The sequence below is a fragment of the Grampus griseus genome, assembly GCF_964374135.1.
Source record: "Grampus griseus genome assembly, chromosome: 3".
Taxonomy (NCBI): Eukaryota; Metazoa; Chordata; class Mammalia; order Artiodactyla; family Delphinidae; genus Grampus; species Grampus griseus.
The window spans coordinates 148,374,557-148,518,735 of NC_139019.1; the positions used below are offsets into that span (position 1 = coordinate 148,374,557).

General features: G+C 38.5%; 2 protein-coding genes, 1 long non-coding RNA gene and 1 pseudogene across 4 annotated transcripts; 2 read left to right on the forward strand and 2 right to left on the reverse strand.

Moving 5' to 3' along the window:
* Positions 1-4,193: 4,193 nt before the first annotated feature.
* Positions 4,194-67,960, forward strand: CPEB4 (cytoplasmic polyadenylation element binding protein 4). The gene is made up of 9 exons (XM_082650251.1): positions 4,194-6,689; positions 24,030-24,111; positions 42,619-42,669; positions 53,346-53,519; positions 57,885-57,974; positions 58,339-58,457; positions 59,855-59,969; positions 61,485-61,666; positions 64,140-67,960. Exons 1-9 carry the CDS (start codon positions 5,565-5,567, stop codon positions 64,365-64,367), a joined length of 2,166 nt encoding a protein of 721 aa, XP_082506377.1. The 5' UTR covers positions 4,194-5,564; the 3' UTR covers positions 64,368-67,960.
* Positions 60,510-63,627, reverse strand: LOC309819784. The gene is made up of 3 exons (XR_014296474.1): positions 63,060-63,627; positions 62,842-62,913; positions 60,510-60,997 (listed from the first exon to the last, which is right to left on the reverse strand). It is a non-coding gene; the product is annotated as an uncharacterized lncRNA (long non-coding RNA).
* Positions 67,961-87,513: 19,553 nt separating the features above from the next.
* LOC309819907 (uncharacterized protein C5orf47) lies at positions 87,514-106,816 on the forward strand (the record flags this gene model as incomplete). The annotated part of the gene is made up of 4 exons (XM_082650352.1): positions 87,514-88,099; positions 100,369-100,454; positions 102,221-102,311; positions 106,752-106,816. 4 exons carry the CDS (start codon positions 87,514-87,516, stop codon positions 106,814-106,816), a joined length of 828 nt encoding a protein of 275 aa, XP_082506478.1.
* Positions 106,817-108,391: 1,575 nt separating this feature from the next.
* LOC309820491 (golgin subfamily A member 7-like) lies at positions 108,392-109,033 on the reverse strand (annotated as a pseudogene). Its single transcript has one exon. The product of its transcript is annotated as a golgin subfamily A member 7-like (transcript).
* Between the last annotated feature and the right edge of the window lie 35,146 nt (positions 109,034-144,179).

Genomic DNA, 144,179 nt, shown 5'->3' on the forward strand with positions numbered 1-144,179 from the left:
TGGCCGGGATATGGCGAAATCAAGTGAAGCGCGTCTCTGTCCTGGACCTTTCCAAACCTTTTGTTCAGTGACATTGCGTTGGAAGAACTGACTTCACCGCTCCCCACCAAAATGGATTGTTAACTATGGACTCCATGTTAATGACAACACCTTAAGTGGGAAAGCAGGAAGAAAACAGTATTTAAAATGCAGAGGGCTTTTGCAGGTTATAAAACAACAAACAAAAGGAGAAAATGTAACCCAGCAATTAACTGTAAAAAAACCAATGGTGCTTTCTAAGTAAATGTGCCTGCTTTCCAACACTGAAACAGGGTGAAGATCAGAGGTGGGTTTAACAAAACCTGCCTTCAGGACGTGGTTCTCTTTCTGTCTGTCTTGCCTTCTGGTAGTGAGCTTTCAAGTAGTTTTGGAAAAGAGGATATTGCAAAAGTAATTCCATCCTTCCCTCTTCCCCTACCTTCACAAGACCTGCTTTTGAATATTAATATTATATGTTTTTCGTTTCAGTAACATATACATTCCTCTACTATGTTAGAATCCTTATTAACGCTGCTAAGCAAAATAACTGCTGGGTATTAATCTCTTAGGGGACTGGACCATGTACTTGCCCGGACTTGTCTTCTCACTACAGCTCCCTACCCAAAACAACACCAAGGACACGGTGTCCTTCAGTTCCATTAGAGAAAGCTCCTGGGCCACCAAATCTAAAAAGATCAACTGCTTTACATATTTCTCCATGTGATGAGCATGTGTTCATGTAATTTATGGTAGTATCTGGTGGCTTTGTGTATGAGTGTCATATTTCCATAATGTGCCTCGGTGTCTCATGGAAATGAACCAAAGCAGGGCCACTGCATTGTGCAACAGGGGGATGGGTATTCACATCATAGTCTGTGGTGCCTTATGGAGTTGCACAGTGCACAACCTGGGCAACGATGGGTGGTGGCCCTGATTGCTAAAGTCATTAGACAGGCCCCTGGGGAGCTTGGGTGTGTGCTGTTGGGAGAAGACAGTGTGTGCTTCAAGAGCAGTGGTGGAGGACATTAGCTAGCGTGGGGAAGAGTTCACTCTGTGTGATTATGAGGTGAGATTTATATCGCCTGCCAAGCTTTAAGAGAGGCTGATGAAGGAAATATTAGGGCCCTGCTTCCTGGGAGGCTCCGACTTTGGGGTGTGGTTGACCTCAAACCCCAGAGGGAGCTGGGCTGTAGCCAGCAGGGTCCATTCACTAGCCTACAACTTTTCTGAAGGTGTGTCAGCCCTTAATGGACAGGGAGGGAGGGTTTTAAAAAAAATCTTTTTAATTAAAAAAAAAAATCTGGTAGCACCTTAATGTCCAGGGGGAGCTTGCTTTCTCTGCAACCTGGAGGCTTACCAGTGAGCATGTTTCATGGGAGGTGCTCTCTTCTGCCAGCAAAGTGTTCAAGCCAGCACTCATCTGCAACTGTTGATCTCTTTGGAAATCCTAAATAGAGCTGCTGAATTGTTGTCATGGTTACCTGGGACAGTTTCTGAGGCCAGAATGTTTTCAAGGAGGGCAGCCCTGAGCTGGGTATCCTGGGTTTCTGAGTAGGCAACTGACTCAAGAGAATTGCTTCCCGCTTCCTTCTCCCATGCTCCTAATCCCTAGCCAGGAACCTGATGTCTTCAGAGATCATTTTAGCTTCAGCCCAGCCCAAACCTACTGCCCATGCTTGATTTAGCCTTAAAAGATCAGGCTGACCTAGCAGCACCCTGACTATGGCTCTGGTGTGTCTCCTCCCTCTACAAACCAACATAGGTTCCTGGATTCACTCATGCATGCAGCTTCTAGGCAAAAGGCACTTGAGAAGTGGTTCTCTGCGCTTCATATGTTAATAAGGAACTGACATTTTTGAAAACCTCTTATGAGCCCAGCACTTCACTTGTATCTCATGTAATTTACCACCTCCTAGCCAGGGAGGAATATCATTCACATTTTATCTATGAGGAACCAGGGGCTTGTAGTGGTGATGCCCAGAGCTCTACAACTAGGACGTAGCAGATCTGGAATTCAAATTACCTGTTTGGTTCTAAAGATAGCCCTCTTTCCTTCAAATATGGCAGCCAGTTTAGTCACTAAGAATTGGCAGCCCCAAAAGACTCTCAACCATCTACTGGACATTGAAGATTCATTCATTCATTCATTCGATAAACATGTCCTGAGTCTGCTCTGTGCCAGACCCTCTGATGGCCACTGGGGACACACAGATAAATCAGACACAAGCTCTGCTCGTGAAAAAACTAACTCACTGACAACCAGCAGTGAGTAAATGAGAGGAATCTGTAAGATGCTACAAAAAGGAGCAGTCAGGGAACTCATTTTGGAGGAAGTGACACCTAACTGAACCAGCTAAGTCTCAAGGTATGTCCAGTTGTGGGGAATAAACAGCAGAATCAGACCCAATCCCTAACACTTAAGGAACTCAAAGTAGAGTTACAGAGACAAGACTCATGTTCATGGCACAACGAAAAGACAAAAAAATCACCGATTAAGGTCCCAAACAGGTGTTCTACATGGAAGTATGGGAGGATTGACAAACTTAAACAGCAGAAGTTGGGGTCATTGAAGAAAGGCTAGGGAAATGAAATGGAAGCCACCTTTTTTCATGAGATTCTTCTTAAAAGTCTTTGATCTCTCCCTTTTTTATTCCCAACTCTTGCCATAGTCACCCGTGGCTCTCCTCTGATTTCTTTTCATTTCTCGTTTTCTACTAAAGGAAAACACTCACTTATTCAACATCTTTAGAGCGAGTGCTGAGAGCAAGGCATTAATCTAGGTCCTGATGGTGGTCGTAGTGGTGAGAACGTACAAATATGAACAAGACATGGAGCCCTTGAGCAGCAAATGAACAACCTAAATGATTAAAGTTTGAGAGATGTGAGTCCCAAACCAAATGGCATAAGGAATGAAATTATTCAGATTTGGAAAAGGGACTGTCATTCAGGAAAGATTTCATTGTAGTTGGTTTGTTCACTCATTTCTTCAGCATTCATTCACTGATGACTCCTATCTACAAGATTCCCTCCTCAAAGAGCCCACAGTTGACCACAGGTCCAGGAGACATAAGCAACCATTACAATAGAGGGTGATAAAGAAGCATGAGATGTACACTGGGCCATGGATGTTCGTAAGAGGGAGCTCGGAAGACAGAGTTGGAAGCTTTTGAACCGATTCCTAAAACTAAACAGGATTTTACCAGGTGGAGAAGTGAGGAAAGGGAAGGCTAAAAGGCGCTGAGATTGTATTTGGAGCACCTTGGTGTGGGGCGGTTGGAGGGAGACGAGGTGTTAAGATATACTGCCCCCAGAGTGGAAAAGCCTTGAACACCAGACTAAAAAGTTTGGTCTTTTTCAAGGAGGTAGTGGGCAGTCGCAGAGAGGTCTGAGCAGGTGAGGACCCTAACAAGCTTTTCGTTTTGGAAATGTCCCTCTAGTAAGCGAGAAGGGTGCACTAGAGCCGGATGGGGATGAGGGCTCAGCCACAGACGTTTACAGCAGCTGTATCTTTGTGCCTGAGACTGCACCAGACGGGAGCCTAAACTAAGCAGGAGGAGTGGGGGTGGGGGAATGGAAGGTGAAAGGAGAGTCCCGCGTGAGGTCTACATTCAGGACAAGGACAAACGCAACTCCAGGCACCGCACAGCTGCCGGGAAAACCCGCCTCCTCTTCCAGATCCCTCTAGGGAGGAGCTCCGGTCAAAGCACGTGATGCCTGGGGAACCACGTTTACTATGGGCAGTCCTCCCGTTCATCCGCGGTTTCAGGGGTTGCCCCACCGATCTCCCACACCTGGACTCTTTACCGCAGTGCTAGAGGAATCTGTTCTCTTCCACGCGTCCCGCTATACTCCTCTTGCAGACCGTGGTTAGGCGAGATAAACAGCGCAGGAGCCCTTTGCCCACACTAAAGATGGCGACCAGTTGCGCTCACTCTGGGTCGGGGGAGCGGGTTCCAGGCGCCAGGCCTCACTGGGCGAGGCGCAGACGGAAGGGGCGTCTCTCGAGATAACTTTTCGACCTTCCTGGGAGGGCGCCTGAGCCGAGGGGTGTGGCCTAATCTGAATTATAGCAGCTGACTGGCTTTTCGGCAGGTGGGCGGGGTGTCTGCCCTAACCCACCCCTCCCTCTTCGAACCGGAAGTGTCTCTCGGTCTTTCCAGCTGGTTGTCATTTCACTCGGCTCGGTCCTAAGGAGAGGGACTCAGCCGCGGCTGCTGAACCCGGGCACCGGGAGGCGGTGGCAGCGGCGGCGGCGGCGGCGGCAGCGGCGACAGCAGAGGAGGAAGGAGGAGAGAAGAAGAGCCAGGCGGAGTCCGCAACTACGACAGCGGGGACTGCGGGACCGGGGTAAAGCGACGGCGGCGGCGACGACGGCCCAGCAACCGTGAGGAGAAACAAAAGCCTTCTAAATTACAGTTTTTAAAAAAATCTGGGGGAAAAAAGAGAGAGAGCGAGCAAAGGGGGGAAGGCCCTTGTCTTTTAGAGTAACTACGCTGGTGGGGTTTTCCTATTTTTCCTCTTTTTTCCCCCCTGCGGAGAATCGAACTGAGAGAACTGAACAAACCGCCCCTGGGTCCCATGAGGGAAAAAAACCCCGGAGCCGCAGAGAGGGGTAGAGGCCGAAACCGCAGGACCTTCCAGGTCGACCCCTTGGTCCCCGCACCCCGGGGCCGCCAGCTTGTCCTCGTCGAGTCTCTCTAATACGTCCTGATCGCGACACCCCCAAGAGGGAGAAACGGGTGTTTCCAACCCATTTCATGGGGGAGAGGAGGCCGGGGGGAGCCCCAGGAACAGCGACCGCAGCAAGATCTGCACCCAGAGCTTCAGGAACAGCCCCAGAGGCCAAAACTGCACCCCGTGAAAGATCAGAAACAGGACCAGGAACAGCAGAAACTTCCCTGCAATCATCTTTCCATTAGTCAATGCTGATTTCCTCTCCCGCAACCAGGAATTCGCCTCCCACCCCAAATAACCTAATATAATCTATATATATAAATATATAATATATAATGTTCTTAAATTATTCCTGATTTTTTTTAACCAAGCTGCCAAGAAAAGAACGTATTCTCCCCTTAGCCCTATTCTAATTTTTATGTGAGTGAATCTAAACTGCTGAAGAAGACCATATGTGATTCTTAAATTATATATATATATATTTTTACTCCGCGCAATGCTTATTCTTCCACATCCATAGATGCTTGAGAAGCTGTGTTTTTGTCATTCATGTACGTTTTCCTTTGGAAAAAGAAAGCGCCTATTTTACTAACCAAAGACTTGATTTTTACCCTCTTCGTTTTTATTCCCTCCTAGAATAAGTTGGATTCATGTCAATGTTTTAAGACTTTTTTTTTTTTTTTAGTTTTTTTCTTTCAGAGACCAGAATTCCAAATCTGAACTAATTTAGGGTGATAAGCTGCGATCTTTGAGCTAGCTAAAAATAAGACATTTCAAACAAACAACTTAAATTTGGGGTAGAGGATACAAAGGCGTGAGACATCAGGTTGTTGTTTTTTTTTATCATAAGATTCTGAGCCTAAAAATAATAAATGGGGGATTACGGGTTTGGAGTGCTAGTGCAAAGCAATACTGGGAATAAATCTGCTTTTCCAGTCAGATTCCATCCGCATCTGCAGCCTCCACACCATCACCAAAATGCCACCCCCAGCCCCGCTGCTTTTATAAATAATAACACAGCTGCCAATGGCAGCAGTGCCGGGTCAGCTTGGCTCTTTCCTGCCCCGGCTACCCATAACATTCAGGATGAGATCTTGGGATCAGAAAAGGCAAAAAATCAGCAACAGGAACAGCAAGACCCTTTAGAAAAGCAGCAGCTCTCCCCCAGTCCAGGTCAGGAAGCTGGAATACTGCCTGAAACTGAGAAGGCAAAATCTGAAGAAAATCAAGGGGACAATTCTTCAGAAAACGGCAACGGGAAGGAGAAAATAAGAATCGAATCACCAGTGTTGACAGGGTTTGATTATCAAGAAGCCACGGGGCTAGGTACTTCAACCCAACCCTTGACATCTAGCGCGTCGTCTCTTACTGGTTTCAGTAACTGGTCAGCAGCGATAGCGCCTTCTTCCTCTACAATCATCAATGAAGATGCAAGTTTCTTTCACCAGGGAGGGGTCCCGGCTGCTTCGGCTAATAACGGTGCTCTGTTGTTTCAAAATTTTCCCCATCATGTCAGCCCTGGGTTTGGAGGCAGTTTCTCTCCTCAGATCGGGCCTCTCTCACAGCACCACCCCCATCACCCTCATTTCCAGCATCATCACAGCCAGCATCAGCAGCAAAGGAGGTCTCCTGCCAGTCCCCATCCCCCACCTTTCACACATAGAAATGCTGCTTTTAACCAGCTGCCTCATTTGGCGAATAATCTTAACAAGCCCCCCTCTCCATGGAGCAGCTACCAGAGCCCCTCTCCTACACCGTCTTCTTCCTGGAGCCCAGGAGGTGGTGGATATGGTGGCTGGGGAGGTTCCCAAGGCCGAGATCACCGCAGAGGGCTGAATGGAGGAATAACGCCCCTGAACTCCATCTCGCCTTTGAAGAAAAATTTTGCAAGCAATCATATTCAGCTCCAGAAGTACGCTCGCCCCAGCTCTGCCTTTGCTCCTAAATCCTGGATGGAAGATAGCTTGAACAGGGCTGACAACATTTTTCCTTTTCCGGTAAGATTATGTTCCATTAATAGATTAAGATGAAATAAGGAAACGGCAGGGTGTAATATCTATGTAACGAAGAGAGTTTGAATTGTCTGTATTCATATCAGAGCTCTTCTTAGAAAATGAGTTAATTACCAGACATGATTTTGGCAGGAGAGGAGTATAATTTGGAACAAAATATTCAGCTTTTTTTTTGGTAAATTTCTAATTGTTATCTTCCCCTAGATGATCGTATAAATTATCATAATTATGAATACCAGGTAGCTAGTGATGTCATGATTATTAACTATAATACCTTTCTAGCCTGACAAGAGAATCGTGGTTGGTTTTTCCCTACTTATTTAAGTGAGAATAAATAATGTAGATATAAATATATTTCATTGTGGAAACTGATGAGCATTTTCTACCCGTTTGCATAACTATATAACCTCGCAAATTAATTTTTGTCCGCTGTAAGGTAGTGATTCACTGAAAACCAGCTATTGAATTATAGTTTTCTCACTGGTTATATTTTAAACCTGAAACCTCTCTGAACCCTGCGGTCTGAACAGTTTGAATTCATCAATTCGGCAATTCCTGTTAAACCTTTTTGCAAATTCTGGCCTGCCTTGTGTCAGTAAGGACTGCTAGAGAAATGATCTAAATATTTTCTTCATCCCCAATTACCCAATTATTTTTGCATACTATGAAACTGTTGATCTCAGAGTGAGTCTTTTATGATGACTTTCACCCATTTGTTTATTTTCCCGTGTTAATACTGGGGGTGTAGATAATTAAACCATTCCTAAAAATAGACCCAGGCAAAGATCACTTGTCTTTCTTGCCACCAGTGTATCCTTATTCTGCAAGAGTCACATTGTTTCATGTTTTTTAATTAATGAGCAGCCAGTCTAGTTGATAGACATAGGATAAAGGGAATTTCATAGTTAACTGAACGTCAGATGCCCCACTAAATTTGTATACTTTGGGGGTATGATCATTTATATGTGTTTAGGAAATTTATATGGGTTTTAAGCTAACATTGAATCAGTCCTCAGAACAAACCCCACAAGATAAGTTCTGTTATTATCCCCATTTTAGAGATGAGAAAATTGCGTATCAGCAAGATATAATAACTTGCCCAAGAGCACACAGCTGATAAGAGTACAAACTCTAGGTTAAAAAGCAAGGATTAAAAAATGCTGCATACATGTGTAGGCATACACATGTGCTATATCTAGAGGGTTATTTTAGAGATCTTTCGGCAAAGGCTCAGACAGATTTCAAAATAATTGCAATGTCTCCATATATGATGTCAACACAAGTAGAATTATCTGTTTTAATTAATAATTTGCTCAGAGGGAGGGGAAGTTTGCTAAGAGAACCCTGTGTCATTCCAAGGAATTAAATATACCTTCTCTAAGGATTCAGGTATAATGATTAGGATGTATCTTAAAATATTTGGTGAAATCTAGTTAAAAAAATTTTTTTTCAATAATTTTTTTGCCCAGGTATAAAAAAAGCTGTTGGCTTTTGTTTTTAGAACGGGTTTTTACTCAAACTGAAGAGAGCAATTATCATGCTTTAGTGGTCAGGTGAAAGGCTGTTGAAGACATTGGCAATCCATGAAGTCTGTTTTTATAAAGTTGGTTTTGATATTCCTTTGAACATAAATTTAAGGGAAATTTAATGCAAAGGTAACTTTTATGAATTATTTATATATTCCTAATTGAAAAAATCTAAGACGGCATTCTCAACATTTTAACTGGGTTAAGATTGGCTCAGAATTAAAAATACTTTTCTTTTCTATTTTGCTACTTATAAAGTGACAGAATGAATTTATGTGACCTCATAGTTTGTTTTCCATTCTCAGTTTACTGACTTTTGATAAAGGTTTGCTTTGGGAAAAATAAAAATTTCAGAAAATGTATAAACTATATGTATATGCACATTATTAATATTTTTATGGAGCTAATGGGATGTGTTTAACATGTGAAATTTTTTTAATCAGATGGTTTCTTAGAGATTAAGCTGGTGTATGAAATAATAGTAGACTAAGATTGATACTAAAAGATACTGTTAGAAACTAACTCTTCCCTTAGAATTGTTGTCTGTTATGCTGAGAATGGAAAATGGATGAGTCAATATACCTGGCTGAAATTTGGTAGGATTAGAAACTAAGTTGTTGCTTTCTGTTCACCATCCCCACCATTTTTAGGAGAGTGTGTATATTTCTGTGTGTGAGAGAGTGAAGAGAGAGAAAGAGAGAGGTTGGGAGATGGGGAGCTGAGAGCAAGCATTGGGTTGAGTTGTAAGTCACAATAAAAATAAGTGATTTGAAAAGAATCTTTATGACAAGAAATTCCTAATAGGGTTTTGAAAATATAAGAAGTTAGTAAACTGAGTACCGTGGTGCTTACTTAAATGAATGCAGTTCTGTGTGTGTGTGTTTTAGAGAATTATTCTTTTGAATAATTTTTTGGCAAAAAATACTGTTTTGAGTTGATATGAATTACTTGGTTAAATCTGATATGAAAAGATTTGAAGAAACATTTATTTGACTGGGAGCCCAGACACCTAGGTTGTGGTCTTGGCCCTATCAGTGTCATAGCATTTGGGGACCTCAGTTTCTTCATAAAATTGGGGGTGGTGGTGACCTAGGTGATTCCTAAGTTCCTTATGATTCTAAAGCAAGCTACTGTGAAATTTAAACTGCTGCAATCACAGTCCATACTTTTTTCTAAACACTGCTATCTTATTTAAATTTATTGCCTTAAACACTATTAATTTTAGGAAAGACATTTTATAGATTAGTAATTCAATTTCCGTTGCTTTTAGAAAGCATTCCTTAGGTGTTATAGAGAGATCTTAAAATTTACCACAGAAATTACAGGAGAGAATTTACATGGCTATATTATAATATTGGCATTCAATCAAAGGCTAGCATGGAATTATTATATTAAAAGGAAATAATTTACCTGAAATGTAACTAATACTGGGCAGTGTTTATTTTAATTTGAAATGAATCAGAATGGTTTTTACATTTGTTTAATTTAGGTTTGGGTACATACAGTGAATTAAAATTCATGATGACATTTTAAATTAATTTTGGGGGCCAATCTTAACCTTCTCTTTTACCCATGTTTATGGAGCAGGAGCAAAGATTCCAAATATGTGAATAATTCTCTAAATAACTGATATGACAGGCATTATATTTTGGGATTTTCTTTGTATTAAAATTTGTTTCTAAGTTATTTTTGCTTAGCTTAAAGTTTTCATTATGTGGATGCAGATAACATGCCTGAAATCCAGTTTTCAGATACAACTAAACTAATATGTATTTAATAATAGCTAACATGCCTTTGATAGTCTAAGTGTTTTACATGTATTAACTCATTTACTTCATTCAACAATCCTATGAAGTAGAAATTATTATTGTTATTATTACTATTCACACATGAGATTTGGCTTTTAACCATTATACTACAGTGTCTTTTCACATAGACATGTTACAGATGAGGGCAGCGGTAAATGCCTCCCGGAAACGTGTAAGATGAGAGAAAAAGTTTTACAGTGAATCATTGATACCTGATGATTAAAAGCTGATTATAAAGTTTTGAAAAGTGGAAAATAATAGAATATATTTATTTGTCAACTTTAAAATATTAAACAAATAATATTCAAATCAATATTTTTTTGTTTGATTTTAGTACGTACTATGTACTAGGTACTGAGCTACGTGCTTTCACATATGTTATCTCACTTCATGTATAGGATTTCTCAACCCTATGAGGCTTAGTTTTATTGTCTTAATTTCAAAATGAAGAAACAAGGGCCATGTTTATGTGACTAAAGGCATGATTTGACCCTTACATTAAGGGGAGGAAAATCCTACCCATCCTGCCAAACACATCCTGGAATCCTGATGTCCAAACCAAATAATATATTGGGGCACCTGCCAGTAATTAATTTGAATATAGCAGTTCTTTGGAGGGGTGCCTAGATCTTCTGTCCTTACAGGAATGTAAAGGAGAATTGTATGCTATATATCCTAGTACTCTCTTATATTCAGCTCAGTTATGCCCCCATCTCCATTAGCTAAGAGCCAAGAAGAAGACCAAAAAGAAAAAAAAAAAAAAAAAAAGAAAAGAAAAAGGAAAGGGGGGAGACAAAATCTGTTACAAAGATGATCCTAAAACTTGATTGATAGGGAGACATTTTAGGATTTGGAGCCCATTTGCTCTTACTTGGTCACCATGGATTTGTTAAGTTGTCTTAACCAGGCAAATAATTTATGTTACTTTAATAACTCTCCTTGTGTTTTCAGTTTATTGATCCTCAAAATTATATATGGCATCTTATATCTGAAAACAGAAAGTTACTGCATCGCTTCGGGTCTGAAAGTCATGGTGAATTATCAATATTAAAATTACCTAAAGTGCAACGTTGTTACATTTTTTGTTTTCTCATATAGTCCCAAGGGATATAGGAAACATTTTCTTTGACTTTGTATTAATCTATATTAGAAGATGGGAAAGTAATTTTTTTTAACTGTAAGGTATGGGTTGGATGGTTCTGGTTCCAGCAGAATTGAAATATTGGAAAAGTTTGGGAAAAGCTTACCAGATACCATTTTACACCTTTTTGTAGAAAGCCTTTTAACTAGGTTTAATTGCTTTTCTGATGGAATTGAAACTTGGGCAGGGTAGTTTTTTGATTATTTTTTGATGTGTCTTCAGGGAAGCCATGGAATATGATCAACACACTGTTCCAACATCTTTCAGGAAAAACCTGGTTATTGCAAGCCTAGTGAATGTGCTTGTTGCTAGTTGCAACTAGAAAGATGTTATTTAGTTCATGAGTTTATGCTTTTGAGAATAATTTTTGTTGGTGTTCACGAGAAAGAAATGGAAAAGTAGTCTTAAAGTTAACATATGCCTATTTTGAATTTTACAGTCTAAATCTATTTTCCTTACGACTTTTTTGCTCTTTCTATTAAGGAAAATAAGCTTGAGGTTCCATTATCACATTTTTTCAGCACTATATTTTACCTCAGTTTTTGGTCCCATCACAGATGAGATAATATATTTCTATTTAAGGCAGGGAGCTTGTAACATGAGCATTCATTTTAATTTTTCCTGACAAAAGTCATTTTGTATTTAATTGTTCAAACAAAATTGTTCTTGAGGAAATTAAAGTATATTTTTACCATGATAAATTTATAGCAGTATAGAATTTTTTACTTCAAAGTTAGCATAGATTCTCATCCTATTGTATAATATTGGAACAGAAGGAGTTACACTTTAAGGTTTTCAGAAAATTCTCAATAGAAAGATAAAAGATCTATATAGATCCTATTTTTAATCAATTTCTGAAGCTAACACTTGGATAATTACTGAGAAAGGCTATTGTGTGAGGCCAAAAATATAGTAGACTGAAGCACAGGCCCTGGATCCAAACAGACTTACGTTTGATCTGAACTCTAGTTAGCTGTGTGACCTTGAGCAAGTCACTTAAATTTGAGAACACAGACCTGGCAGTGAAGGGTTATTCTAAGGTACTTTAAATATGTGGCCGTATTAGGTAGCTTACATTTTTTTGTTTAAAATAAAATTAAAATCTCTAATATTGAGTAAAATCAGGAAATTAAAATAACTACAAAAAGCTTGGGTATCTATGAAAGATTTTGAGCAGTCCTTAGTTTTGCTTGTCTTATCATATATGCTCCACTTCTCAGAGTACTACTTTTAAATAAGCTAGATGCAACCCAGGACAGATAAAACATTTAGCAGAATTATCAGTTTTCTTGAAGAGAAGTTTTTTTTTTTTTTTTGCGGTACGCGGGCCTCTCACTGTCGTGGGCTCTCCCGTTGCGGAGCACAGGCTCCGGACACTCAGGCTCAGCGGCCATGGCTCACGGGCCTAGCCGCTCCGCGGCATGTGGGATCTTCCCGGACCGGGGCACGAACCCGTGTCCCCTGCATCGGCAGGCGGACTCTCAACCACTGCACCACCAGGGAAGCCCGAAGAGAAGTTTTAATAATTGTTTATATACCTAAACATTTATTAGCATTGGCAGCCTGCATCTTTCAGTAGTTTGAAAGATTTTGCCTATTTTTAAGAAATTTAGAACATTTGATTGTTTTTGTATACATTAAAGGAGACTGTACTTTTTTTTAAACATCTTTATTGGAGTATAATTGCTTTACAATGGTGTGTTAGTTTCTGCTTTATAACAAAGTGAATCAGCTATACATATACATATATCCCCATATCTCCTCTCTCTTGCGTCTCCCTCCCACCCTCCCTATCCCACCCCTCTAGGTGGTCACAGAGCACCAAGCTGATCTCCCTGTGCTACGCGGCTGCTTCCCTCTAGCTATCTGTTTTACATTTGGCAGTATATATAAGTATATATAAGTCTCACTTCATTCCAGCTTACCCTTCCCCCTCCCTGTGTCCTCAAGTCCATTCTCTACATCTGCGTCTTTATTCCTGTCCTGCCCCCAGGTTCTTCAGAACCATTTTTTGTTTTTTGTTTTTTTTAGGTTCCATATATGTGTTAGCATACGGTATTTGTTTTTCTCTTTCTGACTTACTTCACTCTGTAAGACAGACTCTAGGTCCATCCACCTCACTACAAATAACTCAATTTCATTTCTTTTTATGGCTGAGTAATATTCCATTGTATATATGTGCCACATCTTCTTTATCCCTTCATCTGTCAATGGACACTTAGAAGGAGACCGTACTTTAATGAAGAATTTATGATTTTGTTCATTAAAAGACAGGAAAAGGTGCCATAGATTTGAATTGAATATATTTTAGCTTTTATCCTGGAATTAAGTTCTGTTTTTTATATTTTAATTAATTTATTTAGCATATATTTATTGAGTACCTGCTATGTTATGGACTAGGCATAGGTAGATATCTCATAAAAATTGTTTTGATTTGATTCATAATGTATTTCTGACCTGTGCTAATCTTTGAATGATACTGAACATGCATTTTTTATCATTGTAAACAAATTAGCAACTAGCCCAATAGTTATATTTCATTTTAATCCACGAGCTGTTTAAACTTCAAGGCAAACTAACAGGTTCAACTTTAGGTATAACAGAAACAGAGTGTAAATGACAGTTCCAAATATTTTATTAATGGTCACATTTATAAATATACACCTGTACACAACATGTGCTTTTTTAAGTTCTGTGACAAAATGGTACTACAAAAGGCAAACTTTAGCCTGTGGGTCACAGAATTTAGGTCTCATTACATGTCAAGGAAAAAAACTCCATCAGTCACTTACAGGTTCTCCCTCATGTTTGCAAACTGAATTTTTAAAGTTTAAAGTCTTAAGCTGAAGAAGTACTTTTCATATTGTAGAGTATTTAGATTGGGCAATTTCTATTTGCTGCATATTTACCAGATATATCCCAGTCATTGCTTGCTTTTAGCTCTAAAATAAGTTATAGTTAATTCCTCAGTATTATACACTTTAAAGCCATATTTATATTTAAATGTTATGCAACATACTTTTAATAATAGTTTTCCCAGGTGTTTTTGAGGAATGCATCTGGTGCTAGTCAGTAAAATAACTGCTGTAGCCTTACTGTCTCTAAGAACCTTAAAAAGAACCAAACAATGTAAGAACAGTTGCTACTCAGAAAAACCTCCTAATTATCATATGGAAGTCAGATCTGAGTTGATCTGAGTTTCAACGATGGCTCTGCCACTTACTAGCTGTGTGACCTAAGGCAAGCTCCTCAACTTTCCTGATCCTTCATTTTCACATTTCTTTTGTCCAGTGTTTTTGAAGTAAAATGAAATATGCCTAATATTTGGCTTCCAAAAGATTCTGTTGGTATAAGAAAGTCATCAAATAGAAATATTAATTCAAAATTTTGCAAATAGCACAGATTCTTAAAAGGTGAAAACCATTGTGTAACTGGTATATGGTAATTTGAGTTTAACTCTAAAGAAGAATTTTATAATCTGAACTATAATTTTGTTTAATAAACTCAATACTTAATAGTGGGAGTCAGCCCAGATGATGCTCCCATTTTCTTGAACATTGCTGGAAAATTTAGTGACCAACTGGTTTTTTTGTTTGTTTGTTTGTTTCCTCTTTGGATAAAGTTTTTCCCCCCAAGTCTTTTTCATTTCTTATTATGGAAAAGTTTAAACATATTCAATAATAGAGTAGTGTATAGCAAATTCCCATGTACATACATGTCACCTGGCTTCCAACAATGATCAGCTCCTGGACAGTCCTCTTTCATCCATCTTCCTAACTGTCTCTTCCTGCTTTCATGTTATTTTGAAGCATTTCCCAGGTATTGTATCATTTCATCTGTAAATGGTTTAGTATGTGTCTCTAAAAGATAGTCTTTTTTCCCCCCTTAAAAACATACAAAAATATCTTCTAGTTGTTTTTTAAAGAAAGATAGTGAGAAATTGAAGCAAGGCCCACATTTCTGTTGTACCTGCTCAGCCTGTTTCACTGCTCAACCTGATGCTAATCTCTAAAGAAACCACTATTGGCCGCATCTCCCTTCTAGGTCAAGAAGGGTGCTGGTGGTCACATGGCCGTCAAAAAAAAAAAAAAAAAGAGATCCAACAAGACACCAAAACATCAGCTGATGACCACAAATTTGGGAGGAGATTGTTCAGTTTTCCTCTCTTCATTTCAGCCTTCTTCTGGGTTCAGGCTTCTGTGGACTTGGGGGAAGGATCTCCAAAAGGAGAGAGAACAGGACAGCACTGAGAGCGTTTTGGTTGTGTTTTTGTTTGTTAATGTGTTTTTGTTTTTCCAAAGGGAAATTTAAAGGTTTGGGGTCTTTTGCAGGCCTTTGGACTGCATCACATTTTTTTCATCTCTTGCTGTTTTTCAACCCACAAATGTTTGATGCTTTCAATGGACTGTGTGCTAGGAGTACATGACCAAGGCAGACATGCTCGTCCTCGTGAACTGTACAGTCTGGTGACCTCTTGCTCTGTGCCTGCGTGTTGAGAAGTGCCTTCTGCTCCGGAGACTGGAGAGCTAAGGATGTGGCGGGGGGAGCTGTGAGGGCCCAGAGGCCGACACTGGGCACAGGCTGCCTTTTGACGTTGCTGTCAAGGCTCATGAAAGAGAAGAGACATTATGGATGTTATGGGTTATAGGATACAAGCCTCAGTTTAAGAATAAAGATTGTGTATTTGGGTGACCGTTCTCTCTGCTGACTCCGGACCCTGATCAGGCCCAGCAGATGTATAGCAGAGGACTGCTGACTGCCAGTAAGCAGCCAAAGATAGAGGAATGGCCAGAGGGTCTAAATGACTTCATTCCTTAGGGCCTAGTTTTAGTAGCTCTTCCCACTTTCCTGAACTAATGACCTCTTGCCCCAAATAGCTTATTAGGTAGGAAATATCTTTTTTTTCCCCTTTTTTGTTTCTCTATGAAAGTGAGCTATGGGAAATAGCAGAGAACAGCTGAATTATTCAGATACAAACAATACCTAATTTAATATGTTAGTTTCGGGCTCTTTTGCCATTTCACCAGAAAGAGAAGGGGCAGAGGGAATGTTTATTGAGAGGATCTCCTAGCTGGCGGGTGTGGTGCGGACCTTGTCTCATTTCTCCGCACCCCAGTTTTATAAGGGAGGTGGGATCCTTATTTCCATGATGAAATCAAGGTTCAGAGACAATGCAGTGTCAAGATCAGTTGTCTTCTAAGTGGTGATTTACACGCAGGTCTTGGACTAGATTTTAATTATTTCCCTCTGCCAGGCAAGGTGAAAATGAGCAAATAGTTAACAAGAGGAAGGGGTCTATTGATTTAGGAACTGACTAATCAAGTCTAGAATGCCAAGTTGTGTTTTTAATACAGTCAAGTGGTGACAAGAAATATTTACCACTTTAAGGATTTCTAATGGTGAACCTGAATGTGGTTTATTTAGTGAAGGTGGGATAAAAGAAAATTTTCTCAGAGGCTTTCTGGAGAGATCAGATTCATCAGTTCATGTGGAAGAAAATGGAGCTATTGATCCAGTCAGGGTAATACCCCAAAGACATTGATTCATTTTGTTATAGTTTATTATTCTATTAGGAAGCACTTGGTAGCCCAAGATCTGGAAGACTCTGCCTCATTATAAAGCGGTCCTAATGAGAAAGCACTGACTGAAGAGGGATCCTGCTAAGAAATATGAGATGCTATTAAATGTGGTTTCTCCTACTTCAGGTAATTACCTCTTTCACTTTAACCTCTGACACTTGTTCTCTGCATTCAGACCCTGTATACAGTGAAGGATTTCATACCTTGCAGGTGTTGATAGATTGGAATTTCTAGGTCATGACAAAGCTCATTTAAATGGACCACTTCTCTGAGCTTCTGCTCTGAAGTCAGACTCCACCACTTACTTCGTGACTTTGAGGGCAAGTAGTTAACTTCTCAGAACTCATTTGCCTAAAATGGGGGTGATAATTGTATCCACTTTACATGATGGTTGTGAGGAACTAATGTACATAAATCATACATCATTCATCTGAGACACAACACAGAGCCAGGAGGGACATGTTAGCCACTTTAATGATGATGGTAACGATGACGAGGGACTTACTGGATGCTGCACAGTTGCTACAGTCTGTGGCTGTGGAGGTGAGTGGAGCTCGCAGTCCAGTGGCAGAGGGGGTGGGTAGCTGTAACAGAACTTGTCAATATCATGTGGGCTGTCAGTGTTCTAGGGGGATATGGGGAAAAAGGGACTTGTGCCTGCACAGGGATGGAAGGGTCATCTGGTAGTGGAATCTTGAAAGCTGACTATATTGCCAACCTTTGGTATCTGTGGCCTTAAATACTTAACCCAAGAAAAATATTTACATTTTGGCAAATTTTGGATTAAAACTCCCAGAGTTACCTTTGATTAATTATGGGCTGTGCTGGCATCTCAGACTTCCTATTTATTTTGGCAGCTATACACTGGCATAGACTTTGCCTTTCAAACCAAAATATTTTCCTTTCCCTTCTTCACCAGGGAAAGTTTAAGCCGGAAAGAGAAACTTCCATAAGCTGATACAGATACCTAGCAGTCTGAGAAGTGATGCTCACAGTAATGTATGTCTTTATAGGAAGGCAATGAGTAAAGGGAGTAGCTGAATTTTGGCTTTGGTTCTTAATAATGTGGGCACGTTCAATTAAGTATATTTTGTGTTTTAGACCAGGTCTAGTAATGCTAAAACATACTAACTCAAGTATAAGAAGACAGGAACAATTAGTGGAGTGGTCAAGGTGGTTGTTCTGTTGAAACTGAACTGAATTGTAATTTTTTTTCCAATTTATGCATCTTAGAGCTTGGAAGAGAGGGCTTTGATTTGGGTTTTGAGAGCAAAGCCCTTTCTCTTCATAAGGAAACCTTAGAATGGTTGATGTAGAATATTTAAGCTGGACTGCATCACAGCTGTCAACAGGATGTAAGCTACAACTCACACCCCCAAGTATCTAATGAAGTTAACCTGTGGAATGGAATTGCTTAACTCAGTGGTTCTCAAAGTGTGGCCCCTGTCTTCACTTAGAAACTTGTTAGAAATGTGAATTCTTGGACCCTACCCAGACCTACTGAATGAGAAACTTGGCGGGTTGACCCGGTAGTCTGTTTTGACAGGACCTCCAGATGATTCTGATATACTCTTAAGTATGAGAAACACTGGCTTACATTATCCATCTGGATTTTTTTTTAAAAGCTACAAAAATGATAATTTTGGTTTGTGGCATAATTGCAATCTGGTTGTTCATCCTGATTGTAATAGACCCAACAGGTTCACGTCCTTCTTGTGGCTACTCTGGGGTGTTATAAAAAGACGTGTCATCAGTTCTTTGCTTACGTAGGTCTTCCTATTTTGCTGTGGCAGTCAGGATTATTCAGGTGTATATTAAAAGGACAGGTCCTGCTGTTTGAAATACTAATTTGTTTTGTCAGAAGGTTATTTTTATCAACTTTGATTTTCATAGTGGCTTGTGTGGTTTTTCCTTTAGAAATTGTCCTGTGAAGTAGAGATGACAGAAACTGAAACCAACAAGTTACAACTCAATATATTAAATACAATTAATTTTTACAAAATAAAAGAGGTCTACACATCGTAATCAAGTTTGCTTTGCTGAGCCTTGAAAATAATTGATGGTCTTTTATTTTCATTCATGATTATTAAGCTCGCATGTTCTAGAGTCAGAAGGCCTGGGTTCAAATTCTGCCTTCTCCATTACCTGATGTTGGTAAAGTTACTTAATCATGCTAAACTTCACTTTTTTCATCTGTGAAATGGAATAATAACTTAACACTTAATTGTATAGGATTTTTGTGAGGAATAAATGAGAATATGCATGTAAAGCATTAGAGCTTGTTAAACGTTAGCTGCTGGTACTATTATTATTGCTATTACTACCACTTCTGCTCCTGTGGTTGGCCGTAGTTAACCTAGAGATGCATTTGTGTTAGGTCTTTAATTTGTGGACCACATCTATCTGTCATCTCAACAGGAAGAAGGAAGATAAAGCTTCTTTATCTCTTCTTATGTTTTTAGTATCTCCGACATTATCCTATATTACTCTTATGCATAATTTTTGTTCTTTCTTTCATTTATTGAGTAATATTTGAGTGCCTACTGTTTGCCAGGTACTAGCCAGCACATTCCTGCCCCTAGGACCCTTATGGCAGACAGAGTATCTCATTTATTCTAATATATATCTTAACTAATGTGGTCTTTTGACTGCCATGACCATTACTTTACCCAAGGCAGCCCATTTGCTTTGGAGTGAAACTTGGGCTTGCATCCTGACTAAGCTGCTGAACTAGGCAGTAACCTGTCTGTGCAGTAAACTGTGGATTTTCTCTAGTCTTAGTTTTTGTCATTAAAATGAGAATAATAGGGCTTCCCCGGTGGCGCAGTGGTTGAGAGTCCGCCTGCCAATGCAGGGGACATGGGTTCGTGCCCCGGTCCGGGAAGATCCCACGTGCCGTGGAGCGGCTGGGCCCTTGAGGCATGGCCGCTGAGCCTGTGCATCTGGAGCCTGTGCTCTGCAACGGGAGAGGCCACGACAGTGAGAGGCCCGCGTACCGCAAAAAAAAAAAAAAAAAAAAAAAGAGAATAATACAATCTAACTTAAAAGGAGGTTTGAACATTAATTAAGACAGTATTTAAAAAGTACCTAGAATAATGTCAGGTACTCAGTAGATGCTCAGTAAAGGGTAGCTCTGCTTTTCTGCTTTTTATTTCTGTAGTCTGCCAAGAGAAACTGGCAGCAGTGGGTTGAAGCAGATGAGTGTTTTTTTGTTTTACAATAGAGTCTTTGAACTTTTATTGGAAATCAGGACATCCCCCTTCAATAAATTGTTTTAAGTAAGTTTTTTGGAAAATGCTTCTTATTTTGCATTATGTTTAGCATAATGAAAACGCAGTGACTGTCCTTTTAAGACTATAAAAGTTCATTTTCTTATTAATCAGTCATTGACCCCCCCACACCTTTTTGTGGGCAAGAAGTGATAAACTTTGATCAGTCATTCTTGTTCACATCTTTGATTCCTTCCATACTCATCATAATTTAAACTGCAAATCTTGAAAGAGCACAGACTATCTTAGGATATTGGAAAGTTAGAATACAAGTGTATTTTGTTTGTGGGAAAGGAATATTAGAGATCTAATCAAACTCTTTCCTTTTTCGGATCAGGAAAAGGGTCTAGAGGATGAAAATGCCAAGCTCACATGACACTGCAGGCTTCCTAGTGCCTAATGCTCGGTTCCACTGATTTAGGCTGATGTTCATATTTTGATCATCAGCTCAAGTTCAATCAAGAAGAGCTGTCACTTAACAAGGTTTCTATTTTATAGTTAGTTTACTTTCTGGGAAATGGATTCTAGAAAACAGGTAAGTGGTTTTGATATTTGGCTCAATTAGCAAGCCAGAAAGGAAAAATCAAAGGATGAAATATAGAAATCAAAGCACTCTTGACTTGTCACTTTGGTTCTTGGGCAGGAAAACCAACATTGTTTGTGCTGTTCTTATTCCTTGGGTTTATTTGTGTCTGTACCCCTCCACCTACTTCTTAATGACACAGACATTTACATTTTGGTCCTTTTTGTAAAATTAGATACTTAAAATAGACAGAAAAAAGTCAGTGAGGGAGAAATCAAGAATGATAAACTTTGGACCCTCTCTGAGAACAGAATGTTTACTTGACAAAATATGTGGCTTGAAACTCTGAATTACCATAGCATCATAAGAAACAAAGGGTTATACAAATGTAAAGTAGTTTATAATAATTGTAATTGCGAATAAGGTTGGATCGTGGGGAGGAGTACATATTAGACCAGGGTTGGCAAAAATGTGGTGCTTGTGCCATTGGGTCTGTATCTTGCACTTACAGGTGTCTGTTGAGACACTGTTTTCTTCTAATTCCATTCAGAGCCTGAACATTCTTCTCAACACATTGCATCTGAGAGTCAGTACCAGTTGATCAGAGTTTGTATATTGGTATTTATTTATCATCCTTGTATTAAACCGTGACGAATGAAAGGAAAGCTAGTATAAGTGTAAAAAGGATAGAGGGCTTTTTGTTTGTTTTTTAATCCCACAAAGCATTACTGAAAATTTAAATATTCATTTAGGATTTTAGTTTTAATGTACCAATTAGAAGTCAGTGGTTATTTTAGCAAAAATCTTTATATTCTAGGCAATAGGCTGGGGGGGCGGTATGAAGTGGCTTCGCTAAATTATAGGTGAAAAGGAGGCTTCTTTACTTACTGGATGGAAACAGCTGTCATAAAACAAACAAAAACACTGTATAATATTCTTTATCGACTGATTCTCTTGGGTGCTTTTGTCATTCAGTGATTGGCAAAATGCAAGTTCTGGAAGTTCACAGGTTGCTTACTACTTTAGTTGCATTAAAAAAAAAAAAAGGCTGAGGTCTCCTCTACCATCTCTCCCCACCACCATTACATTTTGACCCAGAAAACCCCCTACAACTCTATAGCCGGAAAGGGGATGTATAAAAACAAACCTCAAGATAAGGAAATAGGAGAAAAGAAATATTTCCAACATTTAAAATAAATTACTTGAAGGAATTCATTCATTCCTCAGTTGAGGAAACATACGCAGGCTTTCTAAGCTACCAGGCCCTGTGTGAGGCACAGTGATACAGATATGTGGAACAAGGCTTCTCAACCTGTTTCACATCATGGCACGCATAGAAAATGATAATATAGAAATAGAAATCATCTGCCAGGGAGTTCCTGCCACATCAGGCCCTCTGGGCAGTCCTGTGGGTTGAGGAGATGATATCTTGGCACACCCATCACCCTTTGGGAGTTACAAACATTGGGAACTTTTGATGTAAGACATACTTCCTACCCTTGGGAAACTGACAGAGAACATAGGCAAGGGAACAGATACTGAGCATTAGTGTCTCCAAGACTGGTTTTGTTGTGGAGAAGAGATAGTGGCTGGCCTGATTTTGAGTGTGGTGCATAGATTGTTGGAGGGAGGACAAATCCAGCTACTGCAGGAAGAGATAGCGGAATTTTGTCTTAACTTGTTTCTCCAGTTATGCCTCAAATCCACTTGGCTTCCGAAAGAATGTGCAATAAAGTTTTGATTTAATTCAGGGCTTGAGATGAGGAAGGATAAAAACAGAAGAGTTTTTCCTTTTTGTGAACACTAACCTTAGAAATTCTCATTCTGGCCACCTGTCCTCCTGCCTCTCTATGGACCGTATTGAGAAGATGAGGACAATGAGGAAAGGATCAGGAGGAAAAGTGGGAAAGATATTCTGGAAGAGCCATACCAGTTTGGAGCCGAAGAGCATGTTAAGGCATCTGCTCCCCTCCCATCTTCATCCCCCACCACCCTGGGGAAAAAAACCTGTAATGCTGTCTACTTTAAATATGGATTATATCCCAGTGTAACTGCCCTTGGACCCCTCAGGTTGCAGAAGTAAAAAAGAAAAGTTTGTATCCTAAAACAATTTAGTGAATATTACTGGATATCTGTGTGGTGGGTGGGGTCAGGAGGGGTGGTCCCTATTTTATGGAAGGATAATAATAGTACAGGGTGAGTAGTGTTATGGAAGGACAAAGGAGAAATGTCAGGATGATCAAAAGGACTACTTTTGCCCTATCAACCTTAAAGTTCTAGAGAAGCTGGAAGGTGGAAAAGTGAGATCCCAACAAGTGTGGAAAAAAAAAATAAGGGATAAAATGAGGCGAATCCTTTTACAAAGCCAAAGCTTTGAGTTAAAAAGTAATGAGAGGGCTTCCCTGGTGGTGCAGTGGTTGAGAGTCCGCCTGCCGATGCAGGGGACACGGGTTCATGCCCCGGTCCGGGAAGATCCCACATGCCGCGGAGCGGCTGGGCCCGTGAGCCATGGCCGCTGAGCCTGCACGTCCGGAGCCTGTGCTCCACAACGGGAGAGGCCACAACAGTGAGAGGCCCGCGTACCACCAAAAAAAGAAAAAGTAATGAGAGAGAAAATGTAATAAAGAGGGCTTTGGAAACCTCCTTTTCTTTAATACCCCTACTGTGGTCTTTATATGTGTTAATGTGTTTATTTATTCTTAAGGTGGGTCAGAAACATGTATTACTTCTTCCCCTTCAGTATTTAATTTGAAAACTTTTTCATCTACTTTTCACTGTCAAGCTAAACTTTAATTTTAGTTATCTCTAGTACTTTTTGTCCTGAAGAATGCCCCAGCAGTTGGGGTGGTTGTATATTTTCAGATTCCTCACCCACTCATGAAGTGCATTTCGTTAAGCTGGGGTTTAGACCAGCAGTGTTCTCCACACCCTGTCTTTCCTTTAATGGCAGAAAAATCAAGAATACTTTGCACATACTTGCACAAGAATACTTTGTAAGACCACTTAGTGGTCTTACAGACATTTGATGATTATTTTCAGATCTTGGCTTATAAGTAAATATAGCTATTCTGAATAGCACATGTAGATGCCACCTTAGTAGATTACTGCTGGAGCAAGTTTGGGAAGCTTTGCCACATGACTGCAATCTTAAGTGACAGAGAAAGATTATGAATTCTATTTTTACATTTATTTAATATTCTTAATCATATGAAAATTTCTTTTTGCTTTGTTCATGAAAGTTATGCTTTTATTGAAATTATTATTAGAAATCAAATCAATCTTTGCTGAGCCCTGGGTACCTAACGTTTGTGGTTTTGGTGTTTTGGAAGTGTTAAAAATAAAATGTAGTAATAATGTGCCTTATACAGAGAGGGAGGAAAATTGCCACTTTTTGATGTGTCCCATCAAATACAACTTATTATCCTCTTTTATAATTAAATGCTGTCTTAAAAGTGGTTTGTGGCTGTTTGTGTTTACAGGATCGTCCCAGGACTTTTGACATGCACTCACTGGAGAGTTCACTCATTGACATAATGAGAGCTGAAAATGACTCGATTAAAGGTAATTTTCCAAATGTAACTATTTGATTTTAGTAAATAGTTTAAAATGTGTATTATCTATGTAACATGATGAGCAATATGGCAAATATTATAGATTCATATTTTATATCCAGTCAGTTCCATCAATTTTATACATGTACCTCTTTTTGTTCAAAAACAAACATTTTATGCACATCCGCTGTAAGCCCTTCACAATACCAATTAAGGGAACTACCTACAAGAGTTACTAATTGCTAAGGGAGGGCAGTTAACTGGAAAGATGGGAACCATACTCCTAATTTTTTTTTTTTATCTCTCAGGCAAAACCTGCTAAGTGCCGCAAAACCTTTATGTCTGTTCACCAATGACAGTGCCTATACACTAGGAAGAGTTCAAATGTTGATAGATTTTTTGGCTTAGTTTCATGTTTTTTAAAATGGCCAACAGTTTCAAAGTTAAAATGAAGCTTTGTAGTTCTTGAAATACTTTTTCTGTATTATGTTAAAAAAAAAATAGTGCTATTCCCACTTGGATTCTGGTCTCAATTCTTTTACCCTGAATAAGATATTGCAGTTTGACTAGGCCTCAATTCCTTCATCTTTAATAGGGGACTTAGAACCACTCTTATGGTAAGGGACTTAATAATGGGGAGCTTTAAAAATACAGGTGCCTGGACCCCATCCCAAGTGTGGGGTGGGGCTTATGATACTTTTTAGTGTCTCACGTGATGTTCATGTGTAGCCAGAGTTGAGAATGAGCAGATTAGATGTTCTCTAAGGGCCATTCTAGCTCTGATTTTGTGAAAACTACCCCACAAAATAAAATATTTTTCTGCAAAAAATCTCGTTTTACTAGACTGAAGAGTTTATTTATTTTTTAAAGACATTTGGGTTGTTTGATATGTTTGGTCCTGTCACAAGTTGTTTGTTCGTTCGCTCATTCATTCATTCATTCATTCATCCAATGTTTCTGAGGCTGCTTTGTGCCAACACAGCTTTGTGCTGGGATCAAAGGTGGCAAAGAGCCTGTGACTTCAAGTGGTAACCAGCTTGGCCTAGTTTTCCTTTGAGTTTGGTTTATCATATTACTGATGCAGTAAACCTATAACAGTAAATTTTTTTATGAGGAATTTTTTTGAGGTCTGGAGAAATGAAAAATAATATGTGAAAAAATATGTGTCCATCTGATGAACTAACTTTGAAGTGGGATTATTTTGAAGGGCTTGACTGAATTCCTCAGGGAATTCTGATGGCCTGTAATCTGATTGCATACTTTGTTTCTGAGGAAAGAGGTCTCTCAGAATTGGCTTTTTTTTTTTGGTCACTTCTTAGCATTCTGACTTTGGCTAGTCCTTCAGCCTCTTCGAACCTTTGTTTTCCCATCAGAAAAATTAGGAGAGTCTAAGGCCCTGTCTAGCACCAGAAAAACTGCACACTTTAAAATAAAGTAGCTAAAGGAGAAATCTGAGTAGTCTGTGAATTATACAGTCTCACTTTCCTGGTTTTGTACTATAGTTATATAAGATGTTCCCAGTTGAGAACACTGGAAAAAGGGTACACAGAATCTATCTGTACTACTCTTTGTAACTTGATGTGAATCTATGATTGTTTCAGAATGAAAAGTTAAGTACAGAAAAAGTTTCTAAAGGACACTTTTTTTCCTTAATTGATTTCCTCAGCAACTTTTTTTTTTTTGAGAGCCTCTTCTCTTATGTACTAGATAATAGGGATAATAATTAGAACTCATTTTCATGATAAGTACCTATGTCTTTTATCAGAGAAAACAGTTTACAAATGGCAGCAGTATAAACACTTTATTATGTGATGCTTCTAAGAAGTAAGCTTCTAACTAGTATTTATGTAAGAGTTTGCACACATTATTCTAATAGGATTAACAACATTTCCTTGGTTTATCGGATACAGTGAGGACAACTCAGGTTTATTTTTTCTTCTAGTTTGCTAAGTGACTCATTGTGTAAACTTCTGCCTTTATTCTATATTCCCTTTTAAATTTATTCTTACCACTTTTTACCTAAATTAGGTTTCTTTAGGCTGATTCTGTAGAGATAATTAAAAGTTAAGTCTGGTGACAGAAAAAATTAACTGATTGACCTAACGTGGGAACACAAATGTTTTGTGAAATTATGACATAAAAGAGGAAGTGTGGCATGATGGAAAGACCATGGGTCTTGCAGTCACATAGACCTGGATTTAAATTGCCATTCTGGGGCTCCCCTGGTGGCGCAGTGGTTGAGAGTCTGCCTGCCGATGCAGGGGACGCGGGTTCGTGCCCCGATCCGGGAGGATCCCACGTGCCCGTAAGCCATGGCCGCTGAGCCTGCGCGACCGGAGCCTGTGCTCCGCAACAGGAAAGGCCACAACAGTGAGAGGCCTGCGTACCATAAAAAAAAAATAAAAAAATAAATTGCCATTCTGCCACTATAGTCTTGTGGTAGTTATGAGGATTAAATGATATCATGTGTCTATAAAATACAGCATACTGCCAGTTCATTGAGAAGACACTCAATAAATGGTATCGAGTATTACTAAACATCTATTAAGTCTGTTTTCATGCTTATCAAATGAGAAAACCGGTTTCAATATGAGTGCCAAGGAGACTTAAGCATATTAAATGAACTTTGTGTATTTTTTCCTTCTAAGAGAAGTAAGGAATTCACAGATGAGTTCATGGTCCTAAAATGCCAGACTGCAGTTATGTTTGATTTTTTTTTTTTTAAACCAAGATGATGAACTTTATACCATTGTAGTCTATCGCAATGCAGTTTTGCTCAGGGGAATACTTTATTTCTTGTCAAACTCGCCTCTGATTTAGATAGCTATTTTAGGAAAACTGTGTTTGATTTTAACAGTGGTTCTATTGTGAAATTTTGTTTAAAGGTGATAATAAAAGCTGAATATCTTTAAAAAATCTAACACATTGTCCTTTTAAAGTAAGTATATAAAACTGCCTGTCCATTTTGAAAATGAATAAATAGCCTCTTCATGAGCTCTGCTTCCTTAGAAACAGATAAAACAGAAAATGGGCATTATTTCTATGAGACTAGTATAGAATAATATGCCTTTCAAAAAATTAATTTGAAAATTGTTTTTAAAAAACTATCATATGGAGGCAGGTTTTATATTTGGGTTAGTTTTATCTTAAAAATAACCATAAAATATATTATGAATGACTTCATTTATTTATTTATTTATTGTTGTTGTTGTTTTTCATTTATTTTTATTTTCATTTGCAATTCCTCATAGATACGTCATTTGTGTGTATGTGTTTAAATAATGAAGCCTAAAATTGATACAAGACCTGTCAATTGAATGAAGTCGTTAAGGCTGTATTATTTATTTAAATTAAAAAAAAGAAACCCCAAATTGAATTTGCCTTTTCCTTTTGGGGAAAAAAAAAAAATCTCCCTTAATGAAGTGGGTTTAAAATTTTATTTTATTTTTGCCATCAACAGACAAGATGTTAATATGCCTAGGAACTTTCAAATATAATTTTTGAGTTTATCTTTTATGAATATGCTGTTGATTCCAGTTGGCTTGTTTAGCAACCTTTTTTTTTTAAAGAAATGTGCAAACAAATAGCCTTCATTTCATAATTTATATATATATATTTTTACAGTTCATTTAAAAATAGTTTTTCTAAGAATTTTAAGGCTACTGTCATTTTCTCCATGTACAGAGGTTTTACCTCTTGGAGAAGAAAAGGGTCCTCCCTCTGCCTTATCTCCATGTCCTTTCACTGATCAGCTGGCATGTCTGTATGTAGTATTTTTATCCACAAAATTATGTACTGCCTTCTCCATAACCAACACAAGTGACAGTCTGTAGCACTTCTTCCCCAGAGAACGATTTCATTTTCCTCACTGCACACCCAGTCTTACAAGCTAAGAGCCTGCTCTGTAGACTAATTTTTGAATTTTGATCTCTGAGATGGCAGCTTGTGCATTGCTACTATAAATATTAGGCTTATCAAGTATTTTCTTCACCTGGACAGGAAAATCTTTTACTATTGTAGATGCTGAGATGATTATTTGGGAGGTATTGTATCTTACTGTTATTTATGTTTTTTCCTGCCTGTGAAATTGCTACTTATTGTTTAGAAATGGAGCAGCATGAAATCGATTAAAAACACGTGCGAGTGCATCTGTTTTCAGCCCTTATGAAGCATAGTTTGGACACAGTGAAATAAAGATTCATGAAGTGGTATTACATTCAGTGTACAGTAGGAGAAACCTCTAAAAATTAAGGAGACTTTTAAAATTTTCTTTCCTGTATGTGAAGGGAATAAAGGAATATATGTATAAACCAAGAAGCAGTAGTTCATGGAATGGAAGCAGAGGGAGACAGCACTGGAATAAAGAGACAAAAACGAGTATTTGAAAATTATCAGATGTCAGAGTAGAACAATTCAGAGTTTCATAGTAGTGGTTGAGTGTTTTAAATCATATATACGAAAACAATTTAATATCCAGTTTGCTTCATTTCACTAGAAAGCCAAATGAGACAGCAAAATTATTGAGAGAACAAAGGCAATCTGTAAATTGTCAAAACATTATATAGTTGTTCTTCAGATATTAATTAACTAAATTATGAATCAGAATATCATTTTATTTTTCTTCAGAATACTGTGAAATTAGAGTCTTCCACTCTTCATATTGTTATAGGAAGTATCTTGCTTCCAGTTTTTGGAAGGGGAAGCTCAGCATATCTACCCCAGTCCCTCTGAGTTTCAGGCATTTTAAATACTTAATTTGCATGTGGGCAATGATGATTGCATTCAGAAATGCAAGTTGTTTAAAGTGCCAGTCTTTTACATATTCCCGTTGTGCCCGAGAAACCTATTGCATATGTCAGTCAAGTAAGTAGTGGGAGTGTGTTAGACCTTACTGCCTCACTTGCCTCATGCATTAATTTAATAAGAACTTATTTTAAGAGCTGGACCTACTCCAAAAATGCTATGCATTTAATTCCAGACTGCTGAAGGTACTGTGACCTTGCATTTTAAAATACTTCTGAGATTTTTTTTTTCCTTATCTACACATTAAATTAGGGGCCCTCTCCAAACTATTTTTCATGGCTGTGAATTTGTTTGAAACAAATGCTTCAACGAGTGGGCAAGTGATGATTCCATCTGTGCCTCTTTTCTTTGCTGCTAAGCAGAACCATTTATAATAATCTCTAGAAGAAAATCATGAAACTCAGTTGAAAGTTTAGTATACAAAGCCAGTTTTGTTAATTTTCTATAAGATTTTTTATGTCACTGTGGGAGAGAGTGACTGTTGGGATAATTATTTAAATTCTATATCTTTACAGTAGGGGAAGGAATAAAGTTAGTGCTGCTTTAAAAAGATATCATAAATAATAACCAGAAAACCTTAAATTTTCCTTCGATCCACAATTGTTTTAATATTCCTATACTCCAAATTGCAGTCACTTAGCTCGGTATTTTCAAGAACAGATGTTGTATACCGATACAGATGTTTTGAACAGATATTGTATACTGACTTTGTGTACACTGAGATAGCTCTGGAAACCTTCCATGAGAATTGCTGACAATAGGACTAAATTTAATATCATTCAGTTATAAATCTGAGTTTCAGAGTAAATACAGTTCTAAAAAATGAAAGGGACTTTTACCGAATAAGTTCTGTTGCTGTAATATTATTTAAATGATTTATTTGAAATAGTTGTGGGGAGATGTAATCTCTTACAGTATTTAACCTTTTCCTATTTAAATCAGTTTGCCTGTGGCAATTTGAGGAGAGACAACTATGCACTGCTCTGCACCCCACTCCCCAGTCACCTCTTTAACGGATTAGATGGACGTTTTTCTTCAAGGGATATTTAATGGGCCATGATACAAAGTACCATAAAGAAGACACGGATAAAGCAAAACGGCTAAATTTTACTTGGATTCATAATCAAATTTCTCCTTCTTAACAAATTACCATTATGTGGTATCAAATGTCTTCTGGTGAATTGGGGGATCTTTAAATATTACAAGTGTTGAAGATTCAGAGTCTTCCAGGCAGCAGCCCTGCAAACCTGGCTGGAGCCTTCCTGAACTCGGCTGGTTCTTTCTTGCTCTGCTTGGGTGATACCAAGTAATTCAAAGCAGCATAGCAGGGGAGTGGCTGCAGTCTCTGGGGAGCAGAAAATTGCCTTACGCCTAGAAGCTTCATGAGTAATGGAGTAAGGCACACAGCAAAGAATACAGTTCATAAACGTGGCTACAGTTGAACTTCGCGTGTGGCTATTAGAAGTGAGGTGGTTTCCTCTCCTTCCCCACTCTCCCTTTCCTGACTGCTGAAATGGAACATCCTAAACATTCTTTCTCTTTTGCTTGACTTAGTTGTGCCGTAGGATGGGACCTGGGCTTCTGTGTTGAGGTAACTTCCTTTGTGAGGAAGAAGGGGGCAAAGTGCTGGGGCATGATTTTCTGTGTATTACTGGTGCAGGGTGTATTCGTAATTCGGACCCACTGTCTCCTTTTTGGTTTACTGTTGGTCAGGATTTTTCTGATTCCTCACAGCACAGTGCAGGCAGAGTTTACAGAGGTGTCGGTTTCAAACTGTGTGACTATACTTTTCCACGTTGAGGATTGCTGTTGTTTTTTGTTTTGTTTTATTTTGTTTTAAATTTTTCAAGGGGAGGAGGGGAAAGGGCAATGCCTGGGAGGACAAAATGTGTTGTTTGTGAACACGGATGTGCTCGTAGCCTTGGATTGAAGTCTTCCTTACTCTAGGCTCTGAAGTGAAACCAACTTGGTTCATACTAAATGCTCCTGTGCCTTGGCCAGATCCTCATCTGCCCGATTTTTAATATAATATGTACTGGTAAGTACAAAGTAGTGGTCCTCTGTCCTCTGCCCTCCATGTGTTTGTGATAGAATATTGACCCTTGTTCTTATTTGTTCCAAAAATCATACGAGCAGTTGTCACAAAGGGGGAATTTGTCGTATGTCATCAGTGATGGGGGCCCATAATTACTCAAGCAGTCCCTTATCTTAATCCTGAACATTGAGCACAGAGAGTCTTGAGCCCAGGAAAACTGAGTAGGTATCTTAAAACATTGTTGCAACTCTGCTTTTACCTGGGTGAGAGATGAGGGTAAAGGGGGGCAGAGGGGAAAATGACAGTAAACTTTTTATGTTATTAGAAGGTTGAAGAGCCTAACGATTTCTTTCAAAGGTGCTTTTAACTCATTAACTTTTTTTTTTTTTTCTTTACAACTGTATTAAGGCTCACGTACTTTATGGCTGTTGTAACTTGATTTTGTTAGACTCACATTCAGGGCAGGGATTGGTAAAGGAATAAACTATATGTGACAGTTAACACTTAGAAATACCAAATCAAAAACAAGCAGCAGTCAGGTAGCACATTAGTGAGTGCTTTTCTGTGATCTTGTACATTTTCACACTAAGTACTGTGTACAGCTTAGTAAGTATAGATATTACCGTGTGGACAGACAAAAATATTTTCCATTCAGAAATGAAATCTGAATAAATTCAAGTAGTAAGGTTTTCAGATTTTGTCAGCAGTTTGTCAGTGTCAAATATTAGGGACCTCCCTACCGTGTAAAAAAGTAGAAGGAGGTCCAGAACATTTATAGAGATCCGTTTTGTTCATGCACCATGTCCAAATTAATAATATATTGTACCTTTTGATAGTGTCACTTATTATTTTTCTGTTTTTTCCTTCTATATTATAAAATTCTGTAGAGAGGTGACTTGCTGTTTCATTTCCTGACAGCTACTAGAACAGCCCTATATGCTAATAATCTGCATAATGAAAGCCTTTTTGATTATGGAGTAAATACAATGGTGAGTTGTCTGTGAAGGTCTTAAGACTTTCTTTAATCCTGTTATATAATCCTGGAATATGTTATTTGCTGACTTTAAGGGAGTGGAAGCAATGCCACCTGATTCATAGCTGTCATAAAAATATGCAAGATTCTCTTTGCATTCAATTTAACAACAGGAAGCAGAATAGTTGCACAATTGTGCCACAAAATTATTTCTTCCTGACAGGCATGGAATTTCTACCTGAATATTGTAGGCAGTTGATTCACTTAGCAGCTGTGTATACCTGATTTGTGAATTTCTTTATTCACTACTCCTTAGTTTTTTCCCCTCATGTTGCCACTATCCTCATTACCTAAGTTACAAGAGGGGAAGAGAAAAAACTTGATGCATTTGTTGCAGTTCAGCAGTAAAAATTTGCAAAAGGAATACCTTTTAGCTAGTTTTAAACTAGTTACTACTTTTCAAATCAGATATGGAGATTGGTAGGCTGCCTCTGGGCTTCATTATCTTGTCTGATAGACCGAGTCTGAATTCAGTCCCACACTAGCACACTCTGTTCTAAAAGCAAGGCTTTGTTTTATTCTGGGTATTACCTGGTAACCAGTCAATTAAGAACATTAGTGGAATTCCGAAGGGAGAGCAGTTCCATAATCTCTTTGGAATCCAACTGGGCTGATGCCAGTTGTTATGCATTGGGAAGAGAAGGAGGAATCAACCAATTAGAGGACCCTTTTTTAATTCTTGAGAAACCAGCACTAAAGTGCAGATCTTCATTCTGAAGAGCAGCCATGAGTAATTAGTGTTAATTAGTATAAAGAATCTAGAAAAGAAAAAAAGTCTAACTTCTACTGGCTATAGTATTCCAAATAATAAATGTCTGGCATGGTTAATTAAATGGAGATATTTAAATTGGCCACTTGATCTCTTTATTGTAAAAGATCAGAAGTTGTTAGCTTATAATAGACTTTACCAAATTGTTAAAAATAAAGAGAAGCATTTAGGAGTGTATTAAGACCTGGTTTTGCCATTAACAGTTACATGGCTTAAGTCAGTCACTTCCCTCTAGATCCTGGTTTCTCTACCTGCAGGAGGAAATGGAGGGATTGAATTTAGTGATCTTTAAGTTGCTATCAGCAATTCCACGCAGTCTCTCTGGCATGGTATTTCTCAGTGACAAAGTTGAAGGTTTTTATAGTTGAATGACTGAAAGTATCATGGATTTCATGTGAGTTGGGGTGTGGCAGCATTTAATATTGAGTAGCTTGTAAGAAGGGATAGAACCAGAAATCAATCAAATTTATTCAGTTGAGTGAAGGCTTTGTTTCTAGACTGCATTTTTTCTTTTTGAGATAGGCCCAAAAATACTATGTCAAGGAAGCAGTTGTTTAAACTTGGCTTGATATAATGTTTCTGTTCTCAATTTGTGGACCACGGGCCTCTTCAGCCATGGGAATTACTTGATGGGGTCTAGGAACCTATTAGAACCAAGCATTCTAGTTAGATGATAGATTTGTCATGTATGTGTTGCATGATTATCTTCCAAAAGCACATGGATGCTGATGTAATACAATGAAAATATATTTAAAGGTGTTGCTGAATTCATAGTAGCCTTTTATTATTAAGGGTTTTTGTTGTGGTTGTTTTACTTGTAGTATCCACTGGCGTGGGGCTTGAGGGCTTCAGGTGTTATGGTGGGGAGCCTCTGAAATATTTTGATTGAAGTAGGTCTTAATAATCATGGAAGGTTATGAAACACTGCTGTAGAGAACTTCTCTAATTGTTCCGCTTTAAACTCGTACCATTAGAATGTCCCCCATTACCAAAAAAGAACATAACAAAAAAAGGAATTTAATAGAGGAAATAGTGGGGACGAGGACAAAGAGGAGTGAGGAGGAGTCGCTTACCTTATCCTAGATTATCATCTCCACCAAGTAGCATTTTGGAATGTTGTCTCTGGCATCTGAAGCCATCTTATTGCCTTTTGAGGCATGTCTAGGAGTGTGGACTTGTCAGGCTACATCTGGCACAGTGCCAGGGGGCAGGGGGAGCCCTGTGACAGGAGGGGTGCACCCTGGAGTGGAGTAACATGGTAGCCCTTGTTAGGAGGGGGAGATGGCTTTCTTCAACCACATGGTTTGGAAGTACCTTACATTTTAGCTTCTGCTTGTATTCCAGCTCCACACACATTTGAGTGTATTCCGTGTCCCGAGTAGTAGTAGACCACAGGACACATTTGATGCTGAGCTACATATTTCTTTTTTGAGGTGGACCTGGACATTCTGTATAGGAAACAGTGTTAACAACCAGTTTCAAGTGAAAGGGCAGTTACTTCTGATACCATTTCTCTGGCTTTTATTCTTTGCCACTTCTGAGAATTATCTCTAATTTAAATCCTTATAATAACCTTCCATGTGAGTTTTGCGATCTCCAATATACGGTTGCAGAAACTGCAGCTCAGAGAGATACAACCGCTTTTGTAAAGTCACTCGACGAACTGGTGCCTAGAGAATCAAGATAGGAACACATAGCCTCTGACTTCTGGTTCAGTAGCTTAGGTATTTACTGTGTAGCATTTGTGAGGGAAACAAACATTAAAAAAGTTTGTCTTAGTATACTTTAGACAGAGAGCAGGCATTCAGGTTTCTTAATTTCTCTGTAGGAGACTGGGGACAGAATTTAAAATCTGTATTTTATCATAATCTTCTGTAAAAGATTCAGATCTCACACCTGCTGATTTCTTATTGAAGGGTGCCTCTTGGAGGGTGGAGGTCAAAATAGAATCACTGAGGGAACTTTTCCAAGCTGGCTTATTCTTTTCGCTGATTCTGATTCACCAGGTCTGTCATGAGACTTAAGCATATGTGTTCTGGAAGTGATTCAGATAGACTCTCTCCCTCCTCAACCTCAGCCTCACTCTACTTTGAGAACCACTTTAGATATGTATGTAAAGTCTGAAGCTGTGGGAGGCTGTTCTTAAAACAAATAAATATCAAGCACTGTTTCAGGCTGTTGGGATATATCAGGAAATAAAAACTAAGACTCTTGGCCTCATGCAACTTATTCTCCAAATAATTCGCAGTTATCTTTGAACAGCCTGTTTTTTAGTTTTGAGGGCTAATTAATACGAGGAAGACTCAGTGCCTTTAGTATTGATAAAGGAAAATAAGAACTGGCCTTTTGAGACAACAAAAGATGAAATCAGATTAGGCATGAAATCCAAGTGCATTCTTCATGAAGGTTCAATAAAGTCATCAGAATTTATATTAAGTAAGTGATTAGGGTTGATGATATGTATGCAGAAAGCCAACTACTGACTTTGCTGATGGCTTTTTGGGGTTTGCACTTAAGTAAACAGTGTTAAGAATGGCTTATTTCATCTCTAAAGTTCTCAATCATTTGCAAGTAACTTAGTTTATAGTACCTAGGGATTTCCTAAGTTTGTCTTGGTCTTCTTCATGTCAGTACAGAGAGCCATTGCTCAACATCATCTTTACCTTCTGGCCACTTCTACAATTATTTATTTTTATTCACTGGTTCTTTTAAAATATGTCTCTTATAACACATGCTTCTTTTAATCAACCTTTTTGCAAGGTAGAATTTTAATTTACTGCCTTAGCTTTGTTTCTGGATTATTACAGCTTTTCTACTATCCATTGGTCTGTTTTTCCACTTTTCTTTCCATTATATTATCTTTCTTTTTTTTTTAACTGGCTTTGGCTGGTTTACTGTGGATAAAAACTATGCCTAATTTTTTAAAGCTTAAAATATTGCCATTAATCACTGGTATCATAACATCCTCTTAAGGCAAGTTATCTTGTTGCTCTGTCCTCTAAATGCAGCATCCAGAGTCAGAAGGCCTCTGGCAGGGATAAAAATAGCCTGCCTTCCTGCTTGCTGGTTTGTTGTTAGATTTACTGGCAGTAGGAAATCTTTCAAATTCCTTAATTGGGTCAGCTCTTTGCTAGTGACTCTCTAGACATTCCCTTCTGCCTGAAATTCTTAGATGCTTTTAGATCTTCCATCTTTGCACCTGCCGAGTTATAGTCAAAGCAAACCATCTTTTGTTATGAAACCTTCTTTTATTCCGAACCCTTCCTCAATCTGTAGAAACAAATCCCATTACCTTAAAGATAGAGGTTCTTTTCTTTTTTTTTTCTTTTGGCCACTATACATTCTGGTTTTCAGCTATCCGATCACAATTGAAAAATTAGATCTGAGCTATTGGTACAGAAGAGATCCTCCTTGGCTTCTGTTAAAAGGAATATTTTTAAGTTCCTTTGAATTTTCACATTTCCTAAAATATTTCTGCTACTTTGCCTGTTTGGCTATCATAAAAGTAAAGAGTTAGGTTTTTTCTCTTCTCTCCCCCAGAGAAGAGTGATATCCTTGTTTGTAACTCAGAACGTTAGCAAACTCTCATTTCTCTGAAGCCAAAAATCCCGCAGATAGCCACTCCCTTCTCCAAGGTTCCAGTTTGGGTCTTATTTGGCTAAGAGGAATCCTTCCTTTCTTTCTCTCACAAGTAGAAAACTGTTGGTTATCTTTGGCTTATAAGTTAGTGACAGAAAAGGAATTAATATTAATTGAGCACATACTCTATACTGGGAGAATTTTCTGGGCTTTCTGCAAAAATTATCTCATGAATTTGTCACATGTAAATAGAAATATCTCTGTTTTACTTCAGAGAAACTGAGTAATTTGACCTAGCTCACAAGATGGGATTGGTCCAACTCTGCACTTTTCACTGGGTGTTTCATGGCAGAGAGACCACCAGCTGCTAGCTTTGTTTTATTCACTTATTCAACAGCTATTTTTTGAGTACCTTTCCCTGCTCTAAGCTCTGGGATGCAAGACGTGAAATCTATCCTCAAAGATTTTGTTGCCCTAGACTAGGAACAGAGCTTAGAGATAGGTGATTTAAATATAGTATAGGGCTTCCCTGGTGGCGCAGTGGTTGAGAGTCCGCCTGCCGATGCAGGGGACACGGGTTCGTGCCCCGGTCCGGGAAGATCCCACATGCCGCGGAGCAGCTGGGCCCGTGAGCCATGGCCGCTGAGCCTGCACGTCTGGAGCCTGTGCTCCGCAGTGGGAGAGGCCACAACAGTGAGAGGCCCGCGTACCGCCAAAAAAAAAAAAAAAAAAAAAAAAAATGTATATATATATAGTATAATAAGTGTAAAGCGTGCTCTATGGAGCCCACAAGGCTGTCTGAACCGGGGAGCCCGTGGCTTGAGGCAGGGACTTTCCATAGGATGTGAGGCCTAAGAAAGAAGCTACCTGGACAGAACGGCGGAGGCTTGAGTGGTGAAATACTGGGGCCAGAGAGAAAGGAAGGCGTTCCAGACAGAGGGAGGGACCCAGAAGTAAAAGTTAATGGGCTCGTAGTTCTGAACGTGCAGAGTACCTCATGTGGGAAGGGAAATGGCATTGTGAGAGATGAACCTAGAGAGGTAGGCAAGAGAAGTCAAGTATTTTTACAAGCCCCGGTCTTTAAACTGAAAGTCAAATCTGTCCTGGAGAGGGGTTTTGTGTAGCCTAAACTGTGTGTAATTTAAATGGCTCTTTTGGAGGGGGCAAGACTCTCCGTCCAGTTGATGTCAGCCCCAGCCAGTGTCTCCTTTGTAGTTTTGAGTGGAAACGTCTTTACTGGAAGTCGGTTGTATCACAGATAGGTCAGGGGGTAGAATAAGGTTACTGATTATGATTTGGGGAGTTACTTTTAGGTCATTGGAAGAAATTATTAAAAATGATTATCCTTGTATCATTAAATGATAGAACATAGTGAGCACATTTTTATTCGTTCATATTGATACGTGTTCTGCGTTTGTGTGAGTATAAAGCTGGTATTCAGAAATTGAATTTATTCCACATTTCTTGGACCTTGCTTGCGTCATCCAGGCCCCCACAGCGCCATCTTGCTGCAAGTCTCAGGCAGTGTTGGTAAAAACAGCAGATGGAGAAAGGCAGTTACAGCACCTCCTTTAAAAAATTATTTATGGCAGTATAGCTTTGGCTTACTTAGATATGAGCTAAATAAAATTAGCAGGAGCAAAATCAGGAGAAGCATCTCTAGTTAAACAATAACAAGTAATGTATATGTGTGTATGTATGTATGTGTGTGTATGTGTGTGTGTGTGTGTGTGTGTGTGTGTGTTGTGTCATGTGCATAAACCTTTTAATCGGTTTTAGAAATGGACCTAAGTCCATGCCTATCCTTTCCCTATGAGAAATTTTTAACGATGTCCACTGAAAACCTCTCCTTTTTTGTTGGAGTGTCTAGGTTTTTATACTGTGAGTCAATAAAAATACTAACCCAGAATTTCATGCTTCTTGTCACTTCTTTGGACTGCATGGCTATATTTTAGACAACCTTGCAGAGTTATCCCCTGTTATCATTCCTTGGCCTGTACCATGACCCCAACAATGCTGGCATGACTGAAAAAGAGAAGGCCATAGCATGAAATCTAATAGTGCTATAGACCATTTGATATTTTTCGTTGCTTGTGTGTTTGAAATGGCAACATTTATTGTATCATTTACTGCTGAATCATCGGTAGCAATAGTATCTGGGTTAAATTTTAGAAAACAAGGGTACTTTACCTAATTTTGAAAATAATGGAAACATTTTAGAGTATTTCCTTCTAGTCTTTTCTCCTTCCATCTCATTAACTCAGTTACTTTAGTTAGTGTCTTAAAAGAATATGATAATATACACTGTTGTTTTGAGCACCTCCTCCCCCCAGCAATTCTTAGTCATTCTGGTTGATAAATATTGGTTCTTTCCAACTCGCAAATGCTTAGCATACAATTGCCTAGTTCGAGTCTGAATCTTTTCTAGGCTGTAGAATTTGGTAGTGTAGTTCCCCAGAGTCACACTGTATCAGTTGCCTATATTTGGCTAGGTTGAGTCATGTCACCAAATATAGTCTATGCCTTTTGCATGATGTATGCCAGGCTTCTGGCTCCAAATGCCACAGCTGGCCTCCAGAGATGACTGCTTTTCCTGTCAATTGCGTCCCTTAAGGTTAGGACTGCTGAGCTGGCAGTATTTCTTTGCATTTATAACATAATCAATACCAAGAGCCTCCAAAGATTGAATTTTATCCACTAAATAGGTTTACTTGCCTGAAATCCTAATGCCTTCCTTCTCCCTTGAGGAATTCAATTCTAGATGTGCCCAAACCTGAGGTATGTTTATAGATAGATGAGTTATCAAAGAAACCAATGAAACAAAACCCACCAACACTGGGTTATATTCATATTTAGATATCGCAGGGATTTTTATTTTACTTCACTTTATTCATTTGTGAAGTGCTGGTGTTTTAAGTTCAGTGGAATGAACTAATTAAATGCTTACCTGGTGCCCAAACAGGAAACTCGAGGTACCTACGTTTTAAAAAAAAAAAAAGCTCTTGGGAGTTCCCTGGTGGCCTAGTGGTTAGGATTCTGGGCTTTCACTGCTGTGGCCCAACTTCAGTCCCTGGTTGGGGAACTGAAATCCCACAAGCTGTGTTCTATCAGGGGAAAAAAAAAAAAGCTCTAGTTCCTAAAGGGGGCTATTACTTAAAAGAGATAAGAAAGTTAGCCAGTAGCTGAAATGATTACGTGAGAAGGTTGGCTGTTGCAATATAGATAGAAATAAAATCTGGTGAGTTAATATAACAAGGGGTTTCCTTTTTGGGAAAGGCGCCCTGGAAAAAAATTTGAAAAACAAACAAGCAAACAAAAAAAGATTTGAAAATATCCTCCATTGGAAACAAAGAAAGAGGGCCACTGTCTCAGAGGGAGGGAGGGGATTGTCAGTAATCTAGCCATGGAATAGAAAATGCAAAAATGCCGGTGAAAATTAGCATCCGTAGAGCAGAGAGAATATTAGAGCAGAAATAAAAGGGGTACAGGGAGAAGGTGAAAGGCTTGTAGAAGACAAGGCACTTGTCCCATGGCACTTATAATGGGAGCTTTCAGAGAATTTCCAGAAAGGAAGTGATATATATTCTCCATAATAGATGTCATGAGTGGATGACTCTAGATATTTTAATTACAGAAGAAATTTATAGAAGGAAAGGGCAGGTAGGATAGGGAAGCATTATGAAAGTTTTTTTCAAAGGTTTCTTAATGTCACTGCTAATATTTTAAAATTGAAGTAGAAGGCATTACTGCTGGTTTAACAAAATATTACAGGTATCTTTACTACTCAGAGGCCAGAACTAATTCCAGCCTGACAGGACTCATGAGAACAGGTCAAAAAATAAAAACAAGTATCACTTTGAGAGTTAAACTGTGAATTTTGCCACTGATTCTTCAGTGCTCTATTGTCTTAGCTGAAGGTTAGAACTACTGCATTTAGAAGTCTAAGGATCAGAAAAAGTCTCAAACGTTACCTACCTTGGGGGTGGAGGGTGGCATCTCTTTAGGAGGTGTGTGTTGAGGCAGACTCTGAGAGAACTGAGTTAAGGGATATTTTTGTGCCTGTCAAGTTGAAATATTCTTATCTCTCTCTCCGTAAAAGGTACCCCAAAGGTGAGTTTCTGATAAGGTGGAACTTGATTTGTTAAACTGGGCCAGCTAGTTTGGGAATTTGTTTTTTGGATCCTCATCGTTAATTATCCTTCCTTAGTATCAAGTAAGAAGCATTATAGTTCATATGGAACAGCCCTGGTTTCAGTTGGAGTGTTAGAGTATCTTCAATTAGATACCCAATTAGAGTATCTTCTTAGAAATAGCAAAACATTTTCTTAACTTCAGTTAATATTGTTAAATATTTTTGTTTCTGTGTTGACTTATATCATCTTTTTAAAACATGTTTTATGATAAATAAAAATGGTATGAGTGATAGCTGTTAATTCATTTACCAGAGGGTTTTACAGCTACAAAATTAATGCAAATGTTCCATCATGGAAAATCAGCTGCTACTTTGAGTCAAGTGATTCAGAAACAGCACTCCCTCCCTCCCTCCCTCCCAAGTTTTTAACAATTAAGGTCATGTTCTTGTTCCAGCATCTCAAGTCTATGCTTTTTTAAAGATAATACTTGTGACAGGTCATATGATCTGGGCTTGTAGTTAAAGCAGTTCAGCTGGAATTCACTGGATTTGGATACTTGACTGTGTGCATATGAGCATTAAATAATGAAGCCAATTTTTAGGAAGAAATTGAAATATCAAAATTAATTTTCACCTCCTCCTTGCCCATCTTCATCCCTACCTCTCTTCCCTAAATAGGAACATGCTGAAATTTTAAGTGGAGCAATTAACAACTTAATTTTTTAAATCCTTGTATTTGGTGTTAAATGGTAGAAAAATTAAGTTCAGATTTTGTTTCACATGAGACTCCAAGGTTTGCACGTGGATTAATTAAAGCTGTTAGCCACAGAGAACAGTTTTCTCTCTTCATGGCATAAGTTTATTTCTGTGGAGACTATTTCAAAGAAGTAGGATTTTGAGAGACTGAAGGATAGTTGTGGTCTAAAGTTCCTTTTTGAAGAGTTGTAAATGTGTGGCTGGTGGACTGATAGGACCACGTATTAGACCTGGCTCCCGCAGTGTTCTCTGGAACTAGGTGGAGTCTTCCTGGCATCTTGAAAGGCTTGCCCCAGCCTCCAGGCCTGGGAGAGCCTCTGCTTACCCACCTTTTCATTGTCTTAGAGAGTCTGTTGTGGTTCTGTGGAGTCAGAGTTTAGACTGCTGGTTTCCTAATTGGAATGTTTGTAATTCTGAGTCAATTTTAAATTCTCACACTGCTTCTGATGTATAGAGTGCTAGACAGTGGTGGGTAATTAACAGTGAAGCTCCCCTATCCATTCCTTAGATGAATAAGACTTGAGGGTTCTCCACCATTCTTATGAAGGGCATGGGGAATATGGAGACATGAAAATGTTGTCATAGTGAGTTTCGTAACTTATAGCATAGAACTAGTTACATGATGTGTAGTCTAGCTACCTCAACTTGCATGTAGAAACTCTTGCAAAACAGAAATGCATTCCCCCCCGCCTTTATTTGTGGCTACCAATTTGGAAGGTAGAGCATCCTCCCAAAATTTTAGACTTTCACAAACCCTTTTCTGGAGGGTATCTTGGGTGCCCATTTTAGGTTCAAAATTCGAAGGAAATTAACCCAGCATTTGCTGAATGCTATTGTGCCTCTGGGCATTGTGCTGTGTACTTTGATATTTTCTTCATGTGTAAGTACAATGAAATGTGCCTCTTTACCTTCTGTACTTACTCCCCGAAATTTGAATTTAAACCCATTAGTGTGTCTGTACATGTAGGCATAAGACTGGCACTTTTGTTACGAATTATATAAAAAAATGCTACTGCTAACTACATACTTCTAAAAAGCTATGAAAAACTACACATGAAAGAAAAATTGCACATTTATGGGGAAAAATATGAAGATTGTTATTATGAGTTGGTATTAGAACATAATGGTATAAAAATTTCCTTTGGATGGGGATTTGGAAATTAGAATAACCGAATAGTTAAATATAAGGGGTATTTTATTTTCCCACTTTGAAACTTTCCCTTTTTGAGTGTTTGTGAATATGCTGTTTGATATGTCAACTGACTGTGTGTTTATTAGCACAGCTAAGTTTTATCTCATAATACGGCTTTTTAAATACCTATTAAACAATTAATTCAGCTTTGTTGTTGAATACATTTAAACCATCTATGAAAAAAAATAAATTTAGTAACGGCCTTCTTTTACCCTCAGGTCGTCTAAACTATTCATATCCAGGATCCGATAGCTCTCTGCTTATTAATGGTAAGTGATAATTGATTCACCTTAGTGAAGTTCAAAGAACTGTAACAAGTTAGTACTGGGTAGAAAATACAGTAGTTAAGCCTCAGCAGGTGGAGAAATGACATTAGTTTGCTCTGTAATGAATATGCAAGTTGCTATTAATCTATCACCTATTTTATGGATAATTATTATTCCTCCAAATTAGAGCAGGAACTTTTTTTAAACTTTGAGAGCCAGCTAATTTGCTGTCTTGAAACTGGTGACAATGAGAATAAATGAGACTCCCATAATGACACATAAAGAATGGCTTAATCCAATGTTAGCTTCTGTAGAGTGACCTTTGAAATGTCAACATAAAAACCATTTCCATGTAGTTGGAAAAGTGTTCCAGGAGAAAGGGGAGGTAATCAGAGATCGAAAGTCAGACAAAACAGCCTGAGACCACAGGGCTTGACACTGCAAAGGACAAGGTCATTCACTGTTTGCTGTCTAATGACAACAAGAAAAATGAAGTTTCATTAGCCTTTGCAGTGCCTTCGGTAAATTCTCCTTGCCTATTCTAAATATTACCACTGCGCTGTTGAGTTCTCTTTTTATGTGCATATTCTGAAGCAAACTAAATTTCACACGGAAGGAGGGGCCATCTACTCACAGAAGGAATTAAAGAATTAAAAATTGTCTTTTTTGTAGTACTATAGTTTAAAATAATTGGGTGGAATATAGAAGTCTTGTTTACTTCTTTTCCACTCTTTTACTGTTGAATATGGATTTCAAATTTGTGTGTTCTTAATGCCTTCCATTTGCCAAAACTCATTTTCAGTCCCACCACTTCTGTGAATTACTCTTGACCAAATAACTATATTCTGCTCATTCCCCAAACAAAGCAAAACCAAAAAATCCTACTCCTTGTCCATGCTATAGTATGAATGCGGAATTAACAATTGCTTTTATGACTGGATTTCTTTTTGCTTAGTGTTTAAAATCAGTGTTCTGTAGAATGTAAGATTGTTGAGCCAAGAAATGTTAGAAGGAGATTTGATTTATGAGAGTTGCTGGGTGCATTAGATCCTCTGGAGACTATATGGTTTGTAAAAACCTCACTTGTTCATTAGTCTTTAGTCTTTTCGTGCTACATTTGCCAGAAATAATGCCAAAATATAATATCTCAGTGTAAATGTGTGTAGACCGAAAACCAAACACAGTGGTGACAGTGGCATCAGGATAAGGGGGGTAATATAAGGCTTGCCATTGTAGCATGGTTTCATCTTTTCCTGTGGAACGAGTTCCAGAGTCAAGTGCTGGAAATCGCAGGGAACCAAGATTTGAGATACTGTTGTGTGATCTTAGGCAAAGTGATCAACTCTTTGTTGTCCCAATTGCTTCATGAAGTCGCTAAATTAGATCAGTTGCCCCTGGGGTCATCTTTGTTGAGATGAGAAAAAGAAACACTCTCTAGTGGGTTTCCCTTAAAGCCCAATTCACTTAATATTTTTTGAGTCTTTTATGAGATTCTTTCCTTTTACCTTCCCTCCCCCCTGCCCCGTTAATATTCTTTCATTTAAGAATAGATTATGTTTTAACAACCCTTACTTGGCAAAGAAAAAAGAAAGGTAACTTTCCCCTCTGAATGTTTATGTTTTGAAATTTTATTGGCCCATAGATTCTAGAAGGAGACTAGATGGTTTTTACTGTTGTAGACATGGAAATTTTGTTATAGAAGTATACTGACTGAGGTTAACATTACCTCAGACTGAAAGATAGGATGATAAAGAACAAAGAGATGTCAAAGAGGGGAAACTTGCTGGCTCCTCAGGCAAGACCCAGAATATGGGGTTATGGCTGCCATGCTCTCAGATCCAGTATTCAGCTTTGCAAGGTCCCGGAACTTGATTTTGTCAGATTTGATCAAGTGCTAGTTCTTAATAACAAGCCAACTAGGACCGGGTGCCAATTTATGCATTCATAATGAGGAGTACAACTTCTGGGTAGACCAGATGCTAGAATTTACTGATAGACCCATTCTTTGATAGCAAAGTGCAGGTTTTGGAAGACTGCTTAAAAATCTTGAAATTAAAGCAAGGTGGGGGTGGAGGGATGTTAAGACAGTCCTTAGGCATTGCCCATTCTCTTCAGTCAAATTTATGAACCATCTTCTGTGGTGGATTGCTTCTATAGATACATTGATCTCATTCATATGTTGATTCTTAGTAGCTTTGTTCTCAGTATAGCTCAGGTTTTGGGGATCCCCATATTGAAAATCTAGTATAATCCATTCATTATGTTTAATGAAGATAAACTTAAAAATCACAAATGCTACCTATTTCATAGGACTGTGGTGGAGATTTAAGTGCATGTGCAATCATTTAGCATAGCACCTGGCATGTAGTCAAATTAAATAATTAGAATGTCATTTTGGGGGGATTGGGAATATTAGTGCTAAAGATTTACAAGGGAAAAAAATACAAAACAAGGGATTATGATTGTCTATGAACGAACATGCTTTCTTTGTCTTATTAAGAGCGATAACCTGAAACTTTATTTACTTTTAAATACAGTCCCTTTGCATCTTATATCCATTCAGCTTTTTCTTAAAACTGAAAATAAAAGCCAGATATGTTATGTTGCTTTGTATTCATTATTCAATTTTAAGACTTTAAGGAACCATCAGGAGCTGTTCTTTCCTGTCCACCTAAATAGTCTACTCAGGCTTTTAAAAACCTTTAGAAAGGTGATTATATAGCTATACTCTACTTTGCTTCAACTATAACTTTCAGAGCTTTTTCTTCCAAGCCTCTGTTGAGTTGAGAACCATTTCTTGCTTTGTTTGAATAAAAATGTGAAAGACGGTTCTCACATCGACATTTGAATTTTGACATGATTTTTATTGTATAACTTGTTTTCAAATTTTCAAGCAATCACACAGCGTTTTGGAAAGAAGTGGGGTTTAAATCCTAAATAAATAAAAAGAAAAAAAGATTCAGAGTAGTCAGTCTACTAGCTTCAGCAATTTATATTGGAATAATATTGGAATTTGCATGTACAAAGATAAAAAGAGCTTACTTATCCAGTGGATCAGATTCAGATTGCTTTCTTTTTTCCCCTTGGCTGTGCTCAGTCATCAGTTTTCAGATTATGCAGTTACCCTCATATTACCACTCATAACTTTTAAAAGACACTGCCAGTATAATTCAACAAATAATAATTGCATGTTCTAGGGAATTATTATTGTTGTTATTAGTCATAGAGATATTTTTGAGGGGCATTCTTGGGGAAAATCCTTGGATTTTAAATGTATTAAAACAAAACAAAACAAAACAATTTTCTAGCTACTTTCTGGATATGGGATTAGTTTGCTAGGACTACTGTTAACAAGTACCACAGACTGAGTGGCTTAGACAGAAATTTATTTCCAGTCTTGGAGGCCGGAAGTCTGAGATCAAAGTGTCAACAAGGTTGATTTCTTCTGAGGCCTCTCTCCTTGGCTTGTAGGGTAGCTGTCTTTTCCTTGTCTTTACATGATTTTCCCCTGTGTGCAAGTCTGTGTCCTAATCTCTTGTAAGGACACCAGTCATTGGATCAGGGCCAACCCCGGTGACCTCATTTAACCTTAACCACCTCTTTAAAGGTCCTGTTTTAAATACAGTCACATTCTGAGGTTCTGGGGGTCAGGACTTCAGCATATGAATTTTGAGGAGGGAACACTATTCATCCTGTAACAGATGCCGTTTCCTAGTTAATCTTATACTTAGTAGGAAGATAGTTAGAATATCCATTTTATGTTATGATAAGCAAGCCTGAAACTTACTCAGTTTCTCAGCTAAGTCCGAAAGGAGTGCTAAGCATAGGCCAGACTCACCTTATATTCCTCTGGTGTGTCTTGGTTTAGCTCTGAGATAGATATCAGATTAAATGATTAATATTCTTTTTACCCAACTTGAAGCTTTATTTTATCCAAGAAAACTAATATTTAACCACCACTACCTCTGTATAAAAGTGCTCGTGCGTGGTACTTTTTTCCCTAACCTCCCGTTTCACTGCTTTAGCCCTTAGGATTAGCTGCTTCAAAAATGAACCTTGTGGCAGGGAAAGTTATAGAACAGCAAAATATTGGGTTGGCCAAAAAGTTCATTCAGTCAGTGAACACGTTGTTCAATAAAGTTCTTCGTGAAAATGAAAAATGCGTCTTTCATTTTTACTTAAAACTGAATGAACTTTTTGGCCAATCCAGTAAATTAGTTTCGAACAGGTGCATGTATGTATGTATTTCCTAGCCTCTGTGGATGTCTCTCCCTTAGAAGCATCAGCTAAAACGTTTGCTCCTCCCAGAAGAGAAGATTAGTAAGAGATCTTTTAAAGGTTAGCATAGAACAACACCTCTTAATTATAGTTCTTTGGAAGGAAAGGGAGAAGATTTTTGCTTAAAGGGGATGGGGGCGGGGCAGAAATCTATGAAAAGGGAGGGGAAAATTTACCCAGGAGAAATGTAGATTATAGTCACTTGCTGAAAATGTATATTGTATGGTTCTAGTTGCTACAGTAAGGAGCATGTTGAGAGATCCCTTCTTGAAAAAGACAATATGAAAGCAGACTATAAACTCTAAAGTGCTCTACAGTTGTTAGCCTTGGAATAGTAATGGAAAGCTGAAAGTAACTGTTGAACACCAATCTAAGAATTTATACATATGAGTTTACTTTTGAGGAAGAAAATTATTTACTGAGCGTCTGTCTGACTGACCATCATATATACATGTGGTATCTTTTATGATTCTCTCTTCATTTCTCCATTTTTATAAATAAGAAACTGAGGATTAGGGATATACAGAAACTAGAATTACATTCACACTCTGCCCTTCTGTAAGATAGCTCTTTATAAATAATCCTCTCGTATCTTTATTATACCTTATCAACATTCTTTGAATATTGTTAATGCCAGCAGGCTAGTATAAACAGAAGCCAGTGTGACATAGGAAATTCTCTTAAGCATACATCTAAAGTAATGTTGTGACAATGAGCCCGTTAATAAATTAGGAGGTGATTTATAAAATCCTTTAAAATGATTCTTCGCATCTCTGTTGAATTGTATGCTTTGGTCTTTGTGATGATTTTCTGCTTTTGGGTTCTACCACCTTTATTCTTTTGTTAACAAATCAACTCCTTTTAGCTTCCAGGCTTTGATTTATATCTTTTTAACTGACTTACTAATTTGATTCCCCCACATACTTTTTTTTTTTGGTGCTACTGGAAAAGTCAGTTATTTGATAACATCTTTTAATCTGAGCCCTCTCCCCTTGTTTTTCCAAGTAGCATTGCTATCTGCCTTCTCAACATGGGGGCAGTGAGAGGTAGATGGAGAGGCTGAGGTAGGCCAGAGGTAGTGTGAATAGGATCAATCTTTCATTGCCCACTAAAAGCTAGTCATAAAATCCTGTTATTTACAGAGTTGATTAGATGCCCTCGTGTAGGAAAGGATGCTTTTCTTTAATATATCATTTGTTTGTTTTTAATGTAAGTACCAAGAAGAAAACCCAAAAGGGTCCATTAGCAAATATAGTAATATAGTGTACACAGTAGTAATAAATTTAAATGGTGCAGAAAAGGATAAAACAAGAAGTGGAATCATTCCTTCTTTCCCCATCCCAGTCCGTATCCTCAAAGGTTCTTGTGGTTGTTTCTAGAAAAAACATTTGTGTACATTTCCACATATCTGTTTATATTTCCTTTATTTTTAAGTTCACGTAATAAGAATCATACAATACACACTTAGGCACCTCATGCAAACTACATTTTAGAGAGCTTTAATATGAACACATGAATATGTGCCATATTTTTTAAATGGCTGCACTTTTTGTTATGAACATATCACTATTATGGATAATTTGTTCCTTTTGTGCCTAACAAATGTTATAACATGAGAAAAAGATACTTTTAAAGAGATAAATAAATGATATTTTCATTTTTATAATGAAATATATATATAATGTGTATTGAAAAAGACCCGGTAAGTCTTTCTGTACCTTTTTGCAAGTCTAGAATGCCAGACTACTGAAATTTTACTAGAGGGAATTTACTGATGAATATAGGGCATTTTTAAGCAATCTTGTAAAGACACTTTGGAAATAAAGTATTTATCATAGATCTAATAACAACATGCATCCAGAAGTTATAAAAATTTATAGCCATAATGTTTCCAGCCCATTAAAAAAATTCTTGAATCATTTTAATACTGAACATTAAATTATATACATCAAAACTAAATAATAAATATAAAAGATAAACATATAAATAGTATTAATCTTAACTCTGATGGGAAGAAGATTTTTATTTAATAATAGTATGCATTTTTGAAAACTTTTAACAGTGTATATACTCTTCGGTAATTCACGGAAAATTCTAAGCAGGGTTTATTTTAGCTGATTTAGCCAGAAGTTTTTCAAAATATAGATTTCTTTAAACATATTTAAAGTGATTTTTTTTTTTAACTGCCGCTTCCTCCAGTATTTGAAAAACATCAAATAATGTGCAACACTTGCAATCATAAGATTGGAAATCTGACATTTTCCTCAGGAAAGAGGTGAAGCTCTGTGTTATAAGTATTTCATCATAATATGTTTCACCAAGTATAATTTGAAATAGGTGAGAGAATTGTGCTTAAGTACCGCTTTTGTACATAGATGAAGTGGTACCACTTACCATTCATTCTGTTAATGTCTGGGTTCTGGTTACATAGGTGTGTTCATGGTATGGAAAGTTCATTGAGCTGTACACTTACGATTTGTCAACTTTCCTGTATATATGTCATATGTCAAAATCTACATTAAAATAATGTATAGCATTATAATAAGTGGAAATAAAAAATTTAAACATTCTCATTTTCTGTGCTCCAGAATGTCATTGTTTTTATTTTTTGGTAATACTTTATATTAATTTGCCTATTTGATTAGGCAGTTTTTGTAGCTATAAGCATTGTACACCTGTAACCTGTTTTCCCTAAATGTGGGAAAATGTTTCTAAATATAGTTTTTAGAATCTAATCGTGGAATTTAATCATGAATTCTTTTATATTAAGCAGCTTAATTTTGTGGTACAGAATCAAAGTTTGAAAGTACACGTTTGAAGACTTGGAGAGTATTTGATTTTTGCTTTTGATCTATATAGCCTTTACTGTTCCTGAAACTCTACTTATTTTTGAAATAGCGGAAGCTATGAGATTTTTTAATGTTAATTTTGTAGCTTTTAAAAGCCCACTCTTTTCAAATATCTGTTTTCTCAGAAATCCAAGAAGCATCAATCAACTTTTTAAGATTGACAGAACCAAGATATTCAAATAATTAATTTCCCCAAACTCCCTTGTCTTTGAAGCAGTTGTATGAATAGAATATTCTTAAACAACTACTTCTATGATATTTTTGTCTTTCTAACCTCTGTCAGGTTCACTAAGTGAGAAAATACATCCACTGCCACCCCAAATTTAAGAACTACTAAAGTGAAAATCTAACAGCTGAGGGAGATTTTACTGGTTTTAATCCATTTGCCTAAGTACTTTGGTGAAATTCAATGTTATCTAGTAATGATAGAAATTATTTTGGTATGAGACATAATTTCATTTTGGAAAATAGGTACATGGTACTTCTAAGTTATAACTCAGTTATAACTGAGCTGTACTTACTTAGCATTTATCGAGAGGGCTAAGAATGAAAACCCTGACCAGTTAGTGTAGTGATCTCTTAAAATGTGCTATAATTTCTAACTGGAAAACCTATCCCAGCTTCCTGTTTAAACTTCCTTTCCAGTCAAGAGACCTCACTTGTTGTGTATGCTGCTATTCTCGGCATCTTTCCTTGAGCATTACAGCACCCCTATTCATGCCACTGCCAGGTCTTGCAATGCCCTTTCTCTGTTTTCTCTTTAAGGTCCATCTCAGAGCCACACCCTCCCCTCTCTGTCTCTTTAATCAGAACGAGTTTCTCCTCCTCCTCTGCTTCTGTTGCACCTAACACTTAACATGCCTATTGCTGTAATGGTTACATTACCGTTATTTGCTTATGTGGCCACCTGGCCTTTAAGTTCCATGTAGTCAGACCCATGTGCAATTCATCCATAGTGTTTAGCAAGATCAGGCATGCATTCAAGAAATGTTTGTTGAATAGAATTAGGGTATTTGGACAAACTGCACATACAAGTTCCAGTTTGTTTGAGGGAAGACATTTTCTCAGAAGTTTACTGATTTGAAATTTATACGGCCATTTTCTGAGTATTCAGGTATATACATATAATAATTATAAGTCTATATTATATTGTATTATACTATATTATATTCTTTTTCTTCTCTTCTTGGTTGGAACCTACTTTGTGATAAAATGCCATACTTTTTACTTTTCAACATTTGGGCCATGGTGGAAGATTTGATTAGGGACAAGAAGCTGGCTAAAAGGAAGTTTATAAATTTCCTAAAGACTTCATTTGTTATGAGTTTCTTTATTAGGGAATAATTGAGAAATAGTATAAAACTGCTGTTTATCCTGTAGTGGCGAAAAAGTCATGAATTAAATATTGAAATATCTACTGAATGGCTAGTTAGCAGGGAATTCTGGGAGAAATTAAGATCAATATGGTAGGAGTTGGTTTAGATCATGTTACATATCCCTTAGTTTCATACTAGTTTGGACCTTGGGTGACAGAGCAGAAAGCTTCCCTTAAAACAAGTAAGGCTCAATACACTTTTTACAGTGTCCTTGAACTTAAAAAAGAAGGAATGCATTAAATTGACCTCTCACCATCCAAATTCCATATTTTTTTTGAGATGCTTACCAAGAAATGAGGAATACAGCCAATTTTTTTCAGTTTCTAAAGCTGGTAGATGAAATCACAGTTGATTCTTTTGACAATGTTTGAAAGGTTGTTTTTTTGTTTTTTTGTTTTCTCATTTGACATGCAGCAAGGACATATGGGCGAAGGAGAGGTAACATTATTGTTTCTAACTTTTGAATGTATCAGTTGTATTTGGAGAGGACCCAAGTTTGCTCAATTTCTAACCCTTGTTGGGAAGCGGGTAGGGGGAATGAAACATAGCTGTGATCAATACATACTTTATATGTTATAGTTAACATAGACATTCTAATTTGAAGGAGTCAGAATGGTAGGATTTGGGTTTGAATTGAAATAATTTCAAACTCACCTTATTTATATCTGAAGATTTGTTTCCCTTTTTCCTTTGTGAAAGGAATTTCTTAGGAGAACAAAATTAAGAATCTTTAAGAAGGAAAATATAGTGTGACTGGTCCCAAAATACCTGATTATATTGGAGGTTCAGTTATGCTTGAATAGCTTAAATCTGCTTTCAAAAATTTTTATTTATTTGTCTATTTATTACTGAGCATAATACTGCATTTTGTTTAAAATGAGACTAACTAAATAGATGACTAATCCTATAAATTTCAAACATTGGGGGGGAAAGCTCTACACATTTTAGAGAATTTCAAAGAATCATTTCCTAGAGTGCCTGCCTGAATAAACTTTATTTTTTGCCTCCTGTACTATAGTTTTGCCTTTTTATAAGAAAGTAAGTTAGACAGTTAAATAACGTAGCTTTAAAATATAAGTGACTTTTGAAGATCCAGAAATAACCTCCAATTTTAGAGTCACTTTTTATCTTCATTATATAACTCTTTTGAACTGTGGTTTTATAGGGTAAATTCATAACAAATATACTGTCAATTGTGTTTAATAATGAAAGTTGAAAGGAAGACAAGTGTGGTGACAAAAGGATATTGGAATGTTTCAGTAAAAGAAGAGCACTTAAGATATATTTCTGCAGAATCCATTAACAAATTCCTTATGTAGTACCTAGAAGTAAATTGGCAGCCTGAAAAGTGACAAAACAGTGCTTGAGAGATTCTACAGTTCTTTGTAGCTCTTTGCTTTGCTTATGATTTATACGTTCATAGTTTACTGACAGGTAAGTATGGGAAGAATATTAACCACATTGGCATCTCTGGTCTTTTCTGTTTTTATATTCTGTATGATAGTATTTTCTAACAGCAAACGTAATGACTAGTTTTTAGAATTAGACACTACCTGTACCAGCTGATATTTACTCAACTAAAAGAAAATTTATCTTTAGCATGCCTAAAAATCTTAAATTCTGTAAGACTAGCCAACAAAATTGGATAACAGCATCAAGTGGATTTTGATGGCATGCCATTAGTTAAGGTAAACTGAGTGCTCACTTTGAAAATCACCTTGTTCATTTTAGGGACATTCTTAGAGGAAATTGGGCAGGCTATATTGTATGATGTTTTAAAGAAATTTAAGTGATCTAGCATCTGATGGTCAAATTTAATCCTTAGTGTACATGTGTAGGTTGCCAGTGGCCGTGGGGCCCTGCCAAGGTGGTGCAGTCTGCTGCCAACTGCTTTCAAAAGAGTGCTGTCTCCTATTGTACTTACACCTCACTCAAGTTTCCAGATCCCAGTGGGATGGTTGAGCAGCCCTCTGTTGAGCCATGTACTTTCTCCCTGACTCAATTGGGACCTTAAGGTGATGGAAATTCAAGAGCATGTCTAAGTGATTTGTTGTTCAGTGAGAAAAATAAAAGCAGCAGTTTTATTGGATCTGCTGTTTCCCTTGTTTCTTGTGTAAGATAATCAGTGGCAAGGAACATTTTCTGTTAGCTTTTTTTTTCCTGCTTTCTGTTCCAGGTCAGTCTTCACTGTTTCCAATGGAAGATGGATTCTTGGATGATGGCCGTGGGGATCAACCTCTTCATAGTGGCCTGGGTTCACCTCACTGCTTCACTCACCAGAATGGAGAAAGAGTAGAACGATATTCTCGCAAGGTGTTTGTGGGCGGATTACCTCCTGACATCGATGAAGGTATATTTAGAAAGAGCCGTTTATAGCATGGTGCCCAGACTGTGGCACATAGTAGGTAATGCATAGGAAATGGTTGCTGTTATTATAATAACAGTCTTATCTGGCTCCAGGTGTTCAGTTGTGATTGCATTGTTCTCTTGTCCTGTCTTCCTAACACAACACGTAAGGTTAGTTCACGGAAGGAAAGGGAGCAGGACTTTGGGAACCCGCTGAAGCAAGTGGCTGGACTAAATCAAAAAGAGCAAACATCACTGGGAAAACCTCTCAAGGATTCTGCTGTGGGCAAACACAGATGCTAACTGCATTTTTGTCTGTGTGTCCTTCCTTGGCCAAATTCAATTATTCATTTTCCTATTTTCTGCCTTTTATGAGTGCTCTATAAATGTACAGTTAATTGTTTAAAATCTTAGAATAAGCCTGAACTTTTGAAAAATATAGCCTGGAGTCGTATCATTTTCTGAGTATTTTTTCACTTGTCAAATATTTACATGCTTTCTGAATGTTATGCACTGTTCTTAGGATTGTTTAAAGTAGTAAATAAGATAGAAAGCCCCTGCTCGCATAGAGTTGACATTCTACCGGGGGAAGGGGGATAAAAAATGTGTGAAAATATTAGAGAATAAGTACTGAAAAGAAAACAGGTTGATGTGATGTAGTGAAGTCTCAGAAGGGAGACTTGTGAGATTAGGTGGTTAAAGAAATCCTCTTTGAGGACATGGTCTTTGAGCTGAGACCTGAATAAGGAGCCAGTCATGCAAAAAGACATAGAGGACTATTGTCCAGAAGTATTTTATTCACCTGTGGGTCTAAGTGACCCTGACAAAAGTCAAAGTAGCGACCATATAGCAACCATATATCCTTGCTTGCTCTTTGTTCCTAATCTATTTTGTCTTGGTTTCCTGAATGGAAATGGAAAGAAATGTTACGGAGGATAGAAGAGTTTTCTCTAAAAATCTATAAGGTCTAATAATGAGGTTTAATAACTTCCCATTTAGATTGAGGTTAAACTTACTGAGCCACTACATTTTCCTTAAGATGATCAGTCTTTTGGAAGATTGAAACAACAATGGCTTCAAAACAGCCAAAGATTGAAATAAACACAGGTTTTTTGTGTGTATGTGTGTCTATGATAAAATGTCCTGGAGGAAGCTGTGCTGAAATTTCAGGCCAGACTGGCTCAATCTCCATTCTGTCGTCAGAAGGCATAGCTTCTGTTCAAAGTGTTCATCCTGGGTTGAACACCTCATCATGATGTTGTTCACTCCAGTAAGCTCCTGGGTGTGACCTTTTCTTTTCTCTAGCTGGAATCGTCACTTTCCTTAGCATTATGGATTCTAGGTTTTATGAGCCTTTAGAGGTCAAATCTTTAACACTCCTGAGCCCTGGATGGACTTCAATGAGGAAATTATGTGCTTATATACAGAAAGAGGAGACTGAATTTTATCTGACCTTGCTCGGGATAAGCTCCTTCTCTGGCTTAGTTAGTCTGTATCTTTTAGGAAAATTACTAAGCAATCTTAAATGTATCGTTCCTAAAATTCTTAGAGGCACAGGTAAATTTGACCAGTTTGGCAAAGGAGGTGGTTTAAACTGAGCAAAATTAATGGGAATTGTGTTAGTCATCTTACTTTATCCTCAAGACCATGTATGTTGATAAGTTGGTAGCAATTTAGGCAGGCAGCCCTTTCTATTAAAATGTGAAATACCTATTCATGAAGAATACTGTGTTCTGCAGAGTTGTGCACTAAGAATCACAGAGTTTATGGGGCAAAAGGGGCTAGAGGCAGATCACTTAGAACCTAATGAATTTTGTACCAGAAGCACTAACAAAAAGAGAATTAGTACCTTGGAAATAACTTGGACAGTTCAGGCAAGCAGCTCAGTATGGTTAGAGGCTGCCTCAAGGAATATTGAAAATGCACAAAACCAATAGAGCAGAAATGCTGGCTTGCTAGCTTGGAGGCAATGCAGATGAAAGTGGACCTCTGAGCAGATGAGGAATGGAAACTCGCAGGAGATAAGAGCCCTGCAAGGTTGGGGGGACACCTCTCTGACCAGAGAGGCTTGGTTGCTGTGCTCATTTTTTATTTTCTTATAATAGAGCTGAGGGGGCTCCTACCTGCACATCACACAAGCTGGGGGCTTTTTCCTTTCCTGCTGAAGGTTATGGTTCTCCCACTATGCTAGCTCACCTTGCTTAGGAAAAGTCATTTGTGAACCCGTATAATGTGTAGGTTACACTGACATCATTCCCCTATTTATCAGTCTCACACGAGCTAAATGGTACCATAGCAACAGGCATCATAGCTGTTCGAACAGACTACTGTTTCACAATCTGGAGGAGATGAGAACAGTTCTACCAGACTGAAATTTGAACGTGTTTCTCATCTCTCTTTTCTGTTCCTGCCCTACTCCCAGGTCTTATCTACATATGCTTACCTACTCTTTCTAGAAGTTTCCTGGAAATTTATTTTCCTATAGTCTACTCATTAGTTCTCCAAATATATAATATAGCATAACTGGTATCGTTTACATTAATAGGAAAATATGATCAAGTCTTCCTTGTCCATCCCACGTGCCCTTCCTTTACCTTCTTCATAAGGCTCAGAGATATTGGTGTCCAAGGAAGGTGGTTGGTGAGGGGGAAGAGGGTGCCAAGTGGAGGGCATGTGTAGGTATACACATGGAGGGGCCTGCTCGGAGGCCTCAGCAGCAGTGTGCATGGTGCCCAATAAATCAGGGCAATAAGGGCTAGGGTGCAGAGGTGGAAGGTAGAGGAGACAGCCAGGGCAGCTAGCTGAAAGATGGGTTACTTTGAGCAAGGAAGCCAACATATTGAGGATGATGAGAACTTAGTTTCTCATAGCGAGAAGGGAATTTACAAACATGGGGAGGGGGGAAGGCTAGAGAAAAACACGGGATGTTGGAGTGGACTTTGCAATTGCCAGTATGAACTCATTTTTATAAATGTACACAGATACAGAAACAGTTGTAAATGTATCTGTGTGTATATTCATATATTTCCTAGTTTGGTCCTCTGAGAAGAATTAGAAATAATAAATAACCACTAGCAATGACTATATGGAATACCCAAATCTCAGTTTCTGAATATCTTTTGTCACTGAAAGGAATGAGGATTTCTTGGGGTGTGGGGGGAGAAACGGCTAATTCTGAGGGTAGGGCAGAGAAAGAACAAGATGAAAGCGTGGAGTATCTTCTTGGGCCAGGAAGTATGGAAGCCCTTGAAGGATGATGGGGGGATAGGTCAAAAGGACATAGGAACCCCCACTGGCCAAATCAGGGACAATTTTGAAGACAGATTGAACATCAAAATAAATGAGAGAATCAGATTACAACCCACTGAATAAAATAGGTCCATACTGGTATAAATAAATACATGACTAAATAAATGGGGGAGAAGGGAAAACTCTTCCTTATTGTATAATACTAACTAGTAAATGTAGAAGGATTGATAGAAATAGGTAATCAGCATTTGGCAGTAATCATTGTGGTAGTTGATATAGGTAGGAGTCTTCAGTGGATGCCAAGTCTAATGAGGGAACAGGATATTAACGGATAACACAATATTCCCCCACAAAATACTAATCAGATTCAAAGGGGAAAATGGTTTCTTTTTGGTGGAGAAATCAGGCAGGTATCAATTTGACTAGCTGAACAAGATTAACATACCTAGTGAAAGGACAGGATGACATAGCATCATTATGGTGGTTTTCCTGTTTGGAATGCATAGGTCATGAGGAAACAGTACCGACCCAGGTTGAGAGCCATCCTGCAGAATGAATGGTCTGTATATTTTAAAGCTACTAAGCATGTAAAAGACAGGAAAGAATGAGGAACTATTGTAAACTGAAAAAGACTGATGACCTGGGACATGACATCTAAATGTAGCATGGTTCTGGATAGGATTCTGGATCAGAAAGGAAAAAAGAGATATATTGTGATAGTTTAAAATTGGGATGGAGTCTGTGAATTGGGAGTCTTTTATCAATGTTGATTTCCTGATTGGAAGCAGCGTTGTTTGGTGGTACATAAGGGAGTGACCTTGCTTTGAGCAGGTACCAGTAGTTGTGTTTGGGGGTAATAGAGCGTCATGTCAGAAAAAGATGATAGATAGATAGATAGATAGATAGACAGATAGATAGATTCATGCATAGATAGAAGGGGAAGAGGCGGAAGACAAACACACAAAATGTTAACAGTAAGGGGAATCCAGATGAAGGAGATGTGGGAGGTCTTGGTGTACTATTCTTGTAAATAGTAGATAAGAAACTCTTTTTCTAAACTATTTCCCAAAAATGAACATAAAAATACTTAAATCTACTTTTTTGGTTTGTTGTTCATTAGATGAGATCACAGCTAGTTTTCGTCGCTTTGGCCCTTTGATTGTGGATTGGCCTCATAAAGCAGAGAGCAAATCCTATTTTCCTCCTAAAGGTAATTTTCAATATTCAATATACATGCATAGTTTCTCCTTATGTTCTTTTCATAAATGTTTACCTTCACTGTACAATTTTTCATTGTTAAACTTACATTTTCCCAAATATGTCTTTAAAATTTGTATTTAGTATGTACTTTCAATTCAGATTTAATTTTACTCTAAAAGAGGTTTCAAGATAATACCAAACTGAACTTTATGTTGATATTATCAGATTTAGGGTGAGATTTAACTTTTAGGGGTTTCTGTTTGTTTTCATTTTTTTCTACACCTTTTCCCTTCCTTAGTTTTATGCTTCCTTTCCCTCGAAGAATTATTTTAAAAATAGGAAAAATATAAATCTTTCAAAAATTTTTTTATTAGGCTATGCATTCCTGCTATTTCAAGATGAAAGCTCTGTTCAGGCTCTCATTGATGCATGTATTGAAGAAGATGGAAAACTCTACCTTTGTGTATCAAGTCCCACTATCAAAGACAAGCCAGTAAGTGCAGTCTAGCATGAAAATAGCTTCTCATTTTTGCCTCTATTTGTTAGCTCTGAAAAACCCACAGACATCTTTATGTATCTGTTAATTGACATGTTTTAAGTAGAATCGAAATGAAAAAGTTTTGTTTTTGTCAGGTTCCTAGCATTGACATTCTGTATATTTGTGCACATTATTTTGACATTGAATTTTTGGTTAGTTAAAATATTGGTGAATCTTTCTATTAAAAGACTTCACCTGGAAATGCATTTGGTAAATATAAAGTAGCTGAATTTCCTCTGAATGACAGAACTCAAATCACAAATAGATCTGTCTTTCTCCTTCCTCTCTTTGATCAAGATTTTACCCAATACTATCCTTAACTTTTTGCATATGGTACTCGCCAGGTAAAATGAATTATGTATATACATAAATGTACATTGCATATTGTTTCTTTTTGAAGAAGTTTTTCTTTATTATAAAATTTAGTCTTTAGGAATAGTAGCAACTAGCCTGTTTCGACAAATCTGGCAAACCAACAATCTGGTATCGCTTAGCCAGTACCTAGTGATGGGGTCCAGTTCAGGATGGAGGCGCCAGTGGGCTCAGCTCAAACAGTGATTTGTGGAGCTCCTCTTAGTGTCTTAGGGTTGTCCCAGAATTCTTATGTGGCTAGACTCTATTTGACTTGCTTGTTCCCTGCCAGTCCCTAAATTTAGGTATTTAAATTTGGGGCCTTCTGGCCTTGGGACTTAGTTTGGTGTACCTGTTGGGAATACCCCACTATCAACCCCTTAGCCTTTGGTGTGGGCATTGGTAACAGTTTATACACGCAAACAATTGAATTGAGGTACTTGATCCTTGGTTATTGTAATGGACACACTGAAGTGTTTTATCATAAAAAGCTTACTGCAGATATCATCAATATTTTTATTTTGAAATGCTTTTTGAAACAATGTAACAGATTTGTTAGTATCAGGAGTAGTTTGCATTTCCTGGACATAGGATTGGACACACAGTCCTAGTTCACATAGCACTGAATACTAATCAACATCCAATACCGTGCTAAATTTAAATTATATGGCTACTGGGGTGCTGCGTAGGAGAGGGGCCCAAATAAGCTGTAAAATAGTTAATTAACTTACAGATAATTAAGGGCATGTTAGTGTTAAGTGATTTGGGTTATAATAGGCAACTAAATTGAACTTTCCACCTTGGTTAGTCTACTCTTAAATGTGAAATGAAAGGTTGGAATATGCTACTTGTAAGTCTTTTCTAGTTTTCCAGTTTTATTGATTTGTAATGACATGGATTATTGCTTTTAAAAGTAAAATACTCTGCAATAATTTTAAACTTCCTTTCTCCATAAATTGTCTGTGTTGAGAATGAGACATTCTGGTTTGCACACTCTCTAGGTACAGATTCGGCCTTGGAATCTCAGTGACAGTGACTTTGTGATGGATGGTTCACAGCCTCTTGACCCACGAAAAACTATATTTGTTGGTGGTGTTCCCCGACCATTGCGAGCTGGTATGATTAAACAAAGAAACAAACAAACAAACAAACCCTATTTATCCGTTAGCATAAGAAATATACAGATTTTTCAGGATAAATTCTCCATAAGCATTTGAGTTCATGTCTAGGAGTGAGAGTTCTGGAATCCAAGTAACTGGGCTTGAATTCATGTGCTCTGCTTCCAGTTAATAGCTGAGTAACCCTGCTCAAATTAATTTCTCTAATTCTCAATTTCCTCATCTGTCAAGTGGAGTTATAAGTATGTCCTTTATGGAGAGTTGTTTTGAGGATTAAATGAGATTGTGGATGCCTAGTGCTTAGCGCACCGTCTCGTAATGCTAATGCTCATCGCTCTCATCATCATCTGAGAGAAAAAAACCCTTCAGGGATGGGTTAGGTATCGAGATGTTTGCTGTTTGTTTTCCACGTCCCCATGTGCTCAACAGCTGCTTACTGAGCTCTGAAATACAGCAGGGTTCTTAGCAGTGCATTGTGTTTTCAGAGCAGTGCTTACAGAAGAAATTTCATCCCCAACTTCAAGTAATTTGAGGTTTAATAGTATAAGTGAGATAAAGAACATAAAATGAACATGAATGCAGTTTCAAAATTGTAACATTTCATGGAGAAGAAGATGCATTTATTACTTCAAGTTTCTTTTTTTTTTATTGATTATTTTTTATTTATTTTTGACCGCGTTGGGTCTTTGTTGCTACGTGCGGGCTTTCTCTAGTTGCAGCGAGGGGGGCTACTCTTCACTGTGGTGCACGGGCTTCTCACTGTGGTGGCTTTTCTTGTTGTGGAGCACGGGCTCTAGGCGCACGGACTTCAGCAGTTGTGGTACGCAGGCTTGGTAGTTGTGGCATGCGGGCTCTAGAGCGCGGGCTCAGTAGTTGTGGTGCATGGGCTTAGTTGCTCCGCGGCATGTGGGATCTTCCAGGACCGGGGCTCGAACCCGTGTCCCCTGCATTGGCAGGCAGATTGTTAACCACTGCGCCACCAGGGAAGCACTACTTCAAGCTTCTATGTGAAAAATTGGCAAATAGCTACACGGTAAGGAAAGGTAAAAAGGATTTTGTTGGAAATATGCTCAAAGGACCCCCAAAGAGCCTGCCAATCAGCTTTCTAGTGTTCAAATGATCATTTATATTAAGCAGTACATTGTTAACTGGTAAATATATGGTGCATCGTGGCGTAGAGCAGATAGACCAGGGTGCCAAGTGCAGCACAATCACTTAACTATCCATGACTTTGCACAGATTAATCATCCTCTCTGTGCCTCAGTTTCCCCAGAAAATTACTACCTACTTCATAGGGTTGTTGTGTAGATTAAAAGTGAACATATGTGAAATACTCAGCAGAGTCCCTGCCCTTAGTTACAGTAGGTTAAAGATGAACACATGTACAACTGGTTATAATAACTAGTTTCACTTTAATAATTATTGTAATGACAGACAGATGAACTGCTTTTGATGTAAGAGCCAGATGAATTTTCCTGATTTCAAATGTCCCATTTGCTCCTTCCGTATGTAGTGGAGCTTGCCATGATAATGGACCGGCTGTATGGAGGCGTGTGCTATGCTGGGATTGATACCGACCCTGAGCTGAAATACCCAAAAGGAGCTGGGCGAGTCGCATTCTCTAATCAACAGAGTTACATAGCTGCTATCAGTGCCCGCTTCGTGCAGCTGCAGCATGGAGAGATAGATAAACGGGTAAGTCCTGGACTACATTCTGGCAAGTTCTAGAAATGGCCGTCTATGTCATCACCGAGCTTGGAGTGGGGGAATTTTATGTGACAGTAAACTGACAGCTGATAGTTATTCCCGTAGGACCCATTAGATGCATGCTCTGGGATACATCTAAGAGTTTCATATGAATTTCTTCTGTCTCTTAGTTTCTGAATAGCCTAACCAGAACATTACAGTCACTTTGCTCGAGTCCATTTAATCTTTCCTAAGGTATCACCTCCATCCATTCACTTATTCAGTTAGTCATTCAGTGCATATTTGCCGAATCCTTTGTACTATGTTATATCAACTATACAAACATGAACACCCTTGAGATCTCCTCACGGTTTTTTTTTTAAACCTGGGATATCAAAAATACCTCAGCAAGCCCTATTTTCCTATGTAACAAATGATTGAGTAAATTCATTTCTAGGACGGCATGTATAAGAAATATTTCATTGTAACAGATTAAGTAGAACTCAGAATCCTTTCATCTGTAATCTATTTTACTGCCTGAAATTAGGTAGTAGTTCATTAGCATTATTTTCACACTTTATATTCCTCTTTGTTGTGTTTATCCTCCGAATCAAAAGCCTGGAAAAAAACCCTCAAAGTTAACTCTTCTGTTTTTTAATGTATTGTATTTGAGACTATGTGTTCCAGTATATGTCTTTTTTCTTTGCATTCACGAATTTCTTATTTTTGTGTTTCATGCATTCAACAAACATTTTAGTGCCTAGGGCAAGAAGTCCCTGTCCTCATGGATTTATGTTCTGGTGGATGGAACTCTATCCTACACCAGTACTACTCAAAATACGGCTTGTGAACCGACTGCCAGTTGGTAAATGGTTTGTTAGGAGTTTGTGGTGACATAGGAATTTATACCAGAATGTGAATCTGCTGCATTAATAAGCACAGTGTTTATAGTTCAGTTGAGATTTTTTCATAGAAAGACCTTCTTGATGAAGAAAGCAATGTGTTGATTTACATTCTGGTGTCAGCTCCTCATTTCGTGGCAGACTGGCACTTTCATTAGGGCTGACTTAGGTATCCAACACTCCAAGGCATTGTGCTCAGAAAAGTCTTTGTTGATTGACTGTATTGTGCCTTTCTCAATTCAGTACGTAGAAACTATCAAGTCACTAGTGGTTTACACTTACTGCTTATGTTCCATTTCATGTACATTCCACATCGGTGGCAGCTGAAAGTTTCCCATGGTAGTGATCATCATACTGTGAATATATTAAGGAGAAAGGTATACATTATACTGTAAACATGGAGGAGGGGGGCAGGATTAGTTGCAGTATATGTTAACATGCCTCCTTGTTTTTTATTCACACTAAAAAATATGTACATCTGAGTAAACGGACACTCCCACCTCATCGCTTCATTCCATCATCGGTTTCAGAATTGTAAGGTAGCCATTAGAAATTCAGACGTAATTTGTTTTCCTCCAGGATCCAATTCTTTGACCAGTGTTCCTGCCGTTCTGTAGATGTTATGGAATGGCCTCGGGGCCAGAAGCCTAATCCTCTGATTACATCTGCTCTTCCTGCCTTCCATATCATTCTTCTCTTTTTGTTCACAGCTAACCTTGTTCAGGATTCCTTGTCAGAAGTGGATGGCACCAGTGGTAGTCATAGCCTGGTATAAGGGAGTTTCAATCATGAGTCTCTCCAAGACTAAAAATAACCAACTCTTTTCCCACTGGAGAATTAATAGCCTGGTTATTTTTAATGCTTGAGAGGCTCAAATGACATTGGCCTATTGAACACTGGAACAGACCCAGTTTTATAAATTCACCTCTGACTTTTAGACTGAAGTAAACCATTCTTCCTGACAAAGAACAAAGCAAGGTTTTAGATTATGAGTACTATGGCTGCATCTTGTTTTCCTGGAGTTCGAGGTTTGTGATTATAACCCAAGATGTGTACACTGTAAATAGAAACCATGACCCAAACCTTATTACAGCTCAGAGGCTTGTGATGCAGAAGGCAGGCAGCTTCCCTCTGATTTGTACATTGAAGTGTTATTTTGTGGCACTGGGAATCTCTCAGTTGGTCTTGTGTAAATTATAATTCCACATATGACAAGAATCCAGATCCACTAATTAAAGTGACGGTTTGTGTCTATGAAAACTCTCCTGTGGGTTTAACCTCATAACGTTCGTAAACGTTAACTTGGCTTCACTCTTAACTTTCTGCTGGGATCTTGCTTTTCATTTGAAAACTGTTTATTTAATAAGACAAAAATGTAAAACAATGGGCATAAAAGCCTTACCAGTTTATTTCTTAAATGATGACAGCTAATTTCAGTAAAAGAATTATTGACTCTTCCTTTGGGGTACCTTGGCACAGACTCATTCAGACAGTGGATGGAAATGTACGTACACGGTATAAGAGTTGCCTGGTCCATTCACTGAGAAATGTAAACACCCTTGTTTTATTTTTGATTGCAGGTGGAAGTTAAGCCATATGTCTTGGACGATCAGCTGTGTGATGAATGTCAGGGGGCCCGTTGTGGGGGAAAATTTGCTCCATTTTTCTGTGCTAATGTTACCTGTCTGCAGTATTACTGTGAATATTGCTGGGCTGCTATTCATTCTCGCGCTGGCAGGGAATTCCACAAGCCCCTGGTGAAGGAAGGCGGTGACCGTCCTCGACATATTTCATTCCGCTGGAACTAAAGGATAACTACAGTGCTCATTTTCAGGCCTCAGAATAAGTGCACTCTTCTGTTAATTCTGCCCCCTTCCTCAACCTCTTCATGCTGGCATGTCCTTTTGTGCAGTCTGTAACTTAACAATAAGTCTAATGGAAAGAATGACCTATAATATAGGCATTTTGTAGATTCTCGTGTCACTGAAAACAATATGTATGAACTCCTTTTTCGTATTGCCATCATGTTGCATGGAAGTTTCATTCTCTTGTTTTGCTGGAGACCAAGAGGATCCAAACTTCCCACAACATTTTCTTAGAGGAGAGAGAGAAATATTAAAAGAGAAATGAAACAATAGAGTATTTTGGGTTTTTAATAAAATTATTGTTAATAATGTAACAGATAAGAATACTTTTATTAAAATAACCACATAACAATAACACTATCAATCTCTCCTGACGCGGGGTTTCCCCCAGGGAAGTGCTTTTGCCTTTCTCTTTCTTTTCTTTCATATTTTTTGCCTCTCTCTTTTTTTCCGTCCCCTTCTTATTCTTTTAACAGCAATGGAAGAAGTTAACAATTATTAACAGGAGAGAGCGTGTTAAAGCAAACACAAATGCATGAGCAAGATTGAAGCAGCATTATAACTAATTTTAAGGGTTTAGAGGCGGAATGTGATTTCATTATGCCGCAAAGTTACTACCACATCAGAAAAAAAAATAGTAAAGTAGGCAGAGCTAGGTTTATTTTCTTTTAAACAGGTTTTTAAATTTAGAATATAAAAATTGGGTACATTTACTTCTGAGGGGAGTGCACTTATTTATTTTAAACTTTTACTTATCTGGTCACAGCCCCAGGAAACCTACCAAAGCTAGAGTTAATGACAACTGGTGGGAAAACTAGCATTTCCTCTCCTAAAGAACAAATATATATATTTTATTTTTGATGTTATATATAAACTCTATATCCTAATTTACTAACACTCATCAGGTGTCAGCCTTTGCTCTCCATTTTGACGTTAAAAAAAAACAAACAGATCTAGAGATACCTCAAGGATATCATTTTTGATTTTGTGTTAGACTACCGTGTGTAGCCCAAACTGGAAGACAAAACCAATATTCAAATTGGCTGCCGATTGGCTTACTTTTAGATTTAAAGTTACTTTGGGTATCCTGTAATTTAGTTGTAACATAGAAAACGAAAAAAAAAAGTTTAAAAAAAGTTAAGTAGTTGCAAAGTGTTTTGCACTGTTGAACTAAGTAACTGTGTAAATCTGTGCAAAGGTACGTCTGTTTATCTTACTCTTCCTATAAAATAAAATAACATTACAGTTTCAGAACTTAGCATGGGACATAGTCAGTGTTTGAAGTGCCAACTTCATCAAGTAATGCATGCTTTATTATAAATAAAACTAGCTTTTGAAAGGCGTTATGATGTGTTGAACAGTATGCTTCAGGGGTAAATTGAAAATAGTCTCTTGAAGCCCTGGTCATGGAAGTAACTTTTATTTTTATGGACATTCTCTTATGAAATGCCCTATCCACCATGAAAAGGATTATCATCAGTGTGCAAAACATTAAAAAAAAAAAAATCTAACGGCAATCTTGCTAGTTGTGCTACCTAACAGTACCATCTTGGATCCTTCAAAACCAAAGACTTGCCCCAGGAGTGCGGTGGAACCACCTGGCTGATGACCCCTACTGATCTGGAAAAGCAGTCCTTTATTTTTAATCCAGGCTTTAATGAACTATATACCTGTTAAGTTCCAAAGGTCAAAATGGAGGCATTTGCTGTCTGTTAGATACAGAAAGGGAGCTGCTTTGAAAGAATCCCCTGCAAATATTGAAAGCGGTCATGTGAATGGAGGGTGCTCTTGCGTAGCTGGTCAGGGACTTTTTTTTCTTTTCTCCTGAACAACATAATTCTAATTGGAATGTTCATTTGCCTCTTCTTATTCTTTTCAGTGCTTGTAGGTGGCTTGGGGTGTGCTATCGTGCTGTTCCTACTCAGTAAACAGGTGTGATGAGCTAACAAGAAATAAGAACTAGCTTTGAATAATAATTTTTCCCTTTGTACATGACCTGCTGAATTTCGGTACAGTGTTTTTGTAGCTAACTTATTTTGTCATGCACATAATGTATATTTGTTATGCACTACTTTTGTATATCTTGTTTTTCCAACAGTGAACATTTTTAGGCACACTTTTCACTGACGGGATATCTCTTTATGCAATACCTCAATTTTTCATATTGCAAAGAGTAGCTTTTTGTACTTTTATTACTGAGAGATCTTCATATACTTCATTTTTTAATATAAATAATTTTAATAAATTTTATTTTCTTATATTCTGCTTTTTATACATTTCAGTGCTCTGCATACATTTTAAATTATGAATGTTGTGCACTGGCAATGCTATTTTAGAGTCTGCAGAGAAGAGAAAGCATGTTGCTTAAACATCCTTCCCCAGCACCAGCTATTGGTGTACCTATAATTTAAGAAATAGTCTATGTAAAGTCACAAATTAATGAAAAAAAATTCGCATGAAAATGACAGATAACACTGTAGTTCCTTAAAAAAAAAATGAAATGCATAAGCATAGGGTAGAAATTTAAAATAACAAAATTGTCTACAGCTTCTTACTAAGTTTTTAAAATTATTCATAACGCAGACATTTTTGGTGAATGTTTAGCCATTTTTAATATTAATAAATTGGTGTTAAGTGTTTGATTCAGAGATGTCTGCTCTTTTAAATTATATATAAAGAAAAAAAAATAGCCTGCCGTGGGACAGGTGTGTAATGTTAGTATGCATGACTAATGTAAGAAATTGTTATTCTACTAATATTTACTTGTGATTGTGTGACAAGCGTGTTTACAGATTATTTGGTTACACTTCAATTTACAGGGCATAAACAATTATTATCTATTACTCTGGACTTTATTGATTACATGTCCTTCAGATTACATGGGATTGTAGTTGGGAGTTACCATGTAACTCAAAACATAATTAACATGTAATTAGTTTACAGATTTTAGGGTATCACTTCAATGTACCAAGCATGTAGTTCTAGCGCACTAGCATGGCACCAGCCATGTACTTACAATGTAGTTACAGAGTAATTACATGGTTATTTTTGCAATGTAAAATAAAGTGTTTCTGATTATTTTCTATGTAAAGGAACCCTCTCCCTTCCCCTTCTGGTCCCCAAGCTTCGGTAAAATATATATACTTCTCCATACACAGACCTCTGCAGAATGCAAAATAAAACTTGCAGTGAATGAATTTAGCATTTTATGAGAGTGCTGTTGGAAAGACTTGATAATTCACCCTTTTTGTTTTGAAGAGTTGAATCTTCTGTTAAAAGGTGATTTAAAACTTGAATGTGATGAATTGTGGCAAGTTAACTTCAAGTTATGTGCAATACTTATTTCAAACTTTTGAAAGATCTTTGCAGTGTAATTCTTTGTTTTTAATTACAGACATTTAAAAATGTCATTTTCTACTGTTAAGAGTAATCCTCTTTCTTGCTGGTGTTTCTAAAGAAAAGAATCAGAACTCAATCTTTCTACTAATGTAAATTTGAGATTATTTTTAAAAATGGAATAAAAGAGGTTTTGGTCATTTGCTTTATTTTATTATCTTATTTTAAAGCTACTGTGATTGATAGCATTGTAAGAATTGGGACAATATTGTATTCAACTGTTTTATTTTTTATATTTTTAAAATTTAAAGTATAATTAGTTTTTATAATTTTCATCAGATTTTTGTTATATTTTTTGGAAGTGAAACTTTTAGCAAGTGGGTGTCTAGTTTTTACTAATCCCTAATTTTTTTTTTCCAGTGTATTGCTCATATTATCAGAAGGAAAAGTTATTTAAGTATGTCAGTTAATTGTACTACTTGGCTGAATTTCCATATAGTTTTTACTGTGTATGGGGAGGTTGTAGTATTTATTATAGCATTTTAAATAAGGGTAATTCATTTTTTATTAAAGTCATTTTCACGTTAAGTTCCTATTTTTGTATGTTCTACTCTTAAGTTATATAACACAGTTCCTTTTTTAAAAGAGTTCATTTGTTGAAGTGCTAGTGGAAAATTAATGTTATTAAATAGTTTGCAAATGACTATTTATACCAGTATGCATATAATTTTTAAATATTTGTAATGTGAGATGTTGAATGAATAAAACTTTTAACTCAGCTTTCTTTTAATATACTTATTTATTTTCAACATAAGTAGATTATGCTTCCACGGTTGGGGATATAACATTTAAAAATATGAGGAATGTACTCTTTGGCCAAAGCAGAAGGAACTGAAATGAAAAGATGTCCGGTCATATAAGTACTCCTGGCAAGTGTGCCTTGCTTATGTAAACCCATAAATGTCAGGGGTGGTCGTCTTTGGCCTGCACTGTTAGTTCACACGCTGCCCTGCAGAAGTCTTTTCATTTGTAGCCTTCAGCATGTGTGTGAGGCCTAAGCCCAGGATCCGAGCGTTCAGTCATCTGCTTTAAGGCCAAATGTCCAATGAAAGTAAGGGAACACGTGTTTACTTAATAGGGAAGATGAGTATTTGAGAGGTTTAGTTTTGGGTCTTTGTCAGTGAAGAACCTTGATTTCTGGCCACTCTAACAAGAGGATCTGGGTTGTTAACAAGTCTCTCTGGAATTTTAACCACCCAGTTCCTCCCTAGATCCTGACATCACAGGATGTGGCCTCTGGGATTAAAATCAGTAGAGCATGTGAATTGAAAGTATTATCTTTGGGTTGGTCCATAAATCATGTGGACTACTGAATACTGTGATGTGTTAGTCATTTGTATTTTAGAGTGCATTTTCAAGCTTTTAAGGGTTTATTATAGCATAAAACATAACACTGAATATATCCTGCTTTGTCAAATTTAATTTCTGCTCTTTCTTACCTTGGGTATTGTATTCCTAAGACTAGAAGAAGCAGTTCTTGTCCTGAGACAAACGGACTCTGGAGGTCTTTTGCTTCTAAGTTGTCTAAATATTCCCAATATACAACTCTTCCAACTGTAGGGGTTTCTGAGAGTTCACGCTGAACCAGCAGTGCATAGGAGCCCCCAGGAGTACTAGGTCACAGAAGCTTTGGCTGGCAGTAGCCAAAACTTAAGTTCAGAGTTCAGTGAAGGGCCCCTGAGAAAGCCCCAAGGACATAGGAGATGTGGGTGACATTTGGTTGCCACCTCTGCTGTATCCCTGGGCATGCTGGCATGGTTTCAGCACTGTAGGAGAGGGAGGAAGAAAAAAACATGAGTAGATTTAGTTTCTTTATTTGAGGAAATATTTATTTTAGGCAAGTGATATATCAACTATAAGTGATGTAACTGGTATCTTGAAATAATATGTAGGTGTAGTACTTCTGGTGTCTTAAGTCATGGAATAGTGAATCTGGAAAGGTTGTGTGAGGTTATAAGGGCTGCATTTTCTTATTTTATTCAATGGTAGCTTACCTAAACCCACCCAACAAGGAAAGCTCTTTACTACATTCTTAACGGTCCTTAACAATGAAGTTATGTCATAACTTCTTTTGGTAATGGGTTTGTATTCATACACAGTTCAGAAGGAAAATAAGTTTTTTTTTTTTAAGTTTGAGAAATACTTAAAGTCAGAGAAAGAAAGTCCTTGGGAAAATAAGTTCCTGATTTTAAAAATTAAGGAACATTGAAGGTGTCAATGAAGTGAGTTAAACACATTGAAAGGGTAATTATTTTTCTGAAGTATGTAATGACAGAATAATAAACAAGAAACTCTTAATATTTGTTTCCCAGATTCTCATCTTCAGAGCATTAAGATAGTCCTTACCGCGAGAAAAGGACAAAAAAAATAAAAAGTTCTGTCATTAAATTAGCACTGAAAATAAAGCATCCTGTTTCTTGGAAAATAGGCAATTGACTTATTAAGGCTTTGAGAAGTTCTACAGTGAAGAAACCTAGTTGCTTTGTTTCAAGCGTTTTCCCCCTGAGCTGCTTTGACCGTAGACTCTGTTTCCAGGTAATGCAGGATCCCATGGCACATACTTTGGGTGCACTGCTCTACTTGGTAGTACGTTTGCTGGTGTCAGCCTTAGAACCCCACTTTGGATTGTATTCTGCAAGGGCTCCTGTTCCTGCCCCGCCTGAGTCATATCCTTGGCTGTTGCCATGGTCTGCATTGAACTTGGGTTCGACATACTTGCCTAGCCTCTGACCCCTGTCCCATTTCCAGTTCACCTCCTTTCTTCCCTCTTCCCTCTGCTCCCACCCCAGGAGAAAAAGAGTTTACTCTGCAGCAGAAACTATCACCTTGCAATGCTATTTTGATTATGCTCCTCGCTGACTCAGATCGCCCCTTATTTCTCACGAGTGCCACAAATACCACGTCACCCAAGCAACCTGTACTCTGAATCTGTGGTGCACTGTCTACCTTTCTGATAACGCATATCATTTGCCTCCATCAGAAATTTCCTTTGCCAACCTCCCCCAGCACACACCCCACACCCCATGCTCTGAGAATAGGGACCACAGGCTTCAAATACACTTAAGAATTCAGAAAACGAATATTTCTACCCTACTATGAGCCCCTTATCTAGCAGTACCCATTCGGTCTCTTTTATTAGAGAACGTTTTGTTTTGGCTTGCTGAGTCTTGTTGGTGTATTTTAACTTGGAATCTTTTTCTAGTCAAATTGGGTGTCATTATTTTGTCTTACTGTGATTCACTGTGGTGACCAGAGTTGGCAAAGTACAGTTTGTTTCAAGGAAGTTAAAAATGAACAGCAGCGTCAAAATCCAACGTGTGCCCAAACCCGCAGTGTTTGCTATTGCGGATAATCTGATTAAGCATCAGTAAAAACCTGCTTGTGGGTAAGTGGGAGGCGGAGGGTGGTGAATCAGTGAATACAATGCCAGAAGCTCAGCCTGCACTTTCTTCACCTTTTCATTGCAGTTCTATTTCAGTAAGCAGGGCTTTGACACCATCAAAATGTCACTGCGATCAAAGCAGATGTCACCATTTTTAAAGAGACTATTTTCAATGCTTCTCCGACCCTACTCCCAACACCAAAAGAGAGAAGAACCAAACATAGCCAGGAAGGATCCCCACTGAACACAAGAGGGCATTTAAAACTTGTTAGCAGGAAGGGAACTGGCAGTAACCTAAGTCTGTGAAACCGTAAAAGGTTTTAGACAGAATCCAGGAAAGACCTGAGCCTCCTTATTTGAACGAATGGAGGCATAATTCACCTCTCATATTGGAAGGAAAAGACAAGTGGCCCCTTGTGTGTTTAACTGTGTGGGGTGGGGGAGGGGATGTGGAATGGCTTCATGACCGCGAGGACGATCGATGGTTTGGTTCTGGAAGAGGAAGCTAGCGACTGCTGATTGACTGTGGTGCATCAGGCACTTACGTACTTTGGCAGGTTAACCCCCATTCCCCCCCTCCCCCCGTGAGGCACTGAACAGAATACAGAACTGTGTCCTGTCCCAGAGCAGTTGGGTGACCTGGAAGCTTACACAGCTAGTATGGGGTGAAGCCTGGACTCCAGTCCCCACCTACCACAACCCTTCCTCTATAAACCTCACTGCCCCTGGAATAGCAATGGACAGGATTTTTTTTTTTTAAGTTAGGTTTGTTTTCAAAACAAAAAATGTCATTCCTAAACCTAATCTAGGTGCAAGCTCTCGTATTTGAAAGTATAGAGAGAGGGTGATGAAGCAATTCACTAGAGAGAAGGTGAGTTTTGATTGGAGTCCACGCATGAGGTCACTTGCTCCCCCAAGAACTGGTTCTTGGTTAAAGGATTTTGCTCAAGGTCATATAGGTGGGGAGGGGAGGCCAGGTAAGGAGGCCAAAGCGCTTCCATCTATGAGGCCAAAGGGGGCTCCTGTTTACCTCTACAATTCTTGTCTGCCCCACTGGCCTCCCTTAAATGTGTGTATGTGATTCAGCAGCCAGACTGGGGTATACATTTCCAGGAGTAGGGGCAAGGGAGTTGAAATGTCATTTCTATTCACTTCAAGGGACTACAGACTCCTGAGTGCATATCCTCCCTCTTTGACTTCACCACCAGGAAAAGACACATATCAGTTTGGGGGGCAGGAAGAAGGAAGGGCCTTTTCTCTAGTACTGTGAACCCCCAGATCCCAGAAACACAAGCCGCTCTGGCAGTGAGAATAATAATCATGATAATGATAACATCTACTAGCATCGATGGAGTGCTTACCAGGTGCAGGCATCGTGCCTCTCTGCCTCTGCCCACAGTCCTATGAGGCAGGTACTGTTAGCATGCTCCTTTTAAACATGGTCAAGATTTAGAAAGGTTAACCAGTTTTCAAAATCAGGGTTCACACCCAGGTGCTGTTTCTCCTCACCCCTTGTAAGTTTCCAAAAAGAAAGAAATTTTAGTAAAATTTTATTCCCCGCCCTGCATTGACTAAGAAATCACCAAGACGTTATACCGAAAGGATACATACCATTTTAGAAACCCATCAAAAAATTATTTTCCTTTATTTTGTTTGACAAGGATGTCTTTAAAGATAAGGTGATGGCTATTCCTTGTGGTTGTTATGTTGCCCGCTAAGTTGTCGGGTGACAAAGAAGTGGTCCAACCAATCATTATCACGTGGGTGCCAAGGAAGGATCTCTAGTTAGCTGGATGGATGGATGGGCAGATGGTTGGATGAACGGATGGAGAATGGATGGTTACGTGGATAGGTAGGTAGGTAAGTAGGCAGACAGACAAGACAGACAGATACAGATAAGGTACACAGGTATAGAACTATATATCAGATTTTCTTTGAGATTCAAGGAAAATCCCACCAAAGAGAAAGGGTTTTACTTCCTTCTGTAGAACTATAATTGAACAACACGTTCTATATAGAAATCAAGCCTCCTCATGAATCTCATCCTTTGAGACTCTGCACCATCTCTGTAATCAGAACAAAAATAGTCCTGAAAATCCAAAGGAGCGGGGGAAAGGCTTTCTTACTGGTGTGCCCTGTTGAATTTCAGAACAGCCCTTGAGTATTTTGCTTCTGGGCTGAGATGTCAGAATCGTTAAAATAGATTTCTACAGAGAATTTATGTTCCTAATTTTTATATATATGTAGAAAGAAAGAAGAAGTGTTTGCCATTTTTAGAGCACCGGAGCTCTGGAATGTAGAGCTTTGATCATTGCTGCAGCCTGAACAGCTGTTCCTGAACAGATGTGACACTGTGGAGCCTGGAAGAACCAACTTAGAATCTGGAACATAGATTTGCAGCACAATGGTTCTTCTGAGGGAGATACTAAGGCCACAGCCAAACACAGTCATCAGTAACTTCCTTTTTATTTGCCACTCAAAGAATTCAAATCAAGGACCAAATGCAAAATTCTAAAATTGGAAGGGATGCAAGTGGGGACGCAGATTTACTGCCCTAAAGAGTCCGACTTAAATCAGGATCAGCAGCCCTCCTCGAGGGGTGTCAGAAGGTGGTGGGGAGGAGGGTAGGTGAAGGCAGGCGTGGAGGGAATGGGAAGGATGGGAGGAGAAGGGCAGTGGAATGCAACTGTCAGGTGCAATTTAGTGTCCAGAAGCCACTGGCACCTCCCTCCACCCCCATACACCCCATAACCGGGACACAGCGTCCCACACTCCTGATCGCAATCTCATCTCTCTCTCTCCCAGGGCAAGGCGATTTTGTAGTGACGCTGTAGTCCCCCATAAAGGGGGGAAATTGGAATCTTTTTTGGCTTTCCTTATACTTGTTTTATATCATAATAGTTTCTTTTCTGAATTACATATGAAGAGTGGAGCTCCATAATTCTCGAAAGTTGGGTTCCAGCCATGTCTTTTTTTGATAGGAGTTAGTGCGTGTTATCACAGAGTAAGTACTCAATATGTTTACCTGTAATTAGTAGCATCATAATGACAGTTGTTGTGCTATTATTATTATCTACACCCTTACGAATTGCGAGTCCCTGTACTAGGTGGGGGGGGGGGGCAGGAGTGGGCGGCAGGGTCACTGGCAGCAGGTGGAACCCTCTGATGCTGCTTTCCCACCTCCTGCTTATTCTCACGGTTCAACCAGATCCACCCCGGCAGAGTTGCTATGGTGACGGAGAAAGCAGAGACTCCAGGCCCAGTGCCCACTGCTGCTGTGCTCAGTTCCTGCTATTTTCCTTCCTATCTTAGGAACAGGGATCCTCCCATGGGGCGACCACACTCTGCAACAGAGGGGCTGAGTCTGTGCTACCAGCATGAGCATGAACTCCAAGGGGCTATGTCTTGGGACCCTGGTTGTCTGGAATCTTTCTCTTTAGGGAAAGAAACAGGAAAAGAGGAGTGGAGCTGGAAAGTAGACCTTGGGTCTCTCAGCTGACAGCTCCATTATACTGCTTTTGAGAAAATACGATTTTCAGTTCCTCGATTATTTCCCCTTTGCCCTAATGAGTGGCAAACTGTAGGCAAAGTGACCCAGGCACAGAGTGGGATCGTAGAGACCACATGGGTTTTGAAGTCAGGCAAAGCTGGGTTCAAACCCCAAAGACAGGAACCACCAGGGTTAAGGACGTGGCTCTGGGGTGAGACGCCCAGGATTTCTGTCTCTTTGCCACCGCTGGCTGAGTGACGTTGGCCACAGTAGGTAACCTCTGAGTGTCTGTGGTCTCATTCATCAGAAGGAACAAATAATAATACCTCCATCGGGTTGAGGTGAAGATTAAATGAGGCAGTCATAAACACACACACACACACACACACACACACACACACACACACACAACTATAAACATTAGAGACTCTCATTATCGTCACCATTATTGCCCCAGATCTGGCCATTACTGGCAGCAACTACCTCGGCAAAGTCCCTTCCCCTCTGCGATATTACACCCTACCCCACCCATCTCTGTACGGAGGGGATGGTGAGGATCAAGTGATGTGAACGCCCAGTGCCCCTCGGGCTGCAGCAGCGCCTCCTGGCGGCCCCTCCCCGCTGCCACACTCACCCTGCTGCAATTCTCCCCCTGCAGCTAGAGTGGAACAGAAATCTGGCTTTGCCAGGCTTTGCTAAAACCCTCCAACAGCTTCCCTTGGCCCTGGAGATAAAATCCGCACCCTTCCCCAGGCCCGGATGCCTAGCGTGATCTAGCCCCGGCTCCCACCTCAACCTCCTCTCCTTTTTCTCTCCGTCTCCATCATGCCCAGCCACGCAGCGGACGAACCTCTCCTTCCTCCAACGCAAGCCCCCTTTCCTCGGGCAGGGTGTTCGCTCTCGTTTTTTTCCTCCTGTGAGAAATTATCCACCTGCCCTGCTCTGCCTTCTCCCGCGCTTCAACTCAACTCAGAACAGACCAGGCTCCTCATTCACCCTTTGGGACTTGGATTAAACATCACCTCCGAGGGAACTTCCTGAATCACCCTTTCTAAAGATTCCCCCCGCCGCGACTCACCATCATCACACTTGATTGTTATCACAAGCGCTCCTTCTGAGTAGCATTTATTACACTAATTATCACGCTATGTAATTTGTGTACCTGCGTTTTTGGGTAGGGGAAACAAATGCTGTCTTAATCATATTGTGTCCTTAGGACTTGTCACGCGCCTTGCACATCGTAAGTGCTTAATAAATGTTTGCTGAGTGGGTGACGCACAGGATCCTGACGTTAGTTCTCTTTCCCAGGCCGGCTCTCAAAACTGCCACTAAGAGGATGGCTGTGCTGCAATGGGGCCCCAAGCCTAAGGTATTTCCCAAGCAAAATAGAGATCAGAATGCTCGATAAAGGCAGCTCAGAGTCCTCAAATGCTAATGGGCGCCAAGTTCACCTGGGGATATTGCTCAAATGTGGGTTCTGGTTCAGCCCCCCTGGGAGCCTGAGACTCTGCACTTCTAACAAGCTTCTCAGACCACGCTGGAGGCTGGAGAAAGAAGCAAGTCCCTGTGGAAGCCTTGGAGTAACAAGGACAGGGATAGTGTGGGTGCTGAGAGAAGAGAGTCTGGCTGGGTAATGGACGCAGCTTGTGGACTGGAGACTGGGGGACCCAGGCCCCCGGGTGGAGGTAGGGGGAGGAGCAAAGAGCTGGTCTCTCCTGAGGCTAGAAGAGACCAGCCAGATACAGCAAGAGGCTGGGAGCTGCTATGTCTTAGAATTTGCCTTAGTCCCAGAGAGAGAATTCTGTCCAGGAGTTTGCTCATTCATTTATTCATTCATTTCGTCAACAAATATTTGCACATTATTCTGAGGATACTGTGGGGATGAGACACATAAAGTCTCTGTCCTCTTGGCATTTACATTCTGGGGACAAAGACGTGGATTTGAGCCCTAAGCTGTGTGTGTGTGTGTGTGTGTGTGTGTGTGTGTGTGTGTGTGTGTCGATGTGATTTTGGTGAGTCATTTCAGTAATCTGAGCCCTAGTGAAATGTGATTCACAGAACCACTAATCTGAATTTTGAACTTGCTCTCTGTTAGCCAAAGGTGGCAATCTGCAAAGGAGAATCGTATCAAGGAGTTTTCTTACTCATTCAATCATTCATCTAAGTGTTTGCCCTGTTTTATACTCTGGCAATATTATGGGGGCAAAGCCATGAAAGTCCCTATCTTGTTAGCATTTATATTCAGAAGAGGAAATCAGACAATCGCCAAGTAAGCACATATATAAACAAGAAAATGTTATTACTGTTAATGTTATGAGAAAAACGAAACTGGATAATATGGTGGAGACTGGGAAGGGGCTACTTGAACTGGGGAGATTAGAGAAGGCATCTCTGACAGGTAAGATTTAAGCTGAGATCTGAATAATACGAGAAAAACTAGCCATGGCAAAATCTGAGGGAAAAGTGTTCTGGACAAGGGAACAGCATATGCAAAGGTCCTGAGGCAAGACTGAGCTTGATATATCAAGGCTGTGACAAGACAGAGGGGTCATGAGATAAGCTCAGAGAGGTCAAGGGGCCAGATAAGGCAGGGCCTTGCTAGCCAGGGTAAAAATTTTGAATTTTATTTTAAATTAGATGGAGAGCCACTGAAGAGTAGCTGCAGCAGAGGGACGGGAAGTGATCAGTGATCACTCTGGCAATTGCATGGAGAATAGATTGTAGGGGAGCAAGAGTGGGAGCAGAAGAACCATTTAGGAGGGGGTGGCAGTGGTCTCTGTGAGTGATAATGGTGGATGACGGTGAATGTCAGTGGATGTCAGTGGATGACACTGGCTTGAGGAAATGTGGGGAGTGAGGAAGATATCTGAGAATGACTTGGGTTTTGGCAAAATCCCACATGCTGCACTATTTTTGGAGGAGATACAAGTTACCATGCAGTACTAACCCCACTCCCTCGGAACACTTCGGCAAAGGCAAAACCTTTGTGAAAGCAGAAGGAAACAAGGCCCGTCCTAATCCTACCCAGATACACAGAAGCTTCAGAAAGGAGGGTGTTGATTACAAAGGGCAATCTTTACCCCAGTCCCCTCCTGTCCTCTGAAGTCTCATTGAAATGCTTGGCTTGTATGAAAGGGCACAAGAGATCCTGCTTTAACAAGTAACAAGTGGCACTTAGTGGCATTGAACAGGCTCTAATTCTGTGTTGGTTTAGTGATGGTGAGGCAGCAGGGGAGGGGGAATGGGCTGAGTTTCCCTGCTACCAGGCCTAGAGGATTCTCTCTCAATTCCCCATAGGGTGGGGTCCTCCCATCCATTTGGTCCCAACAAACTCAGTGTTAGGCTAGGTCCCCTGGGACCCAAGATCCTCTCGTTCACAAAGGCCAAAAATGGAGACAGTTGACATTAAACAATGGCCATAGAGATCTAATGACAAGTAGGAGAACAGAATCGAGCCATCACACCCCTTTAAGCTCAGGGCCATTCCTCTGCTTGTAACACAAAGAATCCAGTCTTAAAAGTAACTCCTGGGATTTCTTAGAGAAAAGCATAATTCTGTTACATTGTATTTTGGGGGTTAACAGCATTTATTTGTTCGATGTAAGCATTTAAAATATATCACAATTTCTTCATTTAAAAATAAAGTATATTGGGCTTCCCTGGTGGCGCAGTGGTTGAGAGTCCGCCTGCCAATGCAGGGGACACGGGTTTGTGCCCTGGTCTGGGAAGATCCCACATGCCACGGAGCGGCTGGGCCCGTGAGCCATGGCCGCTGAGCCTGCGCGTCCGGAGCCTGTGCTCCACAACGGGAGAGGCCACAACAGTGAGAGGCCCGCGTGCCGCAAATAAATAAATAAAAAATAAAGTATACCTTTTCCCTTGCCTCCCTCCTCCTGCTATGGAATTGGCCTGGGCTTCTTTCTTTCTCGAAGTCCTGGGGTTAGCTTTTGGAAAGTCAAGGTGGGCTTGGCAGCAAGAACCATTTCAGTCCCCAAACCCATTCCACTCTCAGGAACACGGTGGAAGCTGCCAGAAGCGTGTGGCAGAGCCAGTGGAGAAGGAAGGAACAACATTTCAGGCGCAGATGAGGTGGGAAGGCCCTTTTCTGACAGTCATCTGTGGCTATCTCCTCAGGGGACCGTATGTCCCCACGCCTGCTGCTGGCCAAATGGAATTCACGACTAGGAATATGCATCTTTTGCTTTTCTGCTCCTGCAGCAGTTTGATGAGGGGTGGGGGGAGGAGCAAATCATCTCTTCTGCTGGCTGAAAAGACATCTCGCACAGTTGCTCCCGGTCTTTCTATGCAGGGCACCCCCCAGGCAGGCGCTGAACTTCTCCACCAGCCTGGCGGAGCAGCCGGGGGCCACGCACTCCACGGCGCCTAGGGATTAGAAACGCACTTTCTCCAAGCACCATTTTCAAAAAGCAACCGAAAAGAGTCGAGGTTTGAATTCAGACTACTCATTCCTTGGTAAATATAAAAATTGAGTTCTTTCTGGAAATGGGGGGAAATAAAGGGAAAGATGATTTTATCTGGGAGGTGCGACTGCCACCTGGTGGATGAAGCTAACTGAGCAACTAAAAGGGCTGCTTACTTTAATGAGTCAGCCGTTCAGTCATTTCTTCCCTCTTCTCAATTGTTTTCACGCGGAGAAGCTCCGTGGAGGGGAGGAGAGGGCTGGCCACCGCACAGTGGGATGGATGCTGTGATAGGGCCAGTCTTGAGTAGGGGTTAAGGGCGTGAGTGCTGGAGCCACACCGCCCAGGTTTGATTCCCTGCTCTAAGACTTTCCTGTTGTGACTTTGGCTGAGCTGCTAAACCTCTTCTGTGCCTCTACTTCTCATCTGTGAAGTGGGGCTAACACTTCCTATCTCATAGAGTGATTGTGAGACATAAAATACACGCTCCATACAAACGGTTAGCACAAATCTGGTGCACAGAAAGCATTCAGTTAAAGTTAGTTGGTGGTATGGTGTGGAGAAAAACATGGGGCTGTGGGCACCTTTGGACCTACTATGTGCTGGGCATGCTGTGGTGCCTTGGGGATATGCTGGTGAGCAGAAACATTGCCCTGATCTCATCGAGTTCATTGTCTGGAGGGATTCAGGCACAAGCAAGCAAATAACCACAAGAAGAGCAAAATAGACATGGTCCTTACCCCCAGGGTCTAGCTGCGGAGTTAGACCTGTAAACGGGTGATTATAATTTGAAATAACTTTATTCCAGGATGGTCCTCAGTGCCCTAGGAGCACATAAGGAGCAACTAACACCTGGGGAGGGGGATGCTTTGTGAAGAAGGAGGCTGTAAGCTGAGTTCCAAAGGATGAGAAGGAGTAGCCAACTGAGGCAAGGAGAAGAGGGTTCGAGCAGAGTTGAAACGCTGCTCGCAGTGGCTCATAGTGAAATCAGACTCAGTGCCTTTGAGGAACTGACAGAGGTTGGGTAGGGCTGGAGGCCAAGGGAGAGCTGGGATGAGGGTGAAGATGCAGGCAGGGGCCAGCTCCGCAAGGGCCCTATGAGGCCCATGAAGGGGACTGCATTTTGTCTTCAGAGCAACGGGGAGCCATGGTGAGGTTAAATCGGGAGAGCAAGGTCAAAAGTGGAGAATGACCTTGTCATGTCAGTGGAATGGCAGAGGTGGGACACCCTGGTACAAAGGGTTGATTACGTAGGAGGCAATGTTGGCTAGGTAAATGGTGGAATGAACAAGCACACTCTCTCCCCCTGTTATCAGAAGACTAAAGTCAAAGGAAGCTGGTGGAGCTGATATGTGGAAGCTGGTACCATCCCTTGGAAACACACTTAAGGACAGGGGTGGCTTCTTTTGAAATGGCACCAGCAAGGTGAGGTGGAGAACAGGAGAGAATTAGAGATCTGGCCTCTAATGCTAGCAGGGGAAATAAACAGCTCTTCCTCCACAGAGTTTTGACCTGTATGTAGCCACAGAAAATGAATGTTTATCTTCGCTAAGTGACTTAATAAAGAGAAGCAGCTGTGCTGACAGAGAGACCCAACTGGGATTGGGACACTCCCATCCACCCTGGTTCTTAGGACTCAAGTCCGACCACCATCCTCCCCATCAGGTAGGACAGAGCGGAGAAGGCCACCGCCTGCCTGGCGGACACCAAAGGCATTGCTTGGGATTCCAAGACACAAGAAGGGACCAAGGGATAAGCTCCTCCTGGGCAGGGTGAAGTTTTCTGAGGGAGAAAGTGAGTTCTGGGAGATATGCAGGAGGCTGCATGCAGGGAGGGGTGGGGCTGGAAGAGAGCAAGACCCAGGAAAGGAGGAAGCTTGCTCTTTGCAAAGGTCTTGTGTGGAAGAGATGGTTCTTGTGGGATTTTTGCCGTCCATTCCTTCTACTCTTGCCCTTTTGTAATTTGTCTGCCCATTCATTTAGTGACAGGCAGACCTCATTCTATTGCCCTTCATTTCATTGCGCTTCACAGATATTGCTTTTTTTACAGATTGAAGGTTTGTGGCAACCTTGCTTGGACAACTCCATCCACTCCCTTTTTTTGCAAAAGCATTTGCTCATTTCCTATCTCTGTGTCACATTTTGGTAATTCTCACCATATTTCAAACTTTTTCATGATTATTATATCTATTATAGTGATCAGTGATCTTTGATGTTACTACTACAACTTGCTGAGGGCTTCAGATGATTAGCAATTTTGACCAATAAAGTATTTTTAAAGTATGTACATTTTTTAGACACAAGGCTATTGCACACTTAATGGACTACAGTATAGTGTAAACATAACTTTTATATGAGCTGGGAAACCAAAACATTCGTGCGACTTGCTTTATTGCGGTATTCGCTTTATTGCGGTGGTCTAGAACTGAACCCACAATATCTCTGGGGTCTGCCTGTACTTCCTTATTAATACAACAAATGAAAGTGGAAGGCCTGTGTGTTTCAGGCACTGTGTTAGGCACCTGGGTACATGCTGTGGGAACAAAAGGGCCAAGGTCCTCACTTTCATGTAGCAATTGTGGGGTTGTGGGGAGAGGGTGGCACTCAATAAACAAGTAAACCACTAAATGAGAAAGACAGTTTCAGGCCATGGTGGAGACCATGTATGAGGGAGGGACTGGGGACAGGGGCTGCTCTGGACAGAGGGTCCCAGGGTGGGCGCTCTCAGGAGGGGCCTATAGGCTGAGAACTGAACGGTGAGAAGGTTCTGGCTATGTGAACCCCTTTCACCCACCAGGCTCTCTTGTCATCCTGCTGGTCACCCCGTCAGTATCCATCCATGCTGATCTTGGGTGGAGCGCTGCGAAGGCCCGAGACTTTAAGTTGGGAGACCTGAAGAGCTAAGCACTAAAGAGTAAGACCAAACAAGATATACACTCGCCTATGTAAAGACTGAAGCCAAGCTATAAACAACTCAATTTCTGATAGGATTAAGATGAGCTCCCCCTACCTTAAGTGCCTGCCAGAATCAAAAGTAAATTGTAAAAGATAACATCATCCCAACCCTCCAATAAACTCTACAGTTTTAATTATACAATATCTGGCATTTGGTTAAAAAAATTCCCCATCACACCAGGATTAAAAAAAAAATCAGATAACCAAAGCACAAGAGAGAAAAAAGTTGTTACAGTTATCATAATGGTATTGAAAATAACTCTGATCAACATTTCTAGAAAATATTCTGAAGAAATTCTGAAGAAGAAAATTCAGCAGAATGGAAATGAAATTCTAGAAATGAAAACTATAATAATTGAAATTTAGAACTCAGTAAGGGAGTTTAATGGAAGATTAGATGGTACTGAAGAGAGGATTAGTGAACTGCTATATTGATCAGTAGAAAATAACTAGACAGAAGCTTCAAGAGAAACAAGGACAGAGACTACAGACAAGAGCAAAAGAGGTAAATGGAACTGAGTACAAAGATATAAAATGTGTAGTGGAGTCTCAGAAAAGAAGGGAAAGATTAGAGTAGAATTCACCAAAACTGATAAATGATAACAAATCACATATTCAAGAAGCACTATGAAGTCTAAGCAAGATAGATGCAAAGAAAATCATGCTCAGCTGTATCATGGTAAAATGTCTGAAAAGCAAAGACAAAAAGAAAATCTGAAAAACAGGCAGAGGGAAAAAGAATGTATTACTTTCAAGTGGGGCAGTAATATGATTGACAGCTGACTTCTCAATAAAAATAGTAGAAGCCATAAGACAGAATGTATCAAAGTGCTGCAAAAAAAATAGCTGGCAACCTTGAATTTTATACCCAGCAATGATTGCTTAAAAATACAGTTATATAAAAAAATACAGTTATAAAAAAAGACATATCAAGTAAACAAAAACTGAGTGACTTCATCTCCAGTGGAACTATACTAGTGTAATGTGTAAAGGTTGTTCTTTAGGTAGAGGGAAAATAACCCCATTTGGAAGAATGGATATGTAAGAATGAAAGAAAACAATGAAAAGTGTAACTATATCAGAAAATCAAAATGAGTATTGACTATATAAAACAATAATAATTTTAATGTCTCATGGTGTTTAAAATATATGCTAGAATTTTAAAAAATCTATATGCTGCTTACAATACACATTATAAACATAAGAATGAAAAAAGGTTGAAAGTAAAAGAATGAAAGAGATAACACCATGATACACTAACCACAAGAATATATGACAAGAAGCAGCGTTAGAGACAAAGAAACACTTCCTAAAGATAAAAGAGTCAAAGTACCAAAATGATTCTAAATGTGTAGGCACCTAACAACAGTTAAAGACATATAAAGTAAATATTGATATAACCAAAATGACAAACAAATTCAGAGCCGTAGAGGGAAATTTTTAGCATACCCCTCTCAGTAACTGATAGAACAATCTGATCTATTGATAGGGCAAATAGATCAAAGAAAGATCAACAAGTATACTTGGAATAGGAAACCCAAATAAGACACTTCACAAATATGATATAATTTTGTATATATATAACACTAGACACAACAACTACAGAATACACATACTTTACAAATGCATACGGATATTTCCCAAAAGTGGACCACATGCTGGCTCCTAAAACAAGTCTCAGAAAATTTCAAAGGACTGAAATCACTCAGAGTATGGTCACTAACCACTACGGAATAAAAATAAAAATAAACAACAAAAAGTAGAGAGTTCCTAAATGCTTGAAAGTGAAACAATATATTTATCATAACCCATAGGTCTTATAAAAATTATAATAAAATATTTTGAACTGACTAGTAATGAAAATATGACATACAAAACTTGTGGGATGCAGCTAAAGCTATGTTCAGAGGAAAATGTATAGCATTACATGCTTGCATTAGAAAAGAAGAAAGGCTTAACATCAATGATTTAAGTATCCATCACAGGATAGTATAAAAATAATTAGAAAACAATAGAAGGAATCAACAAAGTCAAAGTTGATTCCTTGAAAAGATTAATAAAATTGATAACTTACTGTTGAGATCAAATTTAAAAAAAGAGAGCATAAAGTAACAGTATCAGGAATGAAAAAGGGATATCACAATGCTCCTAGGGACATTAAGAAGATAATGAAAACATATTTGAACATGTTTTTTGCCATCAAGTTTTAAAGGATAGGAGGAATGAACAAATTCATAGAACACAATTTATTGAAACCGACCCAAAAAGAAATAGAAAATCTGAATAATCTTATGATTACCAGAAACCTTACTCACAAAGAAAACTTCATGACTAGATGTCTTCAATGATGAATTCTACGAAATATGTAAGGAAGAAGCCATTCTCTCTCATGAACATAGAAGTAAAAAATCTAAACAAAACACGAACAAATCAAATTTAGAGGTATGTCAAACATATTAATTGATGATATGTTACAAACAAGTTGGACATATTCCAAAATGCAGGTTTGTTTTAACATTAGAAATCAATCAATGTAATACATCACATTTTCAGAATAAAGAAGTAAAATAATTGTCTCAATAGATTTTAGCAAAAGCATCAGATAAAATTTAACACCAATTTATTACCAAAAACTCTTGGCAAATTAAAAATAGAAGGGAACTTCCTTAATCTGTTAAATGATATGACAAAAAACAAACTTACAGCAAATGTTATACTTAATAGTGAAACATTGAAACTCTCCTTTAAGATCAGAAACAAGACAAGGATGTTCATTATCATCATTTGTATTCAATATTATATTGGAAGTTTTAGCCTGAATCAACTGGATATACATACGGACAAATAATTAATCTTGTCCCTCTACATCATACTATTCATAAAAAATCAATTCCAGGTGGATTGAGTACTTAAATGTACAGATAAAACAGTAAAGCTCCTAGAAGATAACAGAGAAGAATATCTGGAATAGTCAAAGGTTTATTTAACCAAACACAAGAAGTATAATAGTAAAGAAAAACATTGATATATTGGACTACGTTACAGTTAAACTTTTTTTTTTTTTTTTGTGATACGCGGGCCTCTCACTGTTGTGGCCTCTCCCGTTGTGGAGCACAGGCTCCGTGGCCATGGCCATGGCTCACGGGCCCAGCCACTCCGCGGCATGTGGGATCTTCCCGGACCGGGGCACGAACCCATGTCCCTTGCATCGGCAGGCGGACTCTCAACCACTGCGCCACCAGGGAAGTCCCTAAACTTTTTTATTTATTGAGTTTATAAAGAGAATAAGAAGGTGAAGCACAGATGAGAAGAAAATTTGCAATATATACAACTAACAAATAGCAAATATATAGAATATGTAAGGAACTCCTCTTAATGAATGCGAACATTATGAGAACCCCATATAGAAATAGACAAGAGGGACTTCCCTGGTGGTGCAGTGGTTAAGAATCCACCTGCCAATTCAGGGGACACGTGTTTGAGCCCTGGTCTGGGAAGATCCCACATGCTGCGGAACAACTAAGCCCAAGTGCCACAACTACTGAGCCTGCGCTCTAGAGCCCGAGAGCCACAACTACTGAGCCTGCATGCCACAACTACTGAAGCCTGTGCGCCTAGAGTCCGTGCTCTGCAACAAAAGAAGCCACTGCAATGAGAAGCCCGTGCACCGCAACTAGAGAAAAGCCTGCACACAGCAACAAAGACCCAGTACAGCCAAAAAAATAAAGAGGCAAGAGATTAAAATGCAAAAGATAATATCCAAATGGCCAATGAGCTCAGCTTCACACATCATCAGGAAAATGCAAATTATAAGAAAGTAATACCACATTGTGATGGTTAATTTTATGTGTCAACTTGCCCAGGCCACAGTACCCAGATATTTGGTCAAATATGCTAGGTGTGTCTGTGAAGGTATTCTTTAGATAAGATTAACATTTAAACAAGTAGATTTGGAGTAAAACAGATTACTCTCTATAATATGGATGGACCTCATTATGGTGTCAGTTGAAGGCCTTAATAGAAAAAACAGAAAAAGAATGATGTCTCTTGAAGAAGGGTGGATTCTGTTAGCAGAAGACCTTCAGACTTGAACTGCAGCATCAACTCTTTCCTGTGTCTCCAGCCTGCTGACCTATCCTGAAGATTATGGACTTGTCTACACACACACATCCTATTGGTTCTTTTTCTGGAGAGTCCTAATGTGCGCATCCATTAGAATGGCTGAAATGAAAAAGATTGACAACACCAAAGGGTGGTGAACCTGTGGAGCAACTGGAATTCTCATACTTTGCTGGTGGGAGTGAAAACTGGTACAACCACTTCAGGTTCCTGTCTGTCAGTAGCTGCTAAAGCTAAACATATGAATACCCTAAGCAATTCCACACTAAGGTACATATCCTATAACATATATTCAACTATATATATATAGTTGTTCCCAGAAGCAGAAGTTGTTCCTATTGATTGATGATTACCCTAAATTGGAAACAAACAAATTTCCCTCTACAGTGGAATGAATGAATAAATGGTAGTATATTCAAATGATGTATAAACTTATGCAATAAATTGTGTCTCATAGACATACAGAGTAAAAGAAGTCAAACACAATGGGCAAAACTAATTGATGCTGTTTGAAATCAGGAAAGAAGGCAAAGGGATTGGGACTGGGCAAGGACGTGATGTGCTTCTGCAGTGCGCCATTTCTTAACCTCTGCGGATGCTACGTGGGTGTGTTCTCTGCGTGAAAATCTATCCAAATGTATACTGATGATTCGTGCACTTTTCTGCACATATTTATAATCCAATTTCTTGAAGTTTAAGAGAGTATGTCTCTGTCACTGTCTATTACTTTGGGGAAGTCACTCTACATTTTGAAGCCCCAGATCCTCTGCTGTAAAATGCTGTATGGATTTAGAGATGGTCCATGGTAAAGCTACTTGACCTGGCCTCTTCCCTCTCCCCCCACCATGCTCTTGGTTCAGTTCATTTTCTCAGAGAGATCTGCCCGTCATGGTCTGCTCCCCACCCCTAAGTGATCTGGTCTCCAAACTCTAACTCCAACTTTCAGATGAGTGGTCCATCATCCACCCCCCAACCAAACACCTTCTTGCTCCCCACTCCGTGCAGAGTGGTCCAAACTCCCCTCTTCCCGCTGCCCACAGGGTGACCGGTCTCTGTAGCCTCTCTCACTCCCCTACTTGTTCCCTCATCCCTCATCTCTCCCCAACCCACATGCCGCCCCCCACGCCCCCAGGGTCCTGCTCCACAGCTCGCCCCTCACCCCCTACACAGTGCACAGTGGTCCAGCCCCTCAGCTCTACCCGTCCCCCCTTCACACACACAGTGGTCTGGCCCCCAGGTCGCCCCCTCCTCCGCGCGTCGCCCGCCCCCAGTCGCGCTGGGCTGGCCGCTGAGGGCACTGCGCGGCGGTTGCGCGAAAAAGGCAGCGATGACGGCGGCGGGCCGTGAGCAGGAGCGGGACCGGACGCGCTTCGTCTACGTGACTCGCTTCGGCTCGCACCAATGCGGCGCCGTCCTTCAGCTGGGCGGCCGCCGGGCTCAGGGTCTGTGTAGGCCCGGGCTCGGGGCCGGCCGCAGCCGGGAGGAGCCGCAGGCGGCTGTGCCGGGGGCCGCTGGCGGCGGGGAGCTGTGCCCCGGCTCCCCGCCCAGGGCCCCCGCGGCCTCCTCTCCGGCGCGGGCGTCGAGCTCGCGGAGCCGGCCTCGGCAGGAGGCACATGCAGGTGGCGCGAAGGGCCGGGCGGGCGGGGACTCGGGAGGGGGCCCCCGGCCTGTGGAGGGTGCCGGCTGGTCAGCCCGCCTTTCCGTCCTCCTCGGCAGCCGTCCTGCCTGGGGTCCGAGTCTCAGGGCGGTCGGCTTCTCAGCTCGCGGCCTCCCTGTCAGCTTCCGGTCAGCCTCCCTCCCGGTGGGCCGCTCTGGGCTCGTAGTGTCTCTCAGAGGCCTCGACGCTGGCCGCGGGCAGTGGTCGGCCCTCCTGTCTGTCCGGGGGCTGAGAGACAATCCCGACCTGCGCTTCGGTGTTGCCCCGAGAGGGCGCTGAAGTGCAAGTGAAGGTCATTTGAGTTCCGAATCCGAGAGGGGAGGCTCTTGAACGGAGCCGCTGAAGTCCTTCAGAATGATGGGGGCCTTGGCGTGTGTGTCCATATTCCTTTCAGGACTCACTGAATTTATAAGTTAGCCTGAGGAGAACCGACATCTTTAATGATGTCACTTCCTCTTTGAAAAGAGAGGATAGGATGTCTTTCCATTTTCACTTTACTTTTGTGTCTTTCAGGAATGTTTTTAAAATTTTTCCTTCTATCGGTTTTTCATGTATCTTGTTAAATTTATTCCTAGGTATTTGATCTTCTCTGCTGTAGTAAATGGGGTTTCCTCTTCCGTAATGTCCTCCAGATGTTCATTGTTTGTGTATATAAAGCCTCTTGATTAAAACAAACAAACAAACCCAACAACTTTCAGGAGATTTGACAAAGTTATACACCTGATAGTACACCACCACAATCAGGATCTAGAACATTTCCATCACCTGGAAAAGTCCTACCTCTTTTTGAGAGCCCATCCCTCTACCTGTGCTTAAAACAAAAAAAAAAAAAAGAAAAAATAGTTTATTGAGACGTAATTTACAATCCGCTCAGTTTACCCATTTAAAACGGGCAATTCAATATTTTTTTACAGTGTTGTGCAACCATCCTCAAAATCAATTTAGAACACTTTTATTACCCCCTCAAACAAACCCTGTACCCATTAGCAACTAGTCACTCACCGTGCCCCTTCACTGCCCCCAACCCCAGCCCTAAACAAGCACTAAACTTCCTGTCTCCATAGATTTGCCTATTCTGGACAATAGGCAAATTTGGAAAATACCAAATTTGCAAATTTCTGGATTTGCCTATTTGCCTATTCTGCCTATTTCATATAAATGGAATCACAGAATATTGGCGCTTTTGTGACTGGCTTCTTTCACTTAGCCTACTGATTTTTGTACGTTAATTTTTGATCCTAGTACTTCACTGAAATCATTTATTATTTGAATTAGTTTTGTCATTAATGCTCATGATTTTCCAGGTATACTATCATATTATTTGTAAATAGAGATAATTTTATTTCTTTTTAACCCATTTTTATGCCTGCAATTGATTTTTTTTTTTTTTTTTTTTTTTTTGTCTAATTGCACTGGCTAATACCATGAATAGAATGTTGAATAATAGTGGAGATAGTGAGCATTCTTGCCTTGTTCCTGATCTTAGGGGAAATCCCTCTAGTATTTCCCCATTAAATAAGGTATTGGCTTTAAGACTAAGGGGGTGTATGTTTAAAACATTAAAATGTATTCTTCAATTTTAATTTTATTCAATGTTTTTACTAAGAATGGGTGTTGAATTTTGTCAGAGGCTTTCCTAAATCTATGGAGATAATATTTTTTCCTTAGATTTATTAACATGGTGTATGATACAAATGGATTTCCTAAGATTGAACCAACTTTGCATTCCTGAAATAAATCCCACTTGGTTATGATGTACTTTTTTCTTAATATAGTGTTAGACTCTCTTTGCTAATAATTTGTTTAGGATTTTTGCATTGGAATTTGAGACAGGGTAGTTTTTCTTTCTTTGTACTTCTTCATCTGGTTTAGGTATCAGATTATACTTAGTTCATAAAAGGAATTAGGAACTTTTCCTTCCTTTTCAGTGCTCTGGAATAATTTATAGAACATTGAGACTATCTGGTGTTTGAAGATTTGGTAGAATTCTTCTGTGAAACCATCTAGGTCTAGTGCTTTTTGTGGGATAATTCCTTAATAACTTTTTCTGTATCTTCTATGGAAATTGGTCTGTTTACACTTTCCAACTCTAATGGGTCAATTTTGGTAATCTGTATTTTCCTAGGAAATTATCCATTTCATCTAGGTTTCCAAATTTATTTGCATAGAGATCTGCAAAATAGTGTCTTTTGATTTTTAAAAATTCCTTGTGTTTCAATGGTTATTTCCCCCTTTTCATTTTTTTTGATGTATGTGCTTTCTTCCTTGTCCTTGATCAAGTTCACCAGTGTTTTGTTAATTTTTTTAAAAACACAGGATTTTGATTTGTTAATTAGGTATTTTGTTTTTTTAGTCTCTTCCTCAATAATAAAGGTAAATAATAAAGATAAAACTTCATTAGTTCCTTATGTATACTTTCTTTTGGTTTACTTTTTTCTTGTGTGCTTTTATTTTGAGCAAGAAATTTAATTAATTTTTTTCTTCCTTTTTATTGATAAAAGTGTTTAGTGCAATGAGTTTTCTTCTAACCACTACTTTAAATTCCACTGATTCTAATGTATAGTGGTTTTATTGTCACCATTTAAAAATATATTTTTTTGTAATTTCAGTTTGTATTATCACTTTCACTCTAGAGTTGCTTAATAGATTTAATTTTTCAAAAATTTCCAGGACTTTTTCTTTTTCCTAGTAAACTCTAGTTTTATTGCATGTGATCAGAGTGTTGTTTGTAATGTCTCCACTTTATGGATGTTACTGATGTTTTCTTTGTGACCTAATTTATGAGCTTTCCTTTTGGTTCTTTCTCTCCTCCATAAGCCAAGAGATTGGAAGACTGTCCCTTTAAGTTGTTTTTATCCCTTTAAATCATGCTTGCCCCTTTAACCAAATCAGTCTCATTAAAGTGCACATTTTTGGCATCTGGCCCTTTAAATCGTACATTGAAATTCTCTCCTGTAGTCTGTGCTGTGATCTGCCTGGTTATCTTCTAGTATTTTCAGAGTTAGGGTGGATTTCAGTTTGCTGTTGGTTGCTCCAGCTCTCCTGCAGCCACCTTTTCTAGGGTCCCTCCTTTCTCTTCCTTGCTGGCCACAAAACCCTGCTTAGGGTGAGGTTTGAGCAAATGGGATCATAGTGCCACGATGTAATGACTTTTCTCATTTTGCTTACATTTATTTTTCATTTCCAGCATTCTCTGTCTTCAAGTAATGCTGAGGGTGTGGTTTTGTGTAGAATTTTTGTAATGTAAAGTTGTTTGGGGAGAAATTTTTGGAAGTTGATTACTATACCCTGCCTCTCCCCCCAACCCCATCACATCGTCTAGAGCTACCCAGAAGTTCTGCCTTGAAAGGTTTTGAACAAGAGAAGTAATAGGGTCAGATTTACTTAGTTCATGCTGTATAGGGGAGATTGCATTGGAGGCAGGCAAGACTGAAGCTCAAGTTGAAAAATATATAAATATATTTTTTGGTATCCTTTCAGAACTTACTTAATTTTACTTTGATAATTTAACTTACTTAAATTTACTTTGATAATTTGGAAGTATAAAACTGTACTCTGTGTAACTTGATTGACTCCTGAGAATAAGCTTTTCAGAGATCCTTCATCAGGGGCACTATTTTAGACTTCATGCTCCTCTAAAGGTCCCATTGCTAAAAGGCACTCAGGTTTTTTGTCTTTTTTGGCCCCTGCGCTGGTGATTAAAAAATTTTAGGGGTAGTATAAGACACTTTAGCCCTAGGTTTCCCCCTCCTTTGAATAATAAAAACAGATAAAAGATTTACTCTAGGAATTGGAGAGAGTATGGTGGTGTTGGTGAGCTCTTCACCTTTAAAGGGGGGAGAGCAGGAAGTGAGGAAAGAATAAAATGGATCTGATATTGCATTAGCACCAACAGATCCAAGAGACAAATAATAGTCCAGCACTAAGATAGTGGATTGGAAGTGAAGAACATTGAAAAACAGGTGAAGAAGCTCATCGGGGAAGGGAAAGGATGCATGAATTAGTGCTGGAGATCGCCACATAAGTCAGGTAGAAATAACAGGATGGCAAAGAGCTGAGATTGTGAAACCAGCTTTCTGCTCTTGTAGCTGGTTTGTGCTGACCTAGAATGGCTTTCCTCTAGTTGGCTTCTCTTCTGGGAAACAAACAATAATGCAGTTTGTTTTGAAGTTTGGTCCTGAAATTTTGGAATTTTTTGCCGTTCCTTTGTGGCAGGGGTGACATGATCAGAGCTGGAGGGAGGATAACAGGGAGGGAGTGGGATTGGGAGAGATTGGAAGCCAGAAACCAGTTTTGAAGCAGTAATAAAGTAGAAAGATAGAAGGCCTGAACTAAGACAGTGGCAATGGAGGCAGAATGGACAGGACTGATGACTGGCTGGAAGAGGGAGAAGGATGGGTTGAGGCCAAGTCTGAAGTTTATGTGCTGGGCAGCTGGGTGGATGATGGAGCCATTAACTTTGGTGACCACTCTGCTGTGCTTGTGAAACCAACAATAGGGTCAAGGGAAGGAGGTCCTGAGGTAGACTTATATTTCAATCAAGCCAGAAAGTGCTTAAGTGCTTAATGATTTTACTCATTAAGTAAAATGAGTAAAATCACTAAGTGCTTAATGATTTTACTCATTCTTGGATGTATTTAGTATTAACGTTAAGTGGACATTCATTGCATACTTTTGTCTGGCTCTCTGTTGGAAACAAAGGTGAATTATTTACCCATTCAGTAACATTTATTTAACATCTACCATACTGTAGGCACTAAGTCAGGTGCTAGTGACACAGATAGATCAGACAAATATTTTATTCTCAAGGGACTTATAAATGAATAATGTGAATAATGGAAATATAAGCTAGCAGGCATCAGTGCTGTAAGAGAGACAACTTAGAAGGGCTTTGGTAGTTCAGGGAAAGGGAGACATAGAAGGAAGAAATCAAGGTAATGAATGGAGAAATTGCTAGTGGGACAGTGGATATTATCAAGAGCATTGGCTTTGAAGTCAGAAAGTCATAATCTTGGCTTTCTCATTTACTAGCAGTGTAATATTGGCTAAGTTAATTAACTATTCTGATGTTCAGTTTCCCTTTCTGTAAAATGGGGATAATAGTTCCTACTTTAATGAGTTACTGTGAAGATTAAATGAAGTAATGCATGCAGAATGCCTAGCACAGTGTTTGGTATAGAGTAGGTGCCCAGTATATGTTGGCACACTCAGCAGGAATGGCTTAAGGGAAGAGAAGGTGATCAGCCCAGTGTCTAGCACATAGTGCATACACTAAATATTTATTGAATGAATGAAAAATTAGTTTTGGACCACATTATGGAATGCCTTGGGGACTCTAATTTTATAATCACTGCAGATTTTTGAATGGTGGAGTCGAGTTATCAGAGATACAGACACTTCTGGAAGATAAGCTTTTAAGCCGTTTGAGATGTCTTATAGTTTAGAAGTCCAGGGGCAGCCAAGTCAGGTAACTCTTCTAATGTTTCAAACAAGACTAATCAGTCAAGCTGGTTCCCTGTTCTCACAGAACTTGAGATACATACCCATACTTTATATATAGTAGAGGATGTTGAATGCTGTTGTGGAGGTACAAATAAATGCTTTGGAGGTGGTGAATAATTTGGGGATGAAGGAGTCAAGGAAGGCTTCGTGGTGGTGGAAGTAGCTCCATGAAATTTACACATATTCCTGAGATAAGAGGGGATTACAGGTAGGAAAAACATGTTAGTGAAGCACTGAGTATGGATCAGGGATGGATAATGATTTGGGAAGAAGGAGAAGTGTATTTTGACAGGGTCAGAGTGTGTGGAAAGAGGAGGAGAGGCAGATTTGAAGCATAAGCTGGGACAAAAATCTACGGTATACACTGGAGCCATAGCCTCAGTAAAGTACACAAAATAAGTGGAAGAAATAATTTTGCCTTTTTTCTTTTTCCCATCCGCTATACTCCTTGACATATTTTATATTCCCAACTAATACAGATAGACGTGATGGCTCCTATCTTGACCTCAAGGAGTATATGTCTAGGTTATGTAAGACTAACAAACAGAAAACATTTGGAAGTGATGCTGGTGTAGTATTCCAAAGGTTGTAGGTACTTAGAGGGAAGGATACATATGGGTATATGAAGAGCTGAGTTTCCCAAACTTAAGTTATTTTCCTATGTTTTATCTGCACATCATCTGCACTATCATTTACTTAATGTATTTATTTAAATAGGTGCATGTTTTTCCTCCCAACTAATTTTCTTTTTAGAACACTTTACATCATTACCTCAGTGGAAAACATGTATCATTTTCCATAAATAGAAATTAATTAAAAACAATCTAATAAAGGTAAAACAATATTAAATTCTAGCCAAATAGGTTGCCTGCTGGAGGTTGCTGCAGTCATAAAGAGAGATTAGCAAGTCTTAGAAAAGTCTTAATGACATAATAGTTACAAACTCAGACTTTCTCCTGGCTGTAATCAGAAGATTGAAAAAGAATTTGAAAGGGAATGAGTTTCTCACCATGTGAGTTAATATTCTTTAGTGCTATGTCTGCGCCCCACTCAGAATCAGTGGCATGTTTCTCACAAACTGGGACATGCCATTTTATTATTTTTTTAAATTTATTTTTTTAACATCTTTATTGGAGTATAATTCCTTTACAATGGTGTGTTAGTTTCTGCTTTATAACAAAGTGAATCAGTTATACATATACACATATCCCCATATCTCTTCCCTCTTGTATCTCCCTCCCTCACACGCTCCCTATCCCACCCCTGTAGGTGGTCACAAAGCACCGAGCTGATCTCCCTGTGCTATGCGGCTGCTTCCCACTAGCTATCTATTTTACGTTTGGTAGTGTATATATGTCCATGCCACTCTCTCACTTTGTCCCAGCTTACCCTTCCCCCTCCCTGTATCCTCAGGTCCATTCTCTAGTAGGTCTGCGTCTTTATTCCTATCTTGCCCCTAGGTTCTTCATGACCTTTTTTTGTTTTTGTTTTTTAGATTCTATATATATGTGTTAGCATATGGTATTTGTTTTTCTCTTTCTGACTTACTTCACTCTGTATGACAGACTCTAGGTCCATCCACCTCACTACAAATAACTCAATTTCGTTTCTTTTTATGGCTGAGCAATATTCCATTGTATATATGTACCACATCTTCTTTATCCATTCATCTGTTGATGGACACTTAGGCTGCTTCCATGTCCTGGCTATTGTAAATAGTGCTGCAATGAACATTTTGGTACATGACTCTTTTTGAATTATGGTTTTCTCAGTGTATATGCCCAGTAGTGGGATTGCTGGGTCATATGGTAGTTCTATTTTTAGTTTTTTAAAGAACCTCCATACTGTTCTCCAGAGTGGCTGTATCAATTTACATTCCCACCAACAGTGCAAGAGGGTTCCCTTTTCTCCACACCCTCTCCAGCATTTATTGTTTGTACGGTTTTTGATGATGGCCATTCTGACTGGTGTGAGGTGATACCTCATTGTAGTTTTGATTTGCATTTCTCTAATGATTAATGATGTTGAGCATTCTTTCATGTGTTTGTTGGCAATCTGTATATCTTCTTTGGAGAAATGTCTATTTAGGTCTTCTGCTCATTTTTGGATTGGGTTGTTTGTTTTTTTGATATTGAGCTGCATGAGCTGCTTGTAAATTTTGGAGATTAATCCTTTGTCAGTTGCTTCATTTGCAAATATTTTCTCCCATTCTGAGGGTTGTCTTTTCATCTTGTTTATGGTTTCCTTTGCTGTGCAAAAGCTTTGAAGTTTCATTAGGTCCCATTTGTTTATTTTTGTTTTTATTTCCTTTCCCTAGGAGATGGATCAGAAAAGATCTTGCTGTGATTTATGTCATAGAGTGTTCTGCCTATGTTTTCCTCTAAGAGTTTTAGAGTGTCTGGCCTTACATTTAGGTCTTTAATCCATTTTGAGTTTATTTTTGTGTATGGCGTTAGGGAGTGTTCTAATTTCATTCTTTTACAAGTAGCTGTCCAGTTTTCCCAGCACCACTTATTAAAGAGGCTGTCTTTTCTCCACTGTATACTCTTGCCTCCTTTATCAAAGATAAGGTGACCATATGTGCGTTGGTTTATCTCTGGGCTTTCTATCTTGTTCCATTGATCTATATTTCTGTTTTTGTGCCAGTACCATACTGTCTTGATTACTGTAGCTTTGTAGTATAGTCTGAAGTCAGGGAGCCTGATTCCTCCAGCTCCGTTTTTCTTTCTCAAGATTGCTTTGGCTATTCGGGGTCTTTTGTTTCTCCATAAAAACTGTGAAAATTTTTTTTCTAGTTCTGTGAAAAATGCCAGTGGTAGTTTGATAGGGATTGCATTGAATCTGTAGATTGCTTTGGGTAGTACAATCATTTTCACAATGTTGATTCTTCCAATCCAAGAACATGGTATATCTCTCCATCTGTTTGTATCATCTTTAATTTCTTTCATCAGTGTCTTATAATTTTCTGCATACAGGTATTTTGTCTCCTTAGGTAGGTTTATTCCTAGATATTTTATTCTTTTTGTTGCAATGGTAAATGGGAGTGTTTTCTTAATTTCACTTTCAGATCTTTCATTGTTAGTGTATAGGAATGTAAGAGATTTCTGTGCATTAATTTTGTATCCTGCTACTTTACCAAATTCACTGATTAGCTCTAGTAGTTTTCTGGTAGCATCTTTAGGATTCTCTATGTATAGTATCATGTCATCTGCAAATAGTAATAGCTTTACTTCTTCTTTTCTAATTTGGATTCCTTTTATTTCTTTTTCTTCTCTGATTGCTGTGGCTAAAACTTCCAAAACTATGTTGAATAATAGTGGTGAGAGTGGGTAACCTTGTCTTGGTCCTGATCTTAGTGGAAATGGTTTCAGTTTTTCACCATTGAGAATGATGTTGGCTGTGGGTTTGTCAATGTGGGCCTTTATTATGTTGAGGTAAGTTCCCTCTGTGCCTACTTTCTGGAGGATTTTTATCATAAATCGGTGTTGAATTTTGTCGAAAGCTTTCTCTGCATCTATTGAGATGATAATATGGGTTTTCTCCTTCAATTTGTCAATATGGTGTATCACATTGATTGATTTGTGTATACTGAAGAATCCTTGCATTCCTGGGGTAAAACCCACTTGATCATGGTGTATGGTCCTTTTAATGTGCTGTTGGATTCTGTTTGCTAGTGTTTTGTGGAGGATTTTTGCATCTATGTTCATTAGTGATATTGGCCTGTAGTTTTCTTTCTTTGTGACATCCTTGTCTGGTTTTGGTATCAGGGTGATAGTGGCCTCGTAGAATGAGTTTGGGAGTGTTCCTCCCTCTGATATATTTTGGAAGAGTTTTGAGAAGGATAGGTGTTAGCTCTTCTCTAAATGTTTGATAGAATTCGCCTGTGAAGCCATGTGGTCCTTGGCTTTTGTTTGTTGGAAGATTTTTAATCACAGTTTCAATTTCAGTGCTTGTGATTGATCTGTTCATATTTTCTATTTCTTCCTGGTTCAGTCTCAGAATGTTGTGCATTTCTAAGAATTTGTCCATTTCTTCCAGGTTGTCCATTTTATTGGCATAGAGTTGCTTGTAGTAATTTCTCATGATCCTTTGTAGTTTTGCAGTGTCAGTTGTTACTTCTCCGTTTTCATTTCTAATTCTACTGATTTGAGTCTTCTCCCTTTTTTTCTTGATGAATCTGGCTAATGGTTTATCAATTTTGTTTATCTTCTCAAAGAACCAGCTTTTAGTTTTATTGATCTTTGCTATCGTTTCCCTCATTTCTTTTTCATTTATTTCTGATCTGATCTTTATGATTTCTTTCCTTCTGCTAACTTTGGGGTTTTTTTGTTCTTCTTTCTCTAATTGCTTTAGGTGTAAGGTTAGGTTGTTTATTTGAGATGTTTCATGTTTCTTAAGGTAGGATTGTATTGCTATAAACTTCCCTCTTAGAACTGCTTTTGCTGCATCTCATAGGTTTGGGGTCATCGTGTTTTCATTGACATTTGTTTCTAGGTATTTTTTGATTTCCTCTTTGATTTCTTCAGTGATCTCTTGGTTATTAAGTAGTGTATGATTTAGCCTCCATGTGTTTGTACTTTTTACAGTTTTTTTTGTTGTTGTTGTTGTTGTTTTTTTGCGGTACGCGGGCCTCTCACTGTAGTTCCCTCTCCCGTTGCGGAGCACAGGCTCCAGATGCGCAGCCTCAGCGGCCATGGCTCACAGACCCAGCTGCTCCGCGGCATGTGGGATCTTCCTGGACCAGGCCATGAGCCCGTGTCCCCTGCATTGGCAGGCGGACTCTCAACCACAGCACCACCAGGGAAGACCTATTTTTTACAGGTTTTTTCCTGTAATTGATATCTAGTCTCATAGCGTTGTGGTCAGGAAAGATACTTGATATGATTTCAATTTTCTTAAATTTACCAAGGCTTGATTTGTGACCCAAGATATGATCTATCCTGGAGAATGTTCCATGAGCACTGGAGAAGAAAGTGTATTCTGTTTTTTTGTGGATGGAATGTCCTATAAATATCAATTAAGTCCATCTTGTTTAATGTATCATTTAAAGCTTGTGTTTCCTTATTTATTTTTATTTTGGATGATCTCTCCATTGGTGAAAGTGAGGTGTTAAAGTCCCCTACTATTATTGTGTTACTGTCGATTTCCCCTTTTATGGCTGTTAGTATTTGCCTTATGTATTGAGGTGCTCCTATGTGGGGTGCATAAATATTTACAATGTTATATCTTCTTCTTGGATTGATCCCTTGATCATTATGTAGTGTCCTTCTTTGTCTCTTGTAATAGTCTTTGTTTTAAAGTCTATTTTGTCTGATATGAGAATTGCTACTCCAGCTTTCTTTTGATTTCCATTTGCATGGAATATCTTTTTCCATCCTCTCACTTTCAGTTTGTATGTGTCCCTAGGTCTGAAGTGGGTCTCTTGTAGACAGCATATATATGGGTCTTGTTTTTGTATCCATTCAGCCAGTCTACGTCTTTAGGTTGGAGCATTTAATCCATTTATACTTAAGGTAGTTATCGATATGTATGTTCCTATTACCATTTTCTTAATTGTTTTGGGTTTGTTATTGTAGGTCTTTTCCTTCTCTTGTGTTTCCTGCCTAGAGAAGTTCCTTTAGCATTTGTTGTAAAGCTGGTTTGGTGGTGCTAAATTCTCTTAGCTTTTGCTTGTCTTTAAAGGTTTTAATTTCTCTGTCAAATCTGAATGAGATCTTTGCTGGGTAGAGTAATTTTGGTTGTAGGTTTTTCCCCTTCATCATTTTAAATAGGGACATACCATTTTAGAACATACTCTATTTCACTCAACAAACAGCATATTTATTGTGTATCTAATTTATACATTACTGGACCTCTAATGAAGAATAGAACATACTCCTCAAGTAAACAATGTGACAATTCCTATGATAACTGAGCATAGGGTGCTTTGTGGAATCAGAGAAGGCCCTCCACCCCTGGAAAGCTAAGTATTGGAGGAGTAGAAGAAAGCCAGGTATAGAGTGGTGGTAGGGCAGGAATGAGGTGGGGAAGGGTTGGGGTACATGTAGAGTGTTACAGAGAAAAGGAGAATAAATATAAAAGCTTTCAGGGAACACATGCTCATTGTTGTACAGGTTTGTCTTTGGACACACAATCCCTTAGGTTTTCTTCTCACAGTTAATATTTGGGAAGGCAGCATGGTTTAGTGAGTAGAGTCAGGAAGCTTATCACTCTGACAAACCTTTATTAGTACCTACTCTGTGTCTGGTAGCATAGATAGAAAGATGAATAAGGCACACAGTGACACTGACCCTCCAGGAGGTCACAGCCTAGTGGCAGAAACAGTATAAACACATGCTATAAAAGTGTGCTGAGTGCTGTGAACAAAGTGTCCCTGGAACCTGTTCCTGGAACCAGTGCTGTCTACCCTGCTGTTTGTGGGGCTGTGGGTGTTTGAGGGAAGGCTGTAGAGAGGAGGTGATGTGTGGGCTGAGTCTTGAAGAGCAGGTAGACATTTGCCTGGCAGGTGTGTATGTCTGTATGTGTGTGTACAGGCATGCATGCACACAGTGGTCTAGCCCAATAGAACAGCATGTGCAAAGACTGGGAGGGGTAAAGAACAAGATGTATTTGAGGAACCACATGGTCTCCTGTGCAGTTGGAAGCATAATGTGTACCTGGAGTTGAACAGAGAAGAAAGACTATAGAGATAGCCTGGGGCAAGATGTGGTTTTTGGTATTTATTTACTCTGTTGCTGTCCTTTTGGGGGCTCAGCTTTCAAATCAGTAAAGGAAGGAGATCTCCTAGGCACCCCAAGGTAGTTTATCCTTAGTTTTCTTGTTTTATTTTTTTCCAATATAGTATTAGCTAATTGGTAAACTGGTATTATCTAGTGATCTGAAATATACCAACAAGTGTAAATATCCCCAAAGAGAGCTCAAGAGACATTTATAATTGTCAATTCTCAGGATAGTGAATCCTTTAAAGTCTGTGCTGACCTTGATATTTTACCTTGTGACTCTCTTTTTTTTTTTTTAAATTAGGTTTAACCCAGAAGAATTTAGCTAAAAAGTTTGACTTCCCCATACCTTTGAATGAAGCTTCCAAAATAGTGAAGAAAAAGAAAAAGGTATATTATTGTAAAGGGGAATGAGTGATATTTTGAATTTTAGATTAACCTGTCTAAATACAAACGTGTGAAGATACTCAAGGCATTAAAAATAGTGCCATCTTTTGAAAAATTTAATTTACTGAGATGAGAAAATAGAATTAATTTAGCAGTAATGAAACTGGGTTTGGAAATATTTATTAACCATAAAGAGTAGTCCTTCCAGTGTCTGAAGATATAAAACGCATTTTAATCAAAATGTAGCTGACTGTGAGCTTTTTCAAAGCATGAAAATATATGTTCCATAGAATATAACAAACTCAGATAGTGTTACATAAGAAAATCATGGATTTCACAGAAAAGAAAAAGGTATCTCTATTGGTGTCATACTGCTCTTTTAAAGGCAAGGGGTGTACAGGTTTCTAGCAGGAAAGCTGACAAGCATGAACCTTTATGCTGAACCATTTTCATGTCTGGCTGTCCAGATGTCATGGTAACTTTGAGTGTTTTAAACATATTCAAGGGACTTCCCTGGTGGCTCAGTGGCTAAGAATCCGCCTGCAGTTCAGGGGACACGGGTTCCAGCCCTGCTCCGGGAAGCTCCCACATGCCACGGAGCAACTAAGCCCGTGTGCTACAACTACTGATCCTGCGCTCTAGAGCCCGCGAGCCACAGCTACTGAAGCCCATGTGCCTAGAGCCCGTGCTCCACAATGAGAGAAGCCACCGCAGTGAGAAGCCCGCACACCGCAACAAAGAGTAGCCCCCGCTCACGGCAATTAGAGAAAGCCCGCGTGCAGCAATGAAGACCCAACTCAGCCAAAAATAAATAAATAAGTAAAATTAATTAAACATATTCAAGATCAGTTACTCTACTAATCTTTGTTTACCACTATATATTTTACACTTCAGTTTAAAGAAACTGTTAGTTGATAATGACACATAAAATTATATTATTTCTGAGCTTTGAGTTTGTTTGATTTCTAATACATGTATAGTATAAAATAGCATTCAAAGTGACTAATCCTTGCAGCAAGTGTATTTTGAGTGAGAATATAATCTTCCCACTATACTAAGAAATTTTTCTTCTAAGAACTAATTCCTCTTGGGCAATAGCCAATATTTACCTGTAACTACTTTGTGCCAGACACTGGGGTAAGTGCTTTACCTATATTTTTCATTAATTCTAATAATCCAGTATTCGAAGTTATTCCTAAATGAGATTAAAACACTTGCCCAATGTCAAGCAACTGGTTAAGTGGTGAAGCCAGAATTTGAGCCTAGATCTATCTGCTTCTATAGTCTCCATTCTTCCTATTCTAGTATATTCACGTTCTCTAGTAAGCTTGCTTTGGTATGTCCTAGGAGAAATGTTTAATTATTAAGTAGAATAAAATACATTAAAAATCATATCATTGTCCAGTGGTTTAGACATAGACATAGGAATAGAAATTCGCTATTTTTACTACCTTTCAAAACAAAATTGAGTATGTTGAAACCATAGGACTTACTAGATATTGCCTTTGAAAGACATTGCCTTTGACCAGGACAGTTAATTTAAATACTGCAGAGAGGAAATGCTAGGAAGTTGGAAAAAGATATCAGAGAATTCACTGAATATGGGAAAACAATCATGTTTAATTTTTAGATCTCTTAAGTATAATATTGCTTTATAATGATAATATCAAACTGGCATGCAACACAGTTGGCTCACTCCCAATTGCCTACATCACAATGTAGTCCAGATTCTCTGCCCAGTGTTCCTTAACTGTGCTTACCTTTTTAAGGTTTCAGTATGGAATGGAGTGTACAAAGTCATTTCTAAAATGCTTGAAGAAAATGAAAAATACAGACTTAGGCTGAAATTATGTAGTGAAAGTAAGTTAACACAATTTTCATTGCTTTAAAGAGAACTGGCTTCTCTAATAGTTTAGTTACCTTTGGATTACATTAGACCAGTAGTTTTCCTAATTGTCACATTCAATGTATAGAGCTATAGAAAAAAGGCTACCATATTATCACTGTTCATTGTAATGAAAAGTCAATGCATTGTAAAGCATTAAGTGTAGAGTAGACCACAGGTGTATGTGTGTGTGGAAGAGTGCAGAAGGTGAATGTTGACTGGAACTGACTGAGTCAAGGGAACACGCTTGTCTATTAAATTTGAATTTTAATGCCAACTCTTTTTTAAAATGCCAAATTTTTAATACAGATTACAAAACTCATCCATATTGATGAAGAAAAACATTTTAATTGTATTATAGAAATATAAATTCTGTGTTGCTTCATACAGTCACTTCCTTTTCATGATGCTGCAGTCCAATTTAATGCATTTAGCAAAATCTGCCCTTGAGTTATGGCCTTGATGTCATTATTTCATTCCTGGAAAACAATTCATAAATTAAACCATGTTTTAAGCTGCATCAGTGAGTTGATATCTTGGCCAGAGCAAAATTAGATGTAATCTAGTATCTTTACTAAAGTAATTGGAAGTTCTGGATGCTCAAACAATTAAGTTGGATAAAATTTATGTAACATGAATTGCTAAATCATAAGGCATTTTCTTTCCTTTACATGCATGTCCTAATACATATATTACCATGCTGAATGCTTCTATAAGTTTTTAGTGCAGTCACTCAAGGACAACTTTTATATTGACAGTCAGTAAATCTGCATAATTTGATTTTGTGAAGAATATTTTCGTAAGATAATTAAAACAGAATGCCATTTTGTAAGCAGTGTAACACTGGAAACTCATTACTGTTATTGTAATATTGCATCCATAATAGCATAAATTGTTTGCAATCATGGTACATGAACTAATGTTCACATTAGTGATACTCTGTTTTATTTTTCTTATCCATTTAAGGAGGAGAATGAAGCAGAGGGCATTTAAGAGGAAAAAAGTTGTCAGTGGTTTCTTAGGTGACAAAGATGTTTGAACAGGCAGAGAAATGTGCACAAACCCTGGACATTGTTCTGAGTGTTAATCCAGATCCAATTACTCTAATAAATGTACTAGATCACATCTAATTTTGCTCTGGCCATTACCTTGAACTTGCCGGGTTCTTTTGTGCCTCAGCAATAGACCTTCTATTAAATATCAATGATCTTGTAATATGATCTTGTAAGGATTATTTAGCAATTTAAAATAATATGCTGTGTTTTCCAGAAATAGCCTCTTATAAATGAAAGGTATCCTTGTAATTCATTATTTTTATTACAATTTTTAACCTGATTATAGAAACTAATAATTATATTTTAAAAATGTATTATAATTCTTGTTCCTTATTATATATTTATTAATGGGAAAGCCAATGCCAGAGACCAACTTGAATTTTCCTTATATTTTATGTTGTTCCTAGATTCAAATTACACAAAATGAATCTTCTTGTCATCTTCTGGTAAGAATCCACTCAGATAACAATGAAAAGGTGTAGACTTTTTCCTTCCCCTTTACATCCTACCATCTCCAACCTTTAATGTATACCCATTGCTAATTCTAGCCTGTTTCCTTCCTTAAACCCAGTGTCTGACACATAGAAAGCACTCATTAAATATTTGTTGAAATTTAATAAGCTTCATTTGGGCCTCATATTCACAACGCTATTGAAACTACTCTCTCTATGGTCCAAGTTTTATGTTTTTTCTTTTTCATGTCTCTGCTTAGTTCTCTTTTCTTTTTGAACATGCTGTCACATTTAATACTGTTTTACTACTACTTGTTCAAATTTTTCTTCTTATTATCCTGAAGACTATGTCATGGTTCTCTTTCTACCTTTCTGACCATATTTTCTATGTATTTTTTATTTGTCCCTTTTGCTACCATCTAATAACAAATGCTTCCCTAGGAGTAATTGTTGGTCCTGCTGTCTCTTTACATATTTATTCTGAGATAACTCACCCATTTTATAACTTCAGTTACTCTTTCTGGGTGTATGACCCTTAAATCTCTATCCTACTTCTGACCTCTGGTCATGTGCCTCTGAATTTCTTTAGGCTGTTCTACAGTTACTTTTAAATGCCACATGGTTTAAACTGAGCATGTCATCCCTCCACTTTTTTTTTTCAATTGTGCCCTGATTTACTAATCATCTGGGCTCATTCAATTCTTAGGAATAGGCTACACCCAGTTTGGTGGGGTTTGGAAAGTAGTAGAAAAGGTAAGTAAGATGGGCTTTGGAACAGAGAAATTAGACTTTTATAAGTGGGAATGTGGGGGAAGGGAGTATACTTTAAGACATGGACATGAGAAAATTCATGGAGTCACAGAAAATGTTTAGGAATATACAGCTTGATTAAAGCTTTTCAAGGTAGTCATAGTGAAGAAAGGTATACAATGTACTGAGAATGTATTTCAAATGGTCTCACATGGATACTTGGCCAAGGATATGTACTCAGTTCAGTAGGCAATGAAGAAACATGGAACATTTTCGTAACCCTTTATTCCAAATGATTTCAAATATACATAAAAATCACAAGAAGAATACAAAGACCTCCAGAATACCCGTTACCTGGGTTCACCGATTTTTACATCTTGCCACTTCGCTTTATGATTATCCTACTCCCCCTCTGTCTTTCTCTGTGTGTTATGTGTATCAAGTATTGCCCCTTAATACTTTAGTGTATATATCCTAAGAACCAGGATATCTTTTTTATAACTACACTACAGTTATCAAATTCAGGAAATTTAACATTGGTATAAAACTTTTATGTAATCTATAGTCTGTATTCCAGTTTTTTCTTGTGCCAATAATGTCTTTAATGGGATTTTTTTCCTGTTAGCAGGTCTGGTCCAGTGTCATGTATCGCATTTAATTGTCATGTCTCTTTAGTCTTCTTTAATCTGTAACAGTTCTTCAACCTTTCTTTGTCTTTTATGACATTGACATTTTTGAAGAATGCAGGCCAATTATTTTTCAGACTATCCCTCTGGACTTGCTGATACCTCCCATGATTTGATTCACATTTTGCATTTTTGGCTGGAACATTATATAAGTAATGTTACTTCCTTCTCAGAACATCACATCTGGAGTCATGTGATTTTCATTTATCCCTTATTGAGGATGTTAACTTTGATCTATTGGTTAAGATGTCCATTTCTCCACTATATATAGTTACTATTTTTCATTTTGTAATTAATAAGTATTTTATGGAAAGATAATTAGAAATTACGCAAATACCTTGTATATCATCAGTATAGAACATTTTAAAGCAGTGGGTTGATCAGATCTGCATTTTAGAAAGAATCCAGTGTCATTTTATAAAAAGGTTTGGAATAGAGGCAAGATAAGAGGTGAACAAGAAAATCTAGGGATTGTAACAGCAGTCCAAGGGAAAAGTGAAATGCACTTAGTGAGAGTGGAGAGGATACAGATGACTAGATGTAGGGCAGTATGAGAGATGATACTAAGGTTTGAGAATGAGCAGGTAAGAAATAAGGAAGTCAAGAGAACTGGTTTTGTGAAGCTACTGAGTTTTATTTTGGCACGTACAATTTTAGACGATAGGTATTCAGGTGAAAATTGTAAGCAATTGGAAGTGTCATATCAGATCCAGTGTGATATCTATACTGCATAAAGGTCATATGTAGTTCTAGCAGTAGATGCAGATGCAACCTCAGTGCGGGGATGGAGGGAGAGGAGAGGTCTGAGAACAGAATGTCAGGCAACGTCTAGGATGAAGAGGAAGTCTCAGTCCCTCGAAGAGGGATTCTAGGGGCTTAATTAGGAGTAGTGAGAGAAATAATTGTCAGTTTGGGGGGATACAAATGAAGCTTGTGGGAGATCAAGGGATCAACAGTTTAAAGGACAGTGACCTTGTTCAGTGAGAGTATAGGGGTACAAAAAAGTAGGGGTATAGAAGTATATGTATATCAGCTGGGAATATTTTAGGAGTTCCAGTGCTTAGAAGTAAAGTAGAAGTTCCAAGTGATGACAGTGACCATCCAAGCAATGACTTTGCTTGTGAGTGGCTGAAGTGACTTTGCTTGTGAGTGACTTTGCTTGTGAGTGCTTGTGAGAGGCCTGGAGATAAAGTCCTGTGATATAGTCTTTTTTGTGGCACAGTTCTTGTAATTGGGACTATTGAAGTCACCAAGGGTATTGGCAGGAGTTGGAGTGGAGAAGAAAATATGAGTTACATATTGAGTCCATCAGAAGCTTTTTATGGTCAACTAGAGAAAGTAAAAATCCAAACAGTAAATGCAGGGAGTGGCTAACTGTTGCTTTGCAGTTTTAGAAATGTTAAAATTTTTCAGTGACTACTGATTATGACATTTTGTATTAACAAGATTCAATTTTGTCACCTTTTATTTAGGGATAACCTATTTTTGGATCTGTTTACCAAAGAAGATTATGAAGAGTTTAAAGATGGAACTTTAAACTGAATCATAATTATATGTTAATTTTGATGTGTTTTGTTGGAATTGGGACTTTAATAGTTGAATAGAAAAAACTATGTTCTTTATCAATTAGTAGTGTTTCTTTGCAAATTAATAAAAATTTTAGTTAAATATTGTTATTATATGCATACAAGTGTTATTTTTAGAATTAATACTTATTCCATACTCATTCAAATTAATATTTTACATAAAATTTAAATTAACATATCAATATAATTGCATGCATTTAAAATTGCCAACTTTTCCCTTTTATTAGTGAGTCTGCATCCACTGCTGGTTTTCTTTTGTTTGTTTAAGAAAAGTTTTACTAATGTGTTAATATTTCAGCAAAGTTATTGCAATGGGTTTAAAAGGCAGACAGACACTATATAGGCTATAAAGTAACAAGTTTCATACAATTAAAATATTACATAGACCTATGGGATTTACTGAATAACTAACAGACCCATAAAAGAAATTAAATCTGAAATGTTAAATCCAGTATTAGCACCTACAATATCTCTGAAAGTAAAACTTTTAACTGTTTCATTCTCTCCTGGTATATGTCCTAACTTTCTCCCAAATACAGTGCTCTCAAACCCCAAAGATGAAGGGCACAGGAAATCCCAATACTAAGAACACACAGCCAAAAAGAACTAGAAACAGTGACCCAGACTTGAGACTTTTAGTTGGAAATCACTTAACTTACTGAACTTGAACCAATCATAATATTTCTGTGCACTGAATACTGTATATGAGGAAAGTCTAGGAATCATAAGGTTTGCCAGTAGGGATAGTTAAAAATTAGCAATATATAGTATTATTCCTATCAAATTTTTTTCTCTTAAGTTATATTTATAATAAAACTATAATTAAAATATTTATTAACACTTGCTTATTCAGGGACACAGCAGGGACATTTGTGTTTGATGGTTTAGCATCCACTTTATTGTGCTTACTTATTTTTATAAGGAACAAGCAACACATACCACATCTTCCCAATGTTCAAGGTAATGCAGTAATAACAGAATTCTCAAAAAAAAAAAACCCAAAAAACAAAAACCTGGAAATTGCATTAAATACTGCTTTAATCAGGAATTGCTATAATAAAACAAGTAACATTATACATTATTTTTCCAATGAGCTTTGGTTTGAGAAACTGAACAGCAGAACTTGATCTTTAAGCTTTGAGTCATGGCAAAACTGGTAATTCTCTGAAATCTGGGAGATGCATTAGCAAAACCGGACACAGCCCACCCTTCACCAAAATCCTGGAGAAAAGCATTTTATGAATTTGGGGGAGTAAGACTGAGCACTGGCTAGTTTACGACTTGCTGAAGCCCAAGGAGTGACGAGAACCACTGGCACTGGTGGCAGGTAAGAAATAAACTGTGTTGGGCTGACCAACTGCATATTTTATTAATGGCTTTGAATAAAAAAAGTGAAATGCTTCATTGCGTTTTCTCAAAAACTAATCAAAAGATTACAGAGTCCTACACAATTTGGAGACACAAAGTGGATGCTGAGTGACTAGAGGTCGCTCCAGGTGTGGAATTTTACAAAGTCAGTCCTTGGAGTGAATGGCACTGTGGCTCTGGCAGCAGATACGAAGGAATGATGCTCTGGAGAGGAGGTGGGGGACACTCTGCGGTTGGCCGGTGGACAGGTGAGGGTCCCAGCTGGAGGTGGGCCTTTAATCCTATGGTTTATCTTCCACTACTCATGCCTCTGTCTTTATAAATAGTAATTTCAATAACTCGAAGTCCTCTCTCCATGGGATCTGTCAGGAGGAGGCCTTGGGGAGCATAGATCTTCTCATTCTGCTCTTGAATGTATTTGGAGACTTTCTTCAGAACCTTCTGGTAGTGAGTTTCCATGCACAAGAAGATGGTGTATGCTGTTAGACAAGCCAGGCAGCCTTCAAGATAGGACTGGCCCCCGAGCTTCTCTGCTTCAGCATAAAGATTATTTAGAGTTCGAACTGTTCCTTCAAATTGTTGCCTATCAATCCTGTTCTCCAGCTCCGCGGGGAACTTTGGTCTGGAACTGGCAGTGGGTGCCACTGATGTAGTCTCACTGAATGAAAACCTTCCAGGACACTGGTGCCTGCTGCGGCCTCATGGCGAGGACAGGACGGGCCGCGCCCCCGGGCCCGGCCCCGCGCACCCCAGAGCCCCGTTCGGCCCGGGAAACACGAACCCGCCTCCGCTGCCCTCCAGCGGCTGTCGCACCGCCTACACCTCCACTGCTTTATTCATCCCTTCATATAGATTTAATTGTTTTAAGTTAAATTTGGATTCATTTAAATTATTTTTGGCTTCCTCACTTTTTCTAAGTTTCTCAATTATGATAAAGACCTACCATTTACATAGCAAACAGTTATTTGGGGTGTTTAATAGTTATTTAAGCCATCTTTTTATCCTAGGGAAAGTTAGTAAATTTATGCAGAGTCTGTATTATAAAGTGGAGTATTTTAGGGAAATTTCTGGATAAAGATCAGAGGAGACATTCTCCTTTCCAGGCCCTTAATTAGATACATTATTTTTATATCAGTAAATGAGAGATTCAGAACTCTGAAAATAATTTAGAAGTGTTTTTCAGTGAAGTCCCTTTATATTCTACTCAATATTTGTAGTAATCATCTAGTACCAACATAAGTTCTGCTTTTTGCTGATGCAGTCTCTCTCCCTAAATTGTATCAAAGGCTGGAACTGAAAATGTGGGAGGGAGGAGACAAAAGGTTTTCCCTTAATCAAGCTCCATGTGCACTCCTTGCTTCTTTCCTTGAGGTGAAGGTCCTCTTTTTTTATCCAGGATGATGACAGTGACATCCATTATTTTTGAGGGTACTGAGAGGGTGAGCCTCCTCATTTCTCTTACAATGGCATTACACAGTGGCAGTAATACAGAATTCTCATGAAATGGTACAAGATGTAAGGATAGTAAAATAATTCATAATTTTGTTTCTTCTAGTTATAAGTTAACTACTTCATGAGCCTAGAACAGACTAGGGTTTGTGGTAACATGTTCTTGTGACTGTTTACCAAATCCATCTGTTTCCCGTTGAAGGATACACTGCCTGAGTGAATGGGCCCTGCTTGCCATGCAGTGTCCAAAGGTCCCCCGGCAGCGAGGGTCATGCAACTTCTTTGGAATGCACTGGGCAAATTTTCAGGCTGCTAAATTCTTGGGTAAAGCTTCAAATTTTAGCTTAATACAATTTAAATCATTGTAAAATGAGACATTTACTTGTTTACACTGCAATTTATGCTGCATAAAGTGTTGTGATGAACATGAATGAGGATGTTAGGTTTGCTTCAATGTAAGTTTATATTTATGTGCGTTATACTACTTGACATAGTGAAGTAGTCTGTTTTAATTTATCAAGTGTGTCAATATTTATTAGATTTTAGAAATGAGTCTAATGCTGGCTACAAGCTTGGTCTCACTGTTCTAGAACTGTGGAGTAATGAAGACTCTTACTAAAATGAATGTTCTAGATATTTCCTCTAAATCTTTAAATTTTCATTTAATAATGTATACCTGACTCTTCCTTTCTTCTGCTTGGACCAAAGGCATTTTATTTTTGCCCAATAGTCTAGTATTTGCAACTTCTGTTTTGGAGTCTGCAGTGAGTGTTTCATGCTTAGCTGTGCATGCTGGGGAGGAAAGATATTTTAGTGGTTCAAATTAAGCATTTGGGTGAGTACAGAATAGAGGAGAAACATGTCAGTACTTCAAAATATTATTCAGCCATTTATTCCAGTCATCTGGAGGATTATAGGTGAGTTTTGGAACTATTAGGAAAAACGAATGGGATCTTTTAGCAAAGGAGATAACTAAAATTCAAGACATTTCCCATCTAGTATAAGCTGAAGAAAGGTTAAAATTTGGGGAAAGTTTTGGGTAACCTAGGAGTCTTTGAGAGTAGGCCTATAATACAATGATGAGAGACTAGTCTTGAGTTTGGGAGCCAGGCCTGTGGGAATGGAGGTGGAAACACACTAGTGCATCATTAGTTAAAGGGAGAATGCTTGGCTGGGAAGTGGTATGCCACTGGAGTAGCATCACAAGTTCCTAAGTCAGGGACCATATATCTATGGCAGCTATGTAAATACGCTTCTCAGATTTCCTACTACATAGGGGGACATAATTGACTGATGGCCCACCTGTACTGCATTGTGCATTGACTTATTACATTTGTATGAGGCCCTGCTTCCCAACTAGTTGCTCCTAGCCACTGATTAAGCATGGCAGGGATATTAAGGCAGATACATTTCTGTGAGATGAGCCTCAAAGACTCCCCATTTGCTTCGCTGAAACTTTCTTAGAACCACAGCAGAGAGAGAGTCTAAGACTTTTCCTACCCAACCATCTTTCCTTCCCTCTCTCCCCTGCAGAGATCAGTCCTTCGTCATGCTGGGATGGCTCTCCTAGGCTCCCCTGGCTCTCTCTCTTTTCCCTCCAGGCATTTCTCCAGTAAATACTTGCACATCTAATTCCACCTTGGCATCTGTTTCTGAGAGGACTCAAATGAATGCAAGTGATGTCCAGAGTGGTCTGATAAAGTAGGCAGCAATATGGGGCACTGGGATGGTATATTCACCATCCGGATGGCAACAAGACACTTTCTGAGTGGTATGTGCAATATGGATAGTCCCTGGCACACGGTGGTGGTCCTATTCTTAAAGATCTCAACTGAGGTCACTTGGAAAAACTTCACAGTGGAGTGGAATATCTTCACAGGTGTGATGATCCAAGCATTTGAAAGATATGGGGCAAGTAATGCCTTCAAACATAGTTTAGTTGTCTGGTTACAGCTATGTTGTATTAACACTCTACAGAGAGGATAGTAAAAAACTGTATGTCCATTAACAAGCAGTTAAAGAATAAATGTGAGGACCAGAGTGTCTCTCTGGTAGTTTATTGAAAGGTCTTTATCTGTTGCAGTGGAAGAGCGGACCTTGTTAAGTGGCAGTTAGAGGGTCTAAGAGCTAAAGTTGAAGAGCTCCAGAGGTGAATAAATGATCTGTTAAGGCAGGTCTGCTATGACAAAGTCAAGGCACAGGTTGGGGAAATCTGAGGCCCTGGAATGTGTAATGGCACTATCTAGATATATTTCCCTGAAGATGTTGGCTCTGCAGATTCCCATGAACCCTAGGAATTTGCAAGGTAGTCCACCCTTCCCCTGTGCTGGAAGGTGTTGCAGAAGCCCTTCCCCTTCAAGGCAACAGGTGCCCTTCTCAGGAGCTGCCCTTATCTCCTCTCCTAGCTACTAGGCCATAACTAAGGTTAAATCCTAGGGTAACCCAACTGGAAAAGTGCTAGGCCAGATAAGGCAGGAAAGAGATTATACACAGAAAGAACTCTAAGAATTAGCTAGCATGCAGTGTCATGAGAAAGGAGCATACCCCAGAGATTGGATTTTGAGGTGCCTGATCAAAGTGGCTGAAACGTAAGACTATAGATAATAAAGAATTCATAGACATGGAGGAACTTTCTTGGGATACATGGGAAAAGGGGAATACTCAGGATTCTTGGACACAGGTTCTGAGTTTACTTGGATATCTGGAGCCCCAAAGCATCTTCAAGGCACTCTGATTAGAGTGGGGACATCTCAGGACCAGGTGATAAATGGAATCCTGGTTAAAGTCTGGCTTACAGTGGGCCCACTGGATCTACAAGCTACTCAGTGGTCATTCCCATAGTCCCCAGGAATATACCTGGTATATACCTGGTAGTTGGAGTAATTTCCACGTTGGATACTTGTCATTTGGGGTAAGGGTTCTCATAGTGGGGAAGGACAAGTGGAAATGTCTGAAACTTCCCCCTTTTCCCAACCAAGGTATTAAATAAAAAAAAAAACAAAAAACAAGATCACATTCTGGGGGATGCAGGGAGAGTGGCAGAGATTAGCACCACTATTAAATATCTAAAGGATGCAAGGATGGTGATTCCTATCAGACCTCTGTTAAATATACCACTCTTATCCCTGAAGAAACTAGATGGATCCCGGAGAGTGATCGTAGACTACTGCAGACTTAACCAGTAGCCCTGTTTGCAGCTGCTGTGCTAGATAAATATCATTGGTAGAGCAGGAACATGATGTGTAGCCACTGATGTGGCAAATGCAGTCTTTTCCATCCCAATCAGAGGTCAGAGACAGTTGCATTCACTCAGGGAAGATAGTGTTCATTTAGTTTTGCCTTAGGGCTATGTTAAGTCTCCTGCCTTTCATCATAGTGTAGTCCAAAGAGAGCTGGCCTGCTTGGTCATTCCACAGAACATCACAGTGATCCATTATATTAACAATGCTGATCAGGTAAGTCAAACAATAGATGGCTAGTACTCTGAAAGCCTTGATAATGCACATGTGCTCCAGAGGGTGTGAGAGATAAACTGCAAAGTTTCAAAGACCTGCTTGAATTTTTAGTGAAATCTTAGGATTCCAAAGAAGAAAACTTCAGTGACGTTTTTAGGGTCCAGTGGTCAGGAATATGCCAGGATATCCCCTCCAAAGTAAAAAAAAAAAAAAAAAATGCATGCATCCTGATTCCCTTACCACAGAAATTGAAGCACATGCATGGTGGATGTCTCTGATTCTAGAAAAAAACACATTTCTCACCTAGGAATATTGAACTGGTCCATATATTAGGTGACACAGAACGTTGCCAACTTTGAGTGGGACCCAGTGCAGGAAAGAGATCTGCAATAGGACCAGGCTGTGGTGTAAGCAGTCCTGCTGCTTGGCATAAGATTTGGAAGACCCTATGGTGTTGGAGATATCAGTAGTGGGAAAAGATGTAGTGTGAAGCTTATGAAAAGCTTAACACAGGCCCCATAATAGAATTATAAATCATAGTAGAATGATAAATTTATGTCTACATCAAGAAAGAAAATGCCTTTTGAGAAACAGCTCCAACATGTTTTGGGGCTCTGGTAGAGACAGATTGCTTGATCATGAAGTACCAAGTGACTGTGAATCTGAAACTTCACTTTATGAAAAGAATTCTGTTGAACCCATCTAGTCAAGAAATTGGAGTACCTGCAGCAGACTAACATAAAATGGAAATAGCACATCTGGGAAGGAAGATTAAGCAGGACCAGAGAACACAAACAAGCCACATGAACAGGTAGATCACCTGCATCATTTGTACTAGCTCCCCTCCCCCTGCTTGCACCTATGGCCATATGGGCAGTCTCATACAACCAGTTGAAAGAGCAGGAAAAGTCTGAGCTCTCTTTAGATGGATTGGCTTGATCATGGATGCAAGCCAATATATATGGTGGCAGCATGACAGTCATGTTCCAGAGTGGCCCTGAAAGATACTGGAAAGGGAAAAGAGCAGAGTTGAAAACAACACACCTGATCATCCACTTATTATAGAAGTGACTCACAGTGAGAATCTGTATGAATTCCTGGGCTGTAAGCAAGGGCCTGGCCATCTGATCTGGGGCCTCGTAGGAAAGACTGGAAGATTGGAGACAAGAAGATCTGGGATAGAGGCTTATGGTTAGACATATGGGAAGGGGCACAAAGTGTGAAGATTTTTGTATTACATGCTAACACTCACCAGAAAGCATCCATTCTGTGTGTTTGTTGCTTCACAGCAAATTATCCCCAAATTTAGTGGCTTAAAAAGACACACATTTATTATCTCACAATTTCTATGAACCAGGAATACAGGCACAGCTATACTGAAGGCTCCGCTTCATGGTCTCTCTCAAGGCTGCAAAGTATCAGCTCAGCATGTGTGGTCTTATCTGAAGGCTCAACTGGAGAAAGACCTACTTCCAAGTTCTCTCATTGGTTGTTGGCAGCATTTGGTTCCTAGCTGTTAGCTTATGGCCACCCTCAGTTCCTTGCAATGTGGGCCTCTTCAAAATAGTGAAAGTATTGCCATCACTTTTATCAAGTTATATAAGTTTGAAGCAAGTCACTATGTTTCTTCTGTATTCAAGGGGAAGCAATTACATGAGGATGTGAATACCAAAAGTGGAGATCATTAGTGACCACCTTAGAAATGTACCTACCACAGATTTTTATTTATTAACTCTTAAGAAGATTTAGTGGTCTCTTTAGGGTTTTCAATATACACCTTAAGTTATTCAGCCTACCTTCAAATAACCTTTTAGAGCAATTAAAAATAATAAAAATGTGAAGTATATATTTACACTCATGCCATTTCTAGTGATTTTCATTTATTTATGTTTATTCAAGTTTCTGTCTGCTTTCATCCTGACCGAAGAACTTCCTTTAACACTTCCTGTAGTGCATGTCTGATGGTAATGATTACTCTTATTTTTTGTTTTTCTGAAAAAATTCTTTATTTTGTTTTCATTTTTGGAGAATATTTTCCCTGTTTAGAACTCTGGGCTAACTTTTCTTTTTAAGCATTTTATGGATGATACTCCATTACCTTCTAGATTGCATAGTTTCTGATGAGAAATCTGCTGTTTTTCTGTCTTTGTTCCTTTGTGTGTAAAGTTTCTTTTGTCTCTGTCTGCCATAAAGAGTTTCCTTCTATTTTTGGTTTTCAGTGGTTTGAATATGATGTGTCTAGGTTGTGGTAGTTTGTTTTTTCTTTTTATCCTTCTTGGTGTCCTCTTTTTGGATATTTCTTTTGGTGTTAATACTTTTGGGCAATTCTGGTCATTATCTCTTCCATATTTCTTCCATTCCATTCTTTCTTTCTTCTTTTGGTATCCAAATTATACATATTAGACATTTGGTATTGTCTCACAGATTGTGGATGCTCTGTGCTATTATTTTTCATTCTTTTGTATCTTTGTTTTTCAGTTTGGGCAATTTCTATTGATTTATTTTCATGTTCATCGATTCTTTCCACCACTGTGTTAAGTCTGCTGACGAGCCTTCAGAAGGCATTCTTCATCTCTGTTACTAGCATTGCACTACATTACTAGCATTACAAATTTTTAATTCCAGCATTTTTTTTATTCCTAGCATTTCCACTTGAAAATGGAAATAAAAACTTACAGTTTTTATTTTTCTGATGAAATTCCTTATCTGGCCAATGCATATTGGCAATCTTTCCCACTAGACACTTTGTTCTATTTATCAGACTTATTTTAAATTCTCTGTCTATTAACTCAAACAACAACATCACATATGAATCTTTTTCTTTTGATTGCTTTGTGTGTTGAAGTTTTGTCCTTGCTTCCTCATGTGTCTCTTAATTTTTGGATACATCATCAGTGCTTAATTCTTTTGCTTTTAGGGGAGATAGGGAAGAAAGATCTGAACAGGATTTTGTGCCTTTCTTTCAGTGCTGCTATTTTCCTGTCCAAGTTCTACACTATAAGGGAGGCTGTCTGGGGTCTCTGTTCTGTCTGAGGTCTTTCTTGTGAGCACCTGGGAAGATATGTGTAGAAGACTTGTGAATAGGTGAAAATTCTCATGTCTGTGGTTCTGGGGGATTCATTCTATACTTTCACACTGGCTCACATTAAGCTTTTAGCAATCCATCAGAATTTTAAGCTGAATTGTTCTTACCAATTTGTACAATGTCTGGCATTTACCCTAGGTGAGCAAATGCTAGCACCTTGTTTCTTCTTGGAGGTGCCTGTCTTTCCTTAAATTTCAACTAAATTGTTTGTACTGCTCCCTCAGCAATCTGATGGATTAAAGAAAAACTGTGACTTTGCAGTTACCCAGCTTTCTTTTTGTTATGGTGGGAGTGATGCTCTTTCCAGTTTGGCACATACTAAGCTGAATTCAGAAATTTGGTCCATTTACTCTTAATTGATTATGATTAATTTCATGCTATCATGTCATTATAGCTACTTTGTTCTTGCTTTTTCTACTCAAGATAGCTACATTATAGCTACTTTCTTCTTGCTTTTTCTACTCAAGATAACTATCATACTGAATCCATGCATATGATTTCTTTATTTTGCTTTTTATATAGTTTTATTGCAATTATATGTCTTTTTAAAACTTCATTATAAATCTAGGTGTTTAATTTTCTAATAAGGACATTAGGTTACATATAATCTTTTTAGACTTTTAATATTACATTGGTAAAATTTATGCATATTGTTGACTGTCATCATGGTTCATTTGTTTTATTCAGAACTTTCTAAAAGTCAAGTAAAGTGTGGGGAAATATCCACATTCCTGGGAATAACACAATTTGAGCCCAGATTATCCCACTTTTCCTCATGATCATGATAAACTCATTTACCACTTGCTTAATTTGTTTACTTTTATTGATAATAAATGACAATAACCCTAAAAGAGACCTCTGATTCCTGTGCTTTTAGAAATCTGATTGCATGTATAAAAACATTTTATATTCCTAGAAAAGTTACAGTATAAAATCAAATTAATATATAGACTCCCAGTTGAAAGACCTGACATGAAATATCCTCATTTACCCTATTCTCTACTTTCTAAGAATCTGAGTATGAGGGAGTTTTTTTCAGATTTCAGGACATGCTCCAATATGATCTCAAATGACTCCATTTAGTTGTCAGTTCTCATGTTGGTCTTTCCATGACCCTAATGTGTCCTTATGGTACCTTATTATTTCAGGAGTCTGGTGAAGTTTAGAGAAATTTTTCAAATAACTGGAAATAGCCTAGTTGACTATGGATGACTCCATTCGTCGCAGTATTTTAATCTATGAATTATGTAAGTTGGTATATTTCAGAGAGGAAATATCCTCTCTGAGCCTGACCTTTTATTTTCTTTTTAAAATATCACCATGAAATGGAATCTTCCGGACATCAAGAGAAAAAGAGACCAACTGAAAACTGAAATTATCTCAACAAAAGGTAATACTAGGTAGTTACCAAACATGTGCTACCCACTCCTGCCTGAAGGTGGGAGTCTTCAATTATATAATGGTCTAGGATAGAACTTGTGGAGGAGTGGTGACATCCAGCCCTAACTTATGTGAGTCAGGTTCCAGTGGGACATTCATTCATTTACTCATTTATTTATGTAATATTTATTGAGTCTATATCATGCTCCTAATTCTGTTCTAGGCCTGGGGCAACAGAAGTGAATGAAATATGATAAAAATATACTATGGAGAAAAATAAAGGAGATGCAGGTATGTCAAGGGATACAGTGTTAAGTACGGAGGTGAAGAGAAAGCCTCACATAGAAGGTGACATTTAGATAAAAACCTGAAGTTCGGAAGCCAGACGTGCAGAAAGAGCATAGGAACATTCTGGGTAGAGGCCAATATCCTGAGGCTGGAGAAAAGGAAAGAAAAAAGAAAGAAGAGCTCAGGTAGAGTAAGAAAGATAGAATAGTAGATGAAGTGAGAAGTTAGAGAGTGAGGTGTTCTATTTTGAGGACTTTACTTAGATGGAAAACTACTGGAAGGTTTTGAGCAGGGGATTGACACGAACTGACTAACATTTAACAGAGCTACTTTGGCAACTGTTTTGAGAATGAACTGAGAGGAGGCTGGCCTTTCTTACCTTATATGAGTCAGTGGGGGGTAGTTTTTCTCCCATTCTTTAACATGAATGTAAAAAGTAAAGGAAGTAAAATTTCTCTACAAAAAGGAAATTTTCACAGGGAATTTGCAAATATTATAAGCTCTCACTCTTTGGTGGAGATACACAGTCCATTTCCTGGGAAGGGACACTCATATTCTGGTGGTACTTTAAGAACAACAGGTATATGAAAAAACACTAAACATCACTAAGCATCAAGGAAATGCAAATCAAAACTACAATGAGATATCACTTCACACTTGTTAGGATGGCTATTATCAAAAAGACAATAGATAAAAAGTATTGGTAAGTGAGTGGAGAATAGGTAACACTTGTGCATGGTTGATGGGAATGTAAATTGGTCCAACCACAATGGAAAACAGTATGGAGGTACCTAAAAAAATAAAAAATAGAACTACCATATGATCCAGCAATACCATTTCTAGGTATATACCCAAAGGAAATGAAATCAGCGTCTTGAAGTGATATCTGCATTTCCATGTTCACTGCAGATATATATATATATATATGGAGTCAGCTCTATTTTTCTTTCTCAAGATTGTTTTGGCTACCTGGGGTCTTTTGTGTTTCCATAAGAGTTGTGAAATTTTTTGTTCTAGTTCTATGAAAAATGCCAGTGGTAGTTTGACAGGGATTGCACTCAATCTGTGGATTGCTTTGGGTAGTACAGTCATTTTCACAATGTTGATTCTTCCAATCCAAGGACATGGTATATCTCTCCATCTGTTTTGTATCGTCTTTAATTTCTTTCATCAGTGTCTTATAGTTTTCTGCATACAGGTCTTTTGTCTCCTTAGGTAGGTTTATTCCTAGGTATTTTATTCTTTTTGTTGCAATGGTAAATGGGAGTGTTTCTTTTATTTCTTTTTCAGATTTTTAATCATTAGTGTATAGGAATGCAAGAGATTTCTGTTCATTAATTTTGTATCCTGCTACTTTACCAAATTCATTGATTAGCTGTAGAATTTTTCTGGTAGCATCTTTAGGATACTCTATGTATAGTATCATGTCATCTCCAAACAGTGACAGTTTTACTTCTTCTTTTCCAATATAGATTCCTTTTATTTCTTTTTCTTCTCTGATTGATGTGGCTAAAACTTCCAAAACTATGTTGAATAAGAGTGGTGAGAGTGGGCAACCTTGTCTTGTTCCTGATCTTAGAGTAAATGGTTTCAGTTTTTCACCATTTATAACAGTGTTAGCTGTGGGTTTGTCACATATGGCCTTCATTATGCTGAGGTAGCTTCCCTCTATGCCTACTTTCTGGAGGGTTTTTATCATAAATGGGTGTTGAATTTTGTCGACAGATTTTTCTGTACCTATTGAGATTATTGTATGGTTTTTATCCTTCAATTTGTTAATATGGTCTATCACATTGATTGATTTGCGTATATGGAAGAATCCTGCATTCCTGGGATAAACCACACTTGATCATGGTGTATGATCCTTTTAAGGTGCTATTGGGTTCTGTTTGCTAGTATTTTGTTGAAGATTTTTGCGTCTATGTTCTTCAGTGATATTGGCCTGTAGTTTTCTTTCTTTGTGACAACTTTGTCTGGTTTTGGTATCAGGGTGATGGTGGCCTTGTAGAATGAGTTTGGGAGTGTTCCTCCCTATGCTGTATTTTGGAAGAATTTGAGAAGGATAGGTGTTAGCTCTTCTCTGAACGTTTGATAGAATTTGCCTGTGAAGCCACCAGGTCCTGGGCTTTTGTTTGTTGGAACACTTTTAATCACAGTTTCAATTTCAGTGCTTGTAATTGTCAGTTTATTATTTTCTATTTCTTCCTGGTTCAGTCTTAGAAGGTTGTGCATTTCTAAGAATTTGTCCATTTCTTCCATGTTGTCCATTTTATTGGCATATAGCTGCTTGTAGTAATCTCTCATGATCCTTTGTATTTTTGCAGTGTCAGTTGTTACTTCTCCTTTTTCATTTCTAATTTTATTGATTTGAGTCCTGTCCCTCTTTTTCTTGATGAATCTGGCTAATGGTTTATCAATTTTGTTTATCTTCTCAAAGAACCAGCGTTTAGTTTTATTGATCTTTGCTATTGTTTCCTTCATTTCTTTTTCATTTATTTCTGATGTGATCTTTATGATTTCTTTCCTTCTGCTAACTTTGGGTTGTTTTTGTTCTTCTTTCTCTAATTTTTTAGGTGTAAGCTTCGGCGTTTTATATGACATTTTTCTTGTTTCTTGATGTAGGATTGTATAGCTATAAACTTCCCTGTTAGAACTGCTTTTGCTGCCTCCCATATGTTTTGGGTCGTCGTGTTTTCGTTGACATTTGTTTCTAGGTATTTTTTGATTTCCTCTTTGATTTCTTCAGTGATCTTCTGGTTATTTAGTAGCATATTGTTTAGCCTCCATATGTTTGTATTTTTTATAGTTCTTTTTCTTGTAATTGATAACTAGTGTCATAGTCTTATGGTCAGAAAAGATACTTGATACAATTTCAGTTTTGTTAAATTTACCAAGGCTTGATTTGTGACCCAAGATACGATCTATCCTGGTGAATATTCCATGAGCACTTGAGAATAAAGTGCATTTTGTTGTTTTTGGATGGAATATCCTATAAATATCAGTCAAATCCATCTTGTCTATTGTGTCATTTAAAGCTTGTGTTTCCTTTATTTATTTCCATTTTGAATGATCTGTCCATTGGTGAAAGAGGGGCTTTATAGTCCCCTACTATGATTGTGTTACTGTTGATTTCCCCTTTTATGGCTGTTAGCATTTACCTTATGTATTGAGGTGTTCCTATGTTGGTGCATAAATATTTACAATTGTTATATCTTCTTCTTGGATTGATTCCTTGATCATTATGTAGTGTCCTTTTTTGTCTCATAATAGTTTTTATTTTAAAGTCTATTTTGTCTGATATGATAATTGCTACTCCAGCTTTCTTCTGATTTCCATTTGCATGGAATATCTTTTTCCATCCCCTCACTTTCAGTCTGTATGTGTCCCTAGGTCTGAAGTGGGTCTCTTGTAGACAGCATATATATGGGTCTTGTTTTTGTATCCATTCAGCCAGCCTGTGTCTTTTAGTTGGAGCATTTAATCCATTTACATTTAAGGTAATTATCAATATGCATGTTCCTATTACCATTTTCTTAATTGTTTTGGGTTTGTTATTGTAGGTCTTTTCCTTCTGTGTTTCCTGCCTAGAGAAGTTCCTTTAGCATTTGTTGTAAAGCTGATTTGGTGGTGCTGAATTCTCTTAACTTTTGCTTGTCTGTAAAGGTTTTAATTTCTCTGTCAAATCTGAATGAGATCCTTGATGGGTAGAGTAATCTTGGTTGTAGGTTTCCCCCTTTCATCACTTTAAATATGTCCTGCCACTCTCTTCTGGCTTGCAGAGTTTCTGCTGAAAGATCAGCTGGTAACCTTATGGGGATTCCCTTGTATGTTATTTGTTGCTTTTCCCTTGCTGCTTTTAATATTCTTTCTTTGTATTTAATTTTTGATAGTTAGATTAATATGTGTCTTGGTGTGTTTCTCCTTGGATTTATCCTGTATGGGACTCTCTGTACTTCCTGGACTTGATTGACTCTTTCCCGTGTTAGGGAAATTTTCAACTATAATCTCTTCAAATACTTTCTCAGTCCCTTTCTTTTTCTCTTCTTCTTCTGGGACCCCTATAAATCGAATGTTGGTGGGTTTAACGTTGTCCCAGAGGTCTCTGAGACTGTCCTCAATTCTTTTCATTCTTTTTCTTTATTCTGTTCTGCAGTAGTTATTTCCACTATTTTATCTTCCAGGTCTCTTTTCCATTCCTCTGCCTCAGTTATTCTGCTATTGATTCCTTCTAGAGAATTTTAAAATTTCATTTGTTGTGTGTTCATCATTGTTTGTTTGCTCTTTAGTTCTTCTAGGTCCTTGTTAAATGTCTCTTGTATTTTCTCCATTCTATTTCCAAGATTCTGGATCATCTTTACTATCATTACTCTGAATTCTTTTTCAGGTAGACTGCCTATTTCCTCTTCATTTGTTTGTTCTGGTGGGTTTTTACCTTCCTCCTTCATCTGCTGCATATTTCTCTGTATTCTCATTTTTTAAAAATTACTGTGTTTGGAGTCTCCTTTTTGCAGGCTGCAGGTTCGTACTTCCTATTGTTTTGGGTGTCTATCCCCAGTATGTGACGTTGGTTCAGTGGCTTGTGTAGGCTTCCTGGTGGAGGGGACTGGTGAATGTGTTCTGGTGGGTTGGGCTGGATCTTGTCTTCCTGGTGGGTAGGGCCACGTCTGGTGGTGTGTTTTGGGGTGTCTGTGAACTTAGTGTGATTTTAGGCAGCCTCTCTGCTAATAGGTGGGGTTGTGTTCCTGTCTTGCTAGTTGTTTGGCATTGGGCATCCAGCACTGGAGTTTGCTGGCCGTTGGGAGGAGTTGGGTCTTAGTGTTGAGATGGAGATCTCTGGGAGAGCTCTCACCGATTGATATTATGTGGGGCTGGGAGGTCTCTGGTGGTCCAATATCCTGAACTTGGCTGTCCCACCTCAGAGGCTCAGGCCTGACCCCAGTCTGGAGGACCAAGACACTGTCAGCCCCATGGCTCAGAAGAAAATGGAGAAAAAAAGAAAGAAAAATAAATTTTAATAATTAAAAAATAATAATAATAAAAAAAGGAAGAGAGCAACAAATCAATAAACAAATCCACCATTGATAACAGGGTCTAAAAACTAAGATAAACATAAAAATCAGAAACAAATCAGTCACAGACAGCAAACCCCAAGTCTACAGTTGCTCCCAAAGTCCACTGCCTCAATTTCGGGATGATGCATTGTCTATTCAGGTATTCCACAGACGCAGGGTACATCAAGTTCATTGTGAAGATTTAATCCACTGCTCCTGATGCTGCAAGGAGAAATTTTCCTTTCTCTTCTTTGTTCTCACAGCTCCTGGGGTTCAGCTTTGGGTATGACCCCACCTCTGCATGTAGGTCGCCCTCTGGTGTCTGTTCCCCACCCAGAGAGGAGGGGGTTAAAGCAGTGGCTAATTAGGGGGCTGTTGCTCATTCAGGCTGGGGCAGGAAGGGGTATGGTAGTTATAATTGGAATGCGGGGTGAGCCTGTGGTGGCAGAGGCCAGCATGACGTTGCAATAGCCTGAGACACGCCGTGTGTTCTCCTGGGGAAATGGTCCCTCAATCACTGGACCCTGGCAGTGGTGGGCTGCACAGACTCCCCTGGGGTGGGGGTGGGGGGGCGGCTGGGGTGTGTGTGTGTGTGTGGTGTGGATAGTGACCTGTGCTTGCACACAGGATTCTTGGTGGCTGCAGCAACAGTGTTAGCGTTTCATTCCCATCTCTGGGGTCTGAGTTGATAGCCGCATCTCGCGCCCATCTCTGGAGCTGGTTTCGGTGGTGCTCCGAATCCCCTCTCCTCGTGCACCCCAAAACAATGGTCTCTTGCCTCTTAGGCAGTTGCAGACTTTCTCCCGGACTCCCTCCCAGCTTGCTGTGGCGCACTAGCCCCTTCAGGCTGTGTTCACGCCAACCCCAGTCCTCTCCCTGGGATCTGACCTCCGAAGCCCGAGCCTCAGGCCCCAGCCCCCAACCCCGCTGGCGGGTGAGCAGACAAGCCTTTCAGGCTGGTGAGTGCTGGTCGGCGCCGATCATCTGTGCGGGAATCTCTCCGCTTTGCCCTCCGCACCGCTGTTGCTGCGCTCTCCTCCGTGGCTCTGAAGCTCCCCTAACTATACCCTGTCTCCACCAGTGAAGGGGCTCCCTAGTGTGTGGAAACTTTTCCTCCTTCACAGCTTCCTCCAAGGGCTGCAGGTCCTGTCCCTTTTGTCTCTGTTTATTCTTTTTTCTTTTGCCCTACCCAGGTACGTGGGGATTTTCTTGCCTTTTGGGAAGTCTGAGGTCTTCTGCCAGCATTCAGTAGGTGTTCTGTAGGAGTTATTCCACATGTAGATGTATTTTTAATGTATTTGTGGGAAGGAAGGTGATCTCCACGTCTTACTCCTCCACCGTCTTGAAGATCCCTCCTGGTCTTTATCTTTTAAAAATAAAGAAGAAAAGCCTCAAGAGTTCTATACAAGGAAATAACACTACCAGAATTTTATTTTATAGAAGTTGCTTGGACTATAGTCTAAAGAATAGATTGGTGCGGAGGAAAGCACAGTTGTCAGGAGACTTGTTAGGTAGGGAAGTAGAGAGCAATTAGGGGGAGTCATGGACATAAGGAAGGGTGGACTGGTGTGAGAGATACTTGGGAGGGAGAATTATCAGAACTTGGTGATTGGATGTAGGAGTTAGGAAGACCTCAAGGGTCCCTCTCAATTTTCTGATTGGAGCAATGGATGGATGATGGGGCAATTCACTGAAAGACAACACAGGACGAGGAGCATTTTTGAGAGAGAGAGACCAGGAGTTCAGTTTTGGACATGTTGAGATTCAGGTGCCTGTGAACCATCCAATGAAGATGTCGAGGAAACAGTTGTATATAGGGGTCTGGAGTCTAGAAGAAATCTATCTGTTGGAATTTAGGAGTTATTTATATATGAATGGTATTTGAAGTCTCAGGATGTGATTGCCAAGTGAAGGAATATGATATGAGGACAGCCTAGGATAGAGCCTGTGGTGGATGCTGTGCTCCCAGATAGATCCCCCTTCAGGATGGAAAGTCTTTTGTCCCTTGGCTGTTGGCTGACAGCTTTAGCTATTAACCCTCTCCAGGAATTGCCCTTGGCTGAAGAGTGACACTTTGGCTGAGGTCTTGCCCTCTTGGGAAGGGCGTTCACTTGCATCTCAACTCAGGACAACTATGAAGGGCCATCCCAGCTTTATAGGTACTTGTGAGATTGGCTGAGGGCTTTGTTGAGACTGTATCACCATTCAAGTGCTCCCTCTAACCAATTCTGCTTCCTTCCCTTCCTTTCTTTATCCTGAGAGCACTCCTGAATAAAATTTCTGCATTCAAACTCTCAAAATTGGCTTTTGGAGAAACCTGTCCCACAACAGAACTTTCCACTCAGTTGAGACTTATTTTACAGCATAGACTGGGAAGCACTTTGTTAGATGAGACAGATGAGAGGATCGATTATTTAACAGGAAGAGAGCCCCTTGGAATGCCTTTTAAACCATACATTTCCAGGCAAAATTTAGAAACTTCTCAAAAAACCTTTATTCTTATCAGCTTATTTCTTTCTAAGTGGATCCCCAGCCCTTAATTGGAATGGTTCTTTGTAAGCCTTCCTGTATCAAGCTGATGTCAATTTTCACCCCCAGGGCTTGCCTCCTTTACAGTGTCTCCTTCTTCATCTATTTCTAGCCAACTAGAGGAGACATTTGCACTGGGTTTTCTGCCACTTGCCTTTCTGTTTCTCTATTGTTCTTTTTCCCTTTAAATCAAAAGTAGGCAGTGTCCCCTTCCCTTTTTAAGAAGAAAGAGAATCTCAAGCTTTTCATAGCTTTCTGACTGCTGTTATTTGAAATTTAAATATAGAGCTCCTAGCAATAATATGAGCCTAGCTTCCCTTTATGCTTGCCTCTGGGAGAGTCTTAGGACAGATTTCTAAAAAGCTTATATTCCTATCATACCATTAAATTTGGAATAAACTCTTAAACTGACAACTAAACAAGATTTATAATGAGACATCTAAAGTGCTTTTCAAAAAAAAATAATTTATTTATGGCTGTGTTGGGTCTCTGTTGCTGCACGTGGACTTTCTCTAGTTGTGGCGAGTGGGGGCTACTCTTCATTGAGGTATGCGGGCTTCTCACTGGGGTGGCTTCTCTTGTTGTGGAGCACACGCTCTAGGCACGTGGTCTTCAGTAGTTGTGGCATGCGGGCTCAGTAGTTGTGGCACACGGGCTTAGTTGCTCTGCGGCTTGTGGGATCTTCCCGGATCAGGGCTCGAACCCGTGTCCCCTGCATTGGCAGGCAGATGCTTAATGACTGCACCACCAGGGAGGCCCCTAAAGTGCTCTTAGGGACTTCCCTGGTGGTCCAGTTGTTAAGCATCTGCCTGCCACTGCAGGGGACACAGATTTGGCCCTTGGTCAGGAAACTAAGATCCCACATGCCATAGGGCAACTAAGTCTGCATGCTCTAGAGCCTGCGTGCCACAACTGAAGAGCCCGCCTGCCACAACTACTGAGCCTATGTGCTCTGGAGCCCGTGCCACAACTAGAGAGAAGCCCACCCACTGTAGCTCTGTAACAAGGAGTCTGAACGCCACAACAAAAGATTTCGCATGCTACAGCAAGGGTCCCGTGTGCTGCAATTCAGACCCAAGGAAGCCAAATTAAATAAATAAATAAATAAATGAATATTTTTTTAAAAATGTTACTTAACATGACCTAGTCAAGAAATAAAGTCCAATTATAAAAGACCAGTAAGAGCAAAATACAAACAACAGAAGGAAGGGTTTGCAATTATATTTTACATAGAAAGGAATCCAAATCATGAAATATTAAATAGGACTAATAGGTTATTTTACATCTATAAGCAAAACTCATAAGAAGATGTGGCATCATGAAACTATGTGCCAAATAATGTAGCTTTAATGCAAGGAGAAACATCACAACAATAATGGAAAACAGCAGCACCCCTCTCTCATTTCTTGACCGATCAAGCAAGTAAAAAATCAATGAAGGTATAGAAGATTTAAATAACTTAAGGAACAGACTTGATTTAATAGTTATGTATAAAAATCTGCATTTATATAGAATATGACTTCTTTCTTTATGCTAAGAGAATTTTAACAGAAATAGTTCATATGTTAGGCTACAATGAAAATTTACTACATTCCCCAAATCAGAAAAAAAACAGAAAACACTCTTGGACTACATGCAATGAAACCAGAAACTAGTCTCAAGAGATGTAAATTAGTAACAATGAAAACCAAGCATTTAGGAATTAAAATGAAACAAAATTATTTTACTGAATGACTCTTGAGTCAGAGAAGCAAATCTTCAGTTATACAACATTTAAAGGAGGATAATAAAAAAGCAGCACTAATCAGAGATATATTAAAGTAATAACATTAATTTATTTTATTATAGAACAGGAAGAAAGTAAATCAATAAACTAGATATTTGTTCCAGGAAGTTCAAAAGAGAAAAATGAGATACAAACAAGGGAGTGAAGAATAAGAAAATAATTTAAAAAATAAGTTAATAAATTATAAAACTAAAAAACCCCCCTGAGCTAGTTATAAAAAATGCTTATCTAATAATTGAATAATAAGAGTAAATATTTATTTTTCACTTATAGTTGTTGTTCTAAGCAATATATATATATATATATATATATATATATATATATATATATATATATATATATATATATATATACACACACTCATCTAATCCTTATAATGAGCCTATGAAGTATTACTAGTACTCTCAATTAACAATGAGGACATTGAGGCACAGAGAGGTTAAGTAACTTTTACCCCAAATCAGAAATCTAGGAAGTGACAGAGCTGAGATTTGACCCCAGATAGTCTGGCTGCTAAGACTATGTCCTTAATTCTCACACTATACTCACAATTATGAAGGAAAATAGTTACAAGCTCATGGAAATAATAAATAGCAATCTAAAAATTTATAAGTGAAAACAAGCCATATGATATTATGCTAAAAACATGGGTAATTTAAACATATTCTTTATAAGTAATATATGGTAACAGTCACCTGGAATTATCAGGTAATGCTCAAAAGAATAACTATTTCTTTGTTTTATCCAAGCCAGTGCCTATACACTACCTTAAGTGTGTATTATTAATTTAAAAGTAAAGTTGATAAACTAAACTGTTCATCAGGGGATTGTAGTATACACACATCAGTTTTGGTTGTTTTTTTTTTTTTTTTCTTGAGTGCTCAACACTCCTTCCAACTTTTTGAATACTCCCTTCCTTTCTTCCAAGAAATGGCTTTGTCCCCATCAACCATCTGGTTTGAGTAGGAGGTCATCTTCAGATCTCATTTCTCTTGTCAGAAATGGGCACTGGATTCAATTGTGCCTACCAGAGTCCTTCCTTGGAAGTTTTGAACTTAGGACCTGAGAGAACAAGTCTCATGTTGTTCTTTGGTATGAAGGAGATTATCTTAGCAATATTTCAGCTGAGAACAACTAAAATTTTGGTTAAAATAAAACCAGCTGTTTGAAACAGCGATGAGATACCACTACATACCTATTAGATTGGTTAAAATTCAAAACACTGACAGCACCAAATGCTGGTGAGAATGTGGAGCAACAGGGACACTCATTCATTGCTGGTGGGAATGAAAAATAGTTCAAACACTTTGGAAGATGGTTTGGCAGTTTCTTTCAAAAGTAAACATACTCTTACTGTTCTATCCAATAGTACTGTTTTTGGTATTTATCCAAATGAATTGAAAACTATGTCTACATAAAAACCTGCACATACATGTTTAAAGTAGCTTTATTCATAATTGCCAAAAGTTGGAAGCAACCAAGATGTCTTTCAATAGGTGACTGGATAAATAAACTGTGGAACATCCAGAAAATGGAATACTATTCAGTAGTAAAAAATGACCAGTCAAATCATGAAAAGACATGAGGAACTTCAAATGTATATTGCTAAGTGAAAGGGGCCAATCTGAAAGAGCAACATACTGTAAGATTCCAACTTTATGTCATTTTGAAAAAGTGGAATTTATAATCTGTGGTTTCCACAAGGGATTTTTAAGGCAGTGGAACTCTTCTGTATGATACTGTAATAATGAGTATATTACATACTTGTGCTAGTGGATACATTATACATTTGCCAAAACTCATAGAATGTACAACACAAGGTAAACCCTAATGTAAACAATGGATTCTAGTTAATAATAATGTATAAATATTGGCTCATCAATTGTAACAAAGGTACCACACTAATGTCAGATGTTAATAATAGGAGAAATTGTGTATGTGTTTTGCTGTGTGTGCATGTGTGGAGTGGGGGATGGCAGGAGAGAGGATATATGAAAACTGTACTTTCCACTCAATTTTTCTGTAAACCTAAAACTGCTTTTAAAAACAAAGCCTGTTAATTAAAAACAAAACAAAGCCCAAAGTAGCTGTTTGAAAGAGAGGGACCAATGAAGCAAGGAATTGAAGAGCTATGGTTCTGGAGAGAAGTTAATAATGGATTGGGGCAAGCCTCAGATTCTCTACTGCTTTCCTCCTTCACACTGCCAATTCTTGATGGCAGACCTAGAAGCTGAGAAGAAAGCAGTGGCCAAGAGCTTTCAGCAGTCTCTTGGGACTGGGAAATCAAACATTGGGGTTCATTGCTACCAAGATATCCAGGACTGGAAGGGGACATGTTCCCAGAGAAAAGGGAACTGCTGAGCAGTCAGCCCAAACTTCCCTACCATTTTTTTTCCTCAAGATGTTTTCTGATTCCTAATCTGTACTTGAGACTGATGGCCCAAATGTAAAGTGGATATGAAGAGGTTAAGAAACTTAAACAGAACATTTGAAGCCTCCAGGTGCCACAAGAGACAACAATTGGAGTTCAACGTCTGCCTTGGAGGAGGAGTCTTGGTAAATGACCTAGGCTTCTGTTTGAAACCCTCAAGGGACTGTTGAAACCCCAAATAGACCAGACCTTACAAGAACTGAAACTCAGCCTCTATCTCAATCCTTAAGTGGACCAAGGTGAATTGCTCCTACTTAACTCCCTGTGAGAATTAATTTAACTTTGTTAGAAGAAAATAGTATCTAGTTCCTTTATACTTTTTTTCATATAAAATGTAAGACATTCAATAAAAAATTAATAGGCGTGCCAGAATCTAATTAGTAAAAGTCAGGAGAGAAAAAGACATAATAGAGATTCACATGAGATACAGATACTAAAGTTATCAAACATGGATTTAAAAATATATGTGAGTAATAGCATCAAAAAATGACAAGATGCAGAGTGTCACCAAAGACCTGAATTTGATAAAAAGAACTATAAAAACTATTTAGAAAAAATTTAATAACTAAAATCAAGAACTCAATAGATGATTTAACAGTAAATTGGATAAATTAAACAGAAAATAAAACCCATAAAGATTACACAGATGAAAAGATTAGTCAAGTGGAAGATGGAAAATATTTAAGTATGTAGAAGAAAAATAAAAATAGATGAAAAATGCAGAAAATACCATAAGAGATATTGGGCAAAATCTAAAGCATATGTAATTAGCAAGCCAGAAAAAGAGGATAAAGTGGTGCTAATAAATATCTGAAGAAATAAAGTAACAGGAAATCAACAGAGAAAATCAATGAAACCAAAAGATGATTCTTTGAAAATATCAATAAAATTAATGAGCTTCTTACCAAGGTAACAAAGAAAAAAAAAGGGAAGAAATAAATTACTAATATCAGAAATAAAAGAGTGTACATCACTGCCAATCCCATGGATATTAAAAGGATTATAAAGGAATACTATGAGCAACTCTTTGCTCACATATTTGATAACCTAGATGAAACGGACCAGTTCCTTGAAAGACACAGAAAAAATAGAAAATCTGAATAGGCTTATATCTATTAATGAATCTTAATCAACAATTAATAACCTTCCCTAACAGAAAGCACCAGGCCCATATGGGTTCACCAGTGAATTCTACCAAATACTTAAGGAAAAAATGATACCATTCTCTACAATCTCTTTCAGAAGATAGAAGCAGAGGAAAAACTTCCAAACTCATTATCCTAGTCCTAGTCTAGCATCATCCTAATGCTCAAAACAGACAAAGACACTACCAAAAAGAGAAAACTACAAGCCAATATCTCTTATTGAACATAAATGCAAAAATCCTCAATAAAATATTAGCAAATTGAATACCATAATGTATAAAAAGAATTACACACGCAGCCAAGTGGGATTTATCCCAGGTATGCAAGGCTGGTTCAACATTTGAAAATCAATTAATGTAATCCATTACCTCAATAGGCTGAAGAAGAAAAATCACATGTTCATTTCAATAGGTGCAAAAAAGCATTAGATAAGATCAAACATCAATTCATGATAAAAGCTCTCAGCAAGCTAGGAATAGAGGGGAACTTCCTCAACTTGATTAAGATTATCTGCAAAAAACTACAGCTAACATCATAGTTAATGGTAAGAAACTGGAAGCTTGCCTACAAAGATCAGGAGTAAGGCAAGGATGTCCCCTCTCACCATTGCTTGTTGACATCATACTGGGAGTACCAGATAATACATTAAGACAAGAAAAGGAAATGAATGGTATACAAGATGGGGAAGGAAAAATTAAAACTGTTTTTGTTTGTAGATGATATGATTGTCTATGTAAAAAATCCAAAAGAATCAACAAGAAAATTCCTGGAATTAATACTTAATTACATCTAGGTTGCAGAAAACAAACAATATGCAAAAGTTGATTGCTTTCCTATATACCAGCAATGAACAAGTAGAACTTGAAATTAAAAACACAATACCATTTACAGTATCACTAAAATATGAAATGCTTAGGTATAAGTGTAACAAAATATGTACAAGATCTATATGAGGAAAATAACAAAAATCTGATGAAAACAACAAAAATCTGATGAAAGAAATCAAAGAACTAAATAAATGGAGAAACATTCCATGTTCATGAGTAGGACAAATCAATTTTTTCAAGATGTGGGTTCTTCTTAACTTGATCTATAGATTGAATGCACTCTCAGTAGAAATCCCAGAAAAAGTTATTTTATGGGTATCAACAAACTGCTTCTAAAGTTTGTGTGGAGGGGCAAAAGACCCAGAATAGCCAACACAATATAGAAGGAGAAAAACAAAGTTGTAGGACAGAAACTACCTGACTTTAAGACTTACTGTAAAGCTGCACTACTCAAGACAGTGTGATATTGGTGAAAGAATAGACAAGTAGGGCTTCCCTGGTGGCACAGTAGTTGAGAGTCTGCCTGCCAATGCAGGGCACATGGGTTCGTGCCCCGGTCCGGGAAGATCCCACATGCCGTGGAGCGGCTGGGCCCATGAGCCATGGCTGCTGAGCCTGCACGTCTGGAGCCTGTGCTCCGCAACGGGAAAGGCCACGACAGTGAGAGGCCTGCGTACTGCAAAAAAAAAAAAAAAGAATAGACAAGTAGAATAATGTAACAGAATAGAGAACCCTGAAATAGGGCCTACATAAATATAGACAACTGATTTTTGATAAAGGAGCAAAGGCAATAAAATGGAGAAAAGAGTCTTTTCAACAAATGGTGCTGGAACAATTGGGCATCCATATGCAAAAAAAGAAAAGAAAAAGAATCTAGACACAGATCTTATACCCTTCACAAAAATTACCTCAAAATGGACAAAAGACCCAAATGTAAAGTGCCAAAATATACAGCTCCTAGAAGATAACATAGGGGAAATTCTAGATGACCTTGAGTTTGGTGTTGACATTTAACATACAGCAGCAAACAAATGGCTCATGGAAGAAAGAAGTAATAAGCTGGATTACATCAAAATTAAAATTTCTGCTCTACAGAAGACACTGTCAAGAGAATGAAAAAACAAGTCACAGACTAAGACTAAATATTTGCAGAAGTTGTATCTATTTAACCAAAAAATACAAAGAATTCTTAAAATTAAACAATAATAAAAAACCCAATTAAAAAATGGGCCAAAGACCTTAACTGACACCTCCACAAACAAGATACATGGATGGCAAATAAGCATATGACAGCACCAAAAGCTGATAAGAATGCGGAGCAACAGGAGCTCTCATTCATTGCTGGTATGAATGCAAAATGGTACAGACACTTTGGAAGAAGTTTGGCCATTGCTTACAAAAGTAAGCATACTTTTATCATTTGATCCAGCAATCGAACTCCTTGGTATTTACCCAAATTAATTGAGAACTTATGTCTACACCAAAACCTGCAAACAGATGTTTATAGCAGCTTTATCCATAACTGCCAAAACTTGAAAGCCACAAACATGTCATTCAGTAGGTGAATGGATAAACTGTGGTACATGCAGACAATGGAATATTATTCACACTGAAAAGAGATGAGCCATCAAGACATAAAAAAACATGGAGGAAACTTAAATGCATATTACTAAGTGAAAGAAGTCAATCTGAAGAGACTACATACTGTAGGATTCTAATTATGACATTAGGGAAAAGGCAAAACTATGGACGGAGTGGTTTCCAAAGATTGGGGGGAGGGTGGTGAATAGATGGAATAAAGAGAATTTTTAGGGCACTGAAACTACTCTGTATGATAGTCTAGTGGTAGATGCATATCAGTATAAATTTGTGCAAACCCATAGAAGGTACAGCACCAAGAGTGAGACTTAATGTAAACCATGGACTCTGGGTGATAATGATGTGTCAATGTAGATTCATCAATTGTAACAAATGTACCATTCAAGTGGGGGATGTTAAGAATGGCGGAGGTTATGAATGTGTAGGGGCAGAGGACACATGGCAAATCTCTGTACCTTCCATTCAGTTTTTCTGCTCTAATATATATATATACATATTTAAAAAATGAGGTAAGAAAATTTCTCTAATCTGACAAAAGACATCAAACCCCAGACTCAAGAAGTATAATGAACCTTATTCAAGATAAAGTAAAAACGCATTTTGGTACATCATAATAAAACTTCTGAAAATTAAGCCATGAAAAATATTAAAAGGATACAAAGTAAAAAAGAAATATTATCTTCAAAGGAGAAACAATAAGATAGACAGTTGCTTTATCAAGAAAAATGAAAACAATATGATACCACCTTTTAAAGGGCTGAAAAATAAAATCAACTGCCAACCAAGAACATTATACCGAGCAAAAATATCCTTTTTAATAGAAAGCCAATGTCAAGCGAAAATGAGGGATCTTATTACAATAAAGCTATACTAAAGTAAATACTAAAGACTATTCTCTTTTAGAATAAATTTGAGAATAAAAATGATCCTAGATGGAAGTGCAAAATGCAGACAGCAATAAAAAGTGATATAAAGGATAAACATTTGGGTAAATCTAAATGAATATTGACAATAAAACTTAATTAAAACAATAATCTATGTTGGAGAGGTTGGTTCAAGGTGGCAGAGTAGAAGGAGACGTGCTCACTCTTGCGAGAGCACTGGAATCACAACTAACTGCTGAACAATCATTGACAAGAAGACACTGGAACTCACCAAAAAAAAAAAAAAAAAAATACCCCACATCCAAAGACAAAGGAGAAGCCACAATGAGATGGTATGAGGGGTGCAATCACAATAAAATAAAATCCCATAAACTCTGGGTCGGTGACTCACAAACTGGAGAACAATTATACCACAGATGTCCACCCACTGGACTGAAGGTTCTGAGCCCCACGTCAGGCTTCCAAACCTGGGGGTCCAGCAACAGGAGGAAGAATTACCAGAGAATTAGACTATGAAGGCTAACGGGATTTGACTGCAGGACTTTGACAGGACTGGGGGAAACATAGACTCCACTCTTGGAGGGCACAGACAAAGTAGTGTGCACATCAGGAACCAGGGGGAAGGAGCAGTGATCCCATAGGAGACTGAACCAGACCTACTCTCCTGCAGAGGTGAGGGGTGGCTATGGTTCACTGCAGAGATGAGGACAATTACAGCAGAAGTTCTGGGAAGTACTCCTTGGCATGAGCCCTCCCAGAGTCCACCATTAGCACCACCAAAGAGCCTATAGCTTTCAGTGCTGGGTAACAACCAACAGGAAGGGGACTCAGCCCCACCCATCAGCAGACAAGTGGATTAAAGTTTTACTGAGCACTGCCCACCAGAGCAACACCCAGCTCTACCCACCACCAGTCCCCCTCATCAGGAAGCTTGCACAAGCCTCTTAGATAGCCTCATCCACCAGAGGGCAAACAGCAGAAGCAAGAAGAACTACAATCCTGCAGCCTGTGGGACAAAAACCACATCAACAGAAAGACAGACAAAATGAAAAGGCAGAGGGCTATGTACCAGATGAAGGAACAAGATAAAACCCCAGAAAAACAACTAAATGAAGTGGAGATAGGCAACCTTCCAGAAAAAGAATTCAGAATAATGATAGTGAAGATGATCCAGGACCTTGTAAAAAGAATGGAGGTAAAGATCGAGAAGATGCAAGAAAATGTCTAACAAAGACCTAGAAGAATTAAAGAGCAAACAAACAGAGATGAACAATACCATAACTGAAGTGAAAAATACACTAGAAGGAATCAATAGCAGAATAACTGAGGCAGAAGAACGGATAATTGACCTGGAAGACAGAATGGTGGAATTCACCGTTGTAGAACAGAATAAAGAAAAAAGAATGAAAAGAAATGAAGACAGCATTAGAAACCTCTGGGACAACATTAAACACAGTAACATTTGCATTATAGGAGTCCGAGAAGAAGAGAGAGAGAGAGAGAAAGACCTGAGAAAATACTTAAAGAGATCTTAGTTGAAAACTTCCCTAACGTGGGAAAGGAAATAGCCACCCAAGTCCAGGAAGCACAGAGAGTCCCAGGCAGGATAAACCCAAGGAGGAACACGCCTAGACACATAGTAATCAAACTGACAAAAATTGAAGGCAAAGAAAAATTGTTAAAAGCAACAATGGAAAAATGACAAAATACAAGGAAACTCCCATGAGGTTAACAGCTGATTTCTCAGCAGAAACTCTACAAGCCAGAAGGGAGTTACACAATATATTTAAAGTGATGAAAGGGAAGAACCTACAACCAAGATTACTCTACCCATCAAGCATCTCGTTTAGATTTGATAGAGAAGTCAAAAGTTTTACAGACAAGCAAAAGCTAAGAGAATTCAGCACCACCAAACCAGCTTTACAACAAATGCTAAAGGAACTTCTCTAAGTGGGAAACACAGAGAAGAAAAGGACCTACAAAAACAAACTCAAAACAATTAAGAAAATGGCAATAGGAACATACATATTGATGATTACCTTAAATGTGAATGGATTGAGTGCTCCAACCAAAAGACACAGGCTTGCTTAATGGACACAAAAACAAGACCCATATATATGCTGTCTACAAGAGACCCATTTCAGACCTAGGGACACATACAGACTGAAAGTGAGGGGATGGAAAAAGGTATTCCATGCAAATGGAAGTCAGAAGAAAGCTGGAGTAGCAATACTCATATCAGATAAAATAGACTTTATAAGAGACAAGGAGTGACACTACATAATTATCAAAGGATCAATCCAAGAAGAAGATATAACAATTATAAATATATATGCACCCAACATAGGAGCACCTCAATACATAAGGCAAATGCTAATAGCTGTAAAAGAGGAAATTGACAGTAACACAATAATAGTGGGGGACTTTAACATCGCACTTATACCAATGGACAGATCATCCAGACAGAAAATTAATAAGGAAATACAAGCTTTAAATGACACAATAGACCAGACAGATTTAATTGATATTTATAGGACATTCTATCCAAAACCAGCAGATTACACTTTCTTCTCAAGTGCACATGGAACATTCTCCAGGATAGATCACATCTTGGGCCACAAATCAAGCCTCGGTAAATTTAAGAAAATTGAAATCATATCAAGCATTGTTTCCGCCCACAACGCTATGAGATTAAAAATAAATTATAGGGAAAAAATATAAAAAACACAAACACATGGAGGCTAAACAATACATTACTAAATAACCAAGAGATTGCTGAAGAAATAAAAAATACCTAGACAAAAATGGCAATGAAAACACAATGATCCAAAACCTATGGGATGCAGCAAAAGCAGGTCTAAGAGGGAAGTTCATAGCAGTACAATCCTACCTCAAGAAACAAGAAAAATTTCAAGTAAACAATCTAACCTTACACCTAAAAGAACTAGAGAAAGAAGAACAAACAAAACCCAAAGTTAGTAGAAGGAAAGAAATCATAAAGATCAGAGCAGAAATAAATGAAATAGAAGGAAAGAAAACAACAGCAACGATCAATAAAACTAAAGTCTGGTCCTTTGAGAAGATAAACAAAATTGATAAACTTTTAGCCAGACTCATCAAGAAAAAGAGGGAGAGGACTCAAATCAATAAAATTAGAAATGAAAAATGAGAAGTTACAACGGACACTGCAGAAATACAAATCATCATAAGAGACTACTACAAGCAACTCTATGCCATAAAATGGACAACCTGGAAGAAATGAACAAATTCTTAGAAGGGTATAACCTTCCAATACTGAACCAGGAAGAAATAGAAAATACGAACAGAACAATCACAAGTAATGAAATTGAAACTGTGATTAAAAATCTCCCAAAAAATAAAAGTCCAGGACCAGATGGCTTCACAGGTGAATTCTATCAAACATTTAGAGAAGAGCTAACACCTATGCTTCTCAAACTCTTCCAGAAAATTGCAGAGGAAGGAACACTCCCAAACTCATTCTACGAGGCCACCATCACCCTGATACCAGAACCAAAGGTACTACATAAAAAGAAAATTACAGACCAATATCACTGATGAATATAGATGCAAAAATCCTCAACAAAATACTAGCAAACAGAATCCAACAACACATTAAAACGACCATACACCATGATCAAGTGGGATTTATCCCAGGGATGCAAGGATTCTTCAATATATGCAAATCAATCAATGTGATATACCATATTAAATATTGAAGAATAAAAACCATATGATCATCTCAGTAGATGCAGAGAAAGCTTTTGACAAAATTCAACACCAATTTATGATAAAAACTCTGCAGAAAGTGGGCATAGAGTGAACCAACCTCAACATAATGAAGGCCGTATATGACAAACCCACAGCAAATATCATTCTTAATGGTGAAAAACTGAAAGCATTTCTTCTAAGATCAGGAACAAGACAAGGATGTCCACTCTCGCCACTAATACTCAACATAGTTTTTAGAAGTCCTAGCCACAGAAATCAGAGAAGAAAAAGAAATAAAAGGAATACAAATTGGAAAAGAAGAAGTAAAACTGTCACTGTTTGCAGATGACACGATACTATACATAGAGAAGCCTAAAGATGCCACCAGAAAACTACTAGAGCTAAGCAATGAGTTTGGTAAAGTTACAGGATACAAAATTAATGCACAGAAATCTCTTGCATTCCTATACACTAACAATGAGAGATCAGAAAAAGAAATTAAGGAAACAATTCCATTCACTATTACAGCAAAAAGAATAAAATACCTAGGAATAAACCTACCTAAGGAGGTAAAAGACCTGTACTCAGAAAACTATAAGACACTGAGGAAAAAAATCAAAGATGACACAAACAGATGGAGAGATATACCATGCTCTTGGACTGGAAGAATCAATATTGTGAAAATGAGTATGTTACCCAAAGCAATCTACACATTCAAAGAAATTCCTATCAAATTACCAATGGCATTTTTTACAGAACTAGAACAAAAAAATTTTTAATTTATATGGAGACAAAAAAGACCCCGAATAGCCAAAGCAATCTTGAGGGAAAAAAACAGAGCTGGAGGAATCAGACTCCCTGACTTCAGACTATACTGCAAAGCTACAGTAATCAGACAATACGGTACTGGCACAAAAACAGACATATAGATCAATGGAACAGGATAGAAAGCCCAGAGATAAACCCATGCACCTATGGTCAACTAATCTATGACAAATGAGGCAAGTATATACAATGAAGAAAAGACAGGATCTTCAATAAGTGGTGCTTGGAAAACTGGACAGCTACATGTACATGAAATTAGAACATTCCCTAACACCATACACAAAAATAAACTTAAAATGTGTTAAAGACCTAAATGTAAGACTTGAATCTATAAAACTCTTAGAGGAAAACATAGGAAGAATACTCTTTGACATAAATCACAGCAAGATCTTTTTTGACCCACCTCCTAGAGAAATGGAAATGAAAAGAAAAAGAAACAAATGGGACCTAATGAAACTTACAAGCTTACAGCAAAGGAAATTATAAACAAGACGAAAAGACAACCCTCAGAATGGGAGAAAATATTTGCAAATGAATCAATGGGCAAAGGATTAATCTCCAAAATATATAAACAGCTCATGCAGCTCAATATTAAAAAAACAACCCAATTCAAAAATGGGCAGAAGACCTAAATAGACATTTCTCCAAAGAAGACATACAGTTGGCCAAGAAGCACATGAAAAGCTGCTCAACATCACTAATTATTAGAGAAATGCAAAGCAAAACTACAGTGAGGTATCATCTCACACCAGTCAGAATGGGCATCATCAGAAAATCTACAAACAACAAATGCTGGAGAGGGTGTGGAGAAAAGGGAACCCTCTTGCACTGTTGGTGGGAATGTAAATTGATACAGCCACTATGGAGAACAGTATGGAGGTTCCTTAAAAAACTAAAAATAGATCTACCATATGACCCAGCAATCCCACTACTGGACACATACCCAGAGAAAACCATAATTCAAAAAGACACATGCACCCCCATGTTCATTGTAGCACTATTTACAATAGCCAGGTCATGGAAGCAACCTAAATGCCCATTGACAGATGAATGGATAAAGAAGATGTTGTACATGTATACAATGGAATATTACTCAGCCATAAAAAGGACTGAAATTGGGTCATTTGTAGAGTCATGGATGGACCTTGAGACTGTCACGGAGTCATGGATGGACCTTCACTCTGTCAGAGTGAAGTAAGTCAGAAAGAGAAAAACAAATATCATATATTAACACATGTATGTGAAATCTAGAAAAATGGTACAGATGAACCGGTTTACAAGGCAGAGATAGAGACACAGATGTAGATAACAAATGTGTGGACACCCAGGGGGGAAAGTGGGGGTGTGGTGGTGGTGGTGGGATGAATTGGGAGATTGGGATCAACATATATACACGAATATGTATAAAATAGATAACTAATAAGAACGTGCTGTATAAAAAATAAAATAAAATAAAATTCAAAAAAAAGAAAAGAAAAAAATAATCTCTGGTGGGTTTTCAATATATGTATAATGTAAAATTTATGACAGCAGGATCACAAAAGTAGTAGAGTGTGGTTAAATTGTTCTAAAGTCCTTGAAAAGTAAAAATATTAATTTATATTAGACTATAATAAATCAAAGTTGCACATTGCAATCTGCAAGTTAATAAGCAAAGTAATAAAAAAAGAAATAATTAAAACAAATATAGGTAAAACTAACACAATATTTTAATAACCCCAAAAAAAAGGTAAAAAAGGAGAAAGGAATAAAGAATATATAGGACACATAGAAAACAAATAGTAAGATGGTAGATTAAACTCAGATATATCAATAATTAGATTCAGTGTTAGCAAGTCTGTAAAAAGACAAAGATTTTCAGATTGGATAAAATTTAAACCCAGGTATATGCTGCTTGCATGGGGCATACCTCAAATATAAGAACACAGAGAGATTGAAGATTTCATCAAAGGATGAAAAAGTATTTCCTGTACAAACATGAACAAAAGAAAGCTGGTACATCTATGCTAACACCAGATAAAGAAGACTTTAAAACAAGATGCAACTGTAGAGATAGAGGATATTTCATAATGACAGAAAAGGGTTAATCCAACAGAAACAATTCTAAGTTTGTATCTACTTAATTTTGTACGCTCAAATATGTAAAGCAAAAGTAACAGAAATAGGGACTTCCCTGGTGGTCCAGTGGTTAAGAATCCTCCTTCCAATGCAGGAGATGTGGGTTCAATCCCTGGTGGGGGAACTAAGATCCCACATGTCACGGGGCAACTAAGCCTGTGCACTGCAACTACTGAGCACGTGAGCCACAACTAGAGAGAAGCCCTTGCCACAATGAAGAGTCCATGTGCTGCAACTAAGACCCAATACAGCCAAAAATTAATTAAATAAATAAATATTTTAAAAAGGGATTAAATAACTAACAGAAATAGGGATTAAATACTAACAGAAATAAAAGAAGTAGGTAAGTCCACAATTACAGTAGGAAACTTTAGTACACTTATTGCAGTTATTGATAGAACAAACAGATGAAAAAAATCAACGTGCAGATTTGAACAATATGATAAACAACCCTAACCATGTTGACTTATACAGAATCCTGCACCCAACAATTCAAGGATACTCATATTTTTCAAGTGCACATGAAACATTTGACAAAATTGCCCATAGGCTGAGCCATAAAGTCTGTTTTAATAAATTTCAAGGGAATAAAATCCTAAATAACATTTTCTTTGATCACAGCACAATAAGGTATTCATTAATAACAAAAGAGATATCTAGAAAAATCCCCAAATGTTTGGGCATTAAACAGTACTCTTCAGAGAAAGGGAATCTCACTGTCCATTAAGAGGTAATCCTGAAGGCTGTTGTTAACCTTAACTTTTGTTTTATGGAGGAAAATGATCTGAGAAAATAAAGTCAACACAGAGAGAAACAGAAAAAATGATAGACAAATTAATCAATTGATCCATCTCTGTGGTCCCTACAGTTGGACTATTTGAGCCAATACATTTCTGATTCAATATAAGGTGACTCCACAAACTTGTTATTTGAAATCACAAGAGTCCTGATTAATGACAACACACAGGAAAGTTTTGCCTCACCTGACCTCTGCTCACTTCTTCTATTTCTTCTGCAGCTTAAACTCCATGCTCTGAACTCTGAACTCCAGCCAGACCAAACTACTCTGCATTCCTGGGAATTGTCCAAGCCTCAGTACATGTCTCTACCCTCTTTGCCTTCCTGTCTCTTATTTGTCCTCGGATCTCAGCTAAGACTTCCTCTGGGAAATCTTTCCTGTTCCTAGGCTAGTACTGGGTAGTGGAATCTCAGTAATCTTACTGTAGTCTGTGCTTCCCTTTATTATAGTGGTCATGTTAGTGTCTGGATTCAGAGAGACTTCCAATTTTGTGACTTACTAGCTGCTTGACATTGGGCAGTCACTTCTATGAGTTTGATTTTTTTTTCTTTTGTAAAATGGGGGTAATAACAGTATCTACACTATAAGGTAATTGTGAGAATTTAATGGTATTATACATGGTAAGTGCTTAGACTATTGCTTGGCACATAGTAAGTACTCAAAAAATGTTAAATATTGTTATCATTATTTCAGAAGTTTGTTGTGAAGTGTAAGAGAAAATGCATACAAAATCTTTATCACAGTACCTGGCACACAGGAAGGACTATGTATCTGCCTGCTAGTTGAGTCTCTTAGTGGACTGTGACATCTTCAAGATCTGGAACCATGTTGGAGGTGGGTTCAAAGCCCCATGTCTGACCTCATCATCCGTGCTTTTTCCACTTCACATTATTGCCTCTGGGAAGTAGGTGAAGTTTACCTTTAAAGCATTTTAAGCTTCTTTCTTCCATTTAATCATGCTCGATTTCTTTCTCTATGAAGTCTTGGAAGGGGTCATAAAGATTCATTCATTAACACAAAGTTTGATTGACTTAATTATGTCCTCTTCTAGGACTCTAGTGGCTCATGATATTTGAACATCATTTAATGTGTTTATTTGCCACCTATTTGTTCTCTTTGATGAAGCATTTGTTTCAGTCTTTTGTTCATTTTCATTTTTTTCTTTTTTACTGTCTTTTTTTTTTTTTTAAAGAAGATATTGGGGGTAGGAGTTTATTTATTTATTTATTTATTTATTTTTGTTATGTTACATCTTCATTTCTGTGTGAGGGCTTTCTCTAGTTGTGGCAAGTGGGGGCCACTCTTCATCGCGGTACGCGGGCCTCTCACTGTCGCGGCCTCTCCTGTTGCGGAGCACAGGCTCCAGACGCACCGGCTCAGTAGTTGTGGCTCAAGGGCCCAACTGCTGCGCGGCATGTGGGATCCTCCCAGACCAGGGCTCGAACACGTGTCCCCTGCAATTCAATGAGAAAATGATTTTAATAAAATTTAACATTCATTCATAATAAAAACTCTCAGAAAATTGTGAATAGAAGGGAAGTGCCCCAACCTGATAAAGGGCATAAGAAAGAAAGAGATAAAGGCAGGAAGGCAGGCAGGAAGAAAGGAAGAAAGAAGGGAGGGAATGAGGTAGGGAGAAGGGAGGAAGAAAGGAAGAAGAAGAAAGAGAAGGAGGGAGGGAGGAAGGGAAGAAGGAAGGAAGGAAGGAAGAAGAGGGAGGGAGGAAGGGAGAGAGAAATAAAGAAGGAAAGAAAGAAAGGAAGAAAGAAGGAAAGAAGGAAGGGAGGGAGAGAGGGAGGGAGAGGAAAGAAGAGAGAGAAAGAAAGAAGAAAGAAAGAAAGAAAGAAAGAAAGAAAGAAAGAAAGAAAGAAAGAAAGAAAGAAAGAAGGAAAGAAAGAAAGAAGGAAAGAAAGAAAGAAAGAAAGAAAGGAAAGAAAGAAAGAGAGAAAGGAATGAAAGAAAGAAAGAAAGAAAGAGAGAGGAAGGAACAAAAGAAGGAAAGAAAGAAAAGAAAAGCTAATGTCATAATTAATGGTGAAAGACTGAATGTCTTTCTCCCAAGATCTAGAACAGGCAGGCAAGAATGTCCATTCTCACTACTCCTAGTCAACAGCATACCTGGAAGTACTAGACATTGCAATAATGCAAGAAAAATAAATAAGAGGTAAACAGATTGGACAGGAAGAAATAAAATTATCCTTGTCATGTACCAAAATGTTCATTGCAGCTCTATTTACAATAGCCCGGAGATGGAAACAACCTAAGTGCCCATCATCGGATGAATGGATAAAGAAGATGTGGCACATATATACAATGGAATATTACTCAGCCATAAAAAGAAACGAAATTGAGCTATTTGTAATGAGGTGGATAGACCTAGAGTCTGTCATACACAGTGAAGTAAGTCAGAAAGAAAAAGACAAATACCGTATGCTAACACATATATATGGAATTTAAGAAAAAAAAAATGTCATGAAGAACCTAGGGGTAAGGCAGGAATGAAGACGCAGACCTCCTAGAGAACGGACTTGAGGTTATGGGGAGGGGGAAGGGTGAGCTGTGACGG

Excerpts from the sequence above, each read along its gene's own strand:
- CPEB4 (XM_082650251.1), top strand. The coding sequence starts at position 5,565 with ATGGGGGATTACGGGTTTGGAGTGCTAGTGCAAAGCAATACTGGGAAT. Across the intron at positions 24,112-42,618 it reads TGAAAATGACTCGATTAAAG|GTCGTCTAAACTATTCATAT; the intron begins GTAATTTTCCAA and ends TTTTACCCTCAG. Across the intron at positions 57,975-58,338 it reads ATCCTATTTTCCTCCTAAAG|GCTATGCATTCCTGCTATTT; the intron begins GTAATTTTCAAT and ends TTTTTTTATTAG.